Genomic DNA, 144,179 nt, shown 5'->3' with positions numbered 1-144,179 from the left:
GTCATTTAATTGTACAATGCTTTTGTTCATACACAATTTAATGACTTATTATCACTATAATATGGCATAGTATCTGTATTAGTCAGGGTTCTCTAGAATAACAGAACTTATAGTATGAATCTCTCTATGTATATAGAAAGGGGGTTTATTAGAATGAATGACAATCTGTGGTCCAAATAATCCAACAATGGAAGGAAGGTCAAAGAATCCTGTATTTTTTCAGTCCACGAGGCTGGATGTCTCAGTTGGTCTTCAGTATACACTGGACTCCAGAAGAAGTAGTCTCTAATGTCAGTTAAGGAAAGGACTTGCTAACAAGAACAAGTGCAACAGGCAGAAAGGTTTCCATCTTCCGTGTCCTTTATATAGACTTCCAGCAGAAGGTGTGGGCCATATCAGAGGTGGGTCTTCCCACAACTAAAAATCTAGATTAAAGTTGTTTTTCTCACTTCAAACATCTGGATTACATGTGGATCTTCCTACCTCATATTAACTAAACCTCCCTCATGGGCATGCCCCTCCATTTTGGGGTTTTAGTTAATTCCAGACATAGTCAAGTTGACAACCAATGATAGCCATCACAGTATCTAAAGAGGAGTCAGCCAACTGCTTCAATTTCTGTGTAAGCTGATAACACAGAAATTTCCTTTTCTTATGAATGAGGAAGTGCCAGGTGGGATGAATTGCTACAGTTCTGGCCCTGGGGTGGTCTGATCTGAAGGACCAATTGAAGTGTGTGGATTTTTCTTTTTCCTGCAATAAAATGAATATGTGAATATGTGAAGCCATAGAAGACACCTTCACTGAGAGGCAATTTCTTCTGTCTGTAGCATCAAATGTATATCAAGTGTCAGGTGGTGCCTTTAAGGTACCAGTCAGCATGTGCACCAGGCCTGCTGAAAGTCACACCGATTAAAGGAATCATATTGCTTTGATTCTAATGGAGCGCCAATGATTGTAGCTTCTGTAACATATGCATGCTATTTCAGCATATGCATCAAACCTACATTCTTTTTTATCCTTTTAAATCACAGATCTCATTTTTCTCCTCATGTAACCAATCTTTTTAATCCCAGTACCATACTTCAGCAAGATTGCCTCTTGCCATAAAGGCAAAAATGTGGTATACTCTTCAGAGGGTCTAGTCATCCGCTGACCAGAGCAATACTGTCAGGGACAGACCAAGTTAATAAAACTAGTATTTTCTCCTCAATAAATATAAATAATAAGGGGAATGATAAAAGTATATATGGTTTCTACATAGTTATATTTCTTTCTGGGTACATCTTCTAAACTGTCGTACTGTCCGTTTCTCCCAAAGTCCAGATATTTGGCTTTTATCTTTAAATATGCATGCTACTTAGCTTAGTTTATTTTCCTAATGCTATAAGATAATGTCAGAGTTTAGAGAAGTTACAAACAATAGAATTTTATTTGACGCATGGTTCTGGAGTTTGTGAAGTACAAGAACATGGCATTTGCATTTAGTAATGAACTTTACCTTGCATCTTACCAAAACCAGATGATAGGGAGGCATATGCAAAATAGAGAGAAAACAAAGGCCACATTTATCTTTTTTTTTTTTAATCAGGAACCCATTCTGGGATAACAGATAATCCTTTTGTGAGGACAGGTTCATGGCCTGATCGTCTCTTAAAGGCATCACTTCCTAATAGCATTATAATTACAGTTAATTTTCAGTATGTATTTCAGAAAGGACATTGAAACCTAGTACTGCTTCACCCATTGCCAGGAAATTAGATTTTTATATAAGTAGGTCTGTGCTCATTTTTATTATCTTCAAATAGCTAAAACTAATATATACTAAGATTTCTAAAAATGAAATATATACATTATAAATGAAAGCATATGCTACATCCAAATGGCCTGAATGATTCCTCCATACACATAATCTTAGTCTCCATAATTTTTTTGCTTTTCTCTATTATACAAGAAAGACAAAATACCAATTTGGCTGTTCCTATGATTTTTTCCTACAGTCTATTTCCACAAAATCTTTGTACAACCAATATCAGTGTAGGTCATCATTTGGCTGTTCAACAATCACCTGAAGTCTTCGTGTTTTTTAAAAAGAATATTCATCTCATAATTCCATTGGCATAGACTATTGAGATCTCTCTGTTTCAAGATCTCTAAATGACACTACTGAAATATCAGTGATGTCTCCTGAAGGTCAAATGGGACTCCACTGTCATTAATGTGATTGTGTGGAAGAATTCACTATTTCATCAAATGCTATTTAATGTCAGTTACTTAGTGTCTATTACATGGAATCTCTTTCCATGTCTTTTAAAAATTGCCTCTCCATGAGACACCATCATATTAGGAAAACAACAGAATCAGAGGGAGGGAGATAGGGTGAAAACAAGACAGTGTGAGTCTCTAATTGACCTACTTCTTCTAACCAAGGCCTACCTTCTGGTTAATAACCCATTCAGCTATGCATTCTTCAATGGATTAATTCATAAATGAGATAAGCAGCATCATATTTCAATCACCTTTCACCAACTATGAACTAAGATATTAACACATAAGTCTTCAGCCTATTATTATATCAAAAACATAATATTTTGCCTTGACACCCAGTGGCTCATTTCTTTCTTCTAGTGAAAACTGGATATTGTATCAGGCTTTCTTTGGACAACCAACCAGCTCCCGAATCATGACATAGAGACTTAATAGTTATGAATTCTTGGCCTTATCTTATGCTTGTCCCAATAGCACTTATAACTTATTTTAACCTGTTTCTCTTCACCCATGTTTTGCCTTGGGGCTTTCCACCTTTCTGTCATTCTATATGTCTTACTCCATTTCTGTCTGTCTGGTGGCTGCTTGGCTGACTTCCCTGCGTGTCTCCCCCTCTTTCTTCCTTGTTCTTTTCTATTTTTTCTCCTACTACTTATTCTCTTAGCCCACCAGCCCCTCATATCCTCTACTGCCTAACTATTGAGCATTCAGCTTTTTATTAGACCAATCAGGTGCCTTGAGCAGGCAAGGTAAAACAGCAACAGATCTTTACATAATTAAACAAAGGCAGCATAAATAAATGCAACACATATTTGCCCAGCTAAGCAAATGCAACATAAACAAATGTAACACACCTTTACAAAGTTAAAGTAATATTCTGCGGCATAAATAAATGTAATACATCTTTACATAGAGTCCATTCTCAAGAGTTCTTAAAGTCTTAATACATCTGGCTTTTCTTAAAATACCAATTCCAAAGAGTCATCTGAGCTGCAAGGCAGATTCTTAGCTATGAACTCTGTAAAATTCAAACAAGCAAATTGCGTACTTTCAGCATAATGTGATACTGGGTGTATTATAAATACTCTTTTGTTGCTGTTATATGACCAATAACAATTTACAAAAGAGTTTATTTCAATTGATGGTTCTAGAGGGATGGAGTTTATCATGGTGGGAGAAGTCATTGTATGGCAGTAGGAGCAGGAAGCTGGCTAATCACATTTCCTTTACACACAAGAATCAGAGAAAAGACAGGATGTGAGGTAAGGCTAAAAACGTTCAAAGCCAAATCCAGCAACGTATTTCCTCAAGCCAGGGTACTACAAAATAGTGACAGTGGTTGAAAACATGAACCTCTAAGGGGCATTTGTCATTCAAACAACCAGATATAATAAAGCTCATTTCAGGAGTGAGACACAAGTGTCTAAAATGGAAGGATCAGAATAAAGCAAACCTCAAACTCTGCATGGGCCTTACATGGGCCTTTGAAACCTCAAAGCCCACCCCCCAGTGACACGCTTCCTCTAACAAGGCGGTATCTCCTAACCCTTCTAAACAGTTCCACTCCCCATTGACAAAATATTCAAATATGTGAGCCTCTGGGGGCCATCCTTGTTCAAACCACCGCAACATGGATGGTGTACTCAAGAAGTACTCAAGAAGTACTTGGGATTGGAGTTTCCGGAGGCCTGGAATGAGCATGGTGCCCTAAAATGCTTTACATTTAGCATCCCACAGTCAGGGCATGGAAAAATACATATGAGTTTTTGTGAGACTATAAAATGAACGACCACTGGTCCAATGCCCAACATAGTCCTCATTTCTATCTGAGTTTCATAAAGATAGTCTTTATTTCACACTCCCATTCACTGTTAACATTTGAATAGCCCGAAATACTCATCAAGCTCTTTTTACAGTATCACAAGCTTTCATTTTCCACTAAACTTATCTCTATTCCATCTTCTAAGTACTTCTAAAGGCATCTCAGTCATGTGTTCAGGTTCCTTTACAATAACAACCTTTTTTATACCAAGTTCCTTTCCCATTTTTTTTCCACTGATGCAACAAAGTATGTGTTAGAAACAATGCAAAGAAACAAAGGTTGTTTTGCCTCACAGTTTCAGACATTTCAATCCATGCTCACTTTCTCCATTATTTCTGGGCCATGGTGAAGCTTAGAGTGGGACGTATGTGGTAGAGCAGTGCTGTTTGCTTCTTGGTGGGAGGGAACTGGAGAAAGACACATAAATGAGCCAGAGACAAGATACATCCTTCAAAGATCTATTGCTTCCGCCAGGTTCCACTTTCTATAGTCCACCTAGTTATTAATCCATCTGATAGCGAACCCATTAATGAGATTAACATCCTTGTGATCAAATTCCTTCTTAATATTTCTACCAACTCATGACCAATTTCTCAGTGCACATGGACATTAGAGCTATTTTATATCTAAATCTTAGCATGAATATCATATGTTTGAGTGATCATGATCCAACATGAGTTAGATCTTTTGGAGAGAAGATTGCCATTTGTCTATGCTTTATAGTTCTATAGGGTTCTCAGTAAAAATCAATTTTTGAAGATGTGAATACCATTAGCTTCTATTAGGTTGTCAATGACTCCAGAATTCACATCATTGCCATGTAGTTTTCTATGCACAGCATACTTTTTAAATTCTCTTGGGTATTATTGTTAGCACATTACTTTAGTATCTTAGCTTTCAGTTACTTAAAAAATTTACTCTTAACTATCTCACTGCAGAAAATCAATTGTGTGCACATATGCTCTCAGAGTAAGTATTCTCCTTCATTTGCATAAATATAAGTATTTCACATTTAAGCATTTTTTATGTCTAAATGCTGGCATTATTGTCATAAGTGGTGCACCAGCAGAGAGATAAGTAATTTACATGTGCTGTGTTCTCATGATGACAGATAGAATGGGGAATTTAAAATTTGGATCAATATTCAACAGTGCCATACATAGAATACAGATATGATAATGGCTGAGCTGTTTGGGAAAGAGGCATTCTGATTAACTAACTAGTTTAGTTAAAATAGATCAGGGCTAAGGGGGTAGCCATAGAACGGAGTATTTAGGTATCATGTACTTAGCCCTGGGTTCAAAAGAAGAAGCATAATGTTAGAGTCATCCAAAACATATAGTGGATGTCTTCTATTATATCTATCTTTTTCACATTTTGGCAATATAATCTATAAAGAAAGACTATTGCAGGAGAAAGCTGGCATATATATTGTTATTAGCATTCTTGTTCAGGCACACTTGTATTTATCCGCTCATTCAGGAAGCAGTTGTGGAATCTACATTTTGTGTCTGATGTACTGGCTGTTTGTAGAGATGAATAAAACATGGTCCTTGCACTTTAGGAATCCAGTTTATTTAGCGAAAGCAGATGTAAATAAATATTTATAATGTTTTATACAAAATAGTGATAATGGAAGGACATGGATTATTTGGAAGTTATTTGAAACATTTTTAGTTCATTAATCAGAAATTATCTTCTAAATCTTTTGGGGGCTGAGCTAGACTACATATATGTTTATAAGAAGAAAAGTTATTATTTCCTCCATAACTTAAAAGACAGGCCATCAAACACCAATAATTGATAAGGAAATGATTATAGATTTAATGATATTGTATTTCCTTTTGTAGAAGCAAGTATAGGTGTCTATATCTGTTACCAAGTTCATTTGTTTAGTTATTTTGATCTAGCAAACCCACTCGAACATTGAACCATTAGCAATAAAAGTGTTTTATCTCATAGGTTTTGCTGTTTGAGAATTGAGATAGTTTATCAGGGAACAGAGAACTTAGTGCCTTTCAGGGTAATGGAGTAGAGTTAACTATTGAGGCTACCACATTTCAAGTCTGAGGTGGAGGGGTATTTGGCTCTATTCTCTGTGTGCCTATTGGAAGGCTTTGGAGCTCTATTGTGCCTCCACGTGAACAGAAAGCAGCCTTAGCAAATGGCTCTCCTCAAAGCAAGTAAGCAAGAGACATACAACTAAATGGGTGCCACACTGTTTAATTTCAGAAATGGTGGTACCCCAGAATTTCTGAAGCCTGCTCCTTGCAAGGAGACAATACAGGCATTAGCCTACCAACAGTCATCAGTACCAAGAAATAGGAGAATTATAGGTCTTTCCAAAACTGCCCACTACAGAAAAATTGCATCGATCTTTGTGTTAACAGTTTCTATTGCAACTTGTATTAATGTATCTCTATGATGAAACACAAAGAATAAAGACAGGGAAGATGTCTTAGAAGTAATGCCTGAATGGCATATTTCTCCTCAAAAAAATGGGCAATGTAAGCAAATGTTATGGAGAACTTGAATGCAAGCTACCAGGGAAGACTTGACAAGCTTCATGCTCAGGGTAGAAGATAAAGGGCTGATTTTTACTCAGAGCTATTAGAACCAGAGAAGGGTGAGCAAGGATACTACAGGGCCTCATATATAATACAATATCCAGTATTTGTTACTGAGGAAATGTATATAGTACTGAGGAACTGGGCTTTTTGTTGTAAGAGGCAACTTAAAGACATCTATGGGAGGGTATTTGTAGTTATCTTGATACTACAATATTACATTACATAATTGTAATATTTGTGAAACTCCTACTTAATAGAAAGTTCCTCATATAGGCAGTAGTAATAAAGTTGGCCACATAGTACACGTATGTTTGTGGCTTGGTGGATGGATTCCTGAAAAAGCCCATGGTTTAAAATTAATTGTTTAGTATTTATAAAATGCAGTAATATAAAAAGCCACTTTCTAATAAATTTCTGGGGGATGTTGTTTTCTTAAAAATGTGTCTTTAGAAATGATATAGTGTAACAGTAAGAAATGTTAAGGGCACAGAGGCAAAACATACATTTAAGCTGTTAAACTTAGCCTCTAATCACTAGTAGTTAATCTCTAACTCCTTTGATATGAGAATTCTTGTTATAGAATCTTAGACAGGATCAGGAAAGTTCAGTCTTTGCAAGTCTTTGATGTTATAAGCAGTATCTCATATTGTTCTGGCAGTGTTTCATTTAGAGAGCTAGAAGATACCGGGGAGCTAGGCCTCGTTGAAAAATGCCTTGGAGGGCTGGCAAGGCAGCTCAGCAGGTAAAAGTGCTTGTTGTGGCGTAAGCCTGAGACCTGAGTTCAATCCCTATAATCCCCCATAGAAGGAGAAAACTGACTCCCAAATCTAGTCTTCTGCCCTCCACATTTTCCATGTGTGCTTTGGCATACATACAGCACAGCAATTATAATAATTACCATCATAATTTTTAAATGCCCTGGATACCCTTCTTGATTATAGTGGTGATTTTTCTCTTGGTTTCTTCACTGATTCTGAATGCTGCAAGTGCATGTAACTTTACATACATGTATAAGTATGCACACAGACATAACACATATGACTTCATATGTTCACACACATGTACTGAGAGGAATTACAATTCCATGAAACATAACCCTAGAATATCTCAGTGTAACATTACTAAGAAGGTGGACTCTAGCCTGTACATCACCTTGCAGTTTTCTATGAGTCCAGTCACATCACCTTCAAGTGGATGCCCTGGAGTGCTTCTCAATGTATTTCTAGCATGTGATATTAAAACTTTTGGCAAGTGGTTTAAATATTAATCGAAATTTTAAAATGTTCCCATTTAAATTTTTAATGCTTTCATCATATAACTAGTTTACTTTGTTTTGAGGGCATAAAAATAAGATCACATTTCTTTCTTTAAATTCATATCACCTTATATAGTTACTCCTTGACAATCAAGAAAATATTATTCTCTGAGCTGTGGGATCCTTGCAATCATAAAATGATTTAGAACTCCTAGAGGTATGCTCTGGCCAAATGGTGAAACCTTTGTGCCTCTGATATGAAAATCAGTAATATAAAAATCTACAAATCCAGTAGGTTTGCCACTAAACTCTTGCTCAGAGGGAAGAGGAAGATGAGAAGGTTATCTCCTGCCCTCTCTAGGATTGCTAGTTGATCCAAACCCAAATATCTCACTAACAGCTCAATAACTTATTTGTATATATCTTTCATGCAATTTGCACAGTCCCCACAACAATTAGCTGCAGTCATTCACTCTTGCTGAGACTATCCTTTTGATGTTCCCCTATAGCAGTGGCTTTCAATCTTCCTAATGCTGCGACCCTTCAATACAGTTCCCCATGTTGTGGTGACCCCCCCACCATAAAATGATTTTCATTGCTACATCAAAACTGTAATTTTGCTACTGTTATGAACTGTAATGTAAATATCTGATATGCCACCCCCCCAAAAGGTCGTGTCCCACCGGTTAAGAACTGCTGCTCCATCGTATGAGATGGATGCATCATATCATGGCTCTCAGGAAACAAAGAAAGGATAAGGGGAATGTGAGCATTCTGATGCCTGCCTCTCCACCCACTTATTCTATCAGGGACCCAGTTCATGGATGAAGCCACTCACTTTGATTAATCTGGTCTGGGAAGGTCCTCACAAACCAACTGACTGATGGTTCTTAATCTCCTAAGTGACTCTAATCCCAACCATGTTGGGAATGAAAATTCACCATCCTACTATATTTTTGGAGATAATTGACAAATTCTACTTCATAGAATTCCCAGCACAATAACTTCATTAGCAAAACTTATTAAATAATCAAATACAAATCAAAGATACTCTTACTTGAGGTACAAAGGGATTGTTTTCATAAAGTCACTTTTTGTCCTAGGAACAGAGTCTGAAGCATTTGGTTTATAAACGTCAGTAGACATAGATGCTAGCAACATGTCCTGTCCTTCAGATCAATGCAGGAACAGATGAGACAGTTATAAACTGTAGCCCTCATCTCTCTGTCTTCGGCAAGTGGTAGTTTATGAGCTGTTTCTAGAGAAAAGAATCCAATAAAGAAACTAAATCTCTAGTTTAGAATTACAAAGAAAGTCATCACTATAATTTTTTAATTTATGTGCTAAGTTTTAAAAGAAAACTGTATTTTTTTCAAATTAAAAATATGTTTCTATTGAAAGAAGTAGTTGGATGACATCAGATAACAGTTAGTAGTTTTGAATTTTAAGAACTTCAGCCAAGACAGAGCAAAATGGGTGGCAGAATTTGAAGAAAGCCAATACGATGTAAATAAACAAAGCTAGTGAGGGGCCCTGTGGTTGAAAAGCAGACTTGATAGAAAGGAAACACTTTCAGAACTACCTAGAGACAGGGGACCACATAGAAGTTTGCTAGATGAGGTTAGCATCGCAAAGGAGAAGAGGAAAACAGACAGCTAAGGGAAATCAGACCAAGAAACATCGCGTAAAAGAGAATGAAGAATCCAGAAAGAAGAGAGTGTTTCTACAAGGATGGATGGAGTTGAGCATCGGTGCCCAATGCTGTTAAGGCAGCACTGGGGAGAGTGACATAACCATGGAAGCCTGGAAGTCTTCTGTGTGTCCAGAAATAGTTTGGTCCAGAGGCAACAGTCAAAGGAGAAGGAATTAAGCAAAATGAACGTATCAATAATGTTGACATAAAATACAAATAGTTCTCACTAGAGTTTGGTTGGAACAAAAAGCATTTAGTCATTATTGAGTGATATGACTTGACTAGGTACTAAAAGGAACAATTTAAAATATTTAGTCCATTTGGAATGATATACTAACAGCATACTGAGTGACTAATGGAGCAACTGGACTATTTTTTTGGGGGAGGATTGTAGTAGCTGGGATAACTGAGATTAACGTGTGGGTAGATTATGTCTTATCATCCTCTCTCTTGTGATGATTACATAGTAAAAAGGGCAAGACAGGCACATTAGGAACCTTTATAAGAGCCCTGAAACAATCAGATTAGTCTGGCCTCATGACCTCATCACCTCTTGATGCTACTGCCATGTGTACTAAGTTTCAACTTGTCAATTTAGGGGAAAACAGCGCACAAACATTGAGACAAAAAACAATGAGCAATTCTTTTCCTAGACATATGCTCCAACAAACTAAAAATTTGTACTCAAATAAATTTCTGGACTCGCATGTTAACAAAACTCAAAGGATGGAGGCAGCCTAAATTCTCATCAGTGGACAAAATATATAGACATAAGAGGATTCTGTTGTTCCACTAAAACAAATAAAATTGATATATGCTATATGATTTAGGCAATAGGAATTTTACCATTAATAAAATGCTGACATGTGTTTATATCTTGTAAAAACTGTTGTATCATCTCTTCGAGAATATATTCAGATTTGGCAAACTCAGATATTATGCAAACTGATCTTACCATGAAATGTAGGAAGAGGGAGGAATGAGGGACAACTGTTTAATGGACACAGAAAAAAAATGCTTTGAGATGCCCAGTGCAAGGGAAGTTGCCATGAATCCCCAAGGATAACCCCAGCTTGGACTACTAGAAATAGTGGAGAGGGTGCCTGAATTGAAGTGGCTTGCCCCAGTGATCAGATCGGTGAAAAACCTAACTGTCATCACAGAACTTTTCTCCAATGACTGATGGAGGCAGATACAGAGATCCACAGCCAAAGACCAGGCAGAGCTCTAGGAGTCCAGTAGGAGAGAGAGAGAGAGGAAGGATTCTATGAGCAAGAGCATCAGAATCATGATGGGAAAACCTGTAGAGACAACCAAACCAAACTAGTGGGAACTCATGAAAGTTGGATCAATGGCTGTGGAGCCCACATGGGACTGGACTAGGCCCTCTGCATGGCAACACAATTGTGTAGCTTGACCCGCTTGGGGGGTCCCCTGGCAGTAGAATCAGAATCCATCCCTGGTGCATGATGGGGCTTTTTGGAGCTCACTACCTGTGATGGGACACTTTGTGCAGCCTTGAGGCAGGGGAAGGGCCTTGGGCTTGCCTCTACTGGATGTGCCTTCCCATGGGAGGACTTGCCTTCTTGTAGGGGGGTATTAGGGGTGAGTTGAGGGAAGAGGGGAATCTTTGATTGGTGTGTAAAATGAATGATTTTTTTTCTTAATAAAAAAAATGAAAAAATAAAAAAGAAATCTTCAAAAAAAAGAGATGCAGAAAATATTTTAGAACTAGAATGAAGTAGTGGAAATATAGTGTGTAAATTCCAGAATAGTATTTTCATATTATGTGAATTTAATTTCAATAAAAATGAAATTTAAAGCAAGGGTGAAGATCTACCACATAATTTTGGGAAAGTAGGGAAGAGTGATGGGAGGGACTTGAAGGAGGGTAGTTTATGAAAAAGAAACTTGTGTTCTAACAAGAGAGAGAGAGACAGACAGACAGACAGACAGAGAAGGTGTACGTTTGGCTAGGTGGAAAGTTTGGAGGATTTGAGGAAATTTTGGGAAGGGAAACCATAATCAGAATATACTGTACGAAAAAATATTTTTTCAAATAAAAAAGAAACATCATCGCACAGTAGAGGTGCTACTAATGGGTAAATCACAATGTGGTTGCTCTTCAAAGTCTACGAAGGTTTCGATTAGTAAATACTAGAAAGCAATATTAAAAGGAAACTTCAGTGTCACAGTCATTTTGTTTCAGCACAGTTCTTTAAACAGGAGCAATCTATCACGGGACTGATGGTGTTAAGGATTAGAACAGACAGACATTGGTAAGGGACTTCCTGTATTCATCCTGGATATGATTTTCTCCTCATGGAACTCCACCATTGGGCTTTCACAAATGGTTAAATGAATAAATGTCATGATCACTTGATGATCAAACCTGACTAATGGTAAATGCTTCGTTATCATTTATGTCACTTACAGTTTTAGGGGAAAAAAAAGTTGTCTAACCAGAAAGTGACAATCATTTGAAGAAAAATACCAATTACTGATGATTAGTTTGACTTTGAAATTTGATGAGCATGTCCTTAATGCAGGCGTATTGGCAGAACCTGATGAGGTGTGGTGGAGCTTCTCCTATACATCTCAGAAAAAAAAATAAATTTGCTAGTTCTCCACAGAAGTTTCCTGCACCTCATTGAGAATTGTTTACAATAGCTTAAGTGCAATTAAAAACTATTTTGCTAAATTCTGGATTTAAACAACCTTGATGACTCATCAGAATATTACAAATTTAGACTGATATCCAGGATGAATTAAAAATAATTTAATCTTTAATGTCATTTTGTTACTTACAGAGGGTTTAGGAATTAGACATAATAGAGTACAAATTGCTTATTATAACTGATCTAACAAGGAACTTTCCAGTATTCATACAGAAGTTTATGAATATATACAGATTCTCACAGATGTTCAGTAAAAGTAGATTTTATAAACAGATATAGAAAATCTTAAATGTTTACAAGAAAATATGATTAAAGTAATCATTGTACCTTTGCCCAAATAAATACTCAATTGTTTGAATAAATGTGATAAACCTTAATTCCTAACATAGAAATTCCCACAAGGTGCATGATTAGTAAAAATGAAGGGTATATAAAGTTCTGTGGAATGGTTCACTAGGTTCCATGTACATGGAAAACTTTTAGGAAAATAGAAACCATCAGAAATTCACGAGAGGAAGGGACTTTCCATGGCAAGCAGCACCCCTGGATAGTACTGATCTTTTGTAATATCAGCAATGCCCAGTCAATGCCATCATGGGTCATTCATTCTTCTACACAGTATGAAAAAACAAATTTTATTTTGATCCTACATAGTTAGTTTTAGTATTTTATCAGAATAATATGTATTCCTTAGTTCATTTATTTCTTGGTTCATTTTTTTTATCTGTACTTTTTATTTTTCTGTCACAGTTATGTGCTGGTACATTTGTATCCTCACTTTAACTGTGAATTTTTAGACTCTATAACATCTGACATGCATAGTAAATATTTAGTAAATATTACTTGATGATATGATCCATAATACACTATGAGATCATAGGCTTAGAGATACAATAGGTATGGATTCATTTTTTTTAAATTTCTAGCTGATTACCATATACACATTACTTGACCTTAGTGAGTTTTAAATAAAATTATAATAACAAAATTTTTGATTCTTAGGAGACTTTTGGAGTATTTACATGATATGGTACTTTTAAAGAGCTTGCCCCTGTGAGAGTTACCCAGTATGTGTTTGACAAAATTAAGACATCTTTCCTTTATAAAATTTCATGTCTTTCCTGCAAATGTTTTAAGCCTTTTAAAAATATTTAATTTTCTCAGAATGCTTACAAAAGCATCAAAACTCAAAAACATATTAACAGAGGGTGAATTAAGTCACTCCCTGTCCATGGGAAGTAGGGAATTGTTTAAGGAAAATGAACTTTAAGCAGGCATTTTTTCATCTAACATTTTTATCCCTTGTGCGTATAAGTACAAGTGTAAGCATAAAATATGATATACAACTTTATACACAAAGGAGAACTGAACAAAAAGCATTCAGTATAATTTGAAAGACCCTTTCTCAAAGCTGCACATAGAATAATATATAATCCAATTATAGAGAGGTAAGTCTTCACGACTAAAAGTCTGAAGGAATTACAGTCTTGTCATTACAGCTTAGTATTATGAACTGTGGATTCCTTATATTGGAAGGTTACAGGGACTGACATCCAGGGGACTATTGTCCTTGTACTTAAAAGTGGGTGTTGGCTGGTCTTTGTTGCATTTTATTAAAAAAAAATTCAAGATAGGTTCCATAATTTAAGCTTTAGCCACCAGCTAAGCAGGCTTTTCTTTTCAGTGAAGAATTAAATCATGAATTCAGATTAATAGGCTTTTTATAATGTTGTCGCTGGCTGCCCAGTGGGCTAATTACAAAACCACAAGCAGTGAGAAAGATAAGGAAACGCAACTACTCATGTTTGGAAGGTTGACATTTGGCATGCAGTTCCAAAGTGAGTGTTTACACAGTAGCTGTCTTTAATATCCTTTTCCAAAGGGTTATATATTATTTCTGACTTGAATATATCATCCCATATACAGTACACTAAGCAAACAGCTGTTCACCTATGCATAATTAAACATATTTCATGAGGCGATTTTGATATTATAAACATCCATTCAGTCATTTGCAGAGCTGTGCGCCCTAGCCCATTATTGGATTTGAGGAGGTCATCCAACCATAATGAAGTTCAATGAAATCTGAAGACTGGCTGGAAAAGTCTTAACCAGAACCTCTTGCTATCTATTGAAATATATTGGGAGGCACAGATTGTATCATCATGAAATTTTCACACATGGTAGAACTCCATTTGTTAACAGTCACAGGGTGTGATGCTTGGCATTTCAAACCCCACCACAGTATTAAACTCATTATCATGTGAACTCATAAGATCTAGTACAGGATTTAAAACAAGGGTCATTGTTGGTGGTGATTTTTTATTAAAGTCATCCAGTTTTGATTTTTCAATTTAATAGTCCACTTCTTTTTAGGAGTTTGTTCTATGGAATCACAAATAATGCCTTTATTCATAAGTTACAATTTCAGAGATCTGATCAGATGATACCCATATACCTCCTGTTAACTTCATGCAAGGACATCATAGCCTGCAGCAGGGAGGAATGAAAATGAAGACTGCAGGAGAGAGACTGTTTAGGCAGATGTGAACAAATGAGAAGAGGTTTGGAATTAGCTTTAAATTCAGAAAGACCTGAATGGCAATCCCCATACTGTTATTTCTGAGCTAAATGGCTTTGGCAATACCAACTCAATCTTCATTCATTCACTCAAATTGTCAGGAACATATACAACATGGTAATGTTAAGGCCAGCATTGATCTGAATGTTGAGAGACTTGCAAGGGACAAAGAACTGGCTTTGTTCGGAGAGTGCGAAGACAATTTGAGGAAGTAGAGACATAACAAATACCGATTGCAGTGAGTCTAAGGAGGGAACCTGGTGATCCGGGTTAGATGAGGCATGTGTATGAGAATCAAGTCCTAACAGAACCCCATACCAGGGAGTGGAAAATTCAGAGCACCAAGTCTTCTAGAAGAGAGCTTGTGAGTTCTGACACATAGTCTTTCTTGCCTGCATGAGGAACCGGAAGCTTTCCTGTTCAAGATGATGGGATTAGATTTGGAGGAGAAGATGGAAAGGCAAGATAAGAATGAAGAATCTTGGACATTTTTCTTAAGAACATGCATTGTTTAACTTTTCTAAATATTAATGTGGCATATCAAAATGGGTCTGTGCATGTACGGGTGCATACACACATGTGTTCATGTGTGTGTGTACGTGGAGAACAGAGGACAACTTTGGTTGTTTTCTGCTATCTTGTCCTTCCTTCCTTCCTTCCTTCCTTCCTTCCTTCCTTCCTTCCTTCCTTCCTTCCTTCCTTCCTTCCTTCCTTCCTTCCTTCCTTCTTGTTTTAGAAAGAATTGCTCATTGGCCTACAATGTGCCAAGCAGGCTAGTGTGTCTAGCCAGTAAATCTTGGGATACTCCTGTCTCTGATTCTCCCACACTGGGATTACAGACATTCACTAACATGTTTGGCTTTTTAAAACTGGTTCTGGGGCTTAAAGTCAGGTCTCCCTGCCTGTGCAGCAAGCTCTTTACTAGCTGAGATATATACCCTCTCAGTGGGATTTTGTAAAGTCTCCATAATGTGTGTGTGTGTGTGTGTGTATGTGTATGTGTGTGTGTGTATATGTATGTGTGTGTGTGTCTGTCTGTCTGTGTGTGCTTGTATATGTGTGATTTGATTAGAAACAGTACCTGTGCATTGTAGCATACTATAAACAGCTATTATTCTCCATGTTGGTTCAGTTTCTATTAGTATTTTTATGAAATAATCAGACATTTTTAGTGATAGAATCAGGGTCGATTGGTGCCAGGGTAGATGTATCAGAACTCCCATGCATCTGTTAGCAAAGAACTAAATACTAACATTAGCAATATATAGCATTCTATATTAACGTTAATAATAATATCATTAGCTGTGGCATTTCCAGATGTCAGCAATTTGAAGATAAAAGCAAGAGGAAAAGAGAGTTGTTTGCTCTAAACGGGGTGGAGGAGTCTAGCACAGTGGATCTTAACTAGGGGTCATTTTCCTTTCCAGGAAATATTTCCTCTCAAGTAGGGGAACATTATAGTCTGCAGCAAAACTCTTCTTGCACGAAGCATCTACATATAATAAAGAGATGCCAATAGTGATGAGGTTGGTATCCCTTCATCTAGAGCCTTCTAGGTAAAGTTGGAATAAGGGCTATAGCCAGCAAAGACTCCAGCAGGTGCTACAGCATTATACTTCTTTGTCTGTCCTCACACCATACATTTGCTACCACGGGGAGTTTACACATACTGTTCCTTCTGCTTAAAAGCCCAATCCTACATTCTATCTTGTGCAGCTGATAAGTTCAAATGTTTCAAATTATCTCCCATTTTTCTCATCCTGTTGCCTTTTTTTCTCTTCTGCTACACAGAGTACAAAAGAAGCATCTATAGTGGAGTACATGTATAGTTCGCCCTGTCTCAGAGCTACTGAAACACATGTACCTCCCCTAATTGATCAGCTTAAGCAACCCTGTGTAGTGGGTGGTAATTGCCACTGACAATAGCTGCTGCCTGCTGAAGAGAAGCATGATGATCCTGTGGGAGAGACAAAACTCTGATTGGTAGGGGTGGCAGTGGCAAACATCTGCAAACATCCAAATTAAACACAATCAACCTTAAAAGGACGCAAAGATTGCATAATGTGTAAAATCTTGGAAAACGTTAACAAAGCATTTGTTACTTGTCTAGAATAAACCAAGGGCTTCTGTAGTCGATGCTTGCTATTGATTGTGCCACGGAGGCTTGTATACAATCTTGCCTGTTTCCTTAGGGGTTTCTGTATTTCTTTTTATTGCAACGTTACTTTAATTGGATGTCAAATAATAGAAATGGCTGGAAGCACCCATGTTTTATAATCCTGATTTCAAGATTGAATAAGAATGGCCACTGCTCCAGCATTTTCATTGTACAATTTCCTGATGCTATCATTCATAAAACTTTCCTAGTGTGCATTTGCCTTGAGCAGTCAAAATTTATTTTATTTTTAAATTTTGAAATCAGTAAATATAGCTAATAACAGGTGCAAGGAACAGATACATGTATGTCAGCTTTCCTCTGTGCACAATTTAATCCTGCATGAGGCATTTCCTTCAATGGTAGTTATTAAAATCTAATAAAAATAAATTTCACATATCATCCTGCTTAAGTGATGAGAATCTCTCCAAAAGCTAAAAGTGTTTATCATATTTCAGAGCACAAGTAAAACTTAAATTTTAAAGAAAGAAAATAATGGTTACAAACAGGTATTCTGCACTTCATCTAACAATTCAGAAATAAAATGTCAAGGTGAGTGCAGAGCCAACTCTGTAGAAGTCATGGGCTCCAACATGGAGCTTTAAAACAGAAATCTGGTTATATCGTGCTTGTGAATAACATTCTTCACGGTTTTCATTATTCTTGGGGTAGAAGTGTAAGTTTAATAGTACACTCTACAACTCCCATCTATTTTCAGTCACCTTTGCACCAGGCACCAGCTGCCACAGGGCCTTAACACATGCTATTCCTGCTGCTTCAAAGTGCTAGGCCACTTGTTTCCTTGTTCTGCTCTTACATCAATCTGGCTAAATAGCCTCATAATGCACACTAGGAATACCTCAGTCTACCTGTTATATTCCTCTCTCAGTAGTCACTTTTTTCTTGCATTTATTTTGCTTATTTTATTCAAAGAGCAGTTATGACTGGTACAACAGAAACACATTTCTAAACAACTATATCCCTCAGAACCTCAAAAGGTGATGCTTCCATCAGGATGAAGAACAAGAGGAAAACACAGCCAGAGTCCATCAAAGCATCCCACCAAGGCATAGTGCTCTCGAGGGTTTCGAAGTCCTTCACATGACAATGAACTAGGCAGCAGTCCCCCAAGCTGCATGCAAAGTTAAGATTAATGAAACTCAAAGTCAAACTTCAGAGGTCTGTCCAGGTCATATGGTCAGGGGCTTTTCCTTCACTCTCTGTGTTGACAAAATAGTTGTTAAATCTGTGTAGTGTGTTGAATGGATTTCGCCATCAACTACCTAACTCTACAGTAAATGAGCAGGTGATGCGGGCCTAAGTGCATCAAAATAGAGGCAAATTTGGTCTGTAGTGTTTGGTTGATCTTCCTGGGAAGCATGCTGTTTTCTGAGTGGAAAAGGAGGGAGCATGAATCTGGGGAAGAGGGAGGCTAAAAAGGGGAGACTGGGGGAGAAGAGAGAGGGAAAATACAATTAGGATGTAATATATGAGAGAAGAATTAAAAAAAAAAACCCTAAACTGAATATTTCTCTTTCCTGAAGAACCATATTAATCTGGCCAAACCATATTCTATTTTTAATTTTTAAAATTTCCAAATTACATTCTTTAAGGCAAAAGTTCTCAAACTTTAGCATATGTAAGACTTCCCTCTGGAGCTAATTAAAGACAGATTGCTAAAGTGGTCCCCCACACCTATTGTCCGGCTCAGTGGGTAGGGGCTGCAGCCTGATGATTGGTGTTTGACCAAGTATCCATGCGGTTGGATATTGTTGATTTGAGGACCATACTAGAAAACCATATCTGCGAACTGGATAGCCTTGAAAGCCTGAGCACAAGTATCTGAACGTGTGAACTGGCTTCTGTGCCAATGTGTGAAACCCTTGACAATTGCTTACGTTATAGCCATTTCTGTTCTCCTTGATCATTTCTACTCCAGCTATTCCAAGTGCTCGAAATACTTTTCTGGCTACACAAGACTGCTCACCTTCAAGCATCAGAGCACTAACATTTTGTATTAAAAGTTATAGTCTTTATTTGCTTTATCTTGGAAAAAGTCAGACTCAATGATGAGATAGCTGCTCAGATACTGAAGGTGTAGAGTTCTTCTGTTATGTGGCCCCCTCTGTTACTTAATTCACCTTGGTATGTTCTTGACATCCATGTGCCTTTATTGTCTCCTATATAAAGCATTTGCTATAACAGTATATAACTATAGCATCCATACAATAGGGTGGTTGGAAAGATGCAATGAGATACCATGTGTGAAGTTTTAGAACAGATCCTGAGATGTACTTAAGGATTATCTTAACATTTCTTCAAAAGTCCCTGTTGTCGGTGACTTTAACTTATTACACTTGGTAGATTTGAGAAGAGAATAGGTTCTAGAAGACTGTTAGAATTTGACATTTCCATTAACAACTGATATGCTGACAGGGTGAAAATTAAGTGACATAGCCTAGGGTAAGAAAAAAACATAGTTGGTGAGATGATATTTCCTTATGCTACTACACTATATGGCTCTTACTTCTTGCCAACAATGACTCCTCGTTGGAGACCATGGATTCCAGAATCACCGTACGTATGTTGGAATTTCAGCTTTCCCATGTATTAACCAGACCATTAGAATAAGATAAAAAAGGTTGTCCATATGATGTTCAGAGAGCCAGACCCAGAAATGTATGTGAAGTGTACCACACGGTGCCTGGGGATTGTCAATTGGTTGGGACACTTTTATTACTTTGTCCTGTTTCCTTAAGTCAGCCACTCAATCTAAGCAAAACCCTTGCCTATCATTGAAGCAGAATTGTGAACAACACAAACTTTGGATAGCATGTAGATTGCATGGCAGGGGAAAGGGGATCCTATTCTCTTCTAAGAATGCTTTCAAGACTCCTCTGTATATTTCTGTAAGTGACCTTCCCATCCAGTTATCCTAGAGAAAATGAGCACGGTTGTTAATGGGTCCCATTAGCAGAAATGTTTTTATTTATCTGGTGTTGCACTCTATACTGGACACATAATGACCTGTGGATTTCTCATCAGAGCACCATAGAGTTGGTAGGAATGTTAGGCAGGTTTTGCAAGAGAGAGGATTTTATGCCAAGGTACAAATGACCTTAAAGTCCTTATGTGACCGCAGTCCTAGTTAATGTATTGTGACCCTCTTTCTATGAAAAGTGCAAAATGGATGATGAATTATTGATAAATCTTGATGGAAATGATTGACCTACTAATTTGAAAATAAACCATATCTTTCTTTTTAAATTATGGGTGTACAATTCTCTAGACTTCTTTATGGGATTGGCATGGGAAAATGCAAGTTTCATTCTCCTGAATATTGAGAGGACAGGACAACTGTCCCAGTTTTACATATATGAAAACCTGGTCTAAACTTGCTTTGAGATATTCCTCTGACCTTGGCTGAAATCATTTTCATCTCTCTAGATGCCAAAGTCTAATGGGATATTTAACCAGTGTTCTTTCTTTCTTTTATAAACCCTTCTAAAGTTCTGCCTTATTAGATGTCATCAAAAGTTTTTATTGGATAATTAATACATGTACAATTTGAAAAAATAAGATAGAGATAAGCAAAAACAATGGAAATGATGACCTGTGATTTCTGTAACAGGATGAAAATTTTGTGTAGTTGAATATATGTATATCTAAAGAAATGTAAGGATATATATATAGATATATAGATATATATACAAAATTATGTAATGTCTGTTATTATATATATTGTTGATTTACCTAAAATGACTATGAAATCTTAAAGAATAAACTATGATCAGTATCTTTCACTTGTACATTTACAAATTGGAGAGGATGGATATAAGTCCTTTATGAGACATTCTAATTCAATTAGTATTTAACAAACTACAACTATTTCTCTGTCTAATCATTTGCCATAGTATCTTAGACACATTGCTTATTATCTTATTTTTGAATAAATAACTTATAGGGTTGTTTTGAGGATCAAATAAAGTAATGCAAATGAGATATGAAAAATAGTGCCTGGTACACAATTATCACTCAAAACATTTATCATTAGTATTATTCATGCTCTCACTTATTTATTCATTCAGCATATATCAACTATGTCCAGAGATATGCTACCTCTGCCTTAATTTTTGGGCTCCTTTAAGAGCATAAAAATCTATTTAAAGACTTTTTATCTCCATAACAGTGTTCACACAATTGACAGTAGGAGAAGATGGATAAGCATGCAGCAAATTAGAACAGCCAAGACTTTAGTTTTAAAAGCGAGATGCTGATCCAAAAAAATGCAGAGAGCAAGATTTTTCTATATCTCAATGGAGATTTTATAATGAGCTATCCAGACTTGTAACCTGCAACCTCAGGAATTTCTTTTATCTTTTTGGAAGCTATAGTAAAAAAAAAGAAAGAAAGAAAGAAAAAAAAAGAGAAAAACTAAAATAGCCTTATCATGTCCAGCCACTGTCAATTAATGCCTGGAAATGAATTAACTATAAGAAAACCAAGTCAAGTAGCTGGAGATTTACCAACTGTCATGTGAGGTTATTCTCCTTGGAGGGACTACATATACATCCAGTTGAGAAAGAAAACAGCCACAACATCATCTTTTTTCAGGGCACGAAAAAAATACCTTATTCATGTAAAACCTTCAGACCTCCTGGAGACCAAAGGGTAGCATATTAAAATTCATATCTGGCAGAAACAGTTTCTGAGCTGTTTGCCACACTCTTGTACACACTATTCAAAAGAGAATCCCAAGGGCTTGGCTGTTGTCTCAGCTCTACATTTGAACTCTGTTCATACACAAGTATGGAGGAACTAGTGTTTTACAAAGAGCAAGGTGGTTCCACATAAAATTCTTGGCTTAATCAAAAAATCTCCCATGTTTATAGCCTTTCGATGGGAGCCACAAAAAAATGTGTCCACTGTACTCTTTTCCTTAGAGCTTTTGTTATCAGGCTAAGAACATTTCTGAGTTGTATTTAACAGTGAGAAGTAATTGTTTTAGTTCTAACAGTATGTATGTGTGGTGTGCATGTGGTGTTTGTGTGAGCTTGCGTGTGTGTGTGTGTGTGTGTGTGTGTGTGTGTGTGTGTGTGTGTGTTGCAGAAGGAGCAGAAAAATCAGAGATTATTCAAAGAAAACCTGGGGGCTACAACACCCACCTGGGTCTTTACTTCCTGAGTGATACTGGATTTTTTGACTGGAAACACCTGTTGTTTTCCCTGCAGAGTCCTTGGGAAGAAGAGGTGTAGTGAGAGTTCATGGATTAGAAAATGTAGCTGGTGCATGAACCTTGGAAGTCATAGTAAAGCAAGAATGTAAATACTGGAGTATGCACTCTCTGTCATTCCATAGTACTTTTGGAGAATTTTTGGCATATGCTTCCTTCCATTTGGCACTATCCACTATTTTAATAGTGTTTACGCTCTTGTTCAGCTCCCTAGCTCCACAAGCTGTTAAAGAAGCCACATTTAAGCAAGCATCCCTGCTTCCTTTGCTGTTACATAAAGAGGGTAGCAGGCTGTTCCCCAGAATAGTCTATAAAAGATCTTCTCCAAATAAACTACTTTAATGCTAAGCAAAATGCCACATATGTAAAATAGGTAGTGCCAGATTATGTAAAATGTTTTTTTAAAGATGAGGGAAAGGACTTAGCATCAAATAAATCTATCAGCATGGGGAATTCCAAAAATACTCGTAAAGGTGGATTGAATTCTCTAATATAGCAATTACTATTTACTTCCTCAAATTGGTCTCCATTATCTTATGAAAGAATCATAGAATAATTTATTTGACCTTCTAGGGGCTGGTGGCCATATCAAGAATAGTTGCTTAAAGAGGCTTCTAAGAACTTTCTAAGACCTAATTTAGTCTTTGTATCAAACACTCACTTTTTATTTCTTCTCAACACCCTCATCATCCAAATTTCTCAAGTAATTCTCTTTTTACATTGTTTTTAATGCATTAACATGCTGTAGGGAAATTATCCTTGACATCATACATATCAGGAGAAATACCAAGCAAGCATTCTTTGTTCTTAGCAAGCTTCTTAATCTCTCACATATCTATAGATGAATCAGAAGACAATATGAACCAGCTCATATTATTAACTGGAATCACAGGAATAATTTTGGGGGCAAAAAGTACTAGCCTGAATACCCAGTCCAGGTTTCTCTATTCCCATTTGACAAAAGAGGCTTTACCATGTGAGGGCAGCTGTTTCCAAGTCCACAGGAAGGTGCCTGGCAATAGCCAAATAATTCATAAAAGAAATGCTTGATTTTACCAATTGCACTTACCATTCTACCTCTTATTGACTGACTTCCTAATATCAACTGTAAATTTAAGAAATGCAAATATTTGAGATCATTCACTAATAGATCTGCCTAAAGAACTCTGAAGTGGAAGCTAAGAATTTATTGTTTTTAGAAATGTCATGAGGATTTATTAAAATGATAGCTAACCCCATACTCCATCACTTTTCCTTCAAAGATAAGAGAACAATAATTATTATATATGCCTGTATAGCTACCTAAAATACATGGAATTTATTTTAAAATTCTCTATACTTCTGAACCTGACTTTGGGAAATGACTTACAATTTGACCTGTGCAGTGGATCCATTTGGATGTCAATTTTCCCTAAAATCTGCTTTGATATTTATATATAGTGTCCATATAGAGCAGTGGTTCTCATGCATCCTAACACAGTTTTATTTTAATATAGTTCCTCATGTTGCGGAGACCCCCAATCATAAAATTATCTTGTTGCTACTTCATAACTGTAATTTTGCTACTCTTATGAATCATAATGTAAATATCTGGTATCTAGGATATCTGATATGTGACCCCTGTGAAAAGGTCTTTTGACCCCAAATAGGATGTGACCCATAGGTTGAGAACTGCTGATCTTGGGTTTGGGCCAGTCAATCAACAGATGCCTTGATGTCACCCCAGTTGGGATGCATTGTGGGAGCTAATGCTATTGGATTGCTTAAGTTTCCTAGAAAGGCAAACTGCTCCTTGAGCAGAGATGTTTTCTCTCGTTTATCTCTAATCACTTCTTTAAATAGCTAGCAGTTAAAAACTGCTGTCCATGGTGCTAATCACAGCATTTTCCAGGGAATCATAACCATCTTCAAAGACAGTTTGTGAAACTTCCTTAACACTGGGCATAACAGCCATGTGGTGATTAAGCCTTGCCCACTACATTTGGGAAGGTGGTTGCACACTCCACCCAGATAGTGCTCTTTTGAGTCATATGAGCTAAGGAAAGGGAAAGTCATTTGGCTACTGATGATTGACTTTCAGGAAGGTTTTAAGGAAAAAAAATGATAAATGGACAAAATTTAAAAGTTACAGTAAAAAAAAAACAGAGTTAACCTCTGTTGTTCAAATGGCTTATAGGACCAATTTTAGAGGCTGTGTACTCAACGTCTTCTGTGAATTGTGCTTTTTTTTAACCATCCCATTTGACAATTAAAACAGTAAAACGTGGAAAGAGCCATTGTTTGTGTTTTCCAAGGTGCCATCAGTGTTCTCCACTCTGAACAATAGTCAGGGCATGACAAACAAAGGCTCTACCCCGTGGAGCGTACAATCCAGCAGCGCAATACAATACAGAACAATGCAGCTCAGAACAAGCATGTGGTGATTAACAACCTTTCTAAGTGGCATTCTTTCCAGAATAGGAGGCTGTTTTTGATAAATCAGTGGGTGGGGGGAGGGGCGGGTGTACATTAATTGAGAAGCCGTTTCATCTGTGGGAACTCTGACAGAAGACACAAAGCAGCCTTGGGTGAATAGAGAGAGAAGCAAAGATTAGGAGGATAGTGTGATCAGTAATTAAAGATTCCAGAGCAGACTATGTATGTACCAAGTTGAGAACTAGAGAGCTCCAAAAAAAATAAAGAAAAGCAGCAGCAGCAGCAGAAGAAGAAGAAGAAGAAGAAGAAGAAGAAGAAGAAGAAGAAGAAGAAGAAAACTAGTATAGCTATATTATGCCAGAGATTAGAATGAAGGTGTCTAATACGGACAAATAACTGTTTTCTGGGTATTGCAGAAGAATAGGTGGAGGTAAAGTATCTATGAGGAACAGAGAGGAACATTGCTATACAGTGTGTGCTTCACGCTTTAAAATCCTTACTAGACATGTACATAAATTTTGGCAGGCATTTAAGAAGTGAACTCTGCGTTGGCTACAGAAGAGGAAATAGTACAGTTTAGCTAGGACTGTGTGTTAAGGAGTCTTGGATTCCACAGCAGTTGGTTTGTGAATTTAAATATATTTTAATACACAAATCCAGTGGGGTGTGTGTGTGTGTGTGTGTGTGTGTGTGTGTGTGTGTGTGTGTGAGAGAGAGAGAGAGAGGGGGGGGGGTTCAATTAGATAAAGCCACTATTAGAATAAAATATCATTTGTTTCATTCCAGTAGTGATGGGTCTTAGCTGCATGTTACTGGAAAGCACCTTTCCAAACATTTTTTTTCTATCAACTTACCCATTCCTCATAGTAAACTTGAAAGACAGGCATTAGTCTTATTATGTATCATGTATACTGAACACGACTAATTTGAGAAACAGAAACTAGGGAACATCTGAACATCATGTTTTCATAGATCCACTACTTTCAAACAGTTTTGTAAATTTTTGTTAAAATTGCCAGTTCACACTCTCAAGGAAAACCTCCTAGGAGAAATCGGCTTTTATTTTCAGGAGCATACAAACCCCTATTTTTTTCTGCTGTGCATTAATCTCTTCATAGGGTTCACATCTCTTCCAAATCCACAATACTATTTGCTGGGTGACAATGAAGAAATGTATAATATTTGTACAAAGTACAACATATTTGACTTCTTAAAATTCAGAAAATTAATGAAAAGAATCGGGCATCCTGCCTTATAAACTCTTGAAGCTTACTGAAGAGTCATGAACAACTAGCAAATGAAACATGTCATAGGCTAAAATATGTACTCCCTAACAATATTAGCAAATGGCTCTCCTACATTTGCCTCATTCTAGAAGGCCGCAGCATGGTTCAGATTTCAAAAGTGTCACCAACCGTGTAACTAAATATGGAGTCTAAATGGCGTTCTTACTGTTTATCTCATATGCAGAAGCAGTTAAATTTCCTTGCTATGCAGGATCACTGTAACCCCTGCCAACCTTGCATCATAAATTTTGGGTTCTGATTTTGTTGCACCAAAGCTTTGGCACTATCCTAGGAGCTTTCATAAAATCCTTAATGGCAGAATATTTTAGGTAACATTTCATTTTAAAATGCGGAAGCTCTCGAGAAACTTTTGTTTTAGATAAGGGGATGTGAAAAGCAAACACTGTGGGAAACCTCTGTTACAAGACTGAAACTCTAGGAACTGAAGCTGCTGCTGGCTCACGACCAGGAGAGTAAAATACCAATGGTATCTAAATGGTTTCATCCCTAGTTAACTTTAAGATTCCATGACATTTGTATTTGTGAGCATAAATAACACTTTTTTTCCCCCTCAAATCCTCTCAACATCTAACCTGTGCTTCTTTGAATAAACAGGGAAAGAGAGTAGCTGGGCAGTGGTGGTGACACATGCCTTTAATCCTAGCAGAGGCAGGCAGATCTCGGAGTTGAGGCTAGCCTGGTCTATAGAGTGAGTTCCAGGACAGCTAGGGATGCACAGAGAAACCTTGTCTGAAAAAAAAAAGAAAAGACAAAAACTAAAAAAATGGAAAATATAATAAATTTTGCTGATAATATTTAAACCCCTTAAAATGATTTTAACCGGATATGCACTTGACTTTTAACAGTAATATTATGGATGAGAATGTTATAGGTCAAAACCAAAACCAAAAATTCAGGAAACAAACAAAAGTCCACAAACAGAAATGAGGGTCCCAAAGTGATTTTTGCTTTACTTTATAAGGATTCAAGTGCTTAGGGGGGTGGCTGTGGACGTGTCTTAGTCAAGAGCATTGCTGTTTACTTTTAGGTTATTCTTGATCTAACTCATGTTATTTCATCTACTTTTGTTAATTCTTCGTATTGTGTTGAATATTTAGTCAAATCTTTCTTAAATTAAAGAGCATGTTTAATTTTATGCCATGTTTTTACTTTATTTTCAAAAGAATATGGAGCATTTCCTTTTTTCTTCACTCTCTGAAATAAGAATCTGACCCACAGCCCTATTGAAATATTGCTTTGTGTGTGAATGATGATCTCCTTTCTGTCTTTAACCATTCTCAAAATTTAGGCAGAACTTATGTACACAAGAGAAACATGTAGCATAAGCAGAAATGTGAACACCCCATTAAACATAATAATACAGATATTCTATAGGTACATAATTCTAGAACATTCCATCTCATCCTATAAGATAAAGAATTAGCCTTATCCAGCAGTGCAGTTGGTTAGTGGGTATATATATATATATATATATATATATATATATATATATATATACCCATATATATATATATATATGCAATGTTGAGGTTATAAAAACAAACAAAAAATAACAAAAAAATGAACTTTATTGCCTCAAGGAAGACCAACTAGGTGTCTGTTGCATTTTCCTCTTATAGAAGGCCAAGTAAATGTAATCTCAAATGTGTATATTTCTGTTTCTTATGCGTTTCAGTCAGTGTAATGTTTTTCACGTTCCTCCAAGTTTTATGTATAGCAGGAATTAATTAATTTTCACTGCTGGGTGTGTCCCATTTTAACAAAGTACTTCAATATATCAGTCCATTATCTTCCTTAAGTGTGTTTGTTTTATCCACAGTTTGAGATGAATGTTAGTAAATTTGCTGTGAGGAGTCTTGGGTAAATTCCTTTCTGAAGATGCTTTGGTTTCTCTTGAATAAATGTCTAGGAATGTAATTGCTAAATGGGGAGATGTGTGTTCAGCTGTTCAACTCTGTAAGAAGCTTATGACATTTTTCTACACATTCCAAATACAAAGTATAGAAGGTCTGGTTTGTAGCCAGAAGTTTTTCTGTGTCCCGCCTGGCCTATGATCAGCACAAATCTCTCACCCATAGTCCCACAGCCTTTTATAAAATAATCACTCAGAAGCTTATATTAATTATAACTGCATGGCCATTAGCTCAGGCTTATTATTGACTAGTTCTTACATTTAAATTAACCCATAATTTTTATCTATGTTTAGTCATGTGGCTTGGTACATTTTTTCAGTTCTGCCTTCATATTTTGCATCCTCTGTCTCTGGCTGGCGACTCCTGACTCAGCCTTTCTCTTCTCAAAATTCTCCTTGTCTGCTTATCACATTTATACTTTCTGTCTGGCTACTGGCCAATCAGCATTTTATTTATCAACCAATCAGAGCAGCACATTCACAGCATACAGAGTGACATCACCTATTACTGGTTAGTCTGATTCTTACCAGTACTTGATGCCTTCAAACATTTTAATTTTGATGTATCTAGCATATATGTAATAACATATCCTGTTATGTTTTAATTATTTTTTTTGCAATTAAAATATAGTTACATCATTTCTCCTTCCCTTTCCTTACTCCAACCCTTCCCATGTACTCCCTTACTCTCTCTCTCTCAAATCTATGCCTTCTATTTCTTTAATTGTTGGATATAGAGATGTAGATTAATAGAGATAAAGACAGAGTTAGATAGATAATGTGCCTAAGTACATAAACATAACCTGCTAAGTCCATATAACATTATTGGTAAATATACGTTTTCAGGGTTGACCACTTGGCTTTGAATAATCAACGTGAGAGCTCTTCCCTAGAGAAGACTAATTGTGCTGCTCTTAACATTCCATAGTTGCATGTAGTTCTTTGCCTAGCTTTGGGGCTCTGGTTTAATGTTACAAGATCTGATCATGGAAAACACCAATGGACATCCTATTGTGGTTTTAGTTTGTATGTTTCATGAATGAGGCTGCTGAACACCTTACTTGCCTTTATTGTTTCATTGTGAAAGTGTTATTCAAGTAGTTTTCCTGTTTTCATGGTGTTTTAAAATTATTCTCACTGGGTTGTATGAAATGGATACTTAGCACAAATCCAGAAATGCCAAATGAAGGATGGACTAAAAAGAAAAGATACCCAAACTATGACATGTTTAGAAAAAAAACATGAAAAGTATTTTGTAATCATGGAACAAGCAGGAATTTCTTAGATGGGGCAGCGAGAGCACTGCCTGTCTAGAAAAATATTAAACACTGGTTTTTATTTAAAAAAATTAGATGTGTACTCAACAATACATGTTAACTAGTATGAGAAAATAGTCACCATCCATTTATTTGAGAAAGACTAGCAGAAGACTGAATCAGTAATTGTGATCTTTTAGTCACTCGCTATATAGGGGCTTCACTTCTTTTTTTCCATGCTTTGATTTTTCACACCATTTGGCCCTGTTCAACCAGCTCATATTCTATTGAAGGTGTCATTCAATGGCTGTTTTTCTTGTTGGTGTTCTTATTCATCTGATTTTGTTTTTTCACATTATATTATTTCCCCAAATAATTGACTCTTCTGAGTTATTTTTCTGGTGTGTTCATCATCATCCCGTAGCTTGTGTACTCTTTCAACTTACACGCTTCCCTTGCATGGTCTAAGTTCTTGCCTTTCATATGTCATCAGCCATCAAGCATTGCTAACATCTGTGAGATCTTTACAGTTGTAGAACCTCTACCTCACACCTAACACATCAAATCCACCCTTTCATAAAAGATCCCTGGGAGATTCCTTTATAGAAACAACGCAATTTAAGAAGTTTCATTGTAATTTAGATCTGTACTGTTTGTTTAGTCCTCCAAAGCCTTCTCTTGTTGCCCAGAGTTATGTTTTAGTGTGTGTAGAATCTACATATAGGTGGTATTTAATTATATAAAACAGTACTTTCAAGCTGCATGTGGTGAGGCATACCTTCAACAGTATCACTCCAAAAAGCAAAGTAAGAGGACCATTGTAAGACAAGCCTACTCTATGTAGCAAGTTTTGGGCCAGCAAGAGATACACCATAAGATTCTTTTTACAAAGAAATCAATGAATGAATCAAACAGTGTGTTCAAAACAAACATGTTATCTTTTCCCTTTTGGACTTCCACACCTACTTAATGGAGAGACAAAGAAAAGAACTTTACTGTTCTAAAATGAATTACTTAGAGTGTCTCATAAAAACATAATTTATATAAAATGATATTATAATATTTAATTTTAAATTGTCAAAGGTTTAGAGGTCCCAGAAAGAATAGATATAGAAAGCAAAAGAAAATGAGAACAAAATGTATTTGTTTGTCCTGTTTGGTTGTTATCTCTTAGAAGCATGTTCTTTTTTTTTTATTAAGAATTTTTTTATTCATTTTACATACCAATCACAGATACCCCTCTTCCCTCCTCCTGCACCTCCAGCCTTGCCCCCAAAAGCACCCCCATTCCCTCCTACAAGAAGGTAAAGCCTCCCATGCAGAGTCAGCAGAGCCTGGTACATTCAGTAGAGTCAGATCCAAGCTCCTCCCCCTGCTTCAAGGCTATGTGAGGTGTCCCATCATAGGTAGTGGTCATAGCAGCATTATTTGTAATAGCCAGAACCTGGAAACAACCTAGGTACCCCTCAACCAAAGAATGGATTAAGAAAATGTGGTACATACACACAATGGAGTACTACTCAGCAGAAAAAAAAAAAGACATCATGAAATTTGCAGGCAAATGGATAGAACTAGAAAATATTATCCTGAGTGAGGTAACCCAGACTCAGAAGGACAAACATGGTATGTACTCACTCATAAGTGGATACTAGAAGTAAAGCAATCCAGACTACAACCCACAGCTCCAGAGAAGCTAGCTAACAAGGAGGACCCAAAGAGGGGTACCTGTTCTTTTCTAGTGAGAGACAGAAAGGGAGTGGATCCTGAGAGGAGGGGAGATGGAGAGGAACTGGAAGAGCACAGAGAGGGGAAACTATAACCAGGATATACTTTAGGAGAAAATAATCTATTTTCAATGCAAGAAAAAAATGTAAAAGACAGAAACCAAATGTGACTAGATGAAATACTATTCATTAATTCTCTAAAATAAATTTTGTTATTTAGAATCTTTCTTCCTAAACCAATGGTTCTCAACCTTCTTAATGCTGCAACCCTTCTTCATGCTGCAGTGACCATAGAATTATTTTTAATGATACTTCATAACTGTAATTCTCCTACTGTTACAAATTATAATGTAGATATTTTTGGAGATAGAGTTTAGCCAAAGGGGATGCAACCCAAAGGTTGAGAACCTCTGGGACCTAACTAATATCAAAGTTCAAAACTCAGCCACCTTTTCTTTTATAAAAATCCGTAAATGGAAAAGAATTACAAAATCTGTCCATAATGCGGACATAATGTCAGAATGCCACCATAGTCATAGACTATCAACAAATACGCATCAACCTGAACTGAAAGCAGTAGAATGTGTAATATTAGTATTCTGTTATCCCCAGCAAGAAAAGAAGCCATCCATTCCACGGGCAAGATAAAATGCAAAAGATTCATTCATTTATATTGTAGAAGGACTAACAATTACAGTTCAATTGCTAGGACTGAATTACATATGTCCCACAGGTACCCAGTCCAATGACAGTTTAATTTTTAGTGAAAAATATTTCATTCTCATTCCAAATGTCAGAACATCTTCAGTCCTGTCACGGAAAGGACTTTCCCTCATCGTATCTCTAAGGTGAAGTTCCAAATGTACGCATTCCCATTAGGCTGAGAAATTTCAGGTGAACTTTTATGCCATGCCTGGCTCCTTTTTAAAGTAAGAAAATAAAGCTTATTAACTGACATACTTCAGTCTGATACTCTACTAAGTGTAAAGAATAAAAGAGTTATGCATACAACTGGAAGGTGGTTGTGATGTTCTCATTGTATTCATGGTAATAATAATGCCTTTGCTTAATATTTATAGAGGGTTTCCATGTGTCTCATTTTATATTATTTCTATCATTGTATCCATGTGATGCTCGGAGGGTTGCGACGACTTAAGACCTCTTAGCTAGGATGATGCTAGTCACAGTTCTCCGATTCCAAAGTCAGGGTTTTTCATCGCTCTCACCACACAGCGTTGAAATTTCTGTTTTTCTTTCAAGTCCCTGATTTGAAGAAGAATTCAAAAAGAAGAACTTCATCCTCTCTGCACATTGAGAGAGTAAATTTTCTTCTCAGGAATGTCAAAAGGAGAGATGCAGTCAGAGAAATGATGGAAATGATGATAACTGTGTGAGCCCCGTGGAGGAGAGGAAAATTGATTACTGTGGCATCAGGGTGCATTTGGAGAGGGCTCGCAGAATCCTAGGTAGAGGTTTGATTTCTGAGCATTGTGTGAATCCTCCCTCCTGCCCTAGGATTAGGCCAAGACAAACCCCTTCTCCGCTAACAAGGAAGGGCTTTTACATTCCTGTTTCCCTCAGCCTCAATATGATGATGGACCCCCAGCTTCCCACTTCTACAACAAGACACACGAGTGCTTCCAGCTGCGAAAAGGAATTTTTCACACATTGCTGGAGTCCTCACCCTGAGCAGACACAGCATCCTCCAAGTGTATAGGCTTACTGAGTGAAATCACTGCTGCTGACAGGATCCACATTTCCAATCTATATTCATCCACACAGCATCGTATCTTCTCGGGGAGGGCATTGTCATACAGCTGAAGCTAGTGTTCTGGCAGGCTTTTATCTTGCTAGTCTATCATTACAATCCCAACTGAACCAGAAGGCCTCAGGGATTTTCTGATGCTCTCAGTCAATCAGGATGGCAGTTACTGGCTTTTCCTAAGACACTGATCCAAAGCAGGCAGTCACTGTACAGGCTTTCTGCATTTGGCATCTCTGCCTCTTTGTACTCAGGATAAGTCTAGAATAATTAATAGGAGAAAATGGAGAAGTGTTAGGTTTGCAGTATTTGATCAGGCTATACATTTCAATTAATGTTTGTAAATTTTGTGACTTCTTCCTAGCTGCAATCTAACTACTGTGAAAATCTTCAAGTTTAAGAACTAACTACCCCAGATGTACAGCTACAGAACTGCATCGTCTCAAAAAGTCAATGTTTAGATCTTGAGGGACCAAATATGACTCTCATGCTGTATAATACATAACAGGTCTAAATAGAAATAAGTGGTTTTTAATATATACATTTACAATTATATATATATATATATATATATATATATATATATATATATATATGTGTGTGTGTGTGTGTGTGTGCAAATAAATAATAAATGAAGCCTTTAAGCACTGTTTAAAAAGTTTTTAGTGGGAATTATTTCTGATATTTTCTTTTAATGAAAAAATATTTTATTTTTAATTGTGTGTGTGTGTGTGTGTGTGTGTGTTTGTGCGTGCGCACACGTGCACGCACATGCATTTGAGTACAAGTACTGACAGAGGCCTGAAGTAAGTGTCAAGACTCCGCTGGAGCTACAGTTATAGGCAGTTAGTCACCTGATGTGGGTTGTGAGATCCAACCTGGGGTCCTCTGCAAGGCAATAAGGTCTGTATACACTATGAACTTCTGAGCTAACTTTTCAGGCCCAAATAGATAGAATTATTATATCAGGTTCTTATCAGGTAGCTCTGGCTGGCCTAGAATTGCTATGTAAACCAGGCTGGCCTCAAGCTCACAGAGATCTGCTACCAGAGTGCTGGGTGTAAGGCACAAGCCACCACGTGCGGTCTGATATTTTCTAGATGTGCATGATAAATGTACTTGAACATTGCAGAGGGTCTGGAAGATTCCTGCGAACATCCACTGTGTTTTTGTGCTTGTTGTGATGCTCTCAGGTGCTTTATGGTTTAGTAAGCCAAGTCTTCTTGTAAGCAAATTCTTATATTTTTTCAATCTTTTAATCACCTGCTGGATACTTACTGAGTTCCAGTCATGGGCAAACACATCTTTTTCACCAACAAACAGACACAGCTCTTGTCCTGGAGTCTCAGATGCAAACTAATCTGAGGGGTTAGCAAAAATAGAATAAAATTTACACAAAAATACATAATACCAGTATGACCAATACTGAGAACATAACGAATGAGATATCTGAGGTAAAAGTAGAGCTTTGTAAACCACACATTCTGAGGACTGAAAATTTCCAGATAGATTTTAGGTTAGAAGAATGGCATAGTAAGTGCCCTAGGTGGTGCATAGGAAAACCTTAAGGTTGCTCAAAGACAAGATGAATGGCTGAGGCAATAGAGGACGGGGAATATACAAGAAATTTTACACCACCTAAAAGTTTTCAGGAAAGAAAATAACTACGTTGACAAGTACTTCATGAGCAAATTTAAAATTTGAGAAAAGTAATTCTCCAAACAGAAGACAACTAATGGTCTAAGAATTAATCAAGATTAGGTGGAACACAGCTACAATCCAGTGATTTCCTTTATATTGTGCTATTCTTCAAAAGAAACATAACTTATTTAGGGACTCCCATGAAAACTAAAATGGATTTGACAAAAGAGAAACAAAGGCATTTCTGTCAATTCCTTACCTTTTGGAGGAGAGGCTGGGAAGTGTGTTGGGGGGTGGGGGAGTCTGGGGGAAGCAGGAGGAGGGAATGAGAGGGGGATCTGTGATTGGTATGTAAAATGAACAAATTTATTTAAATAAAATAAAAAAATAGAAAGAAAAGAAACTTCAAACTCCTTGTTTCCAGATTCCCTGTCAAGAACTTAATAAAGCGATTATTAAAGAAATGAAATAGTTTTATTACTGTAATGTCTTGCAGGTATAATAATATTTCACATGTAAATAAAATTAAATCATATATGGTAATTAGTATGAAAAGTGAACCAACTCAAATTAGAAGTATACTTTCCTATTACTAAAATCAAGAATGAGAGGATTCTTTTTCATTAATGAACCTCCCTGCTTCTATTTATTTATTCATTTTTTAATCTATGTGTCTGTCATCTATCTATCTGTCTGTCTGTCTGTCTGTCCGTCCGTCCGTCCACCCACCCGTCCGTCCATCCATCCATCCATCCATCCATCCATCCATCCATCCATCCATCCATCCATTCATCCATCCATCATTGGAAATAGATTCTTCTCTCATAGAATACACCCCAACGACAACTTCCCTTGCCTCCACTCCTCCCAGCCTCCTGACCCCCCACTTTTCCCTCTTCACCAGATCCACTCTCCTTCTCTTTCCCTTTGGAAAAGATCAGGCCTCCAAGAGACAACAAACAATCATGACAAAGCAAGATACAATAAGACAAGGCAAAAGCCCTAACACTGAGGCTGGACAAGGCAACCAAACAGGAGGAGAACATTCCCAAGAGCGTGTGTGTGTGTGTGTGTGTGTGTGTGTGTGTGTGTGTGTGTGTGTGGTGTGTCTCACTCTTTTGCCTGTTTTTGGTTTATTATTATACCTTGGAAACATGCTGTTTTTAGAAAAATATTCAAATTTTACATATCCAGAAACACTATTGAGTATTCATTTGAATCATTGATTACTTAAATCACCATATAGAAAATATTTTGCTTACCTGGAGTTGATTTTCTATGATTAAAACAAAGATACATAATGTACATGGATTGCTGCTTCAACCCATACTAAGCATTGAAATTCACTAGCCAATTAATGGTACTTAATATGTGTTATTCATAATGTGCTCCTGAATTTGGTCATTTAAACTCAGAGCAGCAGATTTTTATACTAGAATGTGTGTGTACTCAAGGAAAAACTAATTCTAGTGCCTGCTAATACCAGCATTATTAGAAAACCTTTTCCTTGTTTTACTTTTTGAATGTAATTAGAAATTTGCTTTAAAATCCCTACTGACATGAAATGTTAATATTGGTGCAGTTAATGAAATGCTAATATTTATGAATTAATTGGTGAAAATCTCGATGAAAGGAAGCTAACTGAGATCATTTATGCAGAATCTACCAGAGGACATGGGTTGTCCTTGGTGAGTTGTTCATTTTGCTTTCAGAATATTATTTAGTAAAATAGTCACAGATATTTGAGAAAATGCTTTCAAAAGTTCTCATGGACCAAGTTAGCAGGCTATATTCTAATACAGAAATATTAACTGGAGATATTGTAGATGATAATTTTCAGATGATAATTCAAATATAATATTTTATTTTTAATAATTCTTTTCTATTTTGAGTTCTTTTACTTCCTAGTGTCTAGATATTAAATCCTAGTCAGCCTCATGCATGTTTCTTTATTTTAGGACTAAATGATATGAATTCTGTAGCACTGTTCCTTTGGGTTCATCTGATTTCATGAACATTATATCTATCTTTCCTCAACTCTCTGCGTGTGTTTGTGTGTACAGTGAATATGTGTTAGCATATTCATGTGCATGGGTACATATGTTTGAAGCTGTGTGATTTTGCATGAGGGTGTGTAGAAGCCAGAGGTCAACAAAGTGTGTCTTTTGCTATCACTCTCCATCTTTATTTTTTTCATTGAGACAAGGCCTCTTCACTGAACCTGGAGCTCACACATGAAGCTAGACTGTCAGGTCAGTTAACTCTGGGGATCTGTCTGTCTCCACTACTCCATTACTGTAGCTATTGATGTCCACAGCTATACCTAGCTTTCTTTTGTTTTAGCCAAAGTGCTGGATATCCCAAATTCCGGTTGTCACACTTGCATAACCAGAACTTTGCCAAGAGTAAGTCTCCAACCACTACTTCAAATTATTTTTTTTCATACTCAGTCTCTATCCCTATTGATAAGCATTTTCTCTAGCATGTTTATACCTTGTCTGATGTCTCCTCTCTGTCTGAGAGCTCTTAATGTCCAAACTTCATCCTCTTGTGTTCTGTAAGAAAACAATGAGTGGTTCCCTGGCCCAGGTTTCATGAGCTGCACCTAACTGGTTGAAGTATACCATGGTGTCCCCAAAGAGCTCATTTGTAAAACTGTCTGCAGTGTTTTGGACTTAGAGCATCATATGTCCTTTTAGCTGTCTTACCTTCTTAAAGGTGTCTTAGATAAAATAGATATCATAGCAAAGATTCTTGGCAGGTTTTTTTTTCTTGGTTCTATAAATTTTTTATTGCTGTTACATCTGTGTGCCATGAATTTAACACCTTTTTGTTTCTCTTTCCTATTGTGACAACTTCTCTTTGGGGGTACAATTGGCCTCCTGAGGTTTTTATCAACAAATCAAGAGCTTGAAGATGCCAAAAAAAAAGAAGAAAATAGAAAAAAGAAAAGAAAAATAAATAGCACCATAGTCAGGGCTTGACATTGTGTGTCATCATGCATTTACTTTATTCTAATACTTGAACATTTCTTAGAAGTTAAATTTAAAATCATGAGGCTAATGAGACAGTTTCACGTGTAAGGGGGTTTGCCTTGCCGGCATGATGACCCAAGTTCAATTCTTGGATTCTATGTAACAGGAAATGGGGAGATGACTCCATAAAGTTTGTCCTCTGACCTCTGCACACACATACCATGGCATGAAATCACCCCCCACACATATCTTACACAAATTTTTTTGTGTAACATATATGAAGATGAGTAGATGTGTTCACCTTGAAGTAGGTGTGTGTGAGGGAGAGGTGAATCTATAAGCGTGTACGTGTGTGTAGGCACAAAGTTGATGTCTGATGATTTCCTTGATTGCTTTCCACTTTATTTATTGAGGCAGATTCTCTCACTTAAGAAGGAGCTCACCAATTCCGGCTAGTCTAGCCCACCTTGCCCTGGGGATCCCTTGTGTCTGCCTCCTGTGTGTGGGATTACAGGTTGCTTTTATTACTGCCTGAACTTTAGGTGGATTTGAGGGAATCCGATCTCTGGGATCTCTGGTTCTCATGACTGGGGCAAACACTTTATCCACTGACCCATCTTCCCAGCCCCTGCAAATCTTTTAACAGAGTTCCAAACAGTGTTATACTTTTGGATAGCTGAGACAAAGTATTCCCTTTGAGAAGGATGATTTGTAGCTCTTTCCACCTTTAGAGATTCTACTCTTTCCTTTCTTTAGTAATCCCCCTCTATATCTCAGCCTAGTTCCAAAGGATTTTAAACCTATGTGTAGTGTTAACATTTTGTTATTTAATATTTCTTACTCCACTCACATATAAATACATATAAAAGTGTATATACAAATGGTACAGAAAATTATTCATGTCATATGGCATAATACAAAGATGAAAGAAATCCTGACATGCACAATAGCATAGATAGAATCCGAGGGTATAAAGTGTAGTAAGTGAGATATAGAAACTCAGAGGTGCTCAGGGCAGAATGATGATTTGCAGGGGCAGAGGAACTGGCCTGGGAATATTGGTCAAAAAATGGAGACTTTCAGCTGTTAGGCAAACAAATTTGGTGTTGTAATAGACAATTTGGAGGACACTTAACAAAACTGGTATATGCTTGAAATTTTGCTGAGCATGTAGACAATAAATGTTTTCAGCACACAAGGATACACAAAAGTACATGTGATTATTGACACATAACCTCAGATGGCTCTTCCAGTTGAGTTATATTAGGTGCAGGTGTCAGTCACATCTTACACAGTAAATTTTAGCCACCATACCTCAGTAAAGTTGGAAATCATGTTTTAAAAATATAACTATTCTCGCCTGGGCAGTGGTGGCACATGCCTTTAATCCCAGCACTCGGGAGGCAGAAGCAGGCAGATCTTCGTGAGTTCGAGGCCAGCCTGGTCTACAGAGTGAGATCCAGGAAAGGCACAAAGTTACACAAAGAAACCCTGTTACACACACACACACACACACACACACACACACACACACACACACACACATATATATATATATATATATATGTAACCATTCTTTTTAAAATACCTCCCCATGAAGACAATCAATAGTCTCCAAGGAGTGAAATGTGCATTTTTAAAAATTTGCTTTTGTGTGTGGTATATGTGGTATATGATATGTAGTTGTGTCCAACCACACACATATGGAGGTCAGAAAACAGCCCAAGTGTTGATCCTCACCTTCAGTCTTGTTTGAGATAGGTCTTCTCTGTTGCTTTCCTGCTGTGTTGAGTCAGGATAGCTGGCCTTCAAGCTTCTGGAATTCTTCAGTCTCTGCTCCTAATTTTTCTATAAGATCATTGGAATTACAGATGTGTGCATAGTTTTATGTGAGTTCTAGGGACTCAAACTCAGGTCGTATTACCTGCATGGCCAGGACATTACTCACTGAACCGTCTCCCCAGGCACCTCCAATATAGATTTTAATGAAGATGTCCTAGAGATAAATTAATCAGAAATATGTTTAAATTATTTTGAGACAAAAAAAAAGCCAAGGTAATACTGAAAATCAGTTTCTGTAAGGCTGGAAACATTATGGCCACACATAGATATAAATTACAATCAGTAGGTGGGAGTATTTAGAATTAATGACCGCAAGAAAATCTGTTTCTCACACAAAGTATGCCTAAAGAAAGCCAGCAGGCTAAGTCTGGTGTGAAGAGGAAAAGGAGGTGTCCACCAAGACTTCAGTGAGTCAGGGGCGGGGCTTAGAGAAAGTATTCCAACAAAGGCTCAGATGTGCGAGCTTTCAACTTTTCACAGAGGTAAAGGAGGATGGATACATGTATTGGTATGAGGTAAAAGAGAAGGAGAATTCACAATTCAGGCCATAAAACTAATAGTTGTACTTTTTTTTTTTTTTTTTTTTTTGGTTTTTTTGAGACAGAATTTCTCTGTGTAGCTTTGGAGCCTTTTCTGGAACTCACTCTGTAGCCCAGGCTGGCCTTGAACTCACAGAGATCCACCTGCCTCTGCCTCCCCAGTGCAGGGATTAAAGGTGTGTGCCACCACCGCCCAGGTTTAAATGCACTTCTTTATCTCCATTGCATTCCTTTGTTATGTGAGAATTACCTGCCCTTATCTAGAGACTCCCTTCTCACCCCAATCAAGGACAATATTCCCTGGACTAGATAAACATAAGGCAAGAGCCATTAAGACACTGGGCTAAGAAAAATAACTATAAAGGAGAAATGTGAAGAAAGTCAGTATCTGGAGCCTTCTTTCCTATATGCCCTATACATTCTGTGTGGTTACACATTGACAGTCACTGGCAGGGTAGAACCACAGGACCAAACACAAAACTTCTCCAAGGTGACAACCTCTATTTCATTCTTCCAAAACTATGCTATAATGAGATAATAGTAGTAAAGCAATAGTAAATTTATGAGGTTCTCTTCAGATTTAAATGTCAGGATTCAGTATATTTTTATGTACACATTCATTCACTCATTCATTCATTCATTCATTCATTGTTCCCTGAGGAAGTATTTTCTTACTGAGTTAGCTAATTTTCCGGGTAGAAAGATATATTACTAATATTCTGTACCTGTTCTGTGTGTGTGAAGAGTGACTGATAATTAACAAGTATAATTTCAGTTCTACTGCTATCTCTGGAAGAAACCATGACCTAGCTTGGGGTGGGAGGAGAACACCCCCTGGGATTAATGCTTACTATAAATCTGAAGCATCAGGCCAGACAGTATCTGAAGAAGTTAAGCCTAGAGACAAGCATTCCCATTTTCTGGTTTTAGTGTCTAGCTGGCACTGGATTTAATTGGTCAGAGATGGGGAAAAATAAAAATGCCCCTCTCTGCCACTGTAATGAATTAAAGTTTTCCATAGCATTAGCTGTGGATGATACAATCGAACTGACCATTTTTTTCTTGTTTGGGCTTCATTTAAACTTCTGGATGATATTAAGAGGTTATTAGAGATTAATCTCCAATTAGGTATTCTGATAGCCCAAGAAATTGTCAAAGGGTCCCTATGGCCATACTTTTTAGCATTAAAGAGATATTGAATTAATAATATTTTGCCGTCTCTTCAGACCTTTAAACTCCTGTGAGTGATGTCCAATCATTTAGCCCACTTAAACAGAATGTCACACTGTGAGTCTTCTATTCTGAATAGGTCACCATAGGCGACCGCTCATTAGCGTTGAGTGTCCATTGTAGAAGCTTCAGCAGCCACTCAGCCCCCATGTTTTAAGAAAATAAGCAGGATTTTTTTTTCCCTCCCAAATGGAAGGGCTATGAAGACAGTGCGGTATGTCATTATTGTGACTAAAAGTGTCATCTAGGCTTGCTAGTGTTCTACAGTGCTCCAACATAAGGCCATAAAATCATGTTGGGCTAGTAAGTGAGGTTCGTGGCATTGTTCCCAGACCCATCTGGAGTGCTGTGCACTGTCCAGGACAGACTCCAAAGCCCAGCATTGAAAGCAGGAGGGGCTGGGCCAGGCAGCTGGGATTTATGTGAGCTTCTCACCCACGAAAGTGAGACATGGATGTGTTAACCAAGCACTGCAGTGAAGACAAGTTATGAGGACACTACCCAAAAGAGGTCTACCTTACATTGTTACGTTGAGAAGTTGAACATATTTTCTCCTTTTTTTAAAAAAAACAGAAGTGTATGGTTTTATTCTAAAATGTCATTACCACATCGGCATTGATTATTTTAAACTATCCCTTGCCTTTCTTCATTGGCATCTGTAACTACAAGTTGTGCCTACTTCAGTAGCAACTGGGCTTCTAGCACATAATCTCTGGCCCTTTGCTAACTGTGAAATATACATCAGGCATTTTTAGGGAGCAGAGCTATGACATTAAAAAAAAAACTTATTCATTGGTTTACATGGGACAACTTCATGGACATTTGTTGCTTTTATCTCCCAGGATTCTATTACCATTCTGGAGAGGTCATTCATTTGAATAGCCTTTAGTGAAGTTCTTCCTAGATGTCCACTTTTCTGGAGTTTGGTGGGGTTGTCATTGGAGATAACCCACTTTCCTTAGCCCAGGGTGGATGGATATGTGACTAAAATTATAAATCAGACTTCCTTTATTCCATATTTAAATTTTAGGCAGACAAATAAAGATGGAAAATGATTGGTCCTGATTCCTCCCTGTAGAAAATATGTCATCCTATCTTCTGCTTTTGGCTGCCTGAGACCTGTTGTGACAGCTTCTAATTGTGATAAAGCACATCTGTCTGGGGATCTGTTCTATATTCTTTCAAGATATCCCATTTTAGATAAACTGGTTACTTGGGGTTTGTTTTGTAAACATTAATTGATACCATGATATCAAGACCTCCTAGCCAAGCCTGCTGGTGTGTGTGCATAGTCCCAGTTAGTTGGAAGGCAAGAGTGGAAAGGATTACTTGAGCCTATGAGTTCCAGACCAGCATGGCAGCATGATAAAACCCTGTTTCCAAACCAAACAACACATCACCCTTCCACTTCAGATTGTGGAGCCAAAGGCAATCATAATATTAAAATATATTAGAGACTGGGGCCATTGAAAAACTCAGTAGGGAGACTGAATTAGGAAGTATTTTGAATTAGTCCTTTAGAATGTTATGTGTCATCTGAAATGGAACACAGCCCTAGTCTGGTCCTTATCTTAGTATCCCCTTGTCTAATGTATAAGATAATTTAAGGGGCTAGGATATGACAGTCCTGCTGGTCCTTTTTGTCCCTCTCTGTGTTTTGAGTCAGACTCTCCTTTTGTAGCCCAGCTTGTCATTAAATTCAGCATTCTCTTGAAATATTCTCCTGAGCGTTAAGATCATAGGCGTGTGGTCGTTCTAATGAAAGTCTTATTTAGTTTGGTCATCTCAAATAGTTTTCTTCCTAAAACAGTGGTAAAAATGTTAAACATTACATAGTATAAGAATGACAGGATAAGAGTTGAATTGTCATGCCGGGCGGTGGTGGCGCACGCCTTTAATCCCAGCACTCGGGAGGCAGAGGAAGGTGGATCTTTGTGAGTTCGAGGCCAGCCTGGTCTACAGAATGAGATCCAGGAAAAGGCGCAAAGCTACACAGAGAAACCCTGTCTCCAAAAACCAAAAAAAAAAAAAAAAAAAAAAGAGTTGAATTGTCTCGAGGATAAATTAGAAAACTAGATACTTTATTAGTTAAAAGTGATCCTAGTATTCACCTTCTTAACTTTGTCTTTACTTTTCAGAGAAGTTTAAAATATACACAGCTTTAGAGTGAACCAAGTTATGTAGGGTTTATAGATGAAGTCAAATGTGAGTTATTCGAGGAAATGTATGCCTAAAATTTCAACTGTAAAATTTACTTTGATAAAGAAAATGAATTCAGAGGGCACAATTTTAGTAGACATGGATTAACATCAGTAATAAAACTTGACTAATTCTACTAGAAGACATTCATGACTTAACTTGGAACTCTCTCATAAGAGAAGGCAAAACCTTTTAAGGTTTGATTACAATAACTTTATACTTATACCTGGCAGTAGAAATACTTAAAGGAAAGAGGCATATACATATATTTATCCTTTTATGATCTAACTGCTCTCACAGATTCTGAGCTAGTATTTTAAGAAGTATTTGTGTGTATTAAGTATAGCACAGAGAAGTAGATATAAAATAAACGTCTCAAGCCAAGTCAGTTATCGTAAGCCCATCATCCATGTAAACATGACCTGTGTCTATGGGTGTGTCATGACCTGTGGCATATGCCTGCAGTATTTCCTCCCCCTTTACTGTTAGTCCTTTGTTTCCAAATGAGCCTTCATGCAACCATCTCTTATAATCATTTGTTTGGCTTTGTTATGGCTTTACTACATCATTATGACTTTTACCTAGTCACTTGATTTTGTGCATATGGAAACACAATTTGTGGACCTTAGTGAACTTACCTACTTTAGTTTGCATGTGTGATTCAGCTGTTATTTGGGGGAAGCCATGGCTCAGACAGTTTGGGTTCCGTATAGTTCTCTATATATCAATAGAACACAATTATGTATCTAAAGTATTACTACTATTAATAATAATAAGTCACACATCCACATGGAGAACAGTATAAGACACACAAAATGACTGTTAGTACGATTATCACTTTAACAGAGCCCTGTGGTCATGTCATTGTCATTTCCCTCTTAAAAATATTCACTTAAGTCATTTATGCCTTTCATTTCATTCTATTCCTTTAGAAAAACATCTAAAATTCTTAGCTCAGCATTTATAACTATTTATATTCTAACCTTTATCTAAACTTTTGAATGAATATAATGTTACTCTCAGCCACACTTATTGTATGTTCCAAGGCCACAAACAGCATCATCATGGTAAGTGGGGACATAGCAGAACTGTGTTCTTGTTCATTTGGCTCTTCATCCTCACGTCACAACATTACATCATCATTTGATGGCAAATCCTAGTTATCCTACTAAATAGCTTCAATGTCCTTAACCCATCTCAAACCTATGCAGAAGAGCACCACGGAACAGATTCTCCGCCCTCAGTTTCTGTCGTGAATCCCCACGCACTGTGGAAGGGACCCCGGCTAACCTGTTCCCTGATACCATCGTTCCTGCACGGGGTTGTGTTGCAGCTCAGATTGAACACTTGTGCCTGTGGAAAGTCAACTCACAGCACACAGCCTTAACTGAAACTTTCCCTTAATTCCTGATAAGTTGAGCAAATGCAATACTCTGTTGTTCCCCTGCATGGCTTTGTCAAGCTTCAATTTCAGTGGGCTCTGGTTGTATTTATTTTCCAAAGTATGAGTCACAATTTTGTTTTGTCCTAGATGAAGAGGTTTTATGTTTCTTATCCTTTAGTCTCATATTTAAAATAATGATTGCTGCACACAACATGTGGCAATTAATAGATGACTGATATAAGAATAAAGGCATACATGAATGCATGGATACATATAACACGCCTCCATTTTGCTAGTTATGAGATAGCTGTCCAAAAACTTATTCAGAAATCCAGTTTATATAATGGACCCAAAGTTCAGCTCATCACATTTTTGTATTTCAGAACTGTAGGGAAAAAATGACAGAAATTAATAAAAGCCAGGCACAATTCCAAAAGCTCATTTAGCCCGTATTTTTCTCTGGCTTCCACCAAAGTGTGACTAACAAATAGAATGACACTTTATTCTTCCCATTTAGGATTTGCTCATTAACCTACAGTGGAGGTTTTATTGAGCTGTGAAATTATTGAAAGCACTCGTCTCCAAACATTAGTGGACATAAGAATCAACTGAGAAAATGGTTACTATTGTGTATTTATGACCCTAGATATCATATTTGCTCAGGGAGTGCCAAGGCCCAGGAAGAAGGTTTTGTGAAAATCCCTTTTCTCTCCCCCCCCCCCCCCCCGATTAAAAAAATACTTCAGTTTCCATGAAGTTATTCAAATGTGGCCTAAATCACCAGATGTGGAATATTGGAAAGGTGAAAACACCCCCCTATACACACACCCCACAACCCACATAGAGCACAGACACCCACTACATATTACATATACACACATACATACAACACACATGCACACACATCACACCCATAGGCCAAACACAGAAGTAAATTATGCATACCACACACTACATACAACACCACACATACAACATGCACACTCACTACATACACCACACCACACATACACCACACAAAACACTATATACCACATATATACACAGAGAGAGAAACAAAAAAACATATATATACACATCATACCCACATGCATATCACGAGCAAAACACGCATACCACACACCAAATACCATATGCCACACCACACATACCATATACACATACGCACCTTGCATGCCACACTACAGATACATACACTGCACACATGACACATGCCTGCCTCGCCACAGATAGAAGTCTCACTACAATCCCCCCCACCCCACACAGAATGTGGAGAGATGGTTAAATAAAAATACATATTTCAATATCTGACAGCAAATAAAAGACATAAATACCAGGCAGCAATGGCCATGGGATAAAATTTGTCATTTGCTTTAGAAAAAAATTTAAATAATGTTTAAGGTAAATAGCAAGTCAGAAGGAGAGACAAATTAAGAACATATAGTAACCTGAGAAGTGTTTCTCCAGGCTAAAATATACTTCAATCCCAGGGATTACTTCTAATACTCCCCACCCTTTCCCTGTTATCCGCCTGCCTTTGTTTAAAGGGATTGTGCCTAAAAGTATAATTGGGCAGCAGGGCTCTGACATATGGAGAAATTCAATTCGTTGTGGAATATTAGGATGAGAGATTTTACTCAACTCAAATGAATTTCACAAGTATTGTCCAACCAAATAACTAAAGGACTCAATTTGGTGCATAGAAATGTCTTTGAATTCACTTGCACTGGGTTGTGTTAGCACTTTTAAGTAAATTGTCCCTCAGGTTTATGGCCTTCGGGGACTCATTGGTCATAACAAAAGCCACACGTGCATTTGTAAACAATAGCTGACATGCACAAGCCTCATACCTGAATTTCCTGTCTCTAGAAGCATAGCAATGTGCACTAGCATTTTGTGTGTGTGTGTGTGTGTGTGTGTGTGTGTGTCTGTGTGTGTGTGTGTTATTTGCAGTGTAACTGTGGAACTGCACCTGGTATTTTGTATTAGAATGTTAACATGATAAAGTGTGGACCCAGCTCTCCTGCTGTGTGTGTGAGGTGGTTAGAATATTCTGGCTTCCTTAACCTACTCAGTGAGTCAGCCAAGATAGAAACATTAATTGGAATATATGGGTGCACTCTGATTTTTATGGCATATCCTTAGAGATGACATGATTGGCCAAGAAAGCATATTTAGGATTCATGTGTTTTAATTAAGAAATAAGACTCTCCATGGGTCTCATTTCTGGCTCAGTGTATTATTCTAATTCCTTAAAAAAAATCTAATAATTAGCATATGTACATGTTAAGTATTTTAATCTCAGCATGTTTTATTGATTTAGTGGTTCATCACAAATTAAATGCAAAAGAAGACCAGAAATTGCAAATGGTGTTCTGGTTATTACAGATAGATAGATAGATGGATAGATAGATAGATAGATAGATAGATAGATAGATAGATAGATAGATAGATAGATAGATAAATTATAGAAGAGAGAGGAAAGAGAATTTTTTGGGGAGGGGGTTTCCAGACAAGGTTTATCTATGTATCTCTGCTGGCCTGGTACTTGCTCTGTAGACCAGTCTGGCCTGAAACTCAGAGATCCACCTGCCTCTGACCCCAGAGTGCTGGAATTAACGGCGTGTGCCATCACGGCCTGGCTAGATTCTATTTTTAAGGGGAAGGTCCTCATGTATTTCTGTATTCCTAACATTAGTTATTTAATCAGGAAACGGCTTAGATTGGATTTGGGGTTGTCATTTTTCCTTCCTTCAAAATTCAGCTAAACAGATTGCTAAGGACTAAAAGGCAGGCTTGCTTTTTTTATGTGTTCATTTTATTTCAAGTTTTCTTCTAGAACTATTTATTTTCCAACAGTGCTAGCAGACTTGGATGCTTAGAGAGCACAAGAGAGAGTAAGACTAGATGTGGAAGTAGTGATGTCACCGAAATCCACATCGCACATTTGAGAAAGGCTTGTGAGTCCATGGGAACATTAGAGAATGATTTGGGCTTAGATATTACTATCCTGGGTGCATTTTTCAGAAACCCTGCTAACAGCCATATTTGCACTGGTCTTAGCATAGCCAACATGTCTGTTTTTATTTTCTGCACCAAGTATCCTGAAAAACTATTCACAAACATGGTATGAAGCACAACCAATGTTTTATACAAGAAATCCTGGGGCTTTTGTGTTCCTTGCCAATGCGTAATACTCTGTTTTTTTTTTCTTATTTTAATTGAGGGAAGTTCTTCAGAATGGACTCCTTTAAGTATAGTGACTGTCAACACACTTTTTTTTTTTCACGAAGATGCTCTCTCCCCCTTTATGGTCATGCCCCTCTACATGAGAGGATGAAGGTAATAAAATTGACCTAATTCTAGGTGTAAAGCTGCAACTGTCTATACCTTGCTAAAGAGTTTGATCTCTAATGAGCTAATCAAGGTTTACACTGTTACCCCAACAGGGCACACATAGAGTCACAAAATTGTTTCACTCTATACTGTGTAAATTGAAATAAAAAAGGTATCATCATAGTGTCAACAGAAATGCATCTAGAATTCTTTCTCATGAAGAAAACAGATCTCCTTTCAAAGACACAGAACCAAAGTAAAGAACAGTACATCTGAAGCACTTCTGTTCACTTCCTATTTCATAGAAAGATATATTCAGTCAGTTCACACTCAATATGCAAGTGTGGCAGAAAAGTGCACATGATTTCCTTGCTTTTAAACAGGAATTTGTTACTAAACAGTTTCAGAAAGAAAAGAAATGTTTTAATTGGTGTTTTTGGATGTATGGCACACATCACTTCTTAAACAGAATGAAGGTTCCCCTTATAATTATTTTGACATTTCCTCCCTTATTATTAGATGAAATACTAGTAGACTCACTGGAATGTGGGCTAGGCTGGATCCTGAAGGAGGATAAAAATTAATCATGCTGTCTGGAATTTAGTGACAAACATTTAAATGTCACATGGAAAATGGCAGCATCTGCCTAAATGCATGTGTCCGCCCAAAGTCAACCTGTGAAAGCATGGAGAGAGGGACTCTTTCATCCTGGAAATGGAGTTAGTATCTATATATCTGTGTCTAAATGTTGTGGAGGAGAGAAGCAGTTTTAAAGGCAAAATAGTTTTAAAATTAATAAATTATATTATTAAATACAATTATGAGATTATTAACTATTTTGAGGACTGTGTGGACTGTGACTGTGAATTATACATTTACTTAGCATATTTAACTAAGCTTATTAGTCTTTGAGACTATTAAATAGTAATCTAACACTTATGTTAGGCAAGATACAGCTAATTATTAAGACTGAAATATGACTATTAAGACAAAAATAATTAATATTAGCATATTATATCCTATAATCTTAGATAAATGTTCAAATTATAGGCTGGCCAGTGACTTAAATGTTTCTGCCACAGACAAATGTCAAGCATAGGGATATAAACAATTTGTAAAAGTCAGTTTACAGCTGAGAAATATCTGTCTTCACTTAGAGAACTCTGTTGCAATGGAAGAAAGTATTTCCTGAATTCACTTTGCTAAATGGCACAACAAAGTCCAGGGGCTATGTGAGAAACAAGGCAGGAAAACAGTTGTGAAGAATGGTGTGGAATTTATTGTTATTATTGGCATTTATTACTAACATTAGAAAAATAATTTTTCCATACATGTTAAATGGTTAAGAAATACATTTGTATTTAACAGATATGGCACTTCACTAATCGGGGTGGGGACTGTGTGGTGGAGCTACGCTTCTGTAGTGAAGAGAGCTCACTGCTCTTGCAGGAGATCTGAGTTTCATTCCCAGGACTCATGTGCAGTGACTAACAACTGCCTCTTACCTTCAGCTCCAGGGGATCTGACATCCTCTTCTGGACTCTGTAGGCATCTGCACTTAAGTGCACTAATCCAAACACAGGCATACACACCACGTGATTAAAACTATTAAAAACACTGAAAAGAAACCCTACTTGCTTCTGAGACTGGGGGTTTGAAGAGTTGTGTTTGGTCACCCTGCATAAGTGAAAGGACCCCAGTCAGAAGGAACGCCGCCAGGCAAAAGAAAAGCTGTGTGACTCACACTGAGACAGCAAGCTTTGCTGTCTTATACATGTTTGCCAGCAGGTATGTTTTGTGCATTCCTTCAAAGTGCGGCTCAGCTGACTGGCTGACGTTTCTGCGTTCACCTAGTTTGTTACACAGATGAAATCCTGTGTAATTTAAACATATCATTCCCCACCAGTTTCATTGGACCAAATGTCCATCTTCATAAAAGGGCATTGTAGCAAAGCTGAGGCAACGAGAGCCTATAAAAACTTTGATGATGAAGCATACATTCCTATGTCAAAAACCTGTCAGGTCAGAACGCTAACATTCACAGGATATATTCTCCTGAATTCCCCTTCCTCGGGCTGTACAGACTTTATGGGGCCAAGGTTTTTTGGAATGTTGCACTTCGGGTTTAATTTCCTCAGGTCTACGTAAAGCTGCCTTGTTTGTTTGAGGAGAGTATTTGGTCAGAATGTTTACAGAATGATCATCTAAAGATAAACTTGAAAAACTGAATTGACTAAGAACCATCAAGTCCTATTTAGTAATAGTTTGTGTTAACTAAGTTGATGCTGTTTGCCAAGACCTGTGTTGCATATGTTCTAAGTACTTATTTCATCCGCTAGTTACTGGGAGCCTGTGCACTCTACAGGAGGATGTGCATCGGCTATGACCCTGCCAGGATCATGTCATTTTATATAAGGATCCTGGGCATCTGCATGTTTTTAGTACCCGTCATGGGTCTTGGAAAGCTTTGTCCATAGTTGTTACACAATGGTGACATTGTGGTCTGAAGCAGATTTTTGTTTGATAAATCCATTTAAGAAACTGATGAAAACTGTAATTCCTCTTTTCTAATGAAGTCTAGACTGGAGTCTCTGAGACGAATGTTCCACCATCTTTCCTATATCCTAAAAGGTTTTCCCCTCAAGTCCTATCTATTTCTGAATTGAGCAGCAGGAAGAAGGGTCGTAGGAACAGATTGGAAGTGAGAAAAAGTAGATTCTCTGTCCAGGCAATAACCCGGCTGTCCACAATGCTCCCACCAGATCCCCAGGCCTTGATTGTTACCCTTCACAAGGCTTTGCTACCATTCATGTTTGCTCTTCCCCATGAAGCATCACATAGGGAAGTAGACAATCATAAATTTACATATGCAGCCTATCTAAATCTTTCTTAAACTGGAGGAAGCAAATATAAGGTGTGTAGAAGCTTGATTATAGAAACTTAGCAGGTTAAGCAAATATCAATATAAGGCACGTAATAATTATATCTGAATTTCAGATAAGATGGTTTTTGTATCTAAAAATCAAATTCAATTAGGCGAACTGTACTCCAATGACATCTCAACTTTCACAAGAAAGTTCTAGAGGCAGATGTGATTGGCTTGGATGATTGATGGTTTTCCTTTCCTAACTTTTTGTGACAAAATTGTCATTTTTTCAAAGTAACTGACAAAAACAATTTAAAAATTGTTTTGCTTCTGTTTCTGTCCCAGGAGAAAAGAGGATTTAAAAGGGAGATTTCTTTTGCCTCTTCAAATGTACTGCCTTCTAGAGTATAAAGACCATGTGTCATAGACTTTTATTCCTTTCTCCAGTTAAACAGATTTAAATATTATATGTATGTACATGTGTGAATGATGGTTTGCATGTGAACTATAAGATCCCATACTGCTTCCCTCCCCTCTATCTTCTGAAAAACACATTCCTGATGTTATTTTCCTGAATAAAGAACAAAAGCCTCAACATTTTACAACTAGTACCAATGAAAATTTTAAAACAAACTCAGATTTAACTAATCCTGCCACACCTAAATGTCTCTTTTTCATACTTTTCAAACATGGCCTTCCAATAATACACATTGCATAATGAACTTTAGAGAACCAATTCTTCTTGCATGGCATTTATTCATGTGATAAAGCTCGCAAAGCTATCTTTAATTATTACTGTATAGGATATCCCGTTATCTTTAATTATCACTACGGAATGGTTGCAAAATCAAATACTTCTGGCAATCAAGAGTCATTATACAGTAGCATGATTGCATCTGTCCATATTAACAGATAAGCACAGAAAATCAAAACAGTGTCTGATTTACCCACTAAAACTGTCTGAACAAAATATTGTATCTAGCGCTCTTAATATCTTGCAGTGACTTTGATCTGATTAAAGTCCAAAGAAACATAACCACAGATGCAAATGCTCTGGCATTTCTGAAATTAATATTGCTGAATTCTGTTGGACTGGATTGCTGGAATCCTAGTGAAGCAGAAGTGATTATAGGCACGGTACAAACTTGTGATAGGAGGATATCTAAATCTCTGAGGCCGCAGGTGCAGGATTATAGCAAAACCCCACTGAAACATTCAGTGTTCTGTCTAAATACCCCAGTACAAAATTAATTAGGCAGTTGATCACATAATAAAGCTATGATGGATGATCTAATGGAAACTAACATCTCAGAGTCAATAGCAAACTTGATTCTCTTATTAGATGCAGCTGATTTTTTGCTCTGCCATTTACGAGATTGTGTGCATAATAGAAGATGAAAAAAAAAGAGAGGGGGTTCTATTTTGAAAATGAGAACTCAGTTACAGTATTTATCTCTGTTGGAAACTATAATATGGAAGCAATGTAGAATTTGTAGATAGACGTATCTGCAAGTAATTCTCTAAGATACTCAGCTGAAAGGCACATCAAAGGATGGGGAAATAATGAGGCAGGCTCCAGCTGTTGGATTCCTACAGCTTTTGATTTGTGCACTACTAGGAACTCCAGGTTTTGATCCTGTGTTGATTATTTCTGTGGCAGTGAAGTTGATTTGTGCATTATTTAAAAACAGACAGTTGCAGCAAACAAGGAAGAGTTTGCAAACTGTGTCTTGCAGGACATTTTGTTTCTGTCTTGTCCTTTCCAGCGTTCCATATTAGGGGCTCAGTGGATATGCGTGGATACCTGTGGGGGGACAGAGATTAAGCATGGAATAAGTGTAGACTACAGCTAATCAAGAGTTTTACAAAGAAATAGGGGTGAAATTGCAACTGAAATATCTGTGGGATCCTGGGAGCAGAGGATATAAGAATGCTACACATTCCATGTTGACTTTCAATTTTGTGAAACTGAAGTAAGAGGGGGAAGACACATGCCCACTTTGAAACAAGTAATATTTGCTCAGCCTAGAAACCTCATAGTTAAGATTTAATAAAACCTTTTCAACCCTGAAAGCATTTTTTTCCTGACTCATGACTTCAGGAAGTTCCCTTTTAAAGGCAGCACATTGTCACTACATGTTTTCTTAAAGAATGCCTAATACCCTTATTACGAATCAAAAGTAACATTTGCAGATATTTTTCAACACCAATTTTTTTCTGAACAGCTTTTTGTATGTGTATGTGTTCTGGTGGTCAGAGCCATATAGGTAAAGCAGGAGTCTATGGCTTCTGAAACAGCTCAAGTTTTTGAAATAAACTTAAATAAAATGAAATAAAAATGCTTTTATTCACCATTCTCTTATAAGCCACTAGTTGTTCAAAGATCAGTCTTCTCACGTAGGATTTTGGTTGGTTGATTATAGGATTACATACATTGAGCTTTTTTTTGGAGTTACTGCTCACAAGAAAGAGAGTCCAGTTGGCAGACTGACTTGACATATATGTGAATGAACACGCGTGTGCCATGTCCCAGATGTGGAGGTCAGAAGGCAAATTGTTCACGCTGATTTTCTCCTTCCATCGTTTGGGTTCTGGGGAATTAACCTCATATTGTCAAGTTCAACGGCGAACACCTTTACCCACTGAGCCATCTCACTAGCCTCGTCTTGCCACTTGCAAGATACGCAGATGATACACGATCAAAATCAAATGGGCGCATGATCACTCACAAATGCAAAAGCAGTGGAAGCATCATTTTATACTGATTTTTTTACTTTATAATTTAATTTAATTTTACATATCAGCCACAGATTCCCCTGTCCTCCCTCCTCCCGCCCCCTCCTCCCACCCTCTCCCCAGCCCACCCCCCATTCCCATCTCCTCCAGGGCAAAGACTCCTGTAGCTAGAGTTTTCCTGCCTGGCCCACAGTCAGGACAAATCTCTCTCACCCGCCAGTCCCACAGCCGCTCAGACCCGACCAAGTAAACACAGAGACTTATATTGCTTACAAACTGTATGGCCGTGGCAGGCTTCTTGCTAACTGTTCTTACAGCTTAAATTAATTCATTTCTATAAATCTATACCTTGCCACATGGCTCGTGGCTTACCGGCATCTTCACATGCGGCTTGTCATGGTAGCGGCTGGCAGTGTCTCTCTGACTCAGCCTTCCACTTCCCAGCTTTATTCTCCTCCTTGTCCCGCCTACACTTCCTGCCTAGCCAATGGCCAATCAGTGTTTTATTTATTGACTAATTAGCAACACATTTGCCATACAGAACATCCCACAGCAGACTCCTCTGGGGATTCAGCTCAGCCTGGTAGTTTCAGTCGAGGCAGGTCCAGTCCCCTCCTCCCTTCACCCAGGCTGAGCAAAGTGTCCCCACATAGGCCCCAGGTTCCAAACAGCCAGCTCATGTACCAAGGACAGGTCCTGGTCCCACTACCTGGGGGCCTCCCAAACAGTTCAGGCTAATCAACTGTCTCACTTATCCAGAGGGCCTGATCCAGTTGGGGGCTCCTCAGCTATTGGCCTGCCCCTAGGTCCCATCCCTGGGCACCAGCCACTTTATACTAATTTTAAGAGAAATTATTTACAGTTACTTTTATGAAATACAACTGTTAGGCTTGTTGACTCAAAGATATCAATAATCAACACATGATTCTTAGAGTCTTTCGGAAGCCATCGTTTGATGCAGTATTGATTCAATATTCTCCTTAACAATAATCAATTCCTCTCACTTGTTACGCTTAAGTCATCAACACCTATTATTTTGATACTTTCTTCATAAAATACTATTTGAAAATGATAAGTGAGTTTTCCGTATTTGTGAAGTAGGATGTGAGTACATTAGAGGGCAAAGCTGATTTAGGCCTTTGTGAAAATACTAAAAACTAAAGACAGGTTCCTTTTATTATTTTTTTAAATCTTTATATGGTTTTGGACCTGGTAAAACAATACAGTCACATTTAAAAATTTTAACACATATCAAACAAATATTGAAATGTTTCAAGGAGACCAAAGAATAGCACAGGGGTTAACAAAATTAATTTGTCACAAGAAGCTACTGAAGTTTACAGCCAACTGTAGTAGAGTAGGGGAGTAGGTTGCTGGGACACCAAAGGAAACACCTGATGGCTTTATTAAAACTTTTGAGAGGGATGGAGAGAGGAAGGGAGAAAGGGAGGGAGAGAAAAAGAGAGAGACAGAGAGACAGAGACAGAAACATATAGCGAGACAGAGACAGACAGACAAACAGAGACACAGAAGGAGAGAGAGTGACAGAGAATCCTATATTGACTACAGTCAGGAAAGTGGTCACGGAAGCCATTGGAATCATGTGTCTGCTCTTCTCCACACTGGTCGCCTTTTCACTGCTTACAAAAAGGGAAGAGGTTTTATAGGTTGAACTCAGTAACGTCATTAGCTGGGCTTGCTTTGTCCTTGTATAAGTCAGCATTTCAGGGAGAGGCTGACAGTGAACATTCAGGAAGCAGGTTCTCTTCAGATAATACTAGTTTTTAACTCTCTGAAACATTGAGCCCATCTTAGTTAATAAGATGCCAAAGGTGTATAGACAATTTTAAATTTTTAGTTATAAAAGAAACAGGGATTTTAGTGTGGAAAATGTGAATGCAAAAAGATACTATATCAATATTTTAAAAGAAAATGTTATTTTGGTATATTTTCCAGTGATCGACCTGCCTCTCTTCTCCCTTTCTTTCCCTTTCCCCCATCTCTCTTCTCTTCCCTTCCTCTCTCCTCCCATCTCTATACCCTCCTTTTCCCCATCTTTCTTTCCCTTTTCTCCTGAAGTGTTTGTTATGTGTCTGTGTGTGTGTGTGTGTGTGTGTGTGTGTGTGTGTGCATGTGAGACACACATCTTTGTGAATTTGCAAACACCTGAAGGAAGCATTAGTCAAGATCAGCTAGAATAAGGGATTATGCTACAGTTCCAAATTCTCAAAATTTGGTATCTTAGTAGAATAGAGATTTGTTCCCAGCTCCTACAGATGCTTAAGGCAGATTGATAGGGACTGGTTCCTGTAGTCACTCAAAACTCCCACTCACTGGGGGTCCCATAGACCTCAACAGAAAGTATGTGAAACCATGACCTTCAAATTACTTGTTTCAAAGAGAGTTGAAAGGAAGCTTTAAGAAGTTTGATAAGAAAAAAATAAATGTGTAGCTACGAGTCTTACCAATGCCTAGAAGAGAAAAAGTATTTGAAGTTATATATGTTTGTGTCAGCCCCTCCAGTATTTTCATTTGTGAGCAAAATTTAGATCTATGCATTACTGCTGAGTTTTATTTGAACTAATGAGTTATGAATATGTGTTTCAACTGTTTGCCTAATGTTCCATTGTGTAAATATTCAATTCTTTGCATAATCTGCTCCTTATTTTTGGATATAAAAAAAATCCAGAAGATAATTTAGGTTAAATGCAGCAATAAAGAAGTGTCTTGGAGCGTGGCCTTTCTGTCAGAAACAGAAATATTTGAATCTTCAGCTCCATTCCTTACTAACTAAATAACCATGGGAATTATTTAAACACCTCTCCCCTAGATCCAATTGCCTTTGAAAAAGAGACCCAAATATACCTTCTTAAGTGCTTGGCAAGAAACAAAATAACAGAAGGTATTGAGCAACTTGTTTTTAAGAGTACAAGTCCAGCATAAGCAACAACACCAAGAGTGCCAGCTGTACATGCAGAGGCTTGTTCTGGCATTGTTTTCTGATATCATTCTCAGTCCAAAAGTACCTGTTAATGCAATGGGATCTGAGCAATATTCTCCTAGCAAACCATTGTAAAGCTTACATGAAATTTACTACAGTACAGTCTTGAAAAAGACGAACACTTGCATTGCAGATAGAGCCCAAGAAGGACTTAGCATCTATCTTTTCATGAACCCTGAGTATTCTCAAAGTATGGAAAAGTATTGTGATCATGCACTGTGGGCACACTGTGCTGTTTGACCACAGCTAGTCACTGTGGAAGAACAGATGAGGCCAGTTAGTGCTTTAAAAACCAATGAACAAACAGGCATCTAAAAGCCACGTCTGTAAAGATGTCTATTTTGGAGTATTTATTACAGCAAAGACATGGATACAACATAAATAATCATTATTGATGGTAGATGGATTAAATCATGGAATATAGAGCCAACCAGAGTATGATGACTCTCCTTAGAAAGAAAAGGATGACTTGAACCTGATTCTAGAATGATATCTAGGGGCATGTTATTTCCTATGTTTCGTGTCTTGAATTCCTCAATTTTTCTTTATTGTTTTCTTTTGTATTAAATGAATATGGTCTAGGGTGGCATTTGGGTGGGAGCTCCACCTCAGCCCCTGGCACCCTGGCATCCCTATACCCAAAGATTCTGGAATATTCCTACCTCAACTCCCCTCCCTCATCTCTTTCCCCAAACCCACCCCTTCAACCCCCCCCCCCACCAGGTCCTCCACCAGAGAGGCTCAAGACCATTCTCACAGAGTATATGAGCTGAATCCCAGAAAACAGACATGTAGTTCTTCTGGTCTCTCATCCCTGTCTCCTCTCTGAGGGACTAGGAAACTCAGGAAAGCTGAGTCACCTGAGAACGCTTTACCCACTAAACCTGGGCTTTTCCAATTCGGCTGATTTGGTTTAATTTGGATTGCTGCATTGGCAGAGAGGCCTTCAGGGTGCAAAGACTTATCAAGTGGTCCTGGCCTATCTTCACCAACTTTGGCAGGACATCCTTGCTTGTTTAGCCATCCTAATATGTGTGTATTAACTTCACCATAAAGTTAAAATTTGTATTTCCCTAGCAGTTTTATTGACAATATTCATATGTGCATACAAGTCTTTCATTTATCTTGACTGTTATTCTTAAGATCTATTTTTATCTTTCTTTTTATTTATTCTTTGTCTTTCACATTATGCATCTCAATCCCATTCATTTCTCCACCCCTTCATATTCGCCCTCTGCCCTTGCAACGCCCCCTCCAAATAAAAGAAAATGAAATTGAAGAGAACAAAAGGAAAACAAAAAGAAATATCAGTCTCATCATGGAAGCTATAATGTGACACAGTGAGTCCCACAGTATTCTCTTTGATCCATATATCTTTACTTGCAAGTGTTCATTGTGAAGAGTCATTGGTCTGGTTCAAGGCATCTGGTTTTTGCTACACTATTGATGCGTGACCCCCACTGCTACTTCCTTTGGATATTTTGTTGTTGCCCTGTGTCATGAAGATCCTGCAGCTTTGGGTCTGCAGGACTGGCCCCTTCACATGCTCCAACAGATCATAGATGGGGTGGATATTGAGGTGGGTCAACTAATAACCTTGGTTCTGGGCCTGTGTGGTTGCAGAGTTGGTCAGTCTGCCAGCTATACCTGTCACCACCAGGGTGAGTTCTCCAGCATTGCCCTGGCTAGGTCACCCCTTGCAGCAATGAGAGAGGGGTAAGGCCAGTTCTCCTGCTTTCATGCCCACAGGGTTGGCTCTCCCACACCTGCACCATCAAGGTCAGCTCTCTTGTGGTTCCCAGTCAAGGAGTAGGACCTGCTTTCTTGAGTTTTACAGATGATAAGGGGGAGGGTCAGCTCTCTTGTCTGTTGCAGTAGGAGTAAGGAGGGTTAAGATCTATTTGTATCAGTGATGTGTTGGCTATTTGTTTTTTCTTACTGAGTTTTAAAAATTCTTCGTATTCATTTATCAAACATACAGTTTACAAACGTATTTTTCTCAGAACTAAATTTGTTTTTTCATTCCTCTAACAGTGTCTTTGAAGAGATTTTTGTTTGTTTGTTTTTGAATTATAATTTATTTATATATAAGTTTATAAATCACATGTTTGCTATCATATTCAAATATTATATGCCTGAGGACACAAATTTTTTTTCCGTATGTGTTTTGGTATGATTTCCTACTTTAAATTTTGTGTTTATGCCTATGATACTTTTGCAGTAAGTTTTTATTTACAGACTGTAGCTTCCCTCAAAAGCTGATATTTGGCCTGTAGGTTGTAAAAAGGACTGTGATTTATTGAATCATTTAATTCTTTCATTACTAAATTATCTTGGACTTTTACTAACAAGTGATTATCCATGCATATGGATATATTTCTAAAGACTATTTTATGTTAACTGCATCTTGTCTTAGATCTTTGGCTTTGGAATAAGTCTTGCAATTGTGGATGCAAAAATCTTAAAACTGGAGATAGGTAACTTCATTTCCCACCATTTATACAGTTGATTTGCGTTATAATGGACCCCTTTCCCTTCTATAAAAATTGTGGAATGAGTTTGGGTATTTCTGTAAGAATAGCCTGATGGATGATACATTGCCTGACATGGTGTTGAGTCTAGAGACCAGTGTGGGAAGAACTGAGCAGCAGTGTTGATGTCTAGCATCCTTTTTGGCTTCCTCACCTTAGACAAAAGCACTTGGTATTTTACTGCCATCGTATTAACTGAGAGTTTTCTTACATATATTTCTCAAATTGAGATCACCTTTTGCTTTGCATTATTATGAAGAATGGTTACTGTATTTTGTCAAATATTTTGGCATATTTTAAGATGCTTGTGGGTTCATTCTCTTTAGACTGTTAATAATCAGAGTAACGTCAATGTATAACATTAAAGCAAACTTTTATTCCCTCTATAAATCTTATGTGCCCATGATATAACAAGATTTTTTATTTGATTTTCTAAAATTTAATTTAGAAATTGCTAACCTGTGACCAGTACTGCACTGATAAGCTTTCTGTAGCATTGACATAAAAATAAAAATGATGATTGCTATAAAACTTAGTTGGGGGACTCTTTCACTTCATAATTTTCCAAGTAAACTTGCAAAATTTGTTATTACTTTTTCCTTATGTATTTTGTGTACCTAATCAGTGATGTTAGCTAAGGCTGTAGAAAACTATATTAACACCTTGGACTGTAAATTTTAGTTGGTGAATTTTTTCTTGATGTTCTGTTATTTGTTTCATGTGTTTTCAAGTTCCACTTTTTAGCAATATAAAAATTTTTAATGATGTCTGGACAAATTGACACTTTCCTTTTATTAAAATGTTTTTTATCATCATCATGATCATCATCATTATCATCATTATTTTGTAGCTTGAGTTTTTCTGCCTGGCCCACAGTCAGGACAAGTCTCTCTCACCTGCCAGTCCCACAGCCACTCAGACCCGACCAAGTAAACACAGAGACTTATATTGGTTACAAACTGTATGGCCATGGCAGGCTTCTTGATAACTGTTTTTACAGCTTAAATTAATCCATTGCCATTAATCTATACCTTGCCACATGGCTCGTGGCTTACCGGCATCTTCACATGCTGTTTGTCATCATGGTGGCTGGCAGTGTCTCTCTGACTCAGCCTTCCACTTCCCAGCTTTATTCTCCTCCTTGTCCTGCCCATACTTCCTGCCTAGCCAATGGCCAATCAGTGTTTTATTTACTAACCAATCAGAGCAACACATTTGCCATACAGAACATCCCACAGCATTATTTGCTCTGTAGTGAAATTTGCTATTGAAAGGCCATTTTAGGTTGTGTGTGTTAAATTATTTTTAGCATTATATAGTTTTACTGTAATTTACTACTAGGTTTGCGGCTTTCGTATATGAATCATAATCATTGAACATCTTTGCTCTCTGCAGCACATGGTTAGTCTATTTATTGGGCTTAATTCTACCGTACATTACCTTCCTTCCCCAGGGGATATATTAGACACATGTTAATGTGATCATTGGGATGCTAGGATCTAAAGATGTCATCAATCTATTCACTTTTTATGTGTTCTACTTAGTCTTTCCTTTGATATATTTTTCTCATCCCTGCCACTAGACTTTTTTTTGAATCCCATTTAAAAATGCATTCTTTGTTTCTCTATTAGCTAAACCTGTAGAGTTATCTTAGTTGTTGCTTTAAGATATATATTCCCATTTTATATGAACTTCTCACATTATGCTAGTTCTGAAGGTGTCTTCAGTTCCTTTTGCTCCTGACAGGTATTTTCAGTGACTGTAAATTCTATGCAGTTATTTATTTGTTTGCTTATCTTTGGGCAGTGTCTTAGAACATCACCTCCTACCCTGTGATTTGGGATACATTTTGCCAGAAACCTGATAACATTCCTTTCTTTGTTTCTTTGTAGGTAAGAGTATCTTTTAAGTTTATTTTCCTTACTGTTTTTGATCAATTTGATTATGATGTGTAATTATAATTATGATATGTCTCTCTTATAGCCCAAGGGTTCATCTTGCTTCTTAAAGCTGAACATAGACAGTTTTCAACAAATTTGGAAACTTTGGAGTCATTTTGTTTCAAATGTATTTTTCTCTCTCATCTCTTTTCTCACACATTTGACCACTTGCACTAGACTGAGAGTTCGTACACATTTTTACTCTTGTTTCATGATTTCTTTTTTGCTATGACTTCAAGCTCTGAACTTCTTGGTAATGCCCACTATCATTAAATGCCGTCACATTGTGTTGTTGCTATTGCTTGATGCAGTCGCACCTCCAAGATTTTAAATCGTTCATTCTTCGTACTTCTATGTCTCCACTTAACTCTTGAACATAATGTGGAGCAAAAAGTAATAATGGAGCTAATATTTTTCTAAGCAAAGTCTAATATCCAAATCAGTTAAAATAATTCAATTCCTATTTGAGGAGCACATTTTAAAGCTTCTTGTTATGTTGATTGCTTGTTTTACTTTTCCTAATGAGTTTTGCTCGGGTGAAAGACTTTGTGCCCTCTACCTTGCTAAGTTGGACTGTTTGTTTGTTCTGATGCATATTATGAGAGGTGTTGTAGTACACATGCACATTTCTTGGTATTTTAATCCTTAACAGTTTAGGTGCTAATATTCACAGGGATGCAAGAACAGTACTCTATCTGGTGCCGATTATTAGAGACTAGCATAATGAGCCCCTGCTGTTTGCTATGGACAGTGTCTGTGCATCTTGGAAGGAGTATTCCTTGTAGTCCCATTGCAGGTGTTTCTCTGCTCAGCCCCGATAGCTGGCTCATATACACTCATGGATCAGTAACCACTAGTACTTACTAGAACTCTCAGCAGGTCACTGGAGTTGTGTGCATGACTCTTTTTCCTCTGACACATTGTCCCTCCAGATCTTGTTAGCCACCTTGACTCTCTCAAGACTTTTACTGTCTCTTTACTTAGGAAGGGCTCTCTGCTGTGCCTGAGTTTCCCCTACTCTCATGCTGCTCTATGGGATACATTTGTTTTGTTTTTGTGGTTTCATGAGGGTCTCACTTGTAGCATAGTATTTATGAAACAGATTCATTTGTTTCTTTTCTTTGTCTTTTAAAAATGTCTTGCTGTGTGCCAGGATTGACCTTGAATTCAAAATCCTCCTGTCTTACACTTAAGGATGTTGGAATTACAGGTACATACTAAAACACATAGGAAAATATTGTTATGAATCATTCTCATATTGATGAGATGGAGCTGGGTCAATTTTTTCATACTAATGAGAGGGAGAAAAAGTACAGCCTTGTACATGTCTCTGGGCATGTGTAAAATACTTCTTTGATATAGACAGATATAAGTAGAAGACACAGGCTGGGCATTATGAAAATTTAAAATTTTTGAGAGGTGATGCCAGGGCCCATTGAATATCCTTTAAAACTATAAAATATAGAAAATAAGAAAGTCTGTTTTGAGCTTTTGTCTATAAAAATTTGATTAAGCAGACAAGGGAAACATTTTAAAATACTAGTCTAATTTTATTTTAATAGTTAGGATAATAAAGCCAAGCATTTTCAAAGGACAGCAATTTATATTCCATTTTCTGCCAATCATTGTTGATATCCATTTATCCATTTTTATAAAGATGTCTATCTTATTTGCATGTATGTGGGGGTAGTTTTAGGTATAAATTTTATAATCAGCAAAATATCCAGTTTGAAGGCAAAAGTACCTTAGGTTTTATGTATATATAAAATAGCCTCTTTCCAATATCTTGACTTTTCCCCAAACCACTGGGCTGTCCCTATTGTGCTGGACAATTTCTGTCAAGCTGAGCCAAACTCAAGTCAGCTGGGAACAGGAACTTTCAGTTGAGAAACTGTCTCCATCAGATCTGCCTGTGGGCAAATCTGTATGGCATTTTCTTAATTGATTATTGATATGGTCATATCATATGATCATATGATGTGATATGATTGATACTCAGCCCACTGTTGGAAGTGCTACCTCTGTGCTGGTGGTCCTAAGTTGTATAAGGTAACAGGCTGAATAATCCATGGGGAGCAAGGCAGGACTTCCTACTCCACATGACCTCTGCTTTAGTTCCTACCCTGACTTCTCTCTGTGATGGAGTGACTTGATAGGTATTAGTTGAAATGAACCCGATTGCTCCCCAAGTTGCTTTTGCTTGTGGTATTTCGTCACTAAGACATCTATCCACTGGAAGAAAATGTCCCACACCCCTGACCCCATACCCAGTTCTAGGAAGAAGTGCACTCTAGGTCCCTTGATGTTTTCTGGAGCTTGCATTTATCCTTTGGGTTAGACTTTGACATGGAGCTGATTCTAGGGAGTTCTGGATATGCATTTGGATGGAAATTAGATACATTTGATGGCTAACCAGATACCCTTGATAGGATTCAGTTGCTATTTTATGGATTCTTAGTGATAATTTGAAATGTGATGAGTATGGAAAGCTCTAGACAATCTAATTATAAGTGGCAGAAGTATGGCTACAAAGAAGTACACACAATTTCGATAGGATTACATAAATTTGTTGTTCAAATATGAAATATGTCCATTCATCAAGGAGGAAATGCAAATTTTTTTTAGCTATAACCACCACATATATAACAGTAAGCTCAGCAGTTGAAAACTTTACATGTGACATTTATAAGAGAAAACTTTCATTTATTCCTGTATTTTCCTGCTTTTTGTCATGTTCTTATGTGTTTGAGCATGTGACACCTGCCATGCGTGGGAATGGACATCAGATGGCAACTTGGAGAAGTCAGTTCTCTTTCATCTTAGGAATTCCAGAATCAAACTAAGTTTGTTAGGCAGTTTCTGTGGCAAGCGTCCTTACCTACTGAACCATCTCACTGTCCCCTCAGTCTGTATTCTGACCAGGCACCCTGATAACATTTGTAGATTTAAATACCCAGTGGGCATATAATTCAACTATAGGTAATACATATGGTTTTGTACAGCTATGCTTTCTTCTCTGGTCCACCTGCTTCTCCTTGACCCTTTGTTGGTTGAGGTTAGGGCTGCTTCAGGATTATCTTTGTTCTACACTGTAGTACAGTGTAACTTACAGAATAAGCTCTCAATAAATGAGATTAAAATAACAAATTAGATCAGTCTCATGCCCCTCTATCAAAATTTTCCAAAGCCGTGGCCAAATATTTTCTGACTTGGAGACTGCATTTTTCTACACGTAACAAAAATTTATCAATGCTTTTACTTGTTAATTGATGATGTAACTGAAGTTAATAATATTTTTCTCATCGAGTCAGAAATAGGAACTTGTATTAGTCAAGTTTTGATGTATAATCATAGTTTCTCTACTTGGTTGTTGGAGGGCAAGGAATTGGCTACAATGGATGTGTAAGTGTTGAAGTATACATGCTGTTCCCTATCTCTCTTCTTCCTTGTGCCAGCATCTTAGGAAAAGCTTTTCTTTAAAAAGGAGAGAAATACATATATTTATTTATATCTGTGAGTGTTTTGGATACTTTCAGAAGACAGACAAGGCACTAGATCCACTGGAATTACATTGGCATTACAGATGGTTATAAACCACATTGTGGGGATGAGAACCAAACCCTAGTCCTAGGCAACAGCAAGATGTGTTCTTAACAACTGAGCCACCTCTCCAGCCTTGAAATAAGCTCCCTTTAAGAAGGCATCAACAGCTGTGGAGCCTCTATGGGACTGAACTAGGCCCTCTGCATAAGCAAGACAGTTGTATAGCTTGATCTGTCTAAGGGACTCCCTAGCAGTAGGCTCAGGACCCATCCCTGGTGCATGAGCTGTGTTTTTGGAGACCACTACCTATGGTGGGACACCTTGCACAGCCTTGATGCGGGGAGAGGGACTTGGACCTGCCGCTACTGAATGTACCAGGCTTTGCAGACTCCCCATGGGAGAGCCTACCTTGTTGGAGGAGGAAATGGGAGGGGGTTAGTTGGAGGGGGAAGGCAGGGGCTGAGAGGAGGGAGGAGAGGGGGAATCTCTGATTGGTATGTAAAACAAATTTAAAAAGTCCTTAGTTAAAAAAAAAAAAAAGAAGGCATCAAAGACATATTAGGGAATGGTAAAACATGCAAGGCTCACATATGTGTATTGGTTAGAGTAAGTTACTTGACTCTATCCAGCATTAAGGAGCATTGGTGAGCCTTGACTCTGCAGTAGGAAGAAGTGTCTATTTGTGGGCAAGTTGCAGATTTGGGCAGTTTCAAAGGAGTTAATCTGGCCTACTATATTTGTACTGACCAAGCAAGTAAGAAAGATGCAAACTTTAAGAACACCAGCAGCAAAATTTTGATTAAATCCTTACAGTGATGGAGTAGACATTTGAAGCGAAATCCAAGCCAATTTCTCCTTAATCACAGGCTTCTTTCCACTCTTCCAACAAATGGTGTATAATGAGTATTACAGTCATTTCTGCAGTAATCAGCCGTGGTATCCCAAACAGAGGATTATAACTTCAGCTGGAAATTGAGCAGCAGGACAGTTGAAGGCTTAAAAACAACAACAAAAGATCTCATTTAGTCTCAAGTGATACTTTGCAATAAAGAAAGAGGGTAGGGGCAAGGAAATTAAGAAATTAGCAACCTGAGTATAATTGTGTCCCAACAGAAGACTGGACTTGTCATTAGAGGAAGCAGCAGAGGGAATCTGAATATCAGAAAATGACACAGGAGGTAAATGTGACTGTGCCTGACCAGTAAACAGTGAGCGGCGCACAGAACAAAATGAGAAGGCGCTAAACCCGGGGAACTGAAACAGACAAAATAAAGACTCCCTGTTTTTTTCCCACAGTAGGAGAGCTGTCTGTGCTTTGCATGTATTTCTTTAAGCTTCATATGCCTGTGGCATGAGTGATGTCAAACAAGAAGGGGATAATTACTCTAACATTTTAGTTGGTGGAGAAGTATAATAGGCCTTTCATAGCCAGCTTCAGCACCCCTCTGGAGTCACACAGTTGGTGATGCACAGTCCTGCTCCACACTGTCTAGGATCTCCTGATGACAGTGTTGATTGCTAAGCTTAAATTTGGACCAAACAGCCAAGCTGAGATGTCAGTTCATACACAAACACAACGCTGCATATTCTACTTAATGGTAAAAATAATAAGGAAAATGCCTCATGAAATAGTAATCCTCATTCAATTGCTGACCATTTTCCCTGTAACATTTCTGGTTTTCAGGCAATTTTCTTTATTTTCCTTCACGTGAAATGACAGAGGTTTGCAGTTTCTCACCCCTTTTGTTCAAATTGTATGCCATTTTCTAGAGGCCCAGGAATTCACTCTGTGCATGTGTATGTTTGTATATGTGTTTATGTCAGGACAAATGAGGAAAAATATGGATATTGCCTAGACAAAATATTTTTATACTAACTTTAATGGAAGAACCATTAAAGGTTCATTTAAAAAATCATACATATGATTTTTAAAAAAATGTTTAAAAAGGGACACTACTTCTCTAGGCAAACTAGAGAATACATTACTTAGATAATAATCATCCACAGGCAAAGTTTCAAAAAGCAATTAATATGTCTAGAATCACAATTGGAAATCTTCTTATTTTCTAGACCAAGGGTATGTAGTTTACACTATTGATTCTATAGTGAAAGGCCAGATGCATATGTCGCTGCTATGAGGCAGAGAATCCTAGAGAAAAAATAAACTATGAAGTTTTTCTGGAAAAAAAAATCTTGTGATTATACAAAGCCGTGGAGGTATAATTTGGGAAGGTTACACACATTCTCTGAGTTGACTTTTCAAAAAATCCTCATGTAGTCATAATTTACACATTTCCGTTCTTAGTTTCTCTTTGCATGCACAATGCATGGAACTTTCAATCTGTGGGTTTGTTAACTAGATCTTACAGGCTGACCAATGAATTACTAAACTCAGTTACAGATTACTAAACCCTGACTAAGTTGTTCACATACTAATAAGGCAAACAGTTTGGGCATGGAGCAATGATGTGTAACTATTCCTCTCCCCCTTGTACTTTAGCCATCATTTATATTTATTGTTCATGCAAATCTGTTCTTACTTAGGGAACATTTTTGCTGCCCAGGAACTCTGATGAATGCTGGAGAAGAGAAGGGGAGAGAGATAAACTCAGATAGTAGAAGATAATCCTGAGAAAAACTATAAAATGATAAGCAGAATATTAAAGAAAAGAGGGGACCAACTTCTGTGGAAACAGAGAATAGATAGTTTGCCCTACAATATAGAAGATAACTGAAACTGAAAGGTTCTTTGTAGCAGGTTTCACTTTGATAGGTTGACAGATTTCTGCAGAATGCATACAGTCTTTGAGTTATAATGTGATGACGACGCAATAAGATCATTATTAATTGAAAAATATATGTTGGTAATGCACAGAGTTTGTCACACTACTGATTGTAATAGCTCAAAAGCACGTGTCTTGTAGAATATGTGTTGTTTACTGTGGTCTTTACATGCCTGGGTTCATTGCTACAGCCCAGTGTTATGTGAATGTTACATATTCTGTTATATCTACAGTCTGGAAGATAACTACAAATTTAAAATATGAAGTACAGTTTCTACCGAATCTATATCCCCTTCAAATCACCCAAAACCCAAAAGTTTGCAAGCCAAGCTAATGTAAGCCTAGCATGGTTTGTACAGATAAACAGGAAGGTGTTCGAGGACTAAACAGCCTTATAAATGAACCAGGAGCCTCCAGCCTCTTGCCAATTAATGGATGACCTGAAGCCCTGACTCCACGTAAAACACAGCTCCAGGGAGTTATTGAAAATGGTCTCCCCTTTGCCCTAAGTCACGTTACCTAAAAAATAAATAGCATAATGTAGAACAGAAGCTAAACTAGAGTTACCTTTTAATTGTTTCTCACGTTGATAAAGAGGAATATTTTTAATACAGTCATGTTTGTTTTGCTTCACATTTGTTTGTAAAAATGGAAAATTCTTATAATTTAACATGAGAGTGACAGTCTGAAGAATTTGACAATTTAAATTGGACAATTTTGCTTCGGGCTGGATCTCTTGTTGAGTAATTTCAGGAGAAGGTGGGAAAGACTCACTTCCTTTTTGCTATTAAGTAGAACTTTCACACTGATTTTGTATTGCATAAATATGATACAGTTTGTTATTTCAATATATGAATCCAGAGAGTATTGATCAAATCAGGCCAGTCAATATTTCTGTTTCCACATAGTTGCTTAACATTTGGTGCTCAGATGCCTTTCTTAGATACTTGTACTTTTTGAGGATATGTGTCAAAGTGATTCCTAAGAAATCCTCCAGGGCAGCAAGACTTCTTTGTTACTATGAGGAATTCTCTGTAAACACTTTTTTTCCCCAAAGTTGGTGTACATTTCCATTAAAACTACACACACACACACACACACACACACACACACACACACACACACATTCACACACATGTTCATGCACACCGTACATGTATGTCATCTTGATTGATGCCCAATGAAAAATCACAGTCATCTGACTTTCTATCATTCATCATCGCCTTCTCCAGACCATGGAGAGATTATAATGAAGTTTATTTTACAAAGGCAAGAAAGGAGTCACTGTAGATTACTTTTAGGCTGTTTTTATCAGTTACCATTGTCTTCCAGATGAGACAAATGCTATCTCTTTACCTATGGTTGGAATAGGTACCCCTTCCTCTTTTAATTATACATTCCTATACTTCATAGTTCCTATTTGTCCAATTCACTGGGCCTTTTCTGTGAATCTGATACGAAAGCTTTAGCCAGTCCAGACCTTGAGAGATTTCTTTTTAACCAGACACTCATTGCTGGCCTTATGTGGTCAGCTGTGTTTCTTTGACCCTTAGGGCCCAGCAGGAATATAGAATAGCTCTGCAAATTAAAATTTATTCCATTTTCAGGAAACTTAATTGGATTTCTTAATTGGCAGCAGTTTGTGCTATTCCACTAAATACCACCTGTATGACCTTCACCAAGGTCATCATGGCAGGAGTCAATCAGAATTCTTCCACCTCCCCCACTGCCACCTAATCAAGCCCTTTTGACCACAACCTATCACAGCAGTTAGGTTTACCTAGACTATATTCTTCCCCTTATGCATGTCTCAAAACCATAGCAAATGGTTATACTCTGACAGTTTTCCCACCCGAAATAGCCCATCAGCCTGCCACTCTTTATAAGTCTTTCTAATTTTTTCAAACCCACACTTTTCATAAACAGCAATGTTAGTTCATGTTTAGCCATTAAACTATAATAGTTGTTGCTGTAATAAAATACCTGACCAAATAACCGAAAGACTAAGGGACTTATTTCGCCTCACTGTTTGAGGGTACTATCCATCCTGGTGGAGAAGTTATGCCAACAGGTTCTTGCAGCAGCTTGTTACATTGTATCTGCTGTCAGGAAACAGAGGCAGATGAGTGACAAGGCTGGACCTACTTTTTCCTTTTATTCAGTCCAGGATCCCAGCTCATAGTATAACTGCACACATTTAGGATGGGTCATCCAACTTCAACAAATTCACTTATAAACATACATACAATTGTTTTTTACTAGGTGATTCTAATCCCCATCAAACTGACAAGATTAATCATCACAGTTCCATCTCTTGTTGAGCTGACACACAAACATTCTGTTTTCAAATTACAATCTTATGTCACTTGTCCTCAGAGCTCATGGTTGCCTCAAAATAAAAAAAAAAATGTATTCAGTTCATCTTTAAAAGTCTCCATTCTCTTTAACATTCCCAATACTCTTCCACAGTTCAAAGTCTCTTCTGAACTCAAAGCTATTTGGTAACTGTAATATAGGCAGAAGGTTTTGTCCTGAAAACCACTCCCAAGTAACTACACAGAGTCTTAATATTAATTATAAATGTTCAACCAATAGCTCAGGCTTGTTACTAGCTAACTCTTACATTTAAATTAAGCCATATTTATTATCTATGCTTTGCCACATGGCTTGGTACCTTCTCTTAGTATGGCATGCTCATTTTCCTTCTCTCTGCATCTGCTTGCAACTGAGGACTCCATCCTTCTTCTTCCCAGTATTCTCAGTTTGGCTCTTCTGCCCAAACTTATCCTGTTCAGCTATTGGCCATTCAGCTTCTTTATTAAACCAAATCACAGTGACATATATTCACACAGTATACAAAGGAATTATTCCACAGCATTTCCTCCTTTTTGTCTATTTAAAAAGGAAGGTTTTAACTTTAACATAGTGAAGCTATATTTAACAAAAACAGTTATCAAGTAAGAATTACACTTACAAAAACCAGTCCATTTGTTTTTGACAAAATTAGAGAAAACACTCTATTATTTATCTTTTTCTTGTGAGTCTAAAGTTTTACACTTAATTTATTTTTTAATTTAACTAAGGAAATTTTCAACTATGACTATCTAATCTTTAACTCCATCAAAGAACCCAGAAGGGTGAAATGTTATCTAATGATAGGGACATCTGGCTGCCTGGACAGTTACCAAAGTTCTTCTGTAAAGTTGTGGCATCTCTCTGTGGCCTACAGGCCTAGTAGATCTGACAGATTTTTCTAAAAAGCAGGGAATTTTGAAGGACTGTCCTACCTTGTCTTGGCAAAGTTTGGCAGTCTCTTTCTTTTGTGTCCTGCTGGTCCACTTTGGACAGTACACTGTCAGCAACTGAGACAAGGCAAAAGTTACTTTGTCTAAATGGATAGTTTTTGCCATAAAGAAAGCAAACTTCATACAGAGTTTCATTCATGCCCATTATCTTTTCTGAAGTAAATTGATGCTGCCAGAAGCAGATGTGTCTCACTGTCAAGAAAAGCCTTATGTTACTGAAACATTTTAAAATGCCGTATTTTGTAGGTCTTTGAAGTGTTTGAAGACCATTTATCTATCTGAATGTATCTGTTTAACCTTGAAAACATATCTAACATGATTATAAGTTTGACCACTATAGATGATAAACAATCTGTATTTCTTAATTATACATTACTATTTTAAATGAGCTGTATAAATACAATACTCTAAATAAGAGTAGAAACTTACATACAATGTAACAAAATTAACTTAAAATTTGTATCAACAAACTAAAACCCATACCAGTGTAAAATATTTTGAAATCAATAGGTTTTTTGGGGGGGATTAAAGTAGATTCCATAATTACCCTTTTATCTCATCAAATTTATATTTTTCCCTCTTTTTCTTTTCAGAGCAAGGTCTCTGAATCTAATCTCCTTTGTTAGCTTTTTTTCTAACCATTACCAGTAACAACTTATAGCCAACCCCCTTAAATTACAACAAACATCCATAACTTACATTTGGGGAAAGTAGTTGTCATTCTTTAGACTACTTCCTACTGTCTGAGGGTACTGGTATCTTTGGGGAAACCTTGAGAAAATTGAGATAATAATGAATCTATGTAGTATGGCTGGAGTAGTCTATGAGGCTGGACCATCTCAGCCTGAAGCCTTGAAGATGTTTTGGATATAGAGGAGACTGCAACAGAAGGCATTTTGAAATACTAGATCATTTGGGCCATCCATTTTCATTGGTATTTGGTCCCCTTGTTCTAAAAGTACATGAACTTTTAAAGGTAACATACATTACAAGTAAGGAATATGTGGTGTACATAAGTCAGTTAAAGATGTTTTGTTCGTTTGTTTGTTTTATGTTTGGGCAGTAAAATAGCCTTGTAGTTCTTCTGGGTTTACTTTTTTAATGTTTGAATCGAGGATTTCAGGGGATCTTCCCTAATCAAACCTGATTTTCTTTAATGCAGAATGAATCCACAGCTTCTCATTTCCCATGGAAATAAAAGCATAACCTCTTACACTTTTAAGTCAAGATTTTTAAAAATATATAGGGTAGTTTAATCTACCAGCTTTCATAATCCAGTGCCTCTTAGCAACCAAAAATTTTAAAGACAACACAATAACATATAGGATCCAGACTCTGTGTTTTCCATATTTACATCGCTTATTTCTTCTATATTACTTTACTCTCTTTTTAAGTATTTTATTATTTTAAAACTATATACTTATTTTTATAACTGTCTATATCTTCTCTTTTCTCTCCCAAGCCAATGGATATTTTAAAACACATTGAAACCCATTTAGAGATTTTTATTTCCATCTGAATCTGTCTTTACTGTGTATCTGCAATCTTTTTAGTCTGAATGAGCAAAACTTAAACATGCCATGTGGCTTAGATAATGGTGTGCTTCCAGGGCTACCTCTGGCCATACTATGCTGGCAGCTCAAGCCCACAGGCAGTGGCTGTGAGTAATGTTTCTGTACTGAAGGCAGCATGAGAGACCTAGGACTAGGAAGCCACATTTGGCTCTGTTTCTGTGTGTTTAGAATCTTTTCCCAAGCTCTCTCAGATCTTATGTGGATGTAGGTGCTGAATGTTTGGGCACCATTTGTAGGCAGAAGTATTGTCCTATGAATTGCTCCCAAGTAACCACATAGAGGCTTAATATTAATTATAAAAATTTCAACCAATAGCTCAGGCCTGTTACTAGCTAACTCTTACATCTAAATTAACCCATATTTCGTATCTATGCTTTGTCATATGGCTTTATAGCTTTTCTTACTGAGGCATGCCCATCTTGCTTCTCTCTGCATCTGCTTGAGTCTCCTGACTCTACCCTTCTTCCCAGCATTCTCAGTTTAGATCTTCCATGTAACCTTATCTTGTCCAGCTCTTGCCAAGCCAGCTTCTATATTAAACCAATTACTGTGACTTATATTTATACAGTGTACAAAGGGATTATTCCACAACACTGTGACTGCCTATAAAAGTCAGAACCCACTTACCTACTTCCAATATATAATGGCAAATACTTCCAGTATAGAAAAGGGTCAAGTGAGACATAACAAGAAATTATACCAAGCAATATTGAAACACATTTGGCCAAAACCAAATCCTCCAGCTCCATGTCTAGCATATGAGACTCATGATGGAATCATTTGGCTTCCAAAGGTTTGCTAGCCATGCCTACCAGCCTAGTGGTCTACAAGCTCTGTTGGACCATCTCCACCATGTTATACCTGAAGCTTTCCTCAGCAGCTGCCTCAAGGTCCTAGTGTCTCTAATATCCTGGAGTCTCCTTTGAAAATAAGGTTTCACTGTCACAGATTAATGATGTGACATCTCAGGCTTTCCATGCAGGGACTCCACCCCTTCCACACATTTATCTAGCCTGCGTTTCAAGACCTCACAGCTCCCTAAATCTTGTACCTTTCATACCTGCAAAACCAATACAACATAGATGACACTGGCAAGTTTGGCTACTAGTTTGAGTTGTATCCTGAACTTCTTCAACCACAGTTATTTAGGCCTTCCTGCAATGACCCAGGGGAAACACCTCCACACACACACACACACACACACACACACACACACACACACCACACACACTCACTCATGCATGCACACACACACACACACACACACACACACACACACACACACATACACACACACAGTCTTCAAAGACTACTATCAAGGTGTACTTAATACACTAACAAGGTACTGACATTAAACCACACATAGGAAAAAAAGGAGAGTGTAGAGCCTAGAAGTCAGTGTGCATGTGGTGAATGGAGTGCCTACAAGTAAATGTGCATATCTACAGCCATCTGTGTTAGTAAGAAGAGTACTAAGATTACATTATATAGAGGATAGCCTTTTCCATAAATGGGGTTTGGAAATTGAATATCTGCATACAGAGTAATAAATGTAGATGCTTGCTTCTCACCAACCACAATATTAACTCAAAATTCTTTGAAGGCTTAAATTTGCTTTCTGAAATTATGAAACTATAAAAACAAATGTGGAAAATGCTTCAGGACACTGGAATGGGCAATGTGTTTTTCAAGCTATCAGAAGCACAAGAAACAATAGGAAAATATATAAACCTAAAAAATGTTTGCATTTTAAAGGAAAGAGTGCAGCAACAATCTATAGAATGAGATACAATGTATATATCTGACATTATGCTAATCTCCAAAATACATGAGACCCTACAAAATCTCAATAGAAAAAATATATTAAAAGTGAACAAAAGATGTAAACAGACATTTCTGAAATAAACAATAGAAGTAACCAAGAACCAACAGGTGAATAAAATATTCTCAGCAGCACTAATCAATGGAGAAATAACAATTTATACCAGAAAAAAACATGTCACCAAGTACTGAGCAATAATGAGGTTTTTAAAAAAAGACCAAATATAACAAGGGTTATCAACAGTATGGAGTGAATGAAGCATTTGAACAATGTTGGTGGAAGTGTAAAATTTACAAAGGCATCACAGAAAACAATATGGAAGTTTTTCACATAATTTAAAGCATGACTTACAACAGAATCCCCAGTTAGCACAATTAGATGCACTTCCATGTTCACTGCAGCATTATATCCAATTTCCAAGAAATTGAAACATCCAAGTATCTATCAGTATATGAAGAGATAAAGAAAATATGGTACACAAATACAGTCGAATACTATGCAGCCATAAACCAGAATAAAACCTTGCTATTTGCAACACTATGTGTGGAAGTGTAGATCATCTTGTTGAATGAAATGTTCCAGGCACTTAAACACATGCATTATATGTTCTCACTAATATGCAGAATCTAAAAAATATCTCATAGAAGCTGAGAGTAGAGGAGTGATTGTGAGAGGCAGTGGAGTATGGGAAGTGGAATGGAAAAAGTTTGATCAGTGTAATTGAGTTACAGATAGGATCAATAACTTCTACCATACTAGTACATACTATTTTGACCACAGATGTTGATATATACTCTCTAGTCCAAAAAAGCTTAAAAAAATTTTCAGAAACTAATCCACAAAGAACTAACAGGTAATTAAGGAGATAAACAGGTGTGATTTGTTTAAATATTCAGCACTATGCACATACATCAAATGTTGCTCCGTTAATATATGCAACTCTTGTTATTTTTGTTTTGTTCCAGTTAAAATGAAATTGAAGAACAATGCAAGATGTGACAGTGTGTGAGTCACTGAGCATCTTCATAGTCACAGTTTCTTCTCTGGATAGGAAGAATTTCCTTATAAACAGTCAAAAGAGAATACTCACTATTGAGAGAGCAAATTGCCTGTCCTGATGGTTGGAAAATGACTGTGTTGACTGAGCCATAGAATAAGAATTTCAGTAGCTCCTCGGCTTCCGGATCATGTTGCTAAACTTAATTGACTTCACCCATAAGTACAGGAAGAAAGTGAAAGCGTGTAGTCCATAGTATTCTTATATTTTTCTGTGAGGTCAACTTCAAGCCTCCCGAAAAACCTCTGTAATAGAAGCCGTTGGTTCTCAGGACTTTTAATTTTCTCACCTTTAACAAAAATTTAACTGAACGTCACTGTCTTTTTTTTTCCTGTTTTCTTCACTACTATGTTGTTGCTGTCACACACACTTTATTTACACTTTAATTTCCTTCACAGCTTTACATGGCGTTTTTGCTCATTTGTTTCTTGTATTTTAACATATATTTTATTGTTTATTGACACATCATACAATGTAACAGGGTCAATGAAATATCTATATCTATTTGGGGCTGGAGGCATGGTTCAGTAGTTAAAAGTGCTGGTTGCTTTTCCAGAGGACCCAGATTTGGTTCGCAGCACCAACCTGGCTGCTAACAACTATGTGTTAACTCCAGATCAAGGGGATCCTATATTCCTTCTTCTGGCCTCTGCAGGTACCACACCTACATGGTTCACAAACATTCATACTGGCAAACATTCAGTCACAAAAATTAAAGATAAATCTTTTTTTAAAAAAAGAACATTAGAAGTTATTCCCTTTGTCCTTTGGTAGGACCCAGAGGTCCTTGGCTGTGTGGGCTAGGTCAGGCCTGAGCCTCTGTTCCCCACACTTCTTACTGTATTCTTGGATCAGCACTCAGATATTAACAGCCATTCCACCTGCTTTGTCTTCCTTTTATTTGCTCAATTATATCCTCTAATTCACCCTTAAGCTTTCAGAAGCATATGGCATGCACAATATGTTTCCATTACTAACCTGTTATCTTACACTCAGGTCTTATAGTCACACTCTTAACTCCCAAGCAGCTTTTGTTAAGAACATTAGTAGTTCATATGATTGAAATCCACAGATTCTGGCTGCTTCTTCACATTGTCTGAATTCTCACTTGGTTCTGCACAGGTGTCATACTTCCTTGAAGATATTTCTCTCTTGGCTCTGATTACAGTGCCATTTCTCTTCATCCCTCTTTAACTATTGCTTCAGAAGATGCTGCCTCTGACACATCTCAATAATAACATTCTCTCTGGCTCTACTGTCTTTTCCTGAGTGCTCTTCCACAACCATGACTTACTGACACCCAAACCCGATGTTTATCATCTCTGATCTCTTGTCCCTGTCTCTGATCCCCTGTTTACAGAGATGGGTTTACTAGATCCTTGATTTGACAATCTTTCAATTGCCTGGAATTTTAACAATCCAAACTTGGATTTGAATTCTTACCTTCCCACTCTACTACTTACCATTCTCTCTCTTTTATTTGCTATCTCGAACTCCCAAGTCTATGTCAACACCTATTTCCAAATCAGCCTTTAATCTGCAGCCTCACTATTCATTCCTTACTCACACCCACAACCAACTCTTGTGTACTATTTTAAAATCATTTTAACTGATCTCCCACTCCCTCCCTCTTAGACACTTATCAACTTCTGCCTCAAACACGCCCAGCATTCTATTATGTTTATAATGTAATCAATATATTTCTTTCCATCACTTTCAATAGCTTTCCATTAAACTTGCAAGAAAATCTGAAAAATAAAAGCCCTCTAACATCTGTAGTATGATTAACAAACCTTTTTGGCCTGTCCTACATAACCATTATGCATCTGTATTATTCTTTAGTTAGGACTGTTTTTATCTGCTTCAATTCTTTCCCATCCCTGTTCTTTCTCACTCCTGCAGTTATTTATATCTTGGTGTCCCCTTCCTCTTCCTCCAGAGAAAGCCTACTCCCCTGCAGCCCTCATTTTGAATATCCTTTCCTTAAGGAGACCTTTCCAACATCCTGATTTAAATTAAATTCTGCTGGTATACTCTCAGAGCATCTATTTATTTCCTGGTGGCACCTGCCATGATTGGTAATCCTACATTTACATGATGTTTATTTTATGTTGTCTCTTTAATATACTATAAGCCTTATGATTGACGCAGCTCTGATTATTGTTTCTTTTTCTAATCAATGTATCTCTAAGGTAGAGCTAAATGCCTCCAAGTTGTTAAGCCCTTGGTAAATACCCATTGAATAAAAGATCTCTCTTATATTTCTCATTTCATCAGATTCTCCCTTCCCCCAGCTCCATCTACTCTTCCTATATTCTTTCCTTCCTTTTGTCCCCTTCATCTTTCCGTCTTTCTTTAGGAAAAAGTTCTCACCCATGCATCTAACACATGATCCTGTTAAACTATAACAACTAGCTTATTGAATGCCTAATATCATAAATATGTGCTCAGTGACGGATTCATATTTTCATTTATTTATCTTCAAAAAAATTACCTCAAGCTATATAAACTCTTTGAACAAATGCTCAGGACCGACTTTTGATTTAACCATTTAATTTTTTAACTTATTCATTTATATAATTATCCAGTGATCTGAAAATCTCAGTCTACATTACACACTTAGGTAACTTAAACCCACAATTGATGGCTATCTTGACAAATTAATAATTCCTCAATTCCTTTAAATCCTAAAATGAACAAAATAGTAGCTAGCTTACAAAGACATTATTGAAATTACATGAGTTATTCCATACAATATATAATAAGGTCCACATAAGTAGGAGCTAGTATTATTTATAACATCACCATTAATTATGAATTACTTTTTCAAGCATTGGGTCATAGAATGTTGTGCAAGTAAAGTTTATGCCTTACCTAGCTTATATTCAGCACTGGAAATCAAACTCTGGCTCTTTGACCAAGTCTGGCCTTATGCCCAGGATTCTAAATAAAGTTTTAAATTTCTAAATAAAGTTTCCAAACCATTAGCCTGTTGCTTTACATTTCATCCCCACCTGTTTGGTAATGCAGAAGTAAAATTGAGTAGCTGCTACAGAAGTTGTATGCTCTGAAAAAAACACTAAATGTTCATCCCCTTTCCCTTATATAAATATTTGTTGACCTCTGTTCGAGGGCAGCTAGACTCACCTTGTTTCGGAGAAAAGTGAAAACTTTTTGAAGTAGAGGCAATCTGGGTTAATATGATAACTTTTCTGTCAGACTACCATCCTTATATGGATTTTCTCATTCAACTTACCTTCCCTAAACAGCTTCCCTTCATGTATAACCAACTCAACATCTCTCCCAAAATGTTGTTATAGGGTTACATAATACAGCACACACAAAACATCTGGAAATCTTGATGTGATTTTTTCCCCCTTTCCCCCTCATTGATTTTTGTGAATAAAAGATGTAATTTATATAGATTTTGTGAGTATAAATATCTATTATAACTATACAGCTGCACAAAGCCACTTTGGATCAGAAGTCAGGGTAATTGTAGTCTGTAATAACACATGATTCTCTAGAAGAAAATCTGATGGTGGTTGAGAGGAACACAAAGAAAAGATGTCTGTTAAATTTCCCCACTCACAGTTCCGCTGTTTATATTTTACAGCCTTTGTCTTGTTTTAAACTTGTCATAGCTCAGCTATAGGTTTAAACCTTTTGTATGCTAATGATTTTCCATGTCTAATTAGGTTTCCAAGGTGCTTCTCATGCAAAAATCAACTGAAAATATTGTGCAAATTAAATTACACAAAAAGGAGAGCAATCTTGCTCTATGACGAAAATAATTTGTTCTCTGTGTGTGTGTGTTTTAAGGTGCCTCCTTAATAATAGCTTAAAACAATACATCTATGAAGATTTGTTTTTTTTCCCCAGGAGTTAACCAGTCAGTAATGTTGCCTACAAAATTCCAATTTAAAAAATGACCTTTTAAAGATGCCTTATAAAATTAAAATTTAATGAGTGATAATAAATGGTGATACATTTCACAGGAGGAAACACAAAGCCTGCCTGGAGCCCTTGCTCTACCACATGCACTCTGATGCTCTGTGATTTTTTTGTATCCTTCCTTTCATTATTTCAAAGGGAACATGATTTGATGATACTAAGTTTGAAGAACTCTAAATGGATTGAGAGTTGTGTTTACTCAAGGTGGTTCTCATGGCTCTGTAATTAGGCAGGTGGAGCTTTGCAGCCTTTGTTGAGGGTTTTTTTGTAGAATGCAGCTCCATTACTCCACAATGACAGCTTAAGATATTGAGCATTCTTTCTATTAAGTGGCTGATGAAAAAATAAAAATTGTCATGAGGGGGCTCCAAGAAAGTGTTTGCATCTGATGGGAATGCTGCCTGCAGTTCTGCAACAGAAGGGTGGTCTTCCTATTGCTCAGCTCTCAGCTGGAAAACAACTAGAGGGAAGGCTTAGGAGGGTGGGATGTAAGAACTGCTCAAATAATTGTACTCTACCATTGCACCTGGCTTCCTAGGCAGAAATCAGAATGACTGCCAGAGATACTCAGAGCACTATTATTTGTCTTTCATTAACCTCAGGGGCTTTCAAATGTATTGTCTCATTTACTAAATGTGAACAATTTATCATAAATGGGCTACTTATTGGTTTTGCTTTAAATTTTAAAAACTTGTAATGCTTTCTATTTTTTCTTTTGTTTGTTTTGTTTTTGTTCTTCATGATGATTCTGGCCTACCCATTTTGCCCTTAGCATCCTATTAGCAGAAAGCTGAACAGTTGTTTCTTTTGAAATAAATTAGGTCTGTGTTTTTAAAACACGCTTATTGAAGAATGGCAAAGAATGAAAAGAATTCATCTAAGCTTAGCACGTGATGTGTCTGTCCTTGATGTATAGAGATTGCATTGAAACAAAACAAAACAACAATAACAACAAAATAAAAGTCATATCCTTTGTAAAGCTCAGAGACAGGCCACCTGTAAGTCACACTAAGAAGATTGTAAGGGTAGACTGAACATAGCACATCACCAAAGGGCAGGGAGTGCTCATTCTGAAGGAACTTTTTTCCATACTGGCTACTCATGTCATACAGGGTAGGGAGGGGACTAAGCTACTCATTGCCTTTTTCAAAATAACCAGAAAACTGAATTTCCCAAGAAATGGGAGGTGAATTCTCACTTTCCTTACTAACTATCTGGGAAGAAAATGACACCTTTAATTACAAAGAATTGTTGGTACCACTGTATTAACATGTTGTTATAAATGAAAACCCTAATTGCCTCAGAATCAAATAGTTCATAGAAATGCATATTCATCCTTAACCCAGTTGTATCTTTTGTTGGTTTTCCTTGGCATTATATGAGGGAAGAAAGTGGCTGTGTTAGATTCTTGTTTAACTCCTATGTTGGGCTTATTTTTACCCAATGGTTGAAGAGTGATGTATCTTTACCAGCATTAGCCTACTATTGTAATGGTAGAGGTTCTCCAGGAACGTGCTCAACTTAGACTTAAAATCCAGTGAGAAAAGTCAAGGCTCTCTACTGGTTCACAAAATAACTGCTTTCCCAAATTTCTATGAACTTGTACTAGTCAACAATTTTCTCTGATTTATAGCTGTTTAAAGGTATAACGTAGAGAATTCATTTCTCATAAAACATACACTGAATTTTTTTCTTAATTTAAATTTAATTTTACGTGCATTGTTTTTACCCAAAAGTATGTCTGTGTACTGTGTGTGGGTATGATGCTTGCAGAGGCCAGAAGAGGGACTCAGACTCCCCCAGAAACCAGAGTTAGAAACAGTTGCGGGCCATCATGTGGGTGATGAGAATCGAACCTGGGTCCTCTCAAGTATAGTCAGTGCTCTTCTCTTAATTGCTGAGCCATCTCTACAGCCAACATGCTAAGCCTCTTAAAACTAACTCGGTGATTTGAGAATTATCTCAGTTGTTTTTCCTTTATACCCATCCTTCCCTTCCATCATTTAGCACACCATGAAAATAAATATTCAAGGGTAAATCGTGACATCTACTCAGTTATACCCAGAGTCTGGCTGTTTGATCCATTCTCTGAAATGCAGGTACACAAATTTAGAGGTGAGAGAATGAAAGACCTGAGAAAAGAATATATGAGAGACTAGAACAGAATGAATAACAGAAACAGTCAAAACTGGTTCATGCATTCTCTTTTGCAGTGTATTTAAAGAAAAATTTAAAATTCCAAAATAAAATATAGATTCAAATACTGCATTTAACTCAAAATCTGAAGACAGATGGATTCTGAAGAAAAAGAGAGCAATCTAGGTTTCCTGAACAGATGTGTCTCAATCTCCTTTGGTTGACAACTGGTAAAGTAGGTGGTTAATGATAGCAAACAGTACAACAATTTGAACAACTTGTCAAGATTTAAAAAAAAAAAAAAAGCATAGCTGCCACTCAGTAGTTAATTTGCGTCACATTCTGGACTAAGCTATATAACTCATAGGTACACTAACAGTAAGTACTACTGCTTTTTCTTTCTTTAGAAATGAGTGAATGAAGACAGAGCTGCTGAGACGGAGGTCAGAGTGAGTCATATCATATTAATTTCTTACGTTTGAAGTGTGTGGAATACATTGTGTGAATCTTGTTTTCAGGAACTCTCAGGGGCCTTTGTCTCCAATAAATTAGACAGATCGAGCCTTCAGGAGGAAACGAAATGCTTGCTTTAGCTGCACTGCACAGGAATATATCACTTATCCCTGACTTTTTGAGACCCTTGTTTTCTGTGTGCCAACCACTGTACACTTCGATATTGTTTAAGTAGATCAGGGCTGAAGTGACAGGACGTTCTCTGGGTGAATTCCCATTTGATAATTGAGAGTTTCTCTCTACTGTTATGTTTTAAATCTAATGGAGAAAAGATATTGCTTATAATTACAGGGCAGTTGCATACTATGCGTCTGAATGTGACCCATATTTAAGTTGGGGTGCCAACAATGACAGACTGGAGTTGGTGATAATTTAATAGTAGTATGAGATTTTAACAATGTTTACTTGAAAACCTTTCTAAAATTAAGATGTGTTAGGTTTTAGAAAGGACAAAACATTTGCTACATTGGAAGCAATGGTAAACTAGAGGATAGGGTTAAGACACCCAGAGGATTGTGTTTGTGCAATTCCTGATACCGAGCCTTCATCTTAACCTTATTTAGTTCTATATTGACTTCGATATTTTGACCTTTACCTGAAATCTTAAACAAGATAGAACCAGTATGGCAATCTGTTAATATTACTTAAATGTACTGGCATGTATTTAGCTATCTGTAATCCTAGTAATTCTGCTTTCTGTGCTTTTGAAATCTTCTTTCCTTCTTCCCTCCCTCCTTCCTTTTTTCTCCCTTTTCTTCTGTCCTTTCTTTCTTCCTTCCTTTTTCTTTGTTGCTTTCTTTATTTCCTTCCTTCTTTCTTTCTTCCTTACCTCCTTTTTTCCTCCCTCCCTCCCTCCATTTATTTATTTATTTATTTATTTATTTATTTATTTATTTATTTATTTATGTCCCCCTTTTCTCTTCTTTGGTGCGTGCGTGCGTGCGTGCGTGTGTGTGTGTGTGTGTGTGTGTGTGTGTGTGTGTGTGTGTTATGCTTGACTGCACATGTGTGGGGGGCAGATGTCAACTTCAAATATCTTCCTCTTCTCTTCTCTACATTTTTTTGAAATAAGATCCCCACTTAATCTGAATTTACCACTTTTGGGAGATTGGCTCTAAGCCTCTGGCATCCACTGGTGTCTGCCCCCAATCTCAGACCCTGGGTTGCAAGTGAATGACCATCACCATGCTCAGCTTTTTGACACAGGTTCTGGAGATCCATATTCAGGGCCTCACTTTTGTTCAGCTGACAGTTGTTCCACTGAGCCATTCCTTGAACTTGAAATATTTCTAAATTAAAAAATTGTTTCAAACCCTTTCTTGGACTATCTTTGTGTATTTATAACATGGGTGTCTTAGTTAGGGTTTCTATTGTTGTGAAAAGAAACCCTGCATGGCAATTCTTATAAAGGAAAACATTTAATTGGTGCTGGCTTACAGTTTCAGAGGTTTAGCCCTTCATTGTCATGGGGGGAAACATGGTGGCACAAGGCAGACATGGTGCTTGAAAAGGAGTCCAGAGTTCTGCATTTGGATTAGCAGGCAGCAGGGAGAAAGAGTGAGCCACTGCGCCTACTTTGAGCTTCTGAAACCTCAAAGTCCAACCCCAGTGACATACGCCCTCCAATATGGCACACCTACTCCAACAAGGCTACATATCCTAATCTTTTCAAATAATGATACTCTCTATGAACATCTGGGGGCCATTTTCAGTCAAACTACCACAGTGGGTTTGAACTTAAATGATCTTTCATGTTCCCAATAAACGGAGAATAAGTTAAATTGATGGTGCTTTGTCTATTGGATTTTTGATTTTTTGTAGTGAGGTTTAGTGGGCTCAAAAGGTATGAAATGGAGAAACCTACTTTGTGTTACATCGCCTCCAGTTTAGTCTCTATTCTTCTAGAAAGTTCAATCTCCAACTTTAAAAAATGAGTAAATGTTCAACTAATTTATGAGCCAGAGTATTGTTTCTTTTCCAATTGCTATATAAAAAAAAACTGACAAAAGCAATTTATAAATAAAAGAGTATTTTTTCTCTTACATTACAGATGTACAATCCATCATGACAGGGAAATCAAGGCAGTACATGCTTGAAGCAGCTGGTAACATCCAACCAGAATAAATCAAACTGGGATGAATTCATGCTACTCAACAGTTCTGTTATTCATTTATTCAGTCTTGGATCTCCTGCCCAGATAATGATTCTGTCCACAGTTAAGATGGATCTTCCCCTAGAGGTTGGGGGTAAGGCAAGACCCTAACTGTCATTGTAGAGGCTTAATCTAGTAAGTGATAAAAGCAGATGCCAAGATCCACAGCCAAGCACCAGGCCAAGCTCTAGGAGTCCAGTGAAGAGAGAGGAGGGATTCTATAAGCAAGGGGCATCATGATCATGATGGGAAAACTACAGAGACAACCAAACCAAGCTAGTGGCAACTCATGAACTTTAGACCAACAGCTGTGGAGCCTGCACGGGACTGGATTAGGCCCTCTGCATAAGTAAGACAGTTGTGTAGCTTGATCTGCTTAAGGGGCCCCCTGGCAGTAGGATCAGGATATATCCCTGGTGTATGAGCTGGCTTTTTGGAGCCCATTACCTATGATGGGATACCTTGCATAGGCCTTGATGTAGTGAGTGGGGAGGGGGCCTGGACTTGCCTCAACTGAATGTACCAGGCTGTGCTGACTCCCCGTGGGTGGCCTTACCTTTTCGAAGGAGGGAAGGGATGATGGGTTGTGGGGGAAGGGGAGACTGGGGGGGCAGGAGAAGGGAAGAGAGGAGGATCTGTCATTGGTATATAAAATGAATAAACAATTTTCTTAATAGAAAAAGATAGCTCTTCCCATATCAATTAACATAACAAACATACCCAGAGGATCATCTGGCAAGATTCTAAACTCTATCAAGTAGACAAGTAACCGACTTCTCAAACTGGTAGTCTCCTCATCAATTTGACCCATAAACATATTTATGGGAAAATTGTCATGTAAATATTTTGGGTTTGAGGTTTCCTTTAAGAGATTAGTGGTTTTTGCAACCCTGAACACACATTCTCCGATGTTTCAGTGAAGAACCTCAACCCTGAAGAACACTAGACCTCACGGAAATTGCAGATGCGTTCAGGTTCCCATCATCACCATGTCCTTTAGGTCTCGTGCTTGTGTTCTGTCACTTCCTTGTCTTAAGGGAACCACTGGGGTAAAATGGTGCACACAGTGTGGACTGTCAGTGGGACCTCTTTCGGGTGCAAGCTACCCCGTGCCTTCCAGTAGACATTAAAATCATGTGATCCAACTCTGCGGTACCATAAGGAGAAACTAGGTGTCATGGGGTATTTTTTTCAGTGTCTCTTTTTGGTCAAGTTAGCAAAGATATATAACCCATTCCTTTAAAGCATCTGCAGACAGACATTCAACACAATTATCACAATCCTCACCATGCTGCTGGTGATAACTGAGGCAACAGCATATCTGGTGGTTCTTCTAAAGTTTTATTTTATTTTTGTTTATTATAAACTTTATTGCAGTAATAATGAGTATATTCCTAAGTACCTCTGCCATAGAAATGCTTTTCCCAGACTTTTTGCTCTCGTCTGCCTTCCTCCTCTTCAGATACACAGATACACATTTCTCCTTCTGAAGTCCTTTGACCACATAGAGTTGATCTCCCCTCCTCTCCTTGCTCTAGGTATCTCAGAGGCCTCTCTCTCCAAGTAGTGTTCGTATGAGGTTTGTGTATTTGCTTTTGTCAAGATTTAAGAGAAAAGTGTCTATTGGAAAGAGTCCTCAAAATAATATATGTGCATCTATATCTCCTTATATGTTTATATATAAATCTGCTTTTTTCCATATATTATAAAACAAAATGCCCAGAACCTGCCTTTTCTGAACTAGCTGCTAGTTGTATTGCAGCTATGGAGAGAGAGAGAGAGAGAGAGAGAGAGAGAGAGAGAGAGAGAGAGAGAGAGAGAGAGAGAGAGAGACAGAGAGAGAGAGACAGAGAGAGAGACAGAGAGAGAGACAGAGAGACAGAGTGAGCCATTATTAGTTCTTTTGAAATTTAAGGAGAGATTTCAATCTCTGATAACATGATGCATAAAGGGAGAGCAGGGGGAGGTTCTAAGTTCAGACAATCATTCTAAGAGAGCACAGAAAGGCCATGAACACATTCAGGAAGCCACTAGTCACTCTTTCCTGCCTGTGACTTTTGTTAAATAGAAAATCCCAGAGCATGTGATAAACATCTTCCTAGAATGTTATGCAAGAGATGGGAGTCTTAGGAATTACAGAACAGAATTCTGGATCCAAGTATTTCAGCCTGGATATTTTTTAAAGAAAATTTTATGATATGTCTTTGTAGTGATGATTGACTTTTTCAACTTCTTATCTTTAAAAACTGTCCAGTTTTGTCATTGGCAGACACAGGCTCTGTATATGACAAAGTCCATGTGCAGCCAAGGAATTTTATATTTGCAAATTTTGGCAAGATCATTTGTCTGAATTATCTGAAAGCACCTGGAGCCTGTCTTTTTGAAGTCTAGCTTGATGTGAGGCATGCCAGTTTAAACCCATTTCAAACTCCACAGTGTTCTTCTAGGACCTGAGATAATGAAATATGTTCCATCTGAGTCTCCCAACACAACAAAACAATTTAGCCAGATTGTAAATTAAGTAGTATATTATAAATTATGCAGCATGGACTGCCAAAATGAAGCATGGCCACCACAAGTAATTAACCTGGAGTAAATGCCGAGAGTGCCTACTGTCTTAATTCAAAAACCTGATGGGGCTAGGAGAAGAGCTCGATTTCTTCAAGTATTTTTATGTTTGAAACCAATATGATAAACTAAAAATACAATTCTATTATTTAAAGACATTTAGACAGAGTTTAGCTAGAATGTCCATTTTCAGAACTTCCTATTCAAATGCAAAAGTAAGAAATATCAGAAGTTTACGGAATTATGGAATTTTAGGTGCCCTCACATATTCTCAAGTGAACATTTATCCTCTAATCCTGTAAAGACAGAACACTGATGACTGATAGCCAGACCTTCAGATCTGGTAATGTTCACTACAGCTCGGGTTCTTTTCTTTATTGTGTACTGTGTTTTTTTTTTTTTTTCACATTCCCTTCTTCTGTCTTTTCAAAATTCCATGATTCATGCTCATGCTACTCAAGACAAATGAAACTAACAAACACAGCTAATCTAACTAGATCGAAGTAGCTTTTATTGAAATGGAGACACAAGTGGCATCCTATTGTTTTGCATATAGTTGGAATAAATGTATTCCTGGCTTCTTAATACATTGCAAGGTGTATTAAATATTATAATTTGGGGCAATGTTTCTACCATAATACACTTACAACAACAGTTTCCCCTGTATAAGCTGTCTTCAACAATGATGTTTGCAAATCTAGAGTCAGAGGTTTTCCAGTAATTGGTACAGTGTCATAACTAGTTCACTCATTAATTAATTTCCCTACCTTTTATATCTTATAACAACAGTTTAAGATAAAAAATATTCTTTACATTGACCTCAAATTCTAGTAACTCCATTCTTCTATATGGTTTGATCCATCTATATTTATTAGCACTATTCTAGAAGCAATTGATTAAAATCCCCCCACAGTTGAATTTCATGTTCTTAAATCCACTGTGTATGCACTGAATAATTATTAGTCACAGTAAAAACTTCCAATTTATGGGAAAATTGTTTTTCAAATTATACATCTGGTACTGATTTTTTAAAAAAATGAACTAAATATTTAATTTCAAATTAATGTTTCACTTTGCTAAATGCATTTCTTTGTACTAGATTATTTTTTTAATTTTGGTTTCATAAAAATAATGTAAGTAGATTCACTATAATGAAACTCAAAAGTAAAAACCATAGGGAAACATATTATGTTACTTTTGAGGAATACTAGGGAAAGGTATTGAAATTCTGTCTTACAATTATTGTGCTAATTCACTATCAAGAGGCATATATAATTCATATGCTGGAGCTTGATAATTCACCCTGCTCAAGATTCTCCTCACTAGAACAAAGCATATTCATGGTGAGCTCCTTCCAGGGTCTTAGAGAGTGGGCCCTATGGATGTAACTCCATAGAGACTCTGATTCTGCTGACTGTTTTATTCAAATGATTTTGCAGTGTTCAAGGTCCAGTGTAGTCTGGACATGTTTTTCCTGTTAATGTGGTACTTCTGCATTTTTTAAAAGAAAGCTATTAGACATTGTTATCTTCAGCTATTGCCATTGTTATATAAAGCATATTTTGATACACTCTACCCAATTATGACTTATTAATTAGCAGATAGTCTTAATCCAAATTATAGAATCTCATCTGTTTAACAATATCTCCACTGAAGACATATCTGTCTATTCTCTTCTATAGGATATAGTTCATAGCAACAGATGTAAAGCAATAGGCATTTTGTCATTACTCCTAAGCCTTTCGTAGTACCATTCTGAGTTAGGTATTTTGATATAGAACATGACTTAAAGTTTTCAAGAATAAATAGGATCTATTGAAAAATGGATGGTTGGACTCTTTTTCAGAAAACAAAAGTTCTATTATTAAATAGGTTCATGAAACATTCCTTCCAAGGAGTTAAGGATTTCACTAATAACAGTGAACATACTCTGAAAAAGATTACAGAGAACCTTCAATGCAATTATAAATCACAATAATAGCTGCATTAAAAAATTAAGAGAACATTGTCTGGAAATGGCACACTCTACAGGAATGCTTTCCCCACTCAACTTCCGAGAAGTGAATCTCCATCGGTTACGGTAGAGTTACAGGGCATTAAAGACCAGCAAACATAATGCTACCCGGCACTTGAACAACACGAATACCAATGCCTGATTGGGGTAAATAATGTGCAATATCATTGAATTAACAACAAAATGGGGGCAAGGTGCTCATTTGATGGTATTCCTCTCATCTTAGCTAAGAGTTCCTTGTTGTTTAGGGTTTGTCAGTTTCAAAAGAACAATTCAAAGTAGATTAGTAAATAAATACCTACCCAGAAATATTACAGAAACAAGGATGTCATTGGGATATGTTATAGTGTAAATTTACATGATCTTGACTAGGTTTAATTAACTGCGGAAAATAATGAAAACTGATCAGTAAAGCCATAGTGTTTGTGGGTTTTGTTTTTGTCCTCCCATGTTGCAAAGAAACACACAAGGACAATGAAGCACAGAAAATAATGTCAACCCTCAGTATAACTAAGACTCAGAGATCTGACATGTTTGTGAGAGTAGCCATCAACACAGCTGTAGCCTGCTGCTTTCTTCAGTGATATTTACAGTATAGAACTAAGATTTCAATTGAATGTGGAGCAACAGATTATCTCCCAGCACTCTGTGAGACTGTGAGGACCTCACCAGCAAATCCATCTCAGAATCCTTGGGATCAGAGAGCAGCACCATTGAATTCAGAACAAAGTATGATAAGCGCTCTCTCTCTCTCTCTCTCTCTCTCTCTCTCTCTCTCTCTCTCTCTCTCTCTCTCTCTCTCTGTGTGTGTGTGTGTGTGTGTGTGTGTGTGTGTGTGTGTGTGTGTGTGTGTGTGTGTGTAGGCTAGAGATCCATGAAAGTCTTTGTCTACCAATATTCACCTTATTGTTTGTGGCAGGGTCCATCACTGAACCTGGAACTTCCACCATTTTGGCTAGCAAACTGCTGAGATCTTCCTGTTTCTACTTCACCTTAGTGCCCTACACTAGGATGTACTTTTTACATTTTTCAAAAAGAATATTTGGAGATTACAATACAATTACACCTCTTCTGTCTTTTCCTCCATTCTTCTCAAGTACCCCATTCCTTGCTCTCTTTCAAATTTATGGCTTTTTAAAAAATTGTTATTACATTCCTACATATATAAATGCAACCTGCTCAGTCCATATAATGTTTATATACATATATGTTTTCCAGGGATGACCATTTGGTGTTAAATAACCAATAAAACCATTTAAAAACAAAACAAAACAAAAACAAAAAAGAAATATGCTTTTCCCCAAAGAAGACCATTTCTACCTTCCTCAGATTCCTTAATTGCTTGTAGGTCTTTGTCTAGATTCAAGACATCATGAGCTTCCCCTTCCACATTGGTATTGGTGTTTTCCTTGCTCAGATCATGTTTAGGTAGCCATTCATTTAAACTACATACGTACATGTATACACAGATGTGTGTGTATTATGTATATTTTAGGTAGAGACTTAAAGAGTGATCCCTGATAACCTTTTGAGATATGCTTACTGATATATTTTATTCCCCTCCTTCTTTCTTCTGTAATTTTCCTCCACATCTCTAATAGACTGGCATGTATATTAAAGTATTAGTAAAAATGATGTTCTGAGTTAAAGTTTTCTTTCTTTTTTTCCATTTAAGAATAATTAGAAATTTTGGGTCTGTCTCAGGGATAGAATCTTTGACTAGAATTCATTAGATCCGGAGTTCTATCCACAGCATTGCAAAAATAATAGTAGTAAGAATAAGAAAAAATAAGTCGTTGTGTGTGAAATAACATGAAGCCAATAATCATAGTGCACATCAACTAAACAACAACAAATAACTGACTTTCAGAAATGCAACCGCATGAAAATGAAACAATATTCCTAGGAAGTAAAACTCAGGGACATTCTTTGAACTATTACACCAGAACTTAAATAAAGGTATATATGCCAACAACTTCATGAGAGGTTATTAACTTCTATCAGTTAGCAGGTACATATTATTTACCTGGAGCTGTGCTGTCTTAGGCGAGCAAGGTCCTTGCTCTCAGAGATGTAAACAAGAAATATAGTCATCGTTCCAAATGGAATGTAACTCTAAATGTATCCTTGTCTCCCACTCATTATGATCACATTTAAGCAGGAAAGGAAGCTAAGCATTGATGTGTTAGAATATGAATGCCTGTGGGGAGTCAAGTGGCAGAAAGAGAGGCGCTCATAAATTAACCAGAAGTCAAGGTGAATAGAGAACTATAATGTAGCTGTAAGCAACTTGGTGTAGAATGACTTTAGGATGAAAATTTAAAAAAGACTTAGAGAGAGAGAGAGAGAGAGAGAGAGAGAGAGAGAGAGAGAGAGAGAGAGAGAGAGAGAGAGAGAGACTAGAGACTAGAGTAGATGGTGTGCTATCTAGCCATCTAGTGGAAATATTAGACTCACTTTCCCATCTGGGGATTGGTTTAATCTGACATAATATTTAATTTAAGACTCCATCAGTATCTCAGCATTTTGCTCACTTGTTATGCATAAACAGATGGACCATATTGGTCTTAAAACTATGCTATATTGGTGCTGATAAATTTTAAATTTTAAAGGACATTTTTGGTGATAAGGAAAATTTCTGTTAGCTGTCCAAAGTCAAGCTACCAGATTTAAATTAGACATGGCAAGCCTAATATATGGAACATGTACTTCCCCTTGAACCTGAATATATATTCAAGCCATCTGTGCAGACAATGGGAACAGTATTTATTCTAAAAAGGAAAACGATAGAGCTGAAATATGTTGAAATAATCAATGGTTGTACAATAATATAAAGGAATTGAATAGATTTGTCAGCATGTCAGTCAGAAATGAATTGCAACTGTGGCAAGAAATAAAGGTAAAAGAAATTTCTCTGGGGAAAAGCACCACGCAAAATAAAAGGCATTAGTGTGACACACAGTTTACAGAAACTCTCTTTGCAAAGATTAAAGTTTATGTTTGTTGACAGTACTCCAGGAACATGTCACACAATACAGAAATGATCATGCCATAACCACTTCTTTGCTGATGGCTTGATTTTCCATGCAGTGATCTCCATTAGATGGAATTCAATATGCATCTCTCTCTACTGATATCAGCCAGGGGAGGTATCTGCATGCATGGATGCAATTATTTGAGATGAAAGCGTTTTCTGCCATGAGATATTTTATGCCATAATATGACAAGGACTAGTCATGTTGCCTATGTACGAGAATGATTTTGGTGGAAAGTGAATAGCAGTTGCATTACTCAGAATTGTTTTATGTGTGTCATTTATTTCTAGCTATGGAGACAAACATTAACTTCCTGAATTCTCATGGTAGCATGAATCTACCACATAGTTACTATGCAGGGATAACCTTCTCTTATGTTTCCTTCCTTTAGTTTTCTAATATTTGTATATTTAGATTTTTATTTTACAGAAAAATAGATAGGATGTTTAGACTAAATATACACATAAATCAATATCCAATGGGGGAAAAAAAGAACTCATCTTCACATGCTTACCAGACTGACAGGAAGAAGACAGGTGAAGAGATAGACAAAATATGTCAGAAATCCAGATGTGACTCCAGTGGTCTTTGCAACTTTAAGTCACTTCTATTGGATAGGAACTGTTTTGAATTCATCTACAGAAATAGAACACACGCAGTCAAACCCAGCTCTAAAGCTTAAGCATTGATCTTGTGCAGGTTTATTTATACCACCTTCTCTGAAAATGCTTTTTTCCCCCCACTTTTACCTTAATTCTGGTAGAATGCCTTTGAGGCAAACAGTGCTGGCCAATCTTAGGAAGTGGTGAAATTTTTTGCTACTTCACTCTCTTTTTTATATTTTGACTTCCATCCATCATCCCATCAGAGATTATATTTCCAATATGTGCAGTACTATTTACTGGGATATTTACAGGTTTTAGGTGCTGGAGCAGCAAGACTGTGGCAAAGATTTACTGCCCAGCCCTTCTGTCAAACAGGTATGTATACATGTGTTAGCTTTCCATCACTGTGACAAAATGCTGGAGAAAAACAACTTAAATAGGAAATCTTTGTTTTGTTCCCTGTCTTAGAGCTTTAGACTCACAGTCCCATTTCTGTGGACTCAGGTTGAGGCAAGACAATGGAGGGCTTAAGGTGAAGCAAAGCTGCTTAACTCAGTAGTGAGAAGCAGAGGCAGGATCAGGGACAAGACTTAGCCTCTGAGACACAGACACAGTAGACCTATTTCCTGCACCTTGTCCCAAGATACTACAGTTTCTATCACTTTTCAACTATCTATTCAGTTAGAACCATTTAATGGATTAATTTATTGTAGACATTAGAGACCTCATGTTCTAGTCACCTCTGATCACTGTTGCCCTGGGAACAAAGCCTTCAACAAATGAGCCTGTAGAGAACATTCTAGATTCATACTATAACACATACACAAATATAGTGGTATAAAGAATGCAGCTTACAAATAATACTAAAATATGCAATATATCTTTTTGAAAATTCCATATGGCCAATTCTTAAAAAGTAATCCCTTGATATTGGCCAAACTATTATCTGCAGCCAACTTTCTGGTTACAATTATAAATTATAGTTGTTCTAATGTGAATATTGAGGGTGTTTAATTTAGAGTAGTAAGTAAAAACAGAATACATATACTAACTTTAATAATTTTCCAATGTGAGTTACAGAATTTATCTTCTATAACATATATTTATTTTTTACAAGTCTGAAAACTTGACATGGGTAGTAAGTCCATTCAAAAGGATCATTCCTCAAATGGTTCTGGCAAAAACAGATATTAACTTTGAAAAAGAATGATGTTGTATTCCTACCTAACAGCATGCTAAAAAACTAAGTAGAATGAGATTCATAGACAAAATGTAAGACTTAAAACTCAAGGCCTGAAAAGCAAACAGAGTAAAATCTTCATTTAATTGAAACTTCATTGTTTTATTTGTAAATATATGACACCTGTTAGAGGTCTCAAAGTAATAGATTATTAGGATCCTTACAAAACATTTTAAAAGTGCTCATCAAAAGATACTGTCAGAATAAAATGCCATTCTGCAGAATTGGAGAAATGCTTAGAAAGCATCTATCTGTGAAGGGATCAGTGGTGAGAAAGATGATGTCTGAATTAGCTGCAAGGACAGCTGCAAAAACCAACAGAGTTTAAAAATCATCAGAGAAATCAAATAGCCATCGCTCTAAGAAAGTATCCAAATGGCTATGAAACACATGGAAAGAGACTATACACGTCATTCATCTTTAGTGAGTTTCAAGACAAGTGCAATGAAGTACCACTTCACACTCATGAAGATTCTTACTATTTTCAAAAAGAAAATTACAACTTTTGTGGAGTATGTGAGAAGTTTGACACATTTACACCCTGTTAGCATAGTGGTATAGTCTATGGAAACAACATCAGTTCCTTAAAAATATTAAAATGAGAATTTCCATGGGTTCCATCACATCACACTTCTGTGCATATGCCAATAAGAAGCAAAAGCAGAGGCTGAGATATGTGTTGACCCATGTTCACAGTGTTACTCACCATAAATGAAACATGAAAACATGTGTCTACCGACAAATGAATAAAGATGTGTACATACTGCTGTATAAGTACCGCGCGCTAACCGATTGCGCCTCTGGGAGTCCAATTAGCGAGAATGAGGAGGGTTTATATGAGAGAGAATTGTTGAGACCAAGGTCGGATAAAGCACAGAGACAAATAGCCAAACAAACGGAAACACATGAAATATGAACCAATGGCTGAGGGGTCACCAACTGGATCAGGCCCTCTGAGTGGGTGAGACAGTTGATTGGCCTGATCTGTTTGGGAGGCATCCAGGCAGTGGCACCGGGTCCTGTGCTCATTGCATGAGTCAGCTGTTTGAAACCTGGGGCCTATGCAGGGTTCCTTGGCTCGGCCTGGGAGGAGGGGACTGGACCTACCTGGACTGAGTCCACCAGGTTGATCTCAGTCTGTGGGGAAGGCTTTGCCCTGGAGGAGATTGGAATGGGGGGCGGGCTGGGGGGAAGGTGACGGGGGCGGGAGGGGGGAGAACAAGAGAATCTGTGCCTGTATGTAGAACTTAATTGTACTGCAAAATAAAAATTTAAAAAAAAAAAAGATGTGTACATACAGTGGGGTGTTGTCCACTCTTAAAAAGGGAAGTTCAGACGTTTGCTATATTAGTGAGCATTGTAGACTCCATGCTAAGTAATATCTATGCCTACTCCTATAAGGTCCTCTGAAGATTCAAAATTCTACAGACTTCAGGATGGTGCTTCTCTGTCTATGGGCCACAATGACCAATTGTTGTCAAATAGGTATATAGTTTCTGTTTTCAGTATCTAGAGAATTCAGTCCCTGGGTGCCTATCAGTGTGAATGCCATTAAATTGCACATCTAAAAATTGCTACAATAGCACCTTTGATCTCATATCCTCACAATAAAATAACAATATAGAAGAGATCTGTGGATATTAGAAAAATTTTTTATATGAAAAGTGAGTCTTTGAGGAAGCAAAGGCCTGCTTGTTTCACGCCGCAGGGCTGAGCTCAAATTATCATTGATGGATCTCTGACTTTCACTTCAATCTAGACTGAATCTGTGAACATGAATGTACCCAGTTACAAGCAAAGGATAAGAACTTACACTGCTTCTCCCGTTTGCATCAAATCATACCTCTTCCTGGTTAAAGCCTTCAGAACAGATGAAGCAGCATCAAAAAGGTTAATTTATATTCTGCTCAAAGTGTGTATATTAATTTAATGATTGAAAAGGTTTTGTTAAATAAAAGTATGCAAAAATCCCTGAGCTAAGCCACTGTATGATTCCAGCAACAAAGTTCAGTGGATTAGTGGTGACTGCCAATTTACTTTTTGCCTTTTGGGTAGAATATCATTGTTTTTGATTACTTGAATCAAAATCCCAAATATATGCATTTTATCTGCTCATTTGCTTTGAGTTATAATTTTGTGTTTAAAGTCTAAATGGAGTTTTTTTCCCCCATAAGTTTAAATGTAACCCCTTGGAATACATATGCAGGATCCAGCCATGGAATCTATCCTCTAATAAAATTCTTAAATGTATATTCCGATACATAACAGAAAATGACCATAAGTATGTATTCTTGCAGTACAAAAAATTGTAAAACACTTGCACAAGGATGAACATATATCAATGTATTTTATTTGTATGGAAAATTAATTCCCATGATGCCAATTAAAAATGGTAAATTTAAAAATCATATTAAATAAAACACATCCTGGATTAAATATTTTTGTCTTGTATACTATCTTTTAAGCTATGCCTTAAAGTTCTATATTACATACAGTTAAGACATTTTGATTTCAAAATTTTCAAAAGATTGTTTTGTTTAATGTGCTATATTCTATAGTTTTAGACAAATGTCTGAATGTTCTTTCTATGATAGAGTTTGTGCTAAATTATTTCCATCTATTAGGTCATTTTCTTGTAATTATCTAGTAAGTATAGATACCATCATTATCTTAGTGCCTTATATAAGATATTAAGGTTTGGTTTAACAGTTACTAGCCAAAAGATCAGGATCTATACCTAAGTGATCAGACTGCAAAACCTTTATCCTGAACTACTCTTTTATACTATACCCTGGGCTGAACCTTCATCCATAAATAGCGAAGTAGGAGGCATTTCCTCGGAGAGGCTCCTCTGTCACTCCCTTTTTAAATGGAGTGCAAGTCACCAGTGACTATATTTCACCATGACTCTTAAAAAGCACAAAGAACCTGCTATTTTCCCGGTCGGGAGATGTTTCAGCATACATCTATAAAAAGAGACAGGAACTCAAGTGCTGAGAGGTTAGCACACAGTGCGCATGTGTGAAAAGACAGCGTTAGACAGGACTGTGGGATGTGGAGGGGCTGCCTTGTCTCTTGTGAACTCAAGGACTGTCAACCACAACTGATTAAGAGGTTAACAGATGAAGTGAAGGGACTGACGGAATGGTCCAGAGGCGCTATGTGGACTTGAACTGTTTTGTTCCACTGAAGCTCTCTGTCTCGCTGAAATTCCCTAGCTCTCTGTTTGCTTTCTACAGGGCTTTATCTTCAAGATTGAAGCAGCCATAGCAGTTGCAAGGCTTGACATCATGACTAATCCTACACAGAAGAAAGGGACAGCTTAGGGAAAGTCTCAGAAGATGGAGGGCTTCTTTACTCCAGAGACCCCAAAACATTCCCTCCTAACTTCTCCTTACCCTAAATTTGGTCAAATATCTTTGGATGTACATACTTACAGCAAAAGTGTAAACTCAGAGTTGAGGGAGCCACTTTTCCTGGACTCATAATGGGTGTGGTATAGTCATATAAAGAGTGGACATAGTTCTCTTAGGAACAGCCTAGGAGAGGATGTAAGTAATGATTATCGTGTGTATACTGCTCAGCTTTAGCTATTTTTGCTCTTGGAGAATCTGGGCTCAGAGCTTCTAGTGTTTTCCAAGAATCACTGCACATTATATGTTAACTATTTCTGTGCTCACATATAATTGCACAGTTAATGGACATGCATTATCAGATCAAATAGCCCCAAGACCAAAACAACCTCTGCTTTAGGTTGAGTCTAGAATTAAGCAGAATAGACCCAGAATTATTGGGGATGAGGAAGCTACGAACAGGCTTAACAAATTACATACCCGATCAATGAAATTTCCACTGCATGGATTTAAAATAAGGCCAGAATATAGTTTAGATCAGTATTTCAGGAAATAGCCAGAAAGGGAAGAGGGGATGGTGAAAACGGGGGTGAACTAAGACTATCACTCAACCACAAAATATGGCTTTTATTAAAGTCTCCATTCTGGAATTTTATTTTTATTTCATGTGTGTAAGTGTTTTGCCTGCATGCATGTATGTGCACTAAATACCTACCTGGTGCCCACAGAGGCCAAAAGAAGACACAACCCTCTCTGAAACAGGAGTTACAAATGGTTTTGAGGTAATGTCGGTGCTGGGAACTGACCCTAGATGTTGTTACCCACCAAGTCATCTCTTTAGCCCTAAGAGAGGCCTTGGCCTGTTTTTTAACATCTCTAAAGCACTCACAGTGAACTTACTATGCAAACTGTAGAAGATCTGCAGAAAGTGAAATAAAGCCCCATGCCTAAGTCACCATCCTGTCAGTTTTATGGCCCATTGTCCCAGTGGGCCTCAAAATGTCCACTGTTCTTAACACCTTCCATCTATCATTTATTGAGCTATCACTAACTGCCAAGAACTTCTCAAAGATTAGCATATAAATCTCATGAGATGATTGTCTCATTTTACAGATGACAACACACAAATCCAGAAAAGTCAGTGAGTTGCTTAAGGTCAGAGGCTTTTTAAGTGATAGGGCCCAAGTTGCTGGACATCCAGACATGGGTATCTCATTACAGAGCTAATTTTTGCTTATTGTCCTATCTTTTTCAATCCAGCATGCAAGAAATGAGCATCTCCTCATTTGAGATGACCTAATGTTAGTACAGCCATAGCTTTCACCTTCTTGAAAGAAAAACTTTACTAGATAGATAGATAGATAGATAGATAGACAGATGATAGACAGATAGATAGAGAGACAGACAGACAGAGATAGATATATGATAGATAGGTAGATATAGATAGATGATAGATGTGTGTGAACTATGTTTTTTTTATTTCAACTTAGAAACATGCTTTATGTTTCTCCTCCCCTTCATCTATTTCCTGATTTATCCTTCTGCATTTCTTTGCTCTGTTCCTCTTATTCAGGATTACTCTAGTAAAATTAAGTGTTTGAACAGGTATTTACTGAGGACTCAGTGCTCCCTAAATTTTAGTTATGATTTCCCAGGGTTTCCTGCCTTTCGTGGCCCGGATATCTCAGACGTTTTCTAACACGTTACTTTATATTAAGCTGTGACTTGGAAAATAAGTATCATGAGGTTAGAACATGGTTTTGGTTTCAGGGGATTCACAGCTAATGATGTAAAGACAGGAAAACAGCTGGGCCCTGTGTCTTCCATGTTGATTCCCAGGTAGTGTCTGTTTGCTATTTCAGTTGTAATGTGAGTCTGCCTTCCTTGTCATTGCCATGTGCTCTGGGTATATGTGAGATGAGATCCACTGTTGAGAGGTTTTGCTAACTATGAAGCTCATCACACACAACCCAGCACTTCCCAGTACTCAGTGGAGTATTGTGACCTTCAGATTCTATTCTGATTAGCTGTATTTCTAAATGTGTGATCTGGCTATTTAAACATTTAACTGTCAATGGAGTAATAACATTCCCAACCACATGTTGTTTTCTAAAATGTATTCTAAGGATAAACAAATGCTTTGTTGTCTTCAGAGGTTTATGGGGTGGAGTAGTACAATAGAAACTGAGTTGTTTTTAAGACAGAAAGGAAGGCTCACACTTCAAAAAGCCACTGAAGGTCTCTAATGGAAGAAGAATGAAGGTCCTGTACCTGGATCATCCACATCATGGGGCTTGATGACTTAGGGTTTCTTTACATCAAGCACAGAGACTGTGTCTTTAAAAAGCAAAAGTTGTCTTTTATAGGAAATAGTTTATAGTTCATCAAAAAGCTGCATTGCAATGTTTAATAAATCATACTTCAAATACTCAGGGGCAACAATATACAATTGCCTAAAATAAAATGATCCAGGAATAAAAGAAATTCATGGATTCTTAGCATGATTTACAGAAGATCCGTGAATTAATAAAAATTTTTATTGTCTATCAAGTTTAAAGCAGTAAGAAAATAAAAAGAAAAAGTTTTTTGATTTGTCCTGAGTGAATGCATGAAGTCTACCTTCTAAAGATTTAGTATGGTTCTCAGTACTTGGACAATTGTAATAGTTCGTATAGTTTAGTAGAAAATAAATTAATGCTCCCTAGGACAGCAGCTAATTTATTTTCTTATGATAAAGGATATGTCAAGTTATTTAAATATTGTGAAGTCTGTAGAGCGACCATCCAGATTGCTTCCTCTTTGACAAATGACAAGTGGCCCACTGCGCACCACTTTGGTTGTATCACTTCTGGCAGCATCCTGGATTGAACTTCCAGAAGTCAGCTCTCAAAGGGCTGCAGATGCCGGAGCTTAGACTGTGAAGTGATGAGGAAATCCATGCTCATGACCTAATGGCTGTAAATGATTTATTGATCTTCTCATATGTATAGTTTCTACAGAACTGGAAAGCTGTCAATCATATGACCCTTTGCCCCTGACTTGGTCTAGATGAATCCAAGCATGTTTAACAATTGCTCCTCCAGTCACCAGCAAAGAGAAGATGAAGAAGTCAGCAGCGAGGTGGACTTTAGTCAGCAGGGAAAGAAAAGTCTGGTAGTGGCTGCTTCATTTAGAACAATATTGGATTCACAAAGAGGGCAGGAAGGGCAAGGACTTAAGAGTACTGGGGAATAGGGGAAGGCAGCTGAACCATATATTCTTGTTCTTATCTTTTTTGAGATTATGGCTTCAGTTTCTCTTGACATTGAAAAACAGAGCCACTTCTTTGATTGAGAAGATACATGGAATGTCATTGCCAAGAGCATCTCTCTGAGAGAGAGAGAGAGAGAGAGAGAGAGAGAGAGAGAGAGAGAGAGAGAGAGAGAGAGAGAGGTGGAGGGAGAGAACGAACAGCATGCTCTACTGCTCCAGGAACAAGCACGGGATGCCAGAAATGTGTCTCTGCTTTGTAATGAAACAAGATAGACTCAGTTTATCTACTGCTTAGTTCTGAAATTTAAAGCAAAAGGAATATTAGTTTCCCAGCTTCGTAAAATGAGAATAATAATATCCAAATTTCAGTATTGTCACCAGTTGTCACAGTTGCTGGCACGGAAATAAATGTTCAATAAATCGCAGTTCCTTTTCCTCTTGAGAAATTTCTTCTCCCACAGTGTTTTGTGATGTTCGGCAAGTCACATGTCAGGGTTAGCTCTCTGTGGGTTTGGGGACCTGTTTCTGGGCACCTATAAGGAGCCATGCACAAAGCAACACTAGCTTGTTACTAAGTCATCAGGCCTGCCTTATTCTACTGAGACTTTTAAAGCAACAGCGAGGGATTATCTCCTTTTCCGTGATCACATGTCTTTTTTCTCATTCCCATCTTTGTGTTGATTCTGTAGGCCGGACTTGTATTTTAACTATATAATTGCAGTATCTGTTCAGGCTTCAGTACCCAAAAATAAGTTCCCCAATTCCTTATGTATATTTTTGTTGTGTTCCTCATTCTTGATACATAGCACTTGGCACATTGTCCTTTGTTAGTTGTTTGCTACTGGGAACCCAGAACATTGTCTTGTCTCTTTGTCAGCTACCTTTGGGTCCTGCCCATCTACAGTTAGTTCCACCCTGAATTTAAACAGGGAACTTTTTGAGTCCATACTATTTGAGGAATGTGTTCATCTACACATTATGCACTGTGTAAATCAAGGCAATCATGACAAGAACACAGGCAATTTTAAAATAGTCTAGCTCTGCTCCAGCCCATGTGCGTCCCTCTCTATATGGAATCTGAGTCATGCTGTTTCTACAAAGAGTTCTTTTAAGTTCTCTGTCCTCTTTCCATTTTCCTTACTGCTTCATTTCTTGCTCTTTTTTCCCCACACACACCTGCACTACTCCAAAACCTGCTCCCTAGGTTGTCTACTGACAATCATTCCTCTTGATTTCTGCTAGATTTATCCTTCAAAAAATCCAGATGAGGTCATGTTATCCCCTGGTTGTCTCTTTTTTTTTGTTTTTTGTTTTTTTGTTGTTTTTTTTTTGTTTGTTTGTTTTGGTTTTTTTGGTTTTTTTGGTTTTCGAGACAGGGTTTCTCTGTGTAGCTTTGCGCCTTTCCTGGGACTCACTTGGTAGCCCAGGCTGGCCTCGAACTCACAGAGATCCACCTGGCTCTGCCTCCCGAGTGCTGGGATTAAAGGCGTGCGCCACCACCGCCCGGCCCCTGGTTGTCTCTTGTAGAACCAACAGGTCTTGTGCATGGGATTGAATCCCCCTTGAATTTACTCCAAGGGATGTTTTTTATTTTGTTTTAATCCTGACTTCCTTACATTATGTCACTATATTTGCTTAAGCATATCATAAGGCACACTATCCTGGTTCAGTCTGGAATGCCTTTGTCTGCTATGGTGCTTCATAAAATCCTGCTCATTCTGAGCATCAGTATGGCATTTTCAAATCAGACTTCTGGTTATTTTATTCCAGTTCATAGTGTCGCAGTGGCACTGCACACCACATGGGCTAAAAGCTTATCATTGTTTCAAGGCTACACGGATCTTGACCTTTCTGACTAGACTAAGGAACTTTCCCTACTTCTGTGAAAACCTCAGCTCCAGTATCCATGTGTATGCAATAATGCTATAGAACCTTTATGTCTGTCCACTTGCTGAGCCACAGATGAACTTCACTCTGGCTATCAGTCAGTCCAGTTTTATTCCTCAGACCTCAATAGAACTTGCCTCTCCCTTGTGAAGCCATTCCTTACACTCCTAAGTAGGAGCCTACCTCATGCCCACATTCCATATGCCCCTAATAGTGTTCCTAAATCCGTATTGAGCATGACTTTGTTTTTAATTAGATTTTCTCTACTAGTCTGTGAATTTCTGGAAAACATTCTGTCATATATGATATGTTTATATGTAGTATAACATTTGGCCCATAATAGGTACTTAGTAGATGGCAATAAATATAATGTTCTATGAAGGCTTTGGCTATGGATCAGTTAGATAAAGCACTTGTTGTGTATATATGAGGATCTGGCTTTGGTTCCCCAGCATATACACAGAAGTCAGTGCAGTGGCATGTCTCTGCAATCCCCATATTAGATTAGGGTGCAGAGATCCCTGAGAGATTCTACCTTAAAAATAAGGTGGAGAGCAATGAATGAAGGGACCAGCATTAACTTATGAATTCCACATGTGCACATATGGAAACATCCTCCCCACACACACACATCACATACACAAACATACAAAATATATTGTAGGAAATTGTCCTAATCATCTCAGGTGTAATTAATTAATCCTTTACAAAGGCTTAGAATCTGGGCTTCAAATTTCTGATCTCATATTCATTAAACTGATGTTTTTAGTTGCTTATTCTCAATTTTCTCATTTCCGAGTGACTTATATCTATGAAGAACAAAAGACTTATTGTGATCAGTCAGAAAGTCTTGAACCTTGAAACTTTTGCTACTGGTAGAGATGTTACCTGTCTTATTAATTTATGACTAACTTTATATACATTGCCCTAGCAGGTATATGTAGGTCTGGTGACAATGCATACTTGTAATCAAATAATCTAGAACAATACCTACCTACCACACACACACACACACACACACACACACACACATATTGTTTCATTTGTGTATGGACAGGTGAACTCATGCTTATGAGTGTTTCTGTTGCATGTATGTGAATATATGTATACCTCTTGTCAACTTGACACATAATTATTTCTATGTCACACTTAATTTCTAAATGAAAACAGTAACCAGGTGATAATTGCACCTAACATGATATAACCATACCTCATAGAACTACAAATGCATTATAAATTTTAGAATAGGTGTCAATGTCCCTTGAAGGACATTGTTTTTGGATCTCTAACTTAAACATGATAACCACTAATATTCTCTTAATTGATGTTACACTACATGATAAAAAAATAAAGGAAAGAAAACAAAAATATCTGTGTGAACATATTCTTACAAAATATGACAGAAACACTTGTGTCATTTATAATCCTCATGTTTGCAACTGGTCACGTGGCCTTAGCTAGTATTCATAACTACTTTCCTCTACCACCTGTTCTATATTTATTCCATCTTCAGCTAGCACCTCAGCAGACAGATACTGGCTTCTTCTACTTTTTTTTTTGTTTTGTTTTTTTGAGACACAGTTTCTCTGTGTATCTTTGCGCCTTTCCTGGATCTCACTCTGCTAAAGGAGAGCCATATGTTTCCTCCCGGTTTCGAACCGGGGACCTTTTGTGTGTGAGGCAAAGGTGATAACCACTACACTACAGAAACAAGGTTGGCTTTTTTTTTTTTTTTTTGAAGGATGATCCATATCTTCATTCCTGAAGCATCTGTGCCCTTTGTCATCCTGCCTGGGTTAGATTGTTGTAGCTCCACATTGACTTTAGTCACAAGACATGGTAGCCCCAAGAGATGCTCTAAATGATCTCTCCCACTCCAAACACGATCTTTTTTACCTTCATTTTGGAGAAACAATCCAAATTGCCTTTGGTAATCTGGATCAGTCACCCCTCCTACTTCCTTTCTTAGCCTGTTGGCTAAAGGACATGAGAAGCCCAAAGTGACCAGGGGGGAGTCTGAGCTTCCAGTTCAATGGAATGTTTGTTCTGTCTTCTGTCAGGAGCACTCCCCACTCTGAAACCAAAACTTACAGGCCATCAGAACTTAAGGTTGTAGAAAGAGGAAGGAACAATTTTTCTCATGGTCACTAGGATTATGGTGAATGGAGATATTCCATTTTATACCTCTTAATTCCTGGATCCTTGGATCCTGGCTGTAGAAGAAACCATGCCATATATTGGACACTGAATCAAAGCATATACTGCCTTCTGAAGAACCCTGTCTCAGCTCTCCAGGCTGCCTTCCACCCCATTGGCTCTGTAACTGTGTCTTTAAAAGGTCCTTTCATCTTCCTGTCTGTCCAGCTGGTTCATGATGGTTGGGAACATGGAAAGAACAGTGAATTCCATGATCATGGGTCCACTGTCACATTCCTCTGGCTGTGAAGTGAGTTCCTTGGTGAGAAACAATACCATGTAGAATATCATGATGGTAGATAAGGAATTCTGTAAGTTCAGAGATGACAGTTTTGGCAAAAGCATTACATGCAGGAAAGTCAAATTTATAACCAGAATAAGGATCCATTCCAGTAAAGACAAAGTCTTGTCCTTTCCACACAGAAATTTGTCCAGTGTAGTCAGCATTCCCCCTGATTACTGACTGTTCATTCCAGGAAGTGATGCTGTATCTGGAGCTCATTGTTGATCTCAGCTTCTGGTACAGCTGACACTCAGCAGCTGTAGCAGGGTCAGCCTTGGGGAGCGGGAAGTCCATGTCATTGAGTCCATGCATAATGTCCATCTTTGCTACCATGACCACTTTGTTCATGTGTATGTGGTGGTGGTTAAAAGATAACTTGTGAGAGTACTTTCTCTCTTTCTATCATGTGGGTTCCTGATGTTGAACTCAGGTCATCAGACATAGTTCCCAGGTGCCATCTAGCCCACTCCCTGAAACATTGTGTTGAATATGAGAATAAAATTAATTTGAAATACATTTGAATCAGAAAGGGCACTGCCTACATACAGAAAACCCTTTGAAGATGTATCCTGTTCTAACAGACAAAACAGTTTGAAACTTACAAAAATAATGACATTATTTTATGAAGATGCATTGGATAGAGGCTTTGTGAGGGTCTATGAGAGGTGTACAAAGAAGAGCCAAGCCCTTTGAGTCTGAGGTCCTTAAGCCTATGCAGGCCAGGCAAAGAATTCTGCCATGTCAATTATGAACAAGTGGGCAATCACAAAAATAAGTAGCTGGTTGTTAATTTTGAGAAATATGTTATTGAAACTGAGCCGTTGGATTAAGACGCAAGATTTTTTTGGTGTGCTGTTTTATTTAACCATAAATCAGAAAGGGTCTGCATTACTTTTCCACTTGGCTCAGAAGTATTCTTCTCAGCCCTGGGGGATGAATTTTTACATCGTTAGTCAGGAGACTTACATGGTTGGCCGAAAGATTTCCTAGGTTTGTTTCTAAATATAGCTTTACTTTGGGTAATTTGCTATAATCAATTTTGAAGCACATTTAAACTCAATTTAATGTTTATTTTCTTGCCAGTTCTTGGAGCCTGCATATATGATGACTCTCATTCAAAGTAGAAGATTATACACCTATTAAATATGTACACGCAAGTAAAATCACTGTACAGCATATAAGCACAATTTTAACTCTGGAAGATGTATTGCTTTCACTGATGCATTTACTCATTTGTGGATGGTGTTTTTGCAAAGAGTATGCATGTATTAAATATAACATTTAAAGAGATTCACTTTGAAAATTCCTTAATTTCCTAACAAAATAGTGCAATTATGAAAATTTCACTAATCTTATATTTACCACTGCCGGTACATTTTATACCTAGCTTTGAGATTTGCAGTAGCTTTACAAGGACCATATTTATTTATGAAATTGTGCACCAGTTGTATGTTTACTGATATAAGACTGTAATTATTTAATGTTTGCCAATAGTCTTATACTTAGTACATTTACAAAGGTAGCTTTCTATCTAAAGGTAGAAATGCCAGTCGTGAAAGACTTCTTTCCAGGTGCTTGTCATTGGCAATGGGAAGTTAGGAATAGGATTGCAAAGGGGAGGGTCAAGATGCTTCATTTATAACAGGCAAGGGCCATACTTGTTGTAAGCAAGGTGCTATAGAAGTTCATGCTCAGTGCTGAAATGGGAGCTGAGGTAGGCCTGTCTACAATGATGATTATTAAGGGCCAGTCTTCCATAATGATTATTAAAGGCTTGAATGGATAAAAATAATTCTTATAGGTCTCATTCTGTACATACTTAAAGACATTGAAAATAAGGAGAAAAAAAAACAATTGTATAGAAATGTATTCAGGGAGAAATAACAGAACGTAACATTAGCCGTTAAGTTTTCAAACTGTAGAAAAGGTAGTCTCTGGCTGACATATATGGGTTTGTATATGTTTTTAGTTTTTAATAAGAATTAAAATTAATTTATTAGCAGGCATTTTGAAGTTAGCATTATACTACAAAACAAGTGTTTCTGGCATCACTTTAAAAGCCAGAAATTCTTGAAGATCCTATGTAAGCAATGGCTAAACCTTAGCATCGTTTCCTCCTATAGGTAGTCATACCCTGAGGTGCACCTGGGACAGATACATTGTATACCAATTGATTGGACATGGTTGCAAATAGCAATTTTTTCTGTTTTCAAAGTGTTCTGCATTGAAGAATGAATCTTCTGTTGTCCTCTATGGAGAGGTAGCAACAGTTCCAAGGCCCCCACTTTCTAACTGTCTCCAGCCTTTTATAGCCAGTCAACTTAAAATAGTAGCAGCTTTGCTTCTGAGAGTGCTGGAACTTTTTGGTCCTATTCTTTTTTATTTTTGTTTGGGGGTTTTGAGACAGGGTTTCTCTGTGTTGTTTTTAGTGCCTGTCTTGGATCTCACTCTGTAGACCAGGCTGGCCTCGAACTCTCAGAGATCTGCCTGGCTCTGCCTCCCGAGTGCTGGTATTAAAGGTGTGCGCCAACACCGCCTGGACTTTGGTCCTATTCTTCTTGATCATGACAGAAGAGTCATAAATGGGAAAGTTGCCGAAAATGCAACTATTCTGATGGAAGAAAAAATTCAGGTCATAAAGAATGAGTGGAGCTTTAAGATTAAATATGCACGATCTGACACAGCATGACACGTAGGGGAACTACATAAATAGATCTATATTTTACTATTGTCTTGTTTCCAAAGGACAGATGGAAGAATGTGGCAGCCCACAAAATGAACAAACAAACAAAACCCTGCCTTTCATATCCTGGTTTTTTTGGCTGAGATGGTCTATTCCTTTTTTTCATATATTTTATTGAAGGCATTCCACATTTAAAAAGGAGTATCTAGCTTTTCTTCAAATATTGGATGACCTGACAATTGTGGGCCAGTGTAGTCAGAATGGCAATGAGCACAGGCTGGTGCAAGCCTATCATCCTTTAAATGGGTACACAACATCCAATTACCACAGTCTAACAGGAATGATTTGTGCATTTCTTATGCCTGATTGAATGTGAAACTCTAATTTCTCACCTTTTGAGGGAAAACTGGTATAATTCCTATGTAACACACCCAGGTTAAATAGAAAAATTTTAATTCTAATTGAGATGAAAGGTTATGGGTGGATGTAAACGAAGGGTCTTGGAAGTCCTCCTTTTTTATTATCATGCTCTTTACACTATGTAAAATTGGCTTTTAACCAACACATAGCAGCTGTGACTATTTATGGAGTATAATATGAATTTTTGACCTGTATACACATGATAAATTAATCACGTTATTATCAAGTGCCTAACCTCAGCATCTTCAGCAGTGTAGATGATGCATCAGCCATCAAGTGGGAATATCAGTAATAAAATTATTTTAAAATGACTATTGCTTTTCCATATTTGATCTGATGACATGACATAACCATTATTTCATTTGTATATCACAGCAATGTTTATGAGTAAATTCTATTGTTATTCCCATTATATTCAAATAAGGAATTTAGATTTTCTGTCAGGGATTACTCTAAAAACTCAGCCCTTAACCATCATATGTGAAGGAATTTCTGCTTTTTTAAAAAAAAAAAAAAAAAAAAAAAAAAAAAAAAAAAAAAAAAAAAAAACAAAACCACTGATGTGATCCAAACAGCATAGAGTTTTCTTCCATGTAGATCTCTTGTCTTTTTTTGTCTTAAGTAGAGCTTAGATGCAGTGTTTGCCACAATCCTTCGAGTGGTTACACAGTACTGCACTTCTGTAGGGTGGGGCTGACGGCCACAGCAAGTTAAAGTCACCTATATCTTCATGCCTGAAACGCCAGAGATTTTTTCAGTGTATTTCCCCAGCAGGAGCCAATAACAATGAACTGAAGTTCATAGACTGCTTGAGACCCCTTGCTCTCAAACTTAAAAATGATTCACTTCTGTGTACTTTGCCTCCAAACCACCCCCAACTCGTCTCATTATCAACGGTTTCCTTTAAATGAGTGTTGCATTTTCCATTGCTATAGATTCCATTTTGAGCTGCATGCTTTTCTATGCAGCTCATTCTCACTTTTAAAAAATCAATAACATTGTTACCTGCACTCTGGTTTATAAGGAAGTAGACTATGGAAATGTGTGTGCTCTCTGAGTATGTGTAATATCATTTACTACCCACTGTGCCGCCACTTTATGAACTTGAGGGGCCTACAGCTTCTATTATGCAGAAGAATTGGAACACCATGTTTTGTTTTGTTTTTTTATTTTTAAGTTAATGGCAATTTTTCTCTTGATTCACACAATTTGAGGAAAATCATGCCTGTGAAAGAATGGAAATATCTCCTAAGAATTAGAGTTAATTGTATCCTAGGCCAGCAAATGATTTCAAACTATTTTGTTCCTTATAGGAAGTTGTGCTGTGTCCCCAAAATTGACTGTTCACTGTGCTGTCCAGCATGAGTTGCTTGTATGCCTGTCCATTCTCTCTGTAGCAGAGATTGAGGTGGTGAGACCCTTCACTCAGTTTGACTCTATACTGAGCAGAGCCCATAGGTGTTCTTACTTTAGTAAAAAAGAAACTTAACTTAGTAGATGAAAGTGAAAGTGGCCTCTATTTTTCATTTTTCTACAGGGTGTAGGTAAAGATTATAACATATAGAACAGCCATCCTGACAATATTGAGATAGCCATTATGAACACAACCTTGATACATGGAGGAATGCAGTATTTGAATATATGTGAATGTTTTTATTTAACCATGAACAAAACCTGTGTTTATCATCAGACTACTTTTGGGGTATGTGAGTTAATGGTATATTTTAAAAAACTTTCCTGATATCCTTTCTAAAAGCTGAAATACTGATCATTAGAGTTAAGAAAAATACTAAGTTTGGCTGGAGAGATGACTCAGCAGTTAAGAGTTCCCATTGCTGTTGTGTGTTGCTGGATCCTAACAACTCCCTCAGGGGTGCAGTTCAGAAGGTGTGGCATCAATGACACAGGTACTAGGAGTCAGTTGAAGTCAAACAGCAGACTCATTTATTCAATAGCAGGGAAGGCCTTATATACCCTCCTCCCAGCACCCAAACTGTGTCCTAATCTGATGGCATTGCATGATCATTCCTCATTGGTTGGGCAAGATCAGGAACTCTAACAGTGACCAGGAACTCTGACAGAGCTTGTTGCTAGGCCCACAGGCAGATTCCAGGTTGGCTCATAAGGAAGCACATTATGTGCATGCCTTGGCAACTGGTTTGAGCCAATTTCCTTGACCCTATGGTACTGTCCTACTACATTTGTGGAGGACCTGGGTTCAGTTCCCAGCACTTATATCTTAGCTCACAACCACGTAGAACTCTAGTTCTGGATGATGCTTTCTTTGGACTTGTGTTCATCCCAGCATGCATATTGTATACATAGACCCAGCCACACATGTGTACACATAAAAAAAAAAAAACCTAAATAAACCTTTAAAATAAAAACATAAAATGTCAGTGAGAATTTTTAATAAGCAAAACTTTGGGTACAATCCTGACAATGTGCGTGCTGAGAGATAATTTGTCAGTATAATTATCAGTCTGTTAATTCACATATCAAACTTAACATTCTCAGAACATAGGGCACCATTCACTTTTCTGAGGTTCCAAAAGGAAAGATATAAAACTCAATAGATTTAGAATTACATTTTGGATCACCAGTTTTAGAACTCTGGTTTGAATAGGATGACTTAGAGAGCTCGATAAAAATTCAGAGAATTTTTGGAATTTCTGGAAAGAGGCTGCAGCATCTGCCTTTCTTGGAGTGATCCTGAGATCTAAACAAGTTTAGTTACTGTCTTCTGACCTGAGTGTATCATAGCCAGGATTTACACTGTGATCAATTGTATTTCATTAAAATGGGATTCTTATTGCTGTCCTTGGGACGTTACCAAAGCTTCTTCACTGGAAAGTAACACAAATTTTCTCTATTGTATTCACTGGAAGAGCTGGCAATGTAGATATTTACTAAATACGTGCTAAATAAATTAGTATTTAATCCAAGTAGGGATGTTCTAGTTTTCAGTTACCCAGATCGACAACTGGTCACAAAATATTGATAATATTGCAATGTATCTAGTTTTGGTATTTGACTTTGATTTTTTCAATACAAACTTGAACTACTTATGGCCTCTTGGCAAAGAAGTACGTGGGGGAAAGCTGAGAGATAAAAATCTTCTAGACAGATGATCACTCTTATCTAAAGTGACTTTCACTTTATTTTCCTAAATCTTTGCTCCATTTAAATGAAGACTAAATAAGTTAAACCAATGATTGATTTCCTTAACAAAAGGAATTAATGAGTAAATGGAAAGGTACAAAAAAACTGACTTATTTTCCTGGCCAGAGAAACCATTATTTTCACTTTCCAGTTGGAAATAGGTTCATTGTTGCTCTTTTGGACATGAGTTTTTCCTCTTTGGGAATATAAAAGACACCATCGGGGCTTCTCTACAACACGTTTATTCTTAAGTTCTATCATTTTAGTATCATACACTGTGGAAAGCAGATGGAATCCTGAGTGAATGTATATTGTTGACATGAGCAGAGCCATGACTGGATGCCAAGACCTCAGACTCATGGGATAGCAAGATTTTCCTAGGTCAAGCTCAGGGGAAGGTCTTCCCCTGGTCCCAATATAGATGTTGACAGTGTGTCAGGAAGTGCCGACTAACTTTGGTTTCCCTTTCCTAGATGACTGTAGCTTGGGACTGATTCACTACAGAGCCCATCTTCTGAAACTAGCTTTTCCTCACCCCTTCATGTTGTATATAGTAAGCACAGTGAGTTTCCTTGCTTCTGCTGGTGCATCCCCATCTTCATTCCCCATTGTTCCAGGAAGATCAAGTTCAAAGTGGTACAGGTTGCAGCAGTACATACATTTGTACTAATCTATATATGCAAGAAGTAAATGAAGACTGTTAGCATAGAGATGATTCTCTCTTTATAAACTAGAAGCAGCTCAGTATGGTACCTCTTACCTTAATCCCAGTAGTCAGAAAACTAAGGAAGAAGGGTTGCCATGAGTTTGAGACCAACCTGGCCATTTAATGAGTTCCAAGCCAGCATAACTCACACTATGATAGCACATCTAAAATAACTCACCAGAAATATCATTGTATGTTTTAATATAAAAAATGCATTTTGGAGGTATATTTTCAATAATTTTCTGTTCAGAAAGTATTATATTAGAATCCATTAAGATAAGCTTTCATAGCATATCAGTTTTAACTCTTTTATAGTGTTATATATGTAATATATATATATATATATATATATATATATATATATATATACACGACAAGATGATACATGTATGTGATATTTGTGTGTGGGACTATATATGCACATTTACATGTATGTGTATAAACACATAAACAAGTGATTTTATATAAAGCAGGTGTGTTGATGCTGTTCTAGTATCTAAACAAGGGCTCAGAGCTGTCTCAGGTACAGGCCCAAAGCTATGACTCTTCTATCTGCTGGAAGGAATTTACCAGCATTTCTAAAGGATCCCTCTGTAAAAAACCCTCAAAGATAAATTAGTAAGAACAGATGAGATTTGAATACTCTTGCCATGATACACAAGAGAAGGTGGAATTTGCCCTCCTTTATAGTGCAGAGCTAAAGATGACCTTACATCTAGACACTCAAGCATTTGAAGAGGAGACAATTTATTTTCTTCAAGGAAAGTAATCAAGTTATTATACTGTCTTGTGCCAACATACTGAGGAAAACAAATTTCTATTTCTATTTCCACACTGAATTATTGCAAAAGTAAAATTCCTCCCCAAACATATAAAGAGTACCCATGATATTTCTATTGCATTTTTTACACACATTCACTTTCCAGCAGTATTTTGACAGTAAATGGACCCAGACGATTGTGAGGAGCTTACATCTGACTCATATCTATGCTTCAAATTTGAGGGACCCAAGACTCAAAGATGTTTGCCTTGCATTTATGGTGATCTTGAATTACCACAGAGTTGAAATTGTGTTTTTCTAGGCATCTTGTAATATATATTCCAAGGGGAAAGATGGAATAGGTCATTATTCAGAACAATTTACTCTGAGATGACAGATCAAAAGAATTGCCGCTGAGCAATCACTCATTCTCAGGCAAGATGGGCAGCATTTGGAATATAGGTTGACAAGAAAGTCTGAAGTGACATTTGTGCCCTGCCAATGCCACCATCATCATGCAGCGTTCTTCCTCATTTTCTTAGAGCAGTCATGGAGACTGAGCACAAAAAATAAATGACTTGAAAGAAATGAAAAAAAATATGTTGTAACAATATCAAAGCTAGTACAAGATGTGTAAGACAAATATGAATGTATTCATCTTCTTGGTGCAAGAAAGGAGGGAGGATTCCAAAGATTGAGAATATCATGAGAAAGCTAGGACCTTAAAACAAAGAAAAGCCAAAGTTGTTGAGAAATAGTCTTTGAAAAAAATAGATAATTTTAGGAAAACAGAGACTTCATCAAAGCTAACCTCCAGGTCCTGTTCTACAAGAAGAACAATGTTTGGATGCACAGTCAGCTATAGACACATGCATGCCACTCCCAGCTGGGGAGATGTGGCTCCCACTTTTTGCCAAGTTAGATAAAGTAAGTTTGGCTGGGTAAATGGGCCTTTTGGGAAAGACCTTAGAGCCCTGTTAGTTCTATTTATTTTAAAGACCCCACTGCAGTGTTTTTTAAAGAGTGGACATTTATTCTGAAGCAAATTTGCACCACCATGAGAGAGCTGCAGATGACAGCCATGGCCTAAGAGATGTTCATATTACAGCAACAACAGGTTATTTACCAGTATCCCTTCTACTTCCACCTCCACTTCTACCTGACCACTACCTCCTCCACCTCCCCATCGGTCACCACCGCCTCCACCAGCTCAACTTCTACCTCACCTCCACTACTCTACCCTCCACCAGAAACATCTCCTCCACCAAATCACTATTTTTAAAACACTGTCTCCACACTATCTTGATTACTATCTCTACTCCCCTTCTCCCTTTCCCTTTACCACAGCCACCACCACTACCACCATCAATACCACAACCACCACTACCACCACCACCACCACCATCAATACCACCACCACTACCACCACCACCACCACCACCACCACCACCACCACCACCACCACCCACTTCACCTAAACCACGACCTTCCTAACACCTCCACAGACAACCCTCTTCCCTTCTGTCTATGCTTCTACCACATCCACCACCAATTTCATCCCCACCACCACCAACCACACCACATCTACCTTGACGGCTGCCTAGACTACTACCTCCTCACCACCTCTACCACAACCTCCCCTTTCCTCCCTCTCCACCACAACCAGCATTGGCACCAACACTGTCTCTGCCTAAACCACCACTTAGACCACTACCTGCTCACTACCTCCACCATCATCTCCCTTTCCACCTCAGCCATCACTACCCCCACATTCTGCTTCTTCACCACTTCCACTGCCTGCTCCTTCGTCCACACCACATTTACTCAAAATCCCCTTCTTCCATCACTACTCAACCTCCTCTGCCGCCACCACTACCCATTAGTATACTTGTTATTTATTTATTTATTTATTTATTTATTTATTTATTTATTTATTTTAAATGAGGCTAGTGAGATATCCACGTGGGTTAAAGCATTCACTGAACAAACCTGACAATCTGAATTTGATCTCCAGAATACACTGTGGAAGGATAGAACCCCCTCCTGAAGGTTGTCCTCTGATCTCCCAGTGCATGTTGTAGCATGTGCATGCCACATCCACACATACATCTCTCTCTCTCTCTCTCTCTCTCTCTCTCTCTCTCTCTCTCTCTCTCTCTCTCTCATACACACACACACACACACACACACACACACACACCAACGCCAACGATAAATTTAGTATGTCAAAGCATTGAAGGTTAGAAAATCTTCAGTTAGGCACAGCATTGTACATTTGTAACCCCGGCTACTTAGGAGAGCAGAGCAGGGCATTCACAAGGTCAATGCTGACCTATACAGTGATATTCTATGTGTAACCCCTACCCACCCACCCCAAAAAAGGAAAGAAAATAACTAGTAATGTCATTAAAAAAAAAAACGCTGATGGAGGGAAAGACTCTCTCATATATTGTAAGATCTGACAGGAGAGCAAATCAGCTTTAATGATATTGTACTTATTATACTTATAAAATGCAACCTATTAGCTAAGATACCCTTAAGGGGGTGAAAGTGACTCATGACTCATGACAGAAAGACTAGCTGTGGCTATTGCTTGGGTGGTTCCCATCATCCTTCAGCTCACAGGGCTGAGATAGCCAATGGTGAAGAAATGTTTTAACCCAAATGAAGCTGGAGGTGGATGGCACTTTATAGGACATGGCTAATAACGGCTATGGCTTTTCATGACATCTCTTTGGTACGCTTCAGCATGACCTTGTCAAAGTTAAAAGCTCATAAAATTCCTATTTACTTTTTATGGCATTACAATTCTGCATAACAGTGCTTAAAACAAAAACACGGTATAATTATATTGTCAATCAAGCAGCTAAGAAAGGCATTTTCCACCAGCCTCATACCTAGCAAACTGTAAATAATTTATAAAACCAGAAGTCATGACTAAGTGGCAGTGTTTGGGGGCTGGTTAAGCACTTGTCACAGCACTGGGGTTTAAGAGAGCTGGGCAAGAAAAAAAAAACTGCTTGTTTACTTTTATCATCTGAGTGTGAAAAAATTGTCATTTGTGCTTGTGGTGTTTCCATTTGGGCTCTAATAAAAATATCAAATTGTCAATAGAAATTTGAACAGGTGTGAGTGAGAGGAATAATGATGTTTTATTCATATGCATTTCCAGCCCATTTAACTTCATCCAACAAACAACAAAAAATATTTTCTTCATTACCTCCAATTAATGTAAATGTCAAATGTGTTGAATATGTTATCACACTGATAATTTGTTGTGTTGATTGATTTGTAGGATGTTGGGGATTAAAGTAACAATTTTTCTTACTTGACTCACAACTGCATGCTGTTATTTGTCACCTCTGGATTATGTAAATAGCAAATTTGTTTCCATTAGATCTAACACTAATTCTGGTAAATAAGATTTTCAAAGTGTCAGGGATATCTGAGATTCCCAGCTTTTCCCTTATCGCCAGTTATTTTATTAATTGTTAATGAGAATTTATCAGTTCCAGAAAAAAATATACATATTATTCATGCTAAGCACCAAAAGTGTTAGTAGGATCAAATCCAGATAATTTAATTCTATGTTCTACATTGGTTTTGTGCTTTAGAGTGTAGGTAACCACTGCATTCTCCAACATTCTTCTCCCTCATATGACATAAAAACCAATATATACATTGTAAAACTGTTCTGTAATTGTCTTTTAATTCTTTTGCCAAGTATTTAATCCTCCCATTAAGCAAACTTAGAATGAAAAAAAAAATGTGTGGTCAGTTTTCAAAGACATGATTTAGTGATATGTTTAATAGATTTCTTATTCTGATGATGGAGAATTTTTTAATTTAGATATCAATAATTTTTATACCCACATTTAAAGGTAAGTGGGAAATGTAGGCAATTTTCTTCATGATTCAGGAGAATAGTCTAGTGCATAATTTAAAATAATATATTTCCATTATCTAGCTATTTCAATTAGCCTGCCTGTGTTACATGGGAAACTCATGAGGAACAGAGGGTCTATGGACACATGTATCTACAGGAATAAATCTTGACTCTGTTGCTTTTAATCATGCTGAGAAACAGCCTGTTCTTCTTGTGTCCTGTTCCTCTTTGTTCTGTAAGACGGAGACAGTATGTGTGAGCATGCTACTCATTTGTAAACCTAGCAGACTACCATTTATTCCTTAGAGCCAATTATGCTCTTCTAGGTTTTTCCTTTCTGTTTTATTTCTATGCGTAAATGTCATAAATGTGGACAACCTATAATTCTATATGAATGTGATCTTTTAAAATGCATGCTTATAGATGTATCTGAAAATAATTGAAAGCTAACTCCATATATAAGTAGACCATGAGGCATTCTTTATTTTTCAAGAGCCATGTTTAATCTCTGTTGTGCACTTACCTGCCTCCATGGTCAGGCCTACATTTCCAGGAGCCCACGTGGAACTTTGGGTGGCATGACGACATGTAGAAGGGTCACTAATACTGTGAGGAATAATTAATTCCTGTCTTGACCACACTGGACTAGGATGCCAGTAGGGCTCTCTCCATAACCCTGCTTATATCTCTTTTAGCCTTGCTGTATTGCGTTGTTGTTCTTAATGCCTCATCTTTCTTAGGCCTCTCTACCTGGAAGGAAAAGTGCAGGGACCCTATAATTTGAGACCTCACAGATAACTTAGAGATTATTCTCTCATCTCTCATCTAGAGGTTAAGCCGAGATACAAGGCTCAGGCTAGTGATATTGCTCAGGTTGTAAGTGCCACAAGGCCTGAGTTCTATCTCTGGGTCCCACATGATAGAAAGAGAGAACTGATTCTCAGAAGCTGTGAGCAGTGACCTCTCTCTAACAATATACTGAATAAATGTAATACAATTTGTAGTTTAATTTTTTTGCTCCTTATGATTAATTTCAGAACTCTGATAAGTAGTATTTTTTTAATCTCAGCTAGGAATTTTCATTCAGCTTTCTTCTACTTCCTGAGGTATCACTTTGTCTCTTGAAGTAATGATAAAATACTCAAAGGTGGGGAAATAGATCCATGGTTCTTATGATGTAAAAACAAAATTGGGGAGAGCTTGTACACACTGAAGGGTAACTTGCTACAGGTAGCTTCAAGAAATACTCCTTCCACTACTTAGATATGAGATAATAGAAACAGTGAAAAATAAAGTACTATTACTCACTCTGCTAACAAATTGTTCGTATGCTTGCACCCTTGATCCCCCTTTATTTTTGCCTGAGAACTATAGTTTAATAACAGACTGCAAAGAAGAGTCCAAGGAAAGGAATGAACTAGAGAAAAGTGAGGGCTTGATTGAAAGAGGAGTGTCTTAGCCACGGTTTAAAGAAGGCTCACCAAGGAAACAGGTACTAGTTCTCTTATCCTGGAGACAGGACATTGCTCACTTTGGGGACACAGGGACAGGCATGACAAGACCTGTCATTTACTTTTCACAAATGCACTCCAAGCTAGAAAACGGATTCTACAATGGTAAGCAAGCGTCTAGGCTGTTAGTTAAGACAAACAACCGAGGCGAGATGGCTTAGTGGGTAAAAACACAATCCTGACCACATAGTCTTGACCACACAAGGACCTATGAAGAAAGCCGAAAAGGGTAGCCTGTCTTTGCAATCCCAGAAGTATTACTTAGAGATAGGAGGGCAAGCTGGAGAAGCTGCCGAAAGTGCATGGGCCAGTTAAGCTGAAGTTCCCATCATGGGATCAGAGATAACAAAGAAATTCCTCTCTCAGCAAGATGGAATGCAAGAAGTGACTCCCAAAAGCTGTCCACCCCATTCATAAACAAACTCTCTCTCTCTCTCTCTCTCTCTCTCTCTCTCTCTCTCTCTCTCTCTCTCTCTCTCTCTCTCTCTCTGTCTCACACACACACACAAACAGACACACACACAGGTACACACACTAAATTTAAAGTTCTATTTTTAAAAAGCTTATTTAGAATCATTCAGTGCCCATGTGTCTTCACATTTCCCACTGGTATACATATCCAAAGGTGTATTGATTGTGCCCCCTTTCCTTGAAGACACAGAGTCCATGAGGCCTAAATTTAGGAGAGGGCTACCAACCCAGCAGTGCCCACAGTGGACTGCTAAGAGACTCCCACAGTGTGGGCAGTGGCTGAGTGGCTAACAGGAGTGGTCACTCCTGTGACCCGGCAGCAGCATCAGGATGTCTTTCTTAATGTCTTTTGTCTCCAGTGTAACTGTAGAAGTCTGGTCAGATTTCATGTGTCACTGACTTAGTCAGTCAGGAAAGCATTCCGCATACTTGGAACCTTGATGAACGGCATTCTTTAGGAAATATCCCTCTCAGGCCTTCTAGAATCACAGGCTAAAGTCATAACCCCATAGTAAGTAGTGTAAAACACCAGAATTTGATAATGAGGTTCCTCTCTGGCTCACACTCTGAGAGATGTGGGATGAACTATGAAATTCCATTTCATGCTTAAAAAAAAAAAGAAGAAACTACACACATATATGTGTTCATGTAGACATACTGATATACTCAATTGTAAAAACAAAATCCAAAATAAGCAAATAAACAAACAAAAAACACTGCTAAAGAGTAGCTAATATTTTGTGCTTCTTGAATTAGTACTTAGTACCTATATTTCCCCTACAATGTGGACCTTCATTTTGTTGATGATTAATTTGGCCTAACATATGGATACAGCCAAGAAAATGGATGGGTGGCCATATATCATGTCTGCCTTTTCTAATCAGAAAATCTTTTCTCATACATATAGTTGCTTATCCTAAGAAATCTCAAAATAGTCTCAGATTCTTGAAAAACAAATACTACCTTGAAACTCTGAAGTCTTAGTGGTGTGGATAATTTGTGTATGTTAAAAGACAATTTGATATGGCAAATAGAAAGAATAAAGGGTTGCTTATAAATTAATGAACAACAAATATCTCCTAATTATTTTCCAGGGCTGAGGAAAAACAAGAGGCGAACCTGGAAGGTGATTGTTACAGTGAATTATTCTTAAAGTCAATCTGATGGAAAATGTAAATTCTGAAGCTCTGATATCCGGGAGCCAAGCTCCAGTTGAGACTTTGCATTATATAGTATTAGGTTTGAAGTGCAGTTTGAAGACACTCTGTGGTAATAAATATTATGTTCAATGCTTAAAGGCACCACTCCAATAGGCTCTTGAGACCCACTATAAGATTGGCAGGCCTTGGTGGCTCCTCACTGGAGGGTCATTCTGCCAACTCCAGAAATACTTTAGGGTGAATAGGGAAATTCCCTTTATTTTACATTCTATCTCCAAATTAAAAATAGCCTTGGAGGTTTGGAATAAAACAAAATGGCCTTTAGGAGCCAGTACTAGGTCACAACTTATTCATTAAATCTGAACTTAAATAGTCTCAGAGTATTTATTATGGTTTTTCTAGCTTTCAGAAACTTCCGCTGAAGAAAATCACATTAATTAGGAAATTTCCAACAGGGCGACTAAGATAAGACATTACATTAAATGATGAGAAAATGGACATAGGAAGAAATATGATGATAATAGCCAAAGCTAGCCCTCTGCAAATTATATTTACTCATGGAGAGATTTGAGAATGATTTCTCTTGACTAGCATACCATGGTAAATATTTCAAGAAAAGCAATTGCATGTAAGTCTGGGAAGTGAACCATGCACTGAGGAGATTCTATAGTTTTTAATAGCTCAGTACTTTGCTTAATAAAGATGATGATGATGTCTAATTGCATATTGATCCTGGATATTTTTTTTAATGTTCCTCAGACTATACATCAGAGAAAGGCATTAGCCACACATTCTGTGCTTAGCACTCTAACAGCTTGTGGTGGGCCATGTAAAATAAACAAAAGGAGACAATTCTTTTGGGTTATTTGAAATGAAGCTTAGGAACAAGTTAATTTATGGAAGAAAAAACACTAGTAAGCAACATACATTATAATGGTTAGGCAAATAATATTTCAAGTGCAAAAACAATTTTGAAATTTAAAGACTATTTTAGCCTAAATGTGATCATGTTAATATTCAATAAGATTTTTGCTGAAGGAGATTTTAATAATCAAAATTCCAAAGAAGTAGGTGGGAGTAGTTTAATGATAGGGTAACAACATAGACCAAAACACTTGATAAAAAAACAAATCATACTTTATGGTAGATATGAGAAGACCATAAACACAAGGCATGCTGTCAATATACTTTTCAGTAATGTTTTGTCAGGCAAAGAGAGGAGACTAATACAAAGCAGTGAACATCTGTAATTCCACATGGTTCACCATATTAGAGAAGAAAAAATGAAGTATGTTCTGGTAAGACCATCAAAAATAAGTGGCATTGCTTTATCTTAAAAAGATGAAGAAGAAGAAGAAGAAGAAGAAGAAGAAGAAGAAGAAGAAGAAGAAGAAGAAGAAGAAGAATAAGAAGAAGAATAGAATATTATAGGCTTCCAAATTTGGAGAACCAGGTTAAATACTGTCTTGAGGACAGAATATGGATGAAGAGTAGTACGTGTTAGGCATAGCTTACTGACAAGAAAGGGATCCATGTTAGAGTTGAATACTAGTAGAAATCTTTCTAAGTAACAAAAATGCTATTGAAAATAAAATCATTACTTCTAATACATGCTGTAAAAATGCAGAGTCCTCAACCAGACAGTGATTGGTCTGTTTAACTCTGAACCCCACTGTTTTGACAGTAGCCCATGAGGATTTACACAGGAGAAGGAGTAATGACAGTATTCTAGCTAAACCTTGCAGTGATGGTTAGTATTAACTATCAACTTGATGGAATCTGGATCCTCTGAAGTGATGTTGTTCTGGTCATGCCTGTGGGAGCATTATCTTAATTACATTAGTAGAGGAGGAAGACCTGTCTGATGTTGTGGTACCATTGCCTGACTGGGATCCTGTGGAGAAAGAAAGCTTAAAAAGCATTCATTCATTCATTGCTTCCTTCTTAGACTGTGAATGTCATGAGACCATGTACTTCAAGGCCCCAATTTGACTTTACTGCCATGATAGATTGTACTTCACATTGTAACCTAGAATAAACTCTTCTTTCCTGAATTTGTTTTTGCAAGAGTATTTTGTTACAGAGACAAGAATAGAAGCTCACTTGAACTTGGTATTAGTTTTAGAGGAGTTCACTTAAATGTGTACAATCTAACTTACATTCAGTGAGATCAAAGGGCAGGGCAGGTGATCATGAGTATAAGATTTATTTCTGTGTCTAGATGTGTCAGTTTGATAAAAGAATTGGAAATGAATGGCATAAAGTATGTTCCCCAAGCTAAAGACAAACCACATTTCAAGAGAGCTTTTAGACAGGAACACCAAGAACAGTTTATACAATACAAAGACACAAGGCAAAGGGAATTCCACTTAGCTCTTGCTAAGATATTTACCAATGTTTTAAAAGGTGTGAGGAGTTCTCATGTCTGTTGGATGCACAGGCAGTCTTGCTCCATGGCAGAAGCAGGACACGCCCACTGTGCCTGCAGATAGGAACCACACAGGGAAGGGAAGGCCAGTCTGTGATGAGATGCTTGGCAGCTGTGGTGTCCTCTTTTGAGGTCTAGTGGGAAAAGACTTTTTGTATACACGTTATAAACATATCCTCAGGGCTCCCAGGCATGAACTCATAGAGCAAAGGGAAGAAACTTGAAAGCACATAGAAGTTCTGTTACTCAGGTGAGGGCAATGAGCAAGGGAAATTTCCAGCTGATTATGTATTGAGCCATTAATTATTGAATATATGCAGTGTTTCTGACAATGTTCTGGGGACCAAACCTAACACAGTAAAAATCCTGTTAATTAAAAATCAATTAATAAATGGCAGGCTTGGTTTGATGGCTCATGACCATGATTCCAAAATTGAGGAGAGAGGAGGAGACTCATACATTAAGTCTAGTCTGACTTGCCTCAGCTACATAGTGAAATGCTGTGAAAACAAAGCAGAGAGAGAGAAAAAAAGGGTGGGAAGTGGGGGAGAAAAAGAGAGGTGAAAAAGAGAGAGAGGGGTGTGGGTGGTCGTTGCTGAAAGATAGTCAAAAATCACACATAAGGAGAGTCAGTGCCATGGATTCCAGAGCAAAATCTCATCTAAACAGAGATCTGGTACATGAGTATGAAAGAAGAGGGGCATTCCACATGAGAGGAACAGCTTATGTACAGTCTTGAGGCTGTATCTGAGGCCCTGAATAATCAAGAGTGAACTGGATTATATAGCTAAAATATACGAGATCAGCAAAGGGAACCTAGTGACTAGTGAGGACAGCAAGGTACAGACTGGAGAACCGTGAGTTCTGACTTGGCTTGACAGCAGCAGACAGCTGCTGAAGCCCTTCCTCTGTGTTAGAGTTACCTTCTAATGATATGGAACATAGATGTGGGAGATTAGTCATTTTAAGGGTATGGACATTGGTGAGACTAGACTTGATTATCCTGGGCCTAGTGTTAGAATGAAAGAAGAGTGGGGGAAAAGGGGGGGTCAGCACTTGAGAGAAACATGAGCAATCACATTTCAAGGGCAAGGCGATGGATGGATAAAGATAACTAAAAGTGCTCAAGAACAGAGCCTACTTTATAGATTTCAGCTACAAGGGGATAGGTGGCTCTGTTCTGTGGCTCAGATTCACCGGGTGGCAGGGAAATCTGAAGAAAAAAATGTAGATGAAGCATGCATGGCTGGCTGGCTCCTTACAGATTCCAGTGTGCCACACAGCCCCACTTTTCTTAAAATTCCTTATTTCCTTGTCAATTCCTTTGCAGCTGCTTTTTCATCTCTCCAACCTCTACACTTCAGAGTGCGTGTAGGACATGTCTCTGGCCCTTGATTCTTTTCTGTCTCTATCTATTCCCACTATGATCAAGGATTCACAAGGCTTCAAATGCAATGCATTACAACTGAGTAGTCCCAATGTGATATCTCCATTGCTCCTATACAGTGGCCTTGCATCTCCACTGAAAATCTGTGGTACATCCCAATTACTCCCCTAGGCTGTATTTGAAATGAAGCATCTATTCCATCTTCACTTGCTTTTAGAGTCCAATCACATAGCTTTCCATACGTGCTCTGGGTCCTGGCTTATCACCCGCATGTCTGCCATTGCACTTTGGTAACCAAACTGTTTTCAGCACTGGAAAAAGAGAAATGTTGATCTCCTAGTTTGCGGTGATGAAAGAGAGTAATGCTGCTGGCTGAACCAGGGTTCTAGAAAGGTGGATGCAAAGCTCTTCTTGGGTTGTAGGAATGATTTACACTTTTCTTTTAATTGAAAATAGATTCTTCTCTCACACAATGCATCCCAACCACAGTTTCTCCTCCCTCTACTTTTCCCAGTTCTCCCCCACACCACCACTACCTCCACTTATCCATGATTCATTCACTATTTGTTTCCTCTTCAGGAAAGAACAGGCCTCCAAATGAAGACAGCCAAACAGGGCAAAATTAGATACAATAAGATACACAAAGCCCCTCATATTGAGGCCGGACAAAGCAACCCAGGAGGAGGAAAAGAGTCTCAAGAGCAGGCAAAGAGTCAGATAACCTGCTCCCACTGTTAGGAGTTCCACAAAACACCAAGTTAACAGTCTTAACATACATACAGAGGGCATCATGCAGGCCCCATGCTTGTTGTTTCAGTCTCTGGGAGCCCATGTGAGCCTGTAGAGATGGCTCAGCCTTTAAAGTGTAGGCTCACAACCAAAATGATGATTGGATTTTTAAACATGTTTCTACTTCAGAACCTTCACAAGAACCTTTTGATCTAATGATTTACTTCTCAATCCTAGTAGAGCTAACTTCTTTGTCCTTTCAATATGGTCTATTTATTAATGTTTTTTTTTCACTTAAGTTTTGTTTTCCCTTGTTTTAAGAGAAGGAAAGATTTTGACAGAGTCTTCTGTAACTCAGGATTGCCTCTAACTTGCTGTGTGACTCAGGATGACCTTGGATATCTGATCTTTCTCCCTCCAAAGCATTTGCCTCCAAATGCTAGGATTGCAGGCATCCTCCACCATCTCTGGATTATACAGTGCTGGGGAATTTAACCTAGGTCTCTGTACATGCTAGGCAAACAGTCTATCAAGTAAACTATGTCCCCAGATCTTCCTTGGCATTTTATTTGGCCTTCCTCCCATGTATTTCTTATCTTATCATTAGTCTTTGGTGTTCTCTATACTCAGCTACAATATTCTGTTGGTACTAACACTGGAGTGTGGTTGTCATGAGTCAGACACTTCCTTCCTCTAGTCCTCATTACGTGCTTCATAATACCACAGTATTTGCTACATAATACAGCATTCTTTTTCACTACCTATCAGCAGAATGTCGATATGAAGACATTAACTCCAAAGAATTTGAGTTAAAGGATATAGTGGTGAAATGATTTATCCAAGGTTACTACCAGGGAATCATTTCCCAGTTATTGCTAGAGAATTTGGAGAAAGTACTAAGGTATTTTCATATCAAAAAATTCTAGAGTGTTTCAATGAAAACCACAAAATTTTATTCCTTGGGGTTGGAGAGATTTCTCAATGGTTAAGAAATATTCTTAACTGCTTCTCTTGCAAAAAATAAATCTGGTTTGGTTCCCAGTACCCACATCATATATGATAACTTTCTATAATTCTAGTTCCAGGGTATCTGATACTCTTTTTTGATGTCCACAAGCACCAGGCATGTACTTGGTGATTATACAGTTTTGTAGGGACAATACTCAGACATACAATATAAAAATAAATCTTAAAAAGAAAGAAACTTATACTATTATAGGTTACATAAGGAAGAAGGACTCTGAAATCAAAATAGAGTCAAAATTAACAAGAGGTTTTCTAGACTATAGAATTATTTTCCCCCAAATCACATGGTTTATATATCTTTAGAAATATGAATTCTTTAGAAATCAAAACTCTTGATTCCCAAGCAAAGTACTATAAAGAGAATAAAGTACTTTCAAACACCCATGAAATGATGCTATTATCTCGCATCCTTGAGACTCCATTTCTCTCTCCAGCCATTCAGTAGAGAACGTTATGACAAAACTCCTGCTCCTGACCTACAGTATAGAGATTTGTTGTATTCTGAAGACTTTGTTTAATGAAGCAAAGGTTTTACTACTTACAAATGTTAAGAACTTAGGCATAGTTCAGAGAAAATAAAACTATTGAAGTGCAACTTCATTGGAAATCATGTCAAAGAAATATCAAGAATTTGTTGAAGACTTTTCCCCAAGGCTTCCTTTGCAGTTAAAAAGGAAAGAAAGGAAAGAAAGAAAAAGATACACAGAAAGAAAATAATTTATATAAAATACCTTATCTACTCATTTAAAATTAATAAAATATAGGATTTCTAGAAAAAAGCTAATTACAAATTAGGTACATTGGATATACAATGGAAATACATTTGAGTGGTGTTTAGAATGTTTATATTTTCCAAGTAGTGCATTGTTAATGAGGCTCAGTTATTTTCTTATATTCTATAATTTTCTAGTGGTTGATAAATTATACAATACCCTGCTTAATCCTCTACCCTTCTCTTGCTTTTCTCTTCTTTGTTTATACATTCTGAATTTATGTCAACCAATATCAGTATTTTGATTATAAACAGAATAAAAGATCTCCCAAAGGCTGTTAGCATATACAGCAGCATATTTTGTAGTATTTGCTAGTGGCTTTTTTTTTCTCTTCACAAATCCATCAGTGGTATAACATTTCTTTTTGCCATCACATGATATTGGAATTTTTAACTAGCGTGGGATTAACTTTCCGTGTTCATGAGGCATTAAAGCTTTGCTGAGCAAAACGGGTGCTACTGACCTCTGCTAAAATTATGGGATATATCTTTAAGCATATTCTTCTCATTAGAAGATTTTCCATTTGTAATTCTTTTCCCAAATCTCATCTCTGCTTTTGGTCATGGTATTTTATTGCAGCAATAGAAACCCTAACTAAGGCAACAACATACATTTCTTCTTAAGGTTATCACTCTTTTCTGTAGCAATAACAGCCTAAACTATAAGCAAAAACTGCCATGAAGAATAGAGACCGGGCCAGCCAAGTACAGTAGCTTGTATCTGCCAGGTCAGTCCTCAGGAAGCTGAGGCAGGAGGATTGAGATTTCAAGGCTAGCCTGAGATACATAGAAAGCTCTTAGCATGAACTACACAACAAAGCTGAAAATGAAAAGAATGCGAAGTAAGGAACGTGGGATGATGATAAACGTAAAGGTCTATCATCCTTTAAGACATGTGTAACTAATAGAAAGTGGAAAACAGTTGGTCAACCACAAAGAAAGCAAAAGGCAAAGAAATGAGAAAATAGAGAAAATACTGACAGTTCTCCATGACCACTTAGTTCCAGAAACACATTACCCTGTTGCTCAAAAGCATCAATATTATCTTTGCTTATTCTACATCAGCAACTACAGGAATAAGTACCATTAAAAATACTTTATAATTTCTATATTGCCTGAGTTGAATCGATCTATATTGTACCTCCAGCATGTAAAACAGTAATTTCATCTCTTTCACGACATCAAGTAAAAAAAAAAAAATGTATTTTGCATATTCAAATAAATAACAGCAATACTTCTCTTCTGATTTCAACTTTCTTAGTGAATTTTGACATTTTCAGTGAAAGAACTTATGGAGGTCACTGTACTCAAGTTTTTGAAGGCCACTTGTGTCTAGTCTGCAAAGTGCTTTGACACTTAGTATATAGAGCTCTCTTCATGTGGTTCTGCCTTTGCTGTACCTATGCAGATTTTCAGTTTGTCTATGCTCATTTGATCCACAAGATTTACTCAGGGGTTTATTTTCTGTTAGCTTTGTTTGTACTTATGTGGAGATTTGAATATTCATATGGATAAACAACTGGCTCACTCTGAATATTTTCTTTTGAAATTTATGATTTTTATAGTGAAAGATAGTATAATGAAATTCATCATTCCTACTTGGAGAGGGTAAGCTAAATTGTGTCCAAGGCAGTCATATTGTTGACTTTGGCCTCATGGACATTAATCAGTAACTAGCAAAAGTCCTCAAAATGTATGCCTTGGTGTCTGTGACAGATTTTCCTGGTAAAAGCAGTATTTAGAAAATTGGTTCCCTTAGCATATCTCCACAAGAAGCTTTGATTCTACTAGCTGCTTGGTGATGGCAGTCAGGGTTTGGGGGAGCTAAAAAGGAGAAGAGCTATCTTGAATTGGAGGCCAGCATGGGCTACATAGAAAGACAACAAAGAACTAGTGAAATAAGGAAAGGAAAGAAGGAAAGACAGCAAAAGGCAGAGTGAGAAGAGATAGGAGGAGGAAAGACAGTAGAGAAAGCAAAAAGAGAAAGTGAGGAACAGGAGAACAGGAAAGAATGATAGAGAAAAGAGGCAGGGAACAAACCTGGGAGCTCTACAAGTAGTGCAGTTGAGCGTTAAATAAGAATATTTCAGTACTCCAACGTCCTTAATTACAAATCTCAAAGATCTAGGCATGCCTCATGAGGAAGCCAAGTCGCAAAGCAGATAAACAATTTTATAGGGCCACCATTGTCATCTAGTTCCAGCTGAGCTCTGCTATGTGGATAGCATTCCCAGAGTGTTGTGACCTACTCAATTTTCAAGGGAACTTAAAAAGCTTATTATTCCTGTGAAATGTCCCAATTGCTAAATGTTGGAAACTAACTGAATAAATTAAAACATTGTACATGGCAAACATGACTTACCAGAGTATCTGGTCTCTTGTGACCCACTTGTTTTTCTGGCTTACCAAACAATCTTATCCATTTGGATGCTTGCAAGTCTTTCATGATAGGACATCTGCCCATGTGTTCGGCTCTAACACTGCTACATCCTGCCTTTTGCTTTTATACACACTGGTCTTTTTCCTTGAAATATCTTCCTTTTATGCATTTTTTCCCAGCAAACTTGTAATTTTATATTTTTCTATGACATCTTCCATTTGTATTCATGGTACTTCTTCATTATAGCAGTTTTTCCATTATTAAGGCAATTTTGAGTATAATTACTTTAATGATTCTGTTGTAGAAAACAATTCCTAGATGTAGCTTGAAGACTGAGTCTTGTGCTCTCATTTGGTATTCATGGCATAGCAACTGGTAGATAGTTGACACTCAAATGTTTGATGAATGAATGAGTGAATTAATTACTCATGCTTAAAAGATCAGATTTAGATCTTAGTTCTGTGACTGATTTGTTTTGTGAGCATAGACATGCCACTTCCACTTCTGAGGCTTCAATTTCCTCACCTTTATAATGAACACAATGGGTTAGACTTCCTTTGCAGTCTTTAATATTCTATTTTGATGATGATGAGATAGCGGTGATTAATAATATTAGTAAATGAAAAATGCATTAGTAGATGCTTTCAACTCTTCCTATGTGCAAATGTCTTTAATACAATATCTTCTTTCATTTTCATGAGCTCTTGTATGATTACTATTTTGTCCCTCTGTATGAGCGATGCAATATAAGTCATCAAACGTCAAAATGTTTGTTGTCCAGGTATCTGTCATTTCTTTCTTCTTGGAGCTTGGTGAATTATACCAGCTTTCTGTTTTTAGCTTTAATTATATATGTAATAAGGTCAGTAAATTTCTCTTTGGCTATATGAAACAAAAGGTGCTTCTCCTGCACTAAGGCTCATGGGACAGAACTGCACCAACTGTGATCCAGCATCACCTGGGAGCTTGTTAGAAATGCAGAAACATTATCCGCAGCCAGACTTCGGAATCAGAATCTGCATTTTAACAAGATCCCTAGGTGACTCCCACGCACAGTGAAGTTTGAAGAAGCATTGACATAAAAGACACAATATTCTTCACTTAGCATAACCATATCAACTCCAACAAGAGATAAGGGTGCCTTCAAAAAAGAGAAGTGGGGACCAGATGCATGGGTGCCCCCCTATAATTAGAGCACCTGAGAAATGAGGCAGGAGGACAGGAAGTTCAAAGTCATCCTCTGTTACTTAAAAGAAAAGGATTTCCCATATTAATCATTCAGACTATGACATGAATGCATGCATACTTGGTGCTTGGGGTGTGTGTGTGTGTGTGTGTGTGTGTGTGTGTGTGTGTGTGTGTGTAAAAATTTGTTTTTTCCAAGTTCTTATGGTCAAATCCTAGCTTCCATGGTGATACTTTTTGGAAACTGATTAAATGGTATACGTAGAGTCTTCAAGAATAGGATTAGTGCCCTTAAATAGTTGGCCCAGGAAAGATGTCCCTTCCCTTTTTCAGTGCTGAGACTGAGAGAGAGGATAGCAGTCTCAACTTGGAAAGTTCTTTTCCTGGGCTGGTGAGATGCCTCAGTGGGTAAAAGGGCTTGTAGCCCAATCTTTATGAATCAGGCTCAATCTCTGAAGCCCAAAGGTGAAAGGTGAGAACCATATCCTGAACAATGTCCTCGGACCTTCTTTTGTTCATTGTGATGCACAGGCAGAAATAAATTAATACATAAATAAGAAAAGGCATTTCCTATAAACAGATCCTGGTAGAACCATATGTTGAGACTTGCCAGCTCTCATGACAAATTTCTTTTTTTTTTTCCATAGGCATCCCACTTGGTGGTATTTCAGAACAGCAGCCTGAATGGACTGAGACACATATGTAAGTACATGCTAGCTTTGCCGATCTTGTCCATCTGGCAGTCTTCACTTTTCCTGCAAACTTTATCCTGCCCTTCAATATGGTACTTACTGCAGAAACCAATCATTTGAACTTGGAGACTCTCCTTCTCAAGTTTCCTTTGTTTTAAAATAGAATGTTTGATTCTGCAATTTTCTATGTCCATGGCATTTTAGTGTTTCACATTCTGTGCGTTGAGTTTTTTTCCCATCTAAATGTAAGTGAAAAATGATTCTAAATCTTAAGAAATCTTACAAAAAGCCAATGGCTGTTTAAAAGTAGTTGCAATGAATCAAGTGAAATAATTTGTCTATACAGTTTTGCCAATGAAAAACCTATATTCAGAAATTGACACTCATAACTGTGTTTGAGTTGACAATATGTCTCATTTGAAACTAGAAATATTATAAAATCAAAAGGAATGGAATGATCCTATTCTTAGAGCTTTTCCTGTGAGGACTGTATAATTATTTATTCTCAGATAAAACGTAACATCCATGGATACATACGTGTGGATGGGAGAAAGTTAGCAAGCCCTATTTTTTCATCTTTTCTGCTCTGCTTGCTTTAAGAAGTAAGATTGATCATTAATCTTCCCATTACTACTTTTGGTTCCTACCATGAATCAGCCACTGTACTACCACTGTGAGCAAACACCTCAGCATAAAAATAAAACTGTTTTGATTCACTTCTCCACCACTAGGTACAGTATTTTGTTACTAGACTGTGCACTAGCCCTGAGTGAATACATGAATGAATTACAGGATTTTGTCACAAAGATTAAAGGTTCTCAAAGAAGATAATATAGAAGCCAGATGCCAACAATTGACTCTAGTGCTAGCAATGGAAATTAAATGAACAAAAACAGAGTCATTCATTCTCAGTAGTTGTAGAAGCGACGTTAAAAACAGATTGGGTAGAGATTTCATTGAGATGAGATTCGGCTGGGACTTAAAGTTAGATTGTAAGAGCAGTTATGATGCCGTTCCAAATGGGGCAGTTTGCATAAACATGTCTAGCTATAAGATACAGGAAAAACTCAGGCAATAGTTGTAATAGTTCATGGAATCTGAATATGAGGTGGTAGGATAGGGACAGTGGTTCAAAACATCTTTGAAAGGAAAAAAAATGACAGTGGATGAAGATTGTTATAGAATGCACTGGGTGTTCAGTACAAATCAAGGAACATTTAAGCTGGTTTTTTGATCTAATATTGAATCACATTTGTAAGTGACCATGACCATTCTATCTACATAGCTCTAGAAGTAAACTCAAAGAAATCCTGAAGAGTCTTTAGTATAAAAAAAGACCAAGGCTAAGTGTTTGGTATTTATTCCAGTTTTTGTTGATGGCAATATAGAAATAGTTAAGTCTATATTCACAGATATAATAAAATCTGTGATCTTATTACAAATGGCACTCAAAATTCAGTATTATATTGATATTTCATGCATTTAATCTATAGAGGAAAAAAATGGGGTACTGTATTGATTGGAATCACATTTGTTTCCTAAAACACTGAAGAACTAGGGAAGCAGAGATGGCTCAGCAGTTAACGAGTACTGGCTGCTGTTTCAGAGAACCTGGGTTTGATTTACAGCACCGCGTAGCACCTAACAACCATCTATATATCCAGTTCCAAGAGGCTCTTATGATACACTAACATAATGCAGGCAAAACACCCATACAAATAAAATAAATATAAATAAATCTTAAAAGAAAATCTTGGGTGCTAGGCACAAATATAAAGAAACCTAGCTTGGTTGTTTAGTTTTAATTTTATTTCTCTAAATTGTCTTTGTATCCAAACAAATAATGTGGCGTGTGTTCATTTTTTATGAGTTATGAATTATAAAAAAATGTGATTCATATATGCAGCTTAGCTTTCATTGAGATCATATGAAATCTTTTTATTTCTCCTTAGAAGCAAACAGTGCTCTTATCTTCATGGTAATCTAATGATCATTTTTGATTTTCATTGAGATAGAAAATAGGTAAATGATATTAGGTAGGCACAGATACATGATAGAAAGGATAAGAAAACATTTTTTTTCTCTCCTTAATTTGCAAGAGGGCATACAGAATAATAAGGGAGTGATAATTCTTATAGATTTCAAAATTTAGAGTATGGTGTCTTCATTTTGTTCTGTCCCTCTGTTGAGTATTGACCTCCGGATGTGGGAATTCATTCAGCTCTCATCTTAAGCCAGAGGAATGTTCTGTCATTTGCCTTCTTGTATAGATAAAACATTTAATAACTTGCTGAACTCACACCATGCATAGTGGCAGAGCATGGATGAGAACAGAAGCATGGACCAGTGAGGTAATGCACCTTAGTTGTTTGAGTGTTTGCCCAGAGAAGTTTGAGGTCCCATCTGAAAATGGGGGTGGTAAGTGTGTCAATTCTTTCCTAAAAGTGTTCCTCATTGAGGTAATTAGAGAAAATTTTGGTATTTTTGGCACATTGTTCAAAAATGATCTCATCATAGTGCTGCCTGACCGGTTTCTGTTGTCTGAATCTTCCTTCACCTCAACTAAATTGTAAAAGCTGCAGTTTATTTAAGTATTAGCTGAGGGCATTGTCAAAGATGAAATAAGAGAAACCATCTTTATAATGTTATAGTTCAAAGCATTTTAGGATATTACAAGTCTTTCATGATAACATCATGAAATCCCGAGATCTGTAAATCTCTAATTCACTTGAAATTTTTATGTTTGTTTATATGCCAAAATACAGCATTCAATGACTTTGATACACCACTAAGTCTCTAACCCATGATAGGTTGGTTAAGAATATCTCTTCCTTAAATTACCATCGGAAGCACCATTCTTGGAGAAACATGAGCTGGATGGAGTACATGTGAAATACTTAGAAAACCCCGAAATCATGTCTCTCCTTTAGTTATCTTTTGAACCTTTCCAGGAAACTTTGCTATCTACTTGATGCAGTCATCTCTACAAAAACACATGTAGACACAGAAACATTGAGGAACAGATTAGATACTTAAGTGAAGTTCATCACATCTATTTTATTTGGTCACTTTTCATAGTTAAATACTTGTTATCACCCACACCTACAACCAATCACAGTAATGAAAATGTATTTGTAACCTTAACAATTCTAGAGTAAACAAACATTTGATGTCATAAGTTATTGCAAGGTTTCAACTTTATCCATCCAAGTATTTACATTCTCACCGCCAGACTGCAAACTCCTTTCAGTGTGTGCCTAAATACTAAACACAATGAAAGCCCCGTGAAGGAGGCCGGCATCAAATTTAAAATTTATTATAAGTAGTGAGTAGCAGTCATCCAAGAACAATATCAAGCAGAGCATAGTGAGAGGATTTGAACGAGACTTTATGTGGAAGTGATTGTGAGTCTGGGGACAAAAAGAAAAACTAGAGCTACAAACCCCAAGATGGTGTAAGAGTTACCGTTACTGATATCAATTATTATAAAACTTACTGCTTCCAACTCAGCCTTGCTGAGTGCCTCTGGCTCAAGGGCATTGAGTATATTGCACCCAGGTGATCAGCTTGGTTCTTCTTGGAAGGCAAACCTAATGCCGCTGATGTTCTCTTCTTCCTGCTATCCATACCACCCTTCTGTTTTCTCCCTCAGGGTACAGACTAGACTCGGTGCTTTTCTTCAAATGGACAGAATGCAGTAGTGGTGGACTGCCAATTACGTTTAAGTTACTGTTTAGTTAGGGTTTCTAATGTGTGTCAATGGAACACCATTACCCAAAAGTCAAGTTGGGGAGGAAGGGTTTATTTGGCTTACACTTCCATATTGCTGTTCATCATCAAAGGAAGTCAGGACAGGAACTCAGGCAGGGCAAGAACCTGGAGACAGGAACTGATGCCAAAGCCATAGAGGGGTGCTGCTTACTGGTTTGTTCCCCATGATTGCTTAGTCTGCTCCCCATGGCTTACTCATTCTTATAGAATCCAGGACCACAAGCCCAGAGATGGCACCACTCACAATTGGCTGGGCCCTCCTCCACCAATAATTAAGAAAATGCCTTACAGCATGATCTTATGGAAGCATTTTGCAATTAGGTTCCCTCCTTTCAGATGATTCTAGTTTGTATCAAGTTGACATAAGACTACCCAGCATGGTTACTAAAGGCTGGATATTCATTCTTTGCTGTCCAAGATGGAGGTGATGTGTGCAGAAAATCATGTGGCAAAACACTTAAGGAGTCCCTGGCCAAAATAAATGAAAGACAAAAGAACTGATGCCACTAGGCATCTTGTTTTGCCCATCAGAGCTGGAAATAGCAGGGATGTCTTAGACGTGTTGGTTCAGAGAATAGCTGGGAGTGTTCTGAGACCAGTCAAGGGGCTACTGTGGATGAAGAGAGGAAAAAGAAATATAGTCAGGTTAGAGGGATACATACAAACCAATCTATAGTCTTGTGGATACTAGTAGTAAGTTAGGAATGCTAAATTAAGAACACCTTCCAGAAAAAAAAACAAAAAAAACAAAAAAATCATTTTAATGAAAATGTATGGGATTTTTTTAAGCACTAGTAAAAGAATTGTTGACTATATCTAAATCATACTTTCAATGAAGTAGGCTAGCAGTGTAACCCTGAATCCTCAAACACACATACATCCAGTGATGAGGGAATTATGAATTATGCATGTAACGTTTCTCAGCTTCTCACAGTTTTTACTGAAGCCTGCATTTCAACACTGATTGCAAACGGTCCATGAATCCATCTAAAGCCAGAAATGCTGAACAAAAGCTGCTGTTGCCTGGGACAACCCTAGCCCTTAAGCATGTTAGGACATAAATTGTGTTTCTAGGAAATTTTACAGGGGATTAAAAAAAGAAAGAAACTTGTCCTTGCAAACCAAACGTTTCACATAATTTGAAGTGCCTTGTGATTTTTTTCCCCAAGAATGTTGTTTTTGTAGCACCCTTACAGAGCTGAATTTTAATATGGAGCACGTGTTCACTGAGATATTTGATCCCATAATTCACGCTATTGTTCTTTGTTGAGTCAAGTCCTACTGCCATGGATACTGCTTTTGAAGTTATCACCCCACTCTGATGTAGGTGGTATTTAGATAGAAATATTTGCCATATAAATGAAGAACCAAGTCTACAACTTTGTAGCTCTAGTGATATACAAGGGAACATACCACAAAAAAAAAGGAAAGAATGGGTATTGATGAAGAAACTAAGTAAAAAGAATAAGATTCTCCTATAGTGAATATTTTAGAAACATTATTACTTAGTTTGTCCTTTTAGAATAGTATTTCATATAATCATATGCTTTTATGTTATTACCAAGACCGGTTGATATTAAGAATTTTCTTACCTATCTGTCTACCCAGCTATGATCAAGGATAAGAGTGGGATTATTACCATGCATACAAACATGTGATATCACAATTATAACCAGGAATAATGTTCCATTTTAGATTGTGGGTCCTTATTTTGTGCAACATTGGTGTTTCAAACATTAATTAGCTATTTTATGTGTCCCATGCACTCATTAACAAAAAGCTAATTGAAAAATAAGAGCCGGGCGGTGGTGGCGCACGCCTTTAATCCCAGCACTCGGGAGGCAGAGCCAGGCGGATCTCTGTGAGTTCGAGGCCAGCCTGGACTACCAAGTGAGTTCCAGGAAAGGCGCAAAGCTACACAGAGAAACCCTGTCTCGAAAAACCAAAAAAAAAAAAAAAAAAAAAAAAAAAAAAAAGAAAAATAAGAAATATGTATCATTACTCCCCAGACTCCCCCCATTTTCAGTAAGTATTTCTCCATTAAAGAGAGCATTATCATTCTCACATATGGCTGAGGTGATATATTGTGGGAAATTAAACATACTTGGCTTTTTTCCTGAATTTTCTTCTTAGTAACTAAGGCTGCTGACCCCAAAAGTATTATTTAACTCTTCCTCAGACACCCTCTTAATCAACATCAATAGGACTCACAGTTGGAAAAATTCTTTCTTTATAGTCCCTAAACACCATTTTCTTTTCTTTTTATTACTGTTTTAAATATTTGTAAATTAAGGAAAATGGACCATAAGAATATTCATTTGGAAATCAGGGGTATAATTTTAGCCAAGCTCACTTATAATCATCTAAAGATTTAAGATGTTAGGGGTGTGTGAAATTCTTCTTAGATGTGGGTGTATGGATTGAAGCAGCCTTTCAGGTGTACCATCTAGCAACATATCTCAGTACTTTACAGGAATAGTTCCTTTTATCTGTTCATTCAACAGCTAGAAACTAGTCATAAAGAGGGAAAGATGTAACTGCAAAGTTATATATAGGTATATCTACTGCAGCATTTCTTGCATTGGTGGAAATTAAACCATCTGCTCATGAGAAAGTAATGAAATTAATAACAGTGCAAGTACTATTACTAGTATTGTTCTCACCTCTGCTTCGTTTTAACTGTATGTTGGCTCCATATCAAATACCGCATATTACCTATGTTACTTAATTTTCTTTACATCTTAATAACACAGGTGTTAGAGTTTCCCCATCTTTCAGATGAAGTAGCTAGCTGAGCTATTGAGATGTTAAATATTATACTCTGGTTGTGCAACCAGTTAGTAACAAGTTCGAACATGTGATTTAATAATAAGAAATAATTTTTAAAAAGATAGCTTTCATATTTATGTGTTAGCATGGAAGATAGCTGTGGATAAAAAGCAGATAATAGAATATCATGTTTAGTATCATGTTTGCAAGGTATTTGTTTATATAGAGATCATAATCAAGTCTATTCAACCAGGTTGGTATAAGTTGTATTTTTTAGAGTATTAATCTCTGTGTATGATCTGTCAGGTATCTTTAGTGATAGAAGCCAATCACAAGCTTGGAAGCAATCATGCTTACTACTAAGCCATCTTCCCTGATCCTTAAAAAATAGTGAAATGCAGATGTATTGATGTGCACTCTCAGATTCTATCTATATTACATATGGGCATAGGCACACATAAATCCTTTTGTCTCCAAGTAATTTTTCCTCCTACCAAAAGCACTGTCAGGGTTTCCTACTGGAAAGATTATGGGTTCACCATCATTAGATCTTACTTGAATACAGCAAAATTGCAATTCCTAATAAGTAACTCAAGAAATACACACTAGTAACATTCCTAGGAAACATTTGGGAATTTAGAAGTATGTTATCTCATGAGATAACTGTTTGTGGGGAGATATCTAAATAGTTAAATATTGACTTGTTTACTAAAGTCAACTAGAGAGAGGCAGCAATGGTTAGAAAAAAAGAGCACTGTTCCACACATTCCCAAATCAATAGAAATACAGCCTCTGTGGACAGACAGGGGAGAACTATGTTCTAGTCTTCTGGGATGTTTTCCTCTACCAATTTGAGCATAAATTGTCTTGTTAACAAGAAATGGAAAAAGCAGCAAGGTATAGGAGAGAAAGAAAGGCATATCATATCTTCATAATCAATAATTAACAAGGAAGATAAATTAACATTTTTTCAGGCCTCACTATCATTTTTATAAATTGCTCTCAACTTTGAGAATAGGGTGGAAACCCAGTTCTTAGTTTTTGAAAGCTATATTTGTGTTCTCATCAAGATTTCAAGACATACTTCTTTTTTGTTTTGTGTGTTTCTCTGTGTGCAACCACCAACACTCACACACCATTTACTTTGGTGATTTCCTGGGAACAAATTATCAGACTACAAACTTGCCCTCTAAAGCCCAGGTCTCTAATTTGCTTAAAAAGCATTCACGGCAAGTTATCTTTCTTATAAGTTTGTCATTTTAAAAAAAAGTTAACGTTCATAGTTTCAGATTTGACATGAGAGTAAACAGGCAGCTCCACTGCTCCTGCACTCATTGGTGAAGTCATTTATCTCCCAGCCTGTGTCGGGTGTCATCTGTCACCACGGCGCTGGGCCCTACGAAGGAGCCTGTGAAGTTCAGGTGAGAGAGAAGGTTTCACACCAGGTAGAGCTTGTGTCAGTTGAAGACAAATTTAAAGTAGAATTAAACTGGAAATAGATCAGAGTTATGAGTAAGCCATGCACACAAACACAACATAGCGCGTGCGCGCGCACACACACACACACAAAAAATAAAAAAATTATCGAAACATAATAAACAGATAAGAACTTGTTCTGTTTGGGGCTGTTTTAAGAATAGGAGATCAAATATATTTGTGTGACAATTTGGAGAACTAAGACAAAAAGCTACTTTGTAAGCAGAATTGTATTGCTCTCCGTTCCACTCCAGGATCTCTGCCCATGCTTCCCCCACCCCACCCGCCATTGTCCCTCTGCTCCTTCCTTTACACAGTTAGACATGGCTGGCCCTTCATGGATAAGCATGAAAACCACTTTGCCAAGAAGGCCTCCTCTGGCTCTGTAAACTGGTTTGTCTTACATTAGGAAAATACTCAGACAGGTGCATTCTTTCCAGGGCTTCCTATCCCTCACTTTGTAGTCCTCTAGACTGATGGTGATTATTTCATTACCGTCCACTTCTCAATGCCACAGAAGTTGCGTGGAAACAGAGGCTCAGTCATTATATCTCCCGCTTCTGGCAGAGGCCCTGGCAAATAGAAAACGCTCAGTAAATATTAGGTAAATGAATGACCAGATGACATTTGCTAAAGCTCAACCCTCTCCTCACTGAGCAGTTTAATACCTACCCCACTTCTGACGAGTCATGAGGTGTAAGATCTTTAAGAAATGTGATCGCATTTTTTTTTTTTTTTGAACATAACACACACTGCTGTCATTACTGCCTAACTAATATTGGCTCAACCTCCAATCCCGTTTGGCCTTTCTTTCTTTTTTTTTTTTTTTTTTAATTTTTTTATTTTTATTTTGCAATACAATTCAGTTCTACATATCATCCACGGATTCCCTTGTTCTCTCCCCTCCCGCCCTCCTCACCTTCCCCCAAGCCCACACCCCATTCCCACCTCCTCCAGGGCAAAGCCTTCCCGGGGCGGACTGAGATCAACCTGGTAGACTCAGTCCAGGTGGGTCCAGTCCCCTCCTCCCAGGCCGAGCCAAGGGACCCTGCATAGGCCCCAGGTTTCAAACAGCCGACTCATGCAATGAGCACAGGACTGGGTCCCACTGCCTGGATGCCTCCCAAACAGATCAAGCCTTTCTTTTAAGATTCACCAGTGAAAAGAATGAGTTTATTTTGTTTTCTTTTCTCTCCAGGATTGGTAGATGAAGATCACTTGCCCTCTTAGTGTGGGTTATATCCTTAAGATTTCTTTATGATATTCTTAATAATCTTCCTTCTTTATTAACATCAGAGTGCACAAAGGCAAATTACAGCTCAGGGAAATTGTGGTAGGATTTCCTGTAAGTACAAAAATCCACAGAATTATCAGTACTCTTCCCATTTTTTTCTCTCAAATCTCAAAAAAAATATTCATTGAATCTGTGCCCATACACTCACAGAAAATATGTTCACATCAGTGTGTATGGTTCCTTGTTGTATTCAAGTTTATTTGAACAGCTATATATTCATTACGTAATTACTTCTCTATCCCATGTAGTACAATGTTTAAGGCACAAAGTAGATTGCGTACTTAATATATCTTAGGTTAAAACAATCTTATGTTCCCTGAAGGAGGGGTCTCCATTCTTTTGTGTAACATAGGTAGAGAACCATTTTTCCTGTTCATGTATAACTAAGCTAGTTTATGCCCTTGCTTACACTGATCTCCTATCCAGTGCCATCATCAGTTCAGACCCTTGCGATCTATATCCCTCACCTTTCAATCTCCTTTCTCTTTTCCTTGAAGTAACAACGCCAGTTTCACTGAGGTGCTCCTAACTACCCTCCTTTACTTCTTAGAACTAGACGGTTCTGCTGCCTGCACACAGTCAGGGATTTTATTTTTAAAACTAGTCTGACAGTGTCTAACTCGATCTTGTTTTACAGGTCATGCATTCAATTTTTAGAGCTTTGTCATTTTTTCATTTTCTCAAATAGAATAATTTTCCATCCATCAATTGTTATCTCCTTATCTTCAGGTTTGTTTTTTTTTCCCCCAGTCCCCCTGAGCCAAGGTCAATGTTTGTAAAATCTCCCTTTTACTAATTAAATCTGACATCATTTGATAATATCAATGATACTTAAATAGCATAGAAATTCATAGAAACTCACCCCTTCTCCCACCCCCCCAAAAAAATCCATCCTGGTGAATTGAAAAATACAGGTGACTTAATTTTACAATAATACATCATATATGATATTTTAAATAATTTTTAAGAAATAAATCATTCAAACAATATAACTGGTGTGTGAGCTGGTCAAATACATTCTAGCATTCGCCAGAGAGAGTAAGACTGATGGCCTTTTAAAATGGTGTGTGCAAATTTTATTAATTATATGTCATTTGCAATGTGCTGAGCACAGCTTCTGAGAACAATCTCTGCTTTGTTACCCAGAAACCTGAATTTTAAAGAGAAATAAAAGAATATCTTAAAAACAGATAGATTTAACTAACGTAAATTGTAGTCAAAGATTTGACTTTACAAAACATCAAAGTCAATTGTTACTGATGAGAAGAGGTATAATGAGTAAATATTATTTAGTGAGAACCCAGCCACCTCCCCAAGGCTTCCAGGGAGGCTCATGAGGGATTAAGGCCCATTTCTGGCTGGGCTTTTATGTGCTGAGAAAATTAAAAATGCTCACGACAAGGAGATGTCCTTGACTGTGGAAAAGTTCCATCAAACATAATGAATTTGAACATACCAAAGAGTAATTATGATATTATTAATAAAGAAATAAGGCTCCATTTTTATATTTAAATGAGCACCCAGCACTACTTATTAGACCTGATAACCAAATCTAGTAGATGCTAAGAAGGGCTTAATATGCTTTGTCCTGTGCCTTCTTCTTTCCTCTAGATAAATCCCAGTTTTATACCCATAAGGGCATTTAATCAAATGACAGTATTATTGCTCTTTGGAGCCTCATCATTTGCTTAACAATTAAAACCACATTTAGGCTCCCTGTATCTGTGTGTCCCACGATGAGACCACCAGCTTCCAATTCTCAGAAGCACAGATGAGCTCCATGCCGGACCAATTGGGTTCAAAACCAGTATAGGAGTGTGACTCCTTCTCTTAGATCTTCTGTGTAAGGCGTAATCTCTGGTGCTTATTGCTCATATCTACATAGCTTCTCCCTGTGGGAACACATCAGTGAGTGCGCATTGGTATGGGCTATATATAAGGCCTTAAAAACTCAGTGATGGAGCTACCCTTGTCATGGGCCATCCTCTTTCCTGCTTTCTCTTGGTTGAGCATCAGTGTAAGAAAAGATTCTAACTAAGACTAAAATCACAAATTAGAGTTGTATGGGAGTCTAGTAAGTTATTTGAGAAAAGCCTTGGCTAGAAGGCAAAGGGAGTTGATTTGATCTGGTTCTGATGAGCCCTAGCCATTTGGAAGCTTCATACAATGCACTAAAAATTTCAGTATTCTTATTTCCTCATAGCAAGCGAAAAGTCATGATTAGTTTCTGCGTGTGTCTACATGGGAACCACTGTAGAAACTAGGTAAAACTGCTTTAGTGGATGTATCAGATTGGAAATTTAACGTGTTCATCTAAAGGAAACCATTGTATAGTCTTTTCCTTTTAGTTCATAGAGATCCCAGGACTTTTACTAAGCAGCACTATTGCAGAATAAAGATTATGATAAAATGCCACAAATAATTGGATTGTAATTCTACCACGGTTCCAGGGATAAGGGGAGGGGGGGGGGCGGTAGAGATTCTAATCATACTTCTGAGGACTTTTCTAGCTATAACTTAAAAAACAAAACAAAGTTTTTCCTATAAATGGAAGCTAAGTAAAGTGTAATTTTGAAGGAGAGTGGACAAGTTAAATGACAAAACTTTGTAAGCCAGTTACAAAGTCCTGGGGCACATGGTGAATGGGCAGCAGGGACTTTCAGCAGGGTTTGGAATTGTGATTAAATGTCTTACAGGATTTTATTTTTCTCACTCATGGGCACGTTTACTGATTCGTTGAGTGTCCGGCACAAGACACTGCACATTTACAACCAGCAGAAGTGAGGAAGAAATGCTGGAGCCACGAAGGCTCCGGAAGCGCTTGACAGGAGGTACTCTCTAAAATCCGTCAGTGGGTGAGGCAGTGAGAGGAGGGAAGCATGGTTGTTAGCAGCAGACCACAAACTAAGGCCTGTGGGCCAGATCACACCCGCACCCACTACCTAGTTCATAAGTAGAGCTGTGTTGGAGAACAGCCACATCATTCCTGCTCACCTTGTCTGTGGCCACCTGGACGCTACAACTGCAATGTTCTGTAATTAAAGACACTCTGTGTCCCCCCAGGCGGTAAGCCTTAACTCACCAGTCACTAAAACAAAAAGTTTTCCAACTTCTAAAGTTTTCAGGAGAGTTTGGGAACTGTTTAGGAGGTCAAAACCCTGGAATCATGAAATGAACAACAGATAGGACAGAAAACCTTGAAATGTATAAAAACAGGAATATTTATTTTTAAGAAGAAAAGGAAGTCCTCCTAGCATGTAAGTGACCCTCTCACAAACCCGGCTTAGGGCACACAGATGGATGAGGGGAGGTTGAGCATGGAGCTGCTGAAGGGACATGAGCCTCCAAAATATGAGAGGATGCCATAGGCAAGTGGTTTTCTGCCAGCCACAAACATCCATGATGTCTCCAGAAAAATGAGACCAAAAGTAAATATGTAAATGATTAACTATAGATTAATCAGTTATAAGGCAAGATTTGTGCTCTGAAAACCAGAGGAAGTTTTAGGATGCTTAGTTATAGTTCACCCTTCAGGAGTCCCAGAACAACACAGATTTATAAGTAATCCTATGAATCTTTAATAAGTAATCTTTTGGTTTTCTTCTGTTCTTTCCTCATACCTGAAAAGTTTATTAGCTAAAGACATGATATTATATGGACTTCACAGCTTTCCCTCAATTGAACACCATTTATGAAACCTATATTTTAAATCACTATTATTATTATTATTATTATTATTATTATTATTATTATCTTCAGGATCTCTCATAGAATAGGTGAGCTTCAAATGTGCTATGTGGTAAGGCTTCACTTGAGCTCACTGTACCTCTGACTCATGTGTCTGTAGAGCTCTACCACATGCCTCACTTTGTATCATTTCAAGAGGCCAAACACATTCAAATGATTACACAATATTCTTTTTTTTTTTTTTTTGAAACAGGATTTCTCTGTAGCTTTGAGCCTGTCCTGCAACTCACTCTGTAGACCAAGTTGGCCTTGAACTCATAGAGATCCACCTGCCCCTGCCTCCTGAGTGCTGATATTAAAGGCATGGGCCACCACCACCTGGCTTTTACACAATATTCTTACCCAAACATTAATTTTGATAATATTGAAACTGGACCAATGGCTAACCTCTGTGAGGTTGCTTTAAAAATGGCCTGCAGGAACATTAATGGGGGGCAAGCAACATGTGAACAGGCAGTGGGCTGATGGCTTCTGATGTGCAATGGTACAGCAGCTGAAACAGTTATTCTTGAAGAGTAACTAAGCTCATGCCTCTCAATAGTAGACTGTCATTTAATAGAGGGATGTGGAGAAGAACGGGATGCTGAGATGAAGCCATATATACACAGCCAAGAAGAATGGACAGCTGAATTAAAAAAAAAACATCAACAATTTCCAGAATTTAAAATCCTGAATCATGACATGACACTAGTGGAATTCTTCTGGTACATGGACTGCTCTCACCCAATGTGAGGTTGAACTGTTGACCTTGTGTACATCCTACTTCACAAATGAGTCTGTCAGATACGCTAAGCCTATAGGCTGAAGATGATGCCCCAACACTGCGGAGAAATCTCAGGTGACTGTCCAGGCAGCTGGCTGTTTCTGTCAACTCACAAATTTTTTTGAAGTTGATTGCATGCACTTCCTGTTTTTATTTTTGTTAGCTAATATTATTTCCTTCTTGGGTCTCTGAGGGAGTTGAAGATTAGTTAGTTATAGTTGAAGATTAGTTAGTTATAGTTGAAGATTAGTTAGGATAGAAAGTGAATTAGGTACATTTTGGACTTACCAAAATAGGATAGATAATGAAATTATTTTCTGTGAATTTGTCAAATACAAATGGACTAGACATTGTTTAGGTATTTATTACTTGTATATATTGTATATAGTTATTGTACTTTTGTATATAGTTTGTCTTAATTTAGTTATAACCTTTTTCCTTTTTCCTTTTTATTAAAATAGAAAAGGGAAAATACGGTGATATTTTATTTGTACTGAAATGTGATTTTATTTGTATGTTAATAAATTAAGTTGCCTGGGGGTCAGAGCTAATAGCAAGCCATAGCAGAGCTGGGCATTCGTGGCACACGCCTTTAATCCTAGCACTTGGTAGGCAGAGCTAGGTAGATCTCTGTGGGGTCAAGGATACAGCCAGCATTGGAGACACACGCCTTTAATCTCAATACCAACCATAGAAGATTTGGAGGTCTGTACAAACAGGCAGTGATGAGGCAGTCATGTGGTTGGGTTTACAACCAATGAGAAGGCAGAACAGAAAGTCTATGTAAAGACAAACACTCAGGAAGTAGGTCTCTCTTGGCTGAAGAGGCTAGCTGCAGCAAATGGGTAAGGCTCTTAGCTCTGATCTCTTGGCTTTCT

At 37.5% G+C, this 144,179-nt stretch overlaps 1 long non-coding RNA gene and 1 other non-coding gene across 2 annotated transcripts; both read right to left on the bottom strand.

Annotated features, from left to right (window-relative positions):
* Positions 1-52,225: 52,225 nt before the first annotated feature.
* Positions 52,226-91,939, bottom strand: LOC131915948 (uncharacterized). Its single transcript, XR_009380475.1, has 3 exons — positions 91,822-91,939; positions 65,206-65,389; positions 52,226-52,447 (listed from the first exon to the last, which is right to left on the bottom strand). It is a non-coding gene; the product is annotated as an uncharacterized LOC131915948 (long non-coding RNA).
* An 11,343-nt stretch (positions 91,940-103,282) lies between these two features.
* Positions 103,283-103,355, bottom strand: Trnav-cac (transfer RNA valine (anticodon CAC)). The gene has a single exon. It is a non-coding gene; the product is annotated as a tRNA-Val (tRNA).
* Between the last annotated feature and the right edge of the window lie 40,824 nt (positions 103,356-144,179).

Source organism: Peromyscus eremicus, chromosome 8a (assembly GCF_949786415.1).
Source record: "Peromyscus eremicus chromosome 8a, PerEre_H2_v1, whole genome shotgun sequence".
In the NCBI taxonomy this organism is placed as follows: Eukaryota; Metazoa; Chordata; class Mammalia; order Rodentia; family Cricetidae; genus Peromyscus; species Peromyscus eremicus.
The sequence above is the reverse complement of the archived record's forward strand: the minus strand, read 5'-3'. Positions and strand labels throughout refer to the sequence as shown.